Source organism: Heteronotia binoei, chromosome 2 (genome assembly GCF_032191835.1).
Source record: "Heteronotia binoei isolate CCM8104 ecotype False Entrance Well chromosome 2, APGP_CSIRO_Hbin_v1, whole genome shotgun sequence".
Lineage (NCBI taxonomy): Eukaryota > Metazoa > Chordata > Lepidosauria > Squamata > Gekkonidae > Heteronotia > Heteronotia binoei.
Window position 1 is genome coordinate 102,640,001 of NC_083224.1, and position 144,179 is coordinate 102,784,179.

A 144,179-nucleotide genomic window follows, 5' to 3' on the forward strand; every position below is an offset into this window, starting at 1 on the left:
ACAAAAATATTTATAATATAAATGTTGATGATGCATAGTTTAGAGACAATAATATGTGACAATTTATGTATTTTAAGAAAGTATTGCAGATGTAGACTTGTATTCTTTGAAAGTATTTTTTATGCAGACTAAGACTAATTTGTAATCTTATTTTCTATCCCTTTCTATTCCCTAACCCCAATTCCCTGAAACCAATAAAACTTTTAAAACTGAAAAAAAAAAAAACCCGCAAGGACGTACAGCTGTTCCTTGGCTTTTCCAATTATTACTGCCAGTTCATCCCTGCCTATGCTGACATAACCATGCCTCTGACCCAGCTTCTCCGGCCCAAAGAGCCATTTCACTGGACTCCAGAGGCAGACCATGCCTTCACCACCCTGAAAACCTGCTTCACCATCAAGCTGCTTCTGCGTTATACAGACCCACAGCTGCCGTTCACTGTAGAGACCAACGCCTCCAGCATGGCCCTCGGTGTGGTGCTGTCCCAGCGGGAGGACCCCTCCCAGCTGCTACAATCCTGAACGCACTACTCACAGCAGCTGATGCCCGCAGTGCGCAACTACACCATCTGGGAGCGGGAACTCCTGCTCATCAAGACCGCCTTCGAGGTTTGGCGGCATCACCTTGAAGGGGCCCGCCACCCCGTCCAGGTCCTGACTGACCACTGGAACCTGGAGCATCTACAGACTGCTCGATGCCTCACCCAACATCAGATCCAGTGGTCCCTCTTCTTTTCCCGGTTTGACATCTGGATCGCAGAACCAGAACCGGAAAGCGGATGCCCTCTCCCGAACACTGGAATACGCTGCACCTCTAACAGAGGAGACTCCAACTGGGCTCATCCTTGCACCCTTGGTCTTTTCTGCCACCACGACTCGCCCGACCTTGGCTGCAGACATCCAGGCCAGCCAGACCCAAGACCCCTGGGCTTAGCAACATCTCCTGGAAGTGCAAGACGGCTTGGCTGGGGACCTCTCTACCCGCCAAGGTCTCCTCTTGCACCATGGGCGCTTATACGTGCCTCCGGGGCCCCTCCGGGGCCCCTCCGGGCTGACGTGCTCTGCCTGACTCACGACTCCCCTTCTTCAGCCACTTCAGCCAACACAAGACCCTGCACCTACTCACACGAGAGTTCTGGTGACCTCACATCCGTGTCAACGTGGCCCGCTATGTCAGTTCCTGTGAGGTCTGTCGGTGAACCAAGGATGTACCGGCCAAGCCCTTGGGGCTTTTGCATCCCCTACCCACGCCTGCAGGACCTTGGGACACCGTCTCCCTGGACTTTATCACCGAGCTCCCCAGGTCCAAGGGGCACACTTGCATCCTGGTGCTGGTGGACCTCTTCACCAAGATGGCTCACTTTGTTCCTGTTCCAAGCCGCTCATGGCTCCTGAAACAGCCCAGCAACAGACCCCGTTTGCAGCCACCTATGAGTACCACCCTCGCTTTTTCCCTGCAGTCCTGCCCCCCACAGCAGTTCCTGATGCTGATGCGCACCTGCAGGAACTCCAGGCTCTTCAGGATTTGCTCCGAGAGCAGCTCCAACAGGCTAAAGAGGCCTACAAGACAGCCACTGACCGAAAGCGACAGGTGGGGCCCCCACTGAAGCCTGGGGGTCACGTCTGGCTCTCCACTCGTTACCTGCGTCAGCCTGGCCGGTCTTGCAAGCTTCGCAGGGCCTTACCTGATTACGGACCAAATCAACCCCGTTGCTTTCCGGCTACAGTTCCCGGCCACTTTCTGCATCCACTCGGTCTTCCAGCAGTCTCTCCTTGTTCCTGCTACACCACTGGATCCCATCCGACCACTGCCTTTAGTGTTGCCTCCTCCTGTCCTGGTCAATGATGATGAATACGAGGTCCACCGGCTTCTGGACTCCTGAATCCACCGCGGAGACCTCCAGTACCTCATGGACTGGGAAGGCTATGGCCGCAAGGTCCATTGCTGAGAACCTGCAGACAACCTACATGCCCCCAACCTTGTGCAGCAGTTCCTCACGGCCTATCCTGACCAGCCTGGCCCATCTGGGGAGGGGGGTCCTGCGGGGGGGGGATAGTGTCATGAGCTGGAAGGGTTAACAGACCAGGAAGAACCAACAACTGGCCCATCAATCACTCTCCCCACATTCCAGGCACCTGCACCAGCTGTTGACAATCAGTCTCCTGCAAGCTCCCCCCCCTCCCATCTCAAGAATGCGCTGACAGAACACAGGCGTGTTACATGCCAATGTTTCTGATCTCTTAGCCCTGATTACTAGGAGAACTATGGCCACCCAGGGAGCAGGCTGATTGAGGCACCCATATAACTCATGCTCAGGACTTGGCAACCTTGTGGAAGCAACAAGTCGATTCCCTGGCTTGCATCCACACTCCTTCCTGATTCCAGTTCCTGATCGGTTTGAATTCCTTGGCACCCTGACCCTTTGGCTTTGGACAGTGACTTCTGCTTCTGGTTTGCAATTTTGCTGTGGTGACTCGGCTCCTGGCTGACTCCCTGAACTTTGACTTCAGACCGGCTTTAGACTCCCTCCTGCCTGCACCCTGAGAACGTGATAGTTTCCATAGTAATTTATCTGACATTGTGCATATATTTTCCGACTACTACAAGCTTTTGTACATGTCCCAGAAACCTTCATTGTCTGAGTTGTCCCTACCTCAACTTGAAAACTTGCTGTCTAGTTTTGGCTCCATCTCCAGCTTGTGTATTAACCAATCTAAATCAAGCATACTTCCTATCAATTTATCCACTATCTCTAAGACATTTATATGCCAGCAATACTCATTTCAATGGGCGACAGAATCTATACCTTATTTGGGCATCCAACTTACTAATACTCTTACTTGGCTTATCCCACTTAACTTTGTGGAGAAATTTAAAAGCATCAGCTCGGACTTTATCAAGTGGGACAAACTGGCATCTTCTTTTATTGACAGGCTGCATATTTTAAAATTGTTTGCTCTTCCAAAAGTTCTGTATCTATTTCGGACTACTCCCATCACTCTCCCTTCTTCTCTTCTCCCTAAGTGGCAGTCATCATTCAACTCCTTTCTCTGGCAAAACAAGAAACCCAGGGTTGGATTCCACATCATGAGAAGACAATGCTCATCTGGTGGACTGAATATGCCTGACATTTCAGCTTACTACCGAACAGCTATGTTAGTCAATATTGCTAAAATGGCACACTCTGGGGACAGTGCAGAATGGTCAAAACCCTGCAGAACATTTCTTTCTCCTCAAGACTATTTGGACTACCTCACGCTTGCGATCATCGAAGATCAAACAAAATCCACTACTTAATGCCATTTTCAAAGTTTGGGACTCCCATAGACACTTGTTGCTCCCTGAACTTTCTCACAATTCTTCAGTCTTTAACCAATCATAGTTCCCTCCTGGTAGCTCTTCCACTTTACTTGTGGCCTGGAAGACTACAAAGATGACCTGTATTAAAGACATATCATCAGAACCTAGTCTGCTTCCTAAAGCCACCTTGGAACAAAAACTAGACCACCCTATTCCTTGGTTCTTTTATTTGCAGTTGAATCATGCCTTTTCTTTGCTTGATCTTCCACTCTAATCCTACTGAATTTGAACATCTGTTACACTCTACGCCTTCTCATAATGAAGGACTTATATCTACAATCTACAACATCTTAATCTGTTTAGAAGATAACAAACCAATGGGACATCAAATTGTTTGGCAACAAGATTGCAATCTTTCTCTCTCTTCTGAGCAATGGTCTGACATCTACTCCTCATCTCTTTTTTCCTCTCCAGTTATGAGTACCAGACTACAATCATTTAAAATCCTTAATCGCTGCTACCTTACACCAATTAGAATCACCTCCTTCTCCAAAACAAGCTCTCCCTTATATTGGCAGAAATGCGGACAACTTGGAACTTATGCTCACTGCTGGTGGGAGTGTCCGTTTATACAGAAGTTCTGACAAGATGTTCCTCACTAATTTAACATATTACCACTTAAAAGTTATCTCTTCAACCTGGCTTATTTCTGAATCAGTGGGACTCTACCTCTATTCCAAAGATACATTGTGAATTGATCACTAGTATTCTAGTTGCTGCTAAGACCTCCATTGCATCTTACTGGAAAGCCTCCAAAGCTCCTACAACAATTATATGGCTCTCAAAAGTCTGGGAGCATTTCATCATGGAAAAGATCACTGATAGTCTGCTAAGCTGTTCATCACCTCACACACAATCACATTTTACAGACAAATCGTTTCCTTTCATTGATTATGTCACTTCACAGGAACTTCCTCCTTACAATCCCTCATAGATGGCTATGACCTACTTCTAGTTTCTCTTCTCACCTTTTTAGCTGTCTTATTTATCACCATCCATCTCAATCTATCTTTCCAGGCACAGGAGTGGGTATCTACAATTGTATATATTTTAACTTCCTCTTTAACTTTTTCTCTTATTCTACTTTTTGTCCTTTCTCTTTTCTCTTACCTGTTTGAAAACTCATTTAAGTAGGAGCTTCCAGGTTACGTTGCCTTGAGCTCAGAGGTGTCCGCAGATGGTCCTCCTGCAGCACCTTTGAATCAGGTGGCTGGAGGGGCGCCACAGACGTGGCACCCCCAAAGAAAGACCCTGGAGGGGTTTTCCTTTGGCGTGGGACTTTTGTGGGAAGTTAGGGGCACAGCGGCAGCTGCTCCTGTCCTTCTTGCATGTCCTGAGGCTCCGCCGCCATGTGTGGCAATGGAGCCTTTTCCTGTGAATGAGGCCTCGAAAAGTTAAAGAGCAATCTTCAGTATCGGTAACAATTTGAATTGGACTGAATACAAATACTTAAATTGACCTGGATTATAATTGGATATATTATTTGGCTGCAATATGGTCTGAACATAAACAAGATATATTTTAGAAAGATTTGTCCCTGTCGTCCGACTGCAACTGAAATGATAACATTTAAAATCACAGCTGGAGGAGATTTGGAATGACGGATTAACTGGATCTTTAAGCTACTTTTTAACTTGGATTAGGAGACTGAGTTTGCTGACAGAAAAATGGCACTGCCAAGTGAAATGTTTTACAAAAAAGATATACTATGGAGTATTACTTCTCTGAAACAGGATCTTGGTTCATTAACGCAGTTGATTAGAAAGCAAATGGGAGCTTTTATGCTGAAAGCTAGCGAAATCTCAAATCTATATGAGCAGAGTGCTAAAGAGATTCTGGTGACGTCTGTGGAATTAGAATGGGAAAGTGATCCACTGCGAAATGAACAAAAGAAAATCAAAATGGATCCTTATGGCACGTTACAAAACAAGACTGGAAACCAAGATTGAGTGAAGTTCTGCTGAGAGGAACAAATGGCGTAGAATTCTTCTCCCTGTTACTGAGAGGGGTGGCCGCATTGAGAAGAGAGAAGGTGCATCTCAGACAACAAATCAAGATGTGGAAATTTTTCAGGAAGAAGGATCTTTGAACTTTCTCTCTCTTTGTGGATAGTTGGATATGGAATTCTCAATAAGAACTGACATGCGATTTTAAAAGGCAAAGTGTGATGTCTGGGTTATATTAAGTTGATTTTTCTGGAGTAATATGGATATAAAAGCTAAAGGAATGAAAAGTTTTTAAATTTTAAGAAGACATATAACGTAATTAATTTGCAGCTTTGCGGGTAGTTGGATATGGAACTCACAGTAAGAATTTATATATGATTTTAAAAGGCTAGGTGGGATTTCTGGGCTATATACTTAAGTAGCTAGATAACATAATTACCTTTCAATTTGGTTTGCATTTAATAGATAAATAAGATAAGGTCAAGGGAGATCCTAAGGATGGAAAGGTTTTGTCAAAATGTTAGATAAATATACAGTTAATTTGGATCAATGGTTAAGAGGGCAGACAACACATTTATTTTTTTATCTGGCAGATCTACTCTTAGTATGTTTGTTTGGAGAAATTGTTCATACTGAGACAGATAAATGATCATATTTCATTCTTAGCCTGTTAAGGATAACGGTATGGGCTCCATATGTTTATCTTAGGATGATATTATTAAATTAACAAGTTTGTTTGTGCCTTTACGATATTTCATATGTTTACTCTAAAGTTGATATTGCTAAATTAACACGTTAGTCTGTGCTTTCAATATGGTTTAGTTTAGCCAGCCAGCTTGCTGTTGAGACTGCTCTGATTTTTTATACTTTTACGTGTTGAAGAAGAATTGTTTAGACTTATATTTTAAGTAATAATTTAGTAAAAAAAGATATAATGAAAGATAAAGATGGTAAAATATATGGGGAGAATTTTATACTTGCGGGTAAAAAGTATTGGGTATTTTATCTGTAGGTAGAACTGTAATTGATATATTTGTATTTTTCTTTGTTTCAGTCTTTCCCATTTTGTATCTACCCTTCCCCTTCTATACTGTATCTATGCTCATGCTTCTTTTCTTTGTAGGTAAAATCAATAAAAAATTATAAGTAGAATAAATCTCATATAAGTTGCAGATTGATTGCTTTTCTTGAATGATACCTATAGAGAGATCATCCAACTTTTGTTTTGAAATGTTGTTTGGCTCTACATTTTAATTAACATATTTAGGTTCCACTTATATGTCTGTATCATTTGCTGTTGCTTTTTATGTGATACCTCGTACTCTGTATTGTATGATTTGTATTACTTTATTTTCAAATAAATTTCTTATTAAAAAAAAGTGAGGGGGTGAGGAGGGAAATGTCTTCCAGGAACTCCATTATTCCCTATGGAGATAGATTCCCATAGGGTATACTAGAGAATTTATCCATGGGTATCTGGGACTCTGGAGGGGCTGTTTTTTGAGATGGAGGTACCAACTTTGTAATGCAGCATCCAGTGCCTCTCCTCAATACACCCTCCAAGTTTCAAAAAGATTGGACCAGGGGGTCCAATTTTATGAGCCCCAAAAGAAGGTGCCCCTATCCTTCATTATTTCCAATGGAGGGAAGACATTTAAAAGGTGTGTGGTCCCTTTAAATGTGATGTCCAGAACTCCCTTTGGAGTTCATTAATGCTTGTCACAACCTTGCTCCTGGCTCCACTCCCAAAGTCCCCAGATATTTCTTGAAGTGCACTTGGCAACCCTACCAAGCAGGGGTGAGTCCATTTGGAATTGTAGGAAGGGAACATGTATTTAGACACTTCAAGGCTTTTATTTCTTTATACCAGCCTATACCATGCCAGGAGGAATTAAGATGTCCTATACGGGACATTATAAATCGATCCCTTTCAGAGGGTGCTTTTCCAACACCCCTGAAAGAGGCAGTGGTCCGCCCTCTCCTGAAAAAAGCTTCATCAGACCCGGCCGAATTGGCACACTACCGACCGGTCTCAAATTTGCCCTTTTTGGGCAAAATTATCGAGAGGGCTGTGGCGTTGCAGCTACAGGATTTTTTGGAGGACGCTTCCACCCTAGACCCATGCCAGTCCGGCTTCCGCCCGGGCCATGGGACGGAAACAGTCTTGGTCGCCCTCATGGATGACCTCCGACGGCAACTGGATCGAGGCGGATCGGCAGTATTGCTGCTGCTAGACCTATCGGCGGCGTTGGATATGGTCGACCATCGGCTGCTGACCCGCCGCCTCGCCGACGCAGGAATTCGGGGGCTAGCCTTACAGTGGCTCTCCTCCTTTCTTGAACGTCGGGGACAAAGGGTGGCAATTGGGGGGAAGCTGTCTCAGAGACACCCACTTCATTGTGGGGTGCCTCAGGGGGCAGTTCTCTCCTCGATGCTGTTTAATATCTTCATGCGCCCCCTTTCCCAGATTGCACGGAGGTATGGGCTGGGTTGTCATCAGTATGCAGATGATACCCAGCTCTATCTACTGATGGATGGCCGGGCTGGCGATGTCCCTATAAATTTGGACCGGGCGTTACAGGCTGTGGCTGACTGGCTCAGGCTGAGCGGGCTGAAGTTGAATCCGGCGAAGACTGAGGTCCTTTGCGTGGGCTGCGGCGGACCGGAAGGGGAGATTACCCTACCGACTTTTGACGATGCGCCATTGATACCAGTGCGCAGAGTCAAGAGCCTGGGAGTGCTACTGGAATCCTCTTTATCAATGGAGGCCCAGATAGCTGCCACTGCTAGATCCGCCTTCTTTCACCTCAAGAGGGCGAGGCAGTTGGCTCCCTTCTTGGAACGCAGCGACCTAGCAACTGTGATCCACGCAACGGTCACCTCGAGACTAGACTACTGCAATGCCCTCTACATGGGGCTGCCCTTATACCGAACATGGAAACTTCAGGTGGTCCAGAACGCGGCGGCCAGGCTGCTAATGGGACTACCTCGGTGGGAACACGTGCGGCCTGGGCTGCGGGATCTGCAGTGGCTACCGGTTGTGTACCGTGTTCGCTATAAAGTGCTGGTCATCACCTTTAAAGCCTTATATGGCCGAGGACCTGCCTACCTAAGGGACCGCCTCTCCCCATATGTTCCCCAGAGAGCACTGAGATCCAGCTCTCAAAATCTTTTAACAATCCCTGGGCCAAGAGAGTCTAGACTGAAGACAACCAGGGAGCAAGCCTTCTCAGCAATGGCCCCTCAATGGTGGAATCAACTTCCAGAGATGGTGCGGGCCCTGTGGGACTTGAACCAATTCCGCAGGGCTTGCAAAACATTTCTTTTTCAGCTTGCTTTTAATGTATAAACAATTTTATTAGTAACATATGGTAGTAGAACTATTTCTACAACTTATAAAAACCTTAAGATGAAAGCATCATTCTACCCCACATCTTACTTTCCTCCCACCCCACCCCCCAATAATTGACCCCCGCCAGTGTTATTTTTTAGAAAACAGATATTAAAGGTACCTTTAACTATCAAGAAAAAAAACAAAAATTGATTCAGAAAGAAAAAAAAAAACCCTTCAAAAGTTATATTCTTGTCTTAAAGGTCTTAATCTTCAAAAATTGTCCAGTGTCCTTTTATTTTCCACTCTTTTTCTACATATCTTCTGAATTTCTTCCACTCCCGATTAAAGAGTTCTAAATCGCAGTCTCTTAATTTTCTTGTTAGCTTATCCATTTCACTCCATGACATAACTTTTAAAGTCCAGTCCCATTTTTCTGGTATTTTTTCTTGCTTCCACAACTGCGCATACAATGTCCTAGCAGCTGAGAGCAAGTACCATATTAAAGTTCTATCTTCTTTTGGAAAATTCTCCATTTGTAATCCCAGCAGAAATGTCTCTGCTTCTTTTTTAAATTCATATCCTAGGATCTTAGATATCTCTTGTTGAATCATCTGCCAAAACATTTTAGCTCTTTCACAAGTCCACCACATATGGTACAAAGAGCCTTCATGCTTTTTACATTTCCAACACCTATCTGGCATCTTATTGTTCATCTTTGCTAATTTTTTTGGAGTCATATACCATCTATACATCATCTTAAAACAGTTCTCTTTAATACTATGACATGTTGCGAGTTTCATAGAGTTTTTCCACAAATATTCCCAAGATTCCATCTTTATTTCTTTATTTACATTAATTGCCCATTTTATCATTTGAGATTTCACTACTTCATCTTCTGTAGTCCATTGTAAAAGTAATTTGTACACTTTTGAAATTAATTTCTCATTATCTCCAAGCAGAACTCTTTCCATTTCTGTTTGCTCTTTCCTTATTCCTTCCGCTTTGACATCCTTCTCCATCAAACTTTTTATTTGTTGCATTTGAAACCAATCATATTTATAGTTCAATTCTTCTGCAGTTTTCATTTCTATTTTCCCACTTTGTATTTTTAGTAGTTGGTTGTATGATAGTTGTTTTTCCTTAACTGTCTTGGCCGTTAATTTTATCACTTCCGCTGGCACTATCCACAAAGGTCTTCTCTCGTCGCCATATTTCTTGTACTTTATCCACACATTTAGTAAGCTGCTCCTTATATAATGGTGAGAGAAAAGACCGTCCATCTTCTTTTTCCCATAATACAAGTAGGCATGCCAGCCGAATTTTTTCCCATGGCCTTCTAGCACTAGAAGTTTTTTATTTAATAACGTTATCCATTCTTTCAACCATACTAAACAAATTGCTTCATGATACAGTTTCAAATCTGGTAATTGAAATCCACCTCTCTCTTTTGCATCTATCAGGACTTTCATTTTAATTCTGGGTTTCCTTCCGGCCCACACAAATTCCGAGATTTTTTTTCTCCATTTATCAAATTGCTTAACATCTTTCACAATGGGGATGGTTTGGAACAAATACATAACCCTTGGTAAGATATTCATTTTTACTGCAGCTATTCTGCCCAACAATGACAGATTGAGCTTGTTCCACTTTAGCATATCTTCTTCTATTTTGCGCCAGAGTTTTTCATAGTTGTTCCTAAACAGATCAATATTTTTCATTGTTATCTCTACCCCTAGGTATTTTACCTTAGAGGTAACTTCACAACCCGTTAATCTTTGTAGTTCTTGCTGTCTATTTTTCTGCATATTCTTACATAAAATTTTTGATTTTTCTTTATTTATGTAAAGTCCCGCCAACTCCCCAAACTCTTGTATTCTCATTAACAACAACGGTGTAGCTTGTAAGGGATTTTCATTTATAAACATTATATCATCCGCAAATGCTCTATATTTATAGGTATATCCTTTTATTTGTAATCCTTCTAGAACTTTTTCTTCTTGAATCTGCATCAGTAAAATTTCAAGAGTCATTATAAATAACAATGGCGAAAGCGGGCAGCCTTGCCTAGTACCTTTACTGATTTTCATTTCGTCTGTAAGATCTGCGTTGATGCACAACCTTGCCCTTTGTTCAGAATATATTGCTTTTATCATCCTTATAAAGCTCTCTCCAAGCTCCATTTTTTCTATCACTGCAAACATGAAGTCCCAATTTAAATTATCAAATGCTTTTTCTGCATCCGCAAAGAATAGTGCTGCTTCCTTCTCTGGATGTCTTTCATAATATTCTACAATGTTTACAACAGTTCTAATATTGTCTCTTATTTGTCTTTTGGGAAGAAAACCAGCTTGATCCTCCTTTATAAAATTTATCAGATATTGCTTAAGTCGTTCCGCCAGAATTCTTGTAAATATTTTATAATCATTGTTCAAAAGTGAGATTGGTCTATAATTTTTCACATTTGTAACGTCTTTTTCTTCTTTAGGTATCAAAGAAATAACCGCTTCTTTCCATGTATTTGGTACCTTCCCTTTAGCTCTTATTACATTCATCAGCTTCTGTAATTTTGGTATTAATTCATCTTTAAAAGTTTTAAAGTACTTAGCTGTATAACCGTCTGGCCCGGGAGCTTTATCATTCTTCATCACATTAATTGCTACTTCAATTTCTATTTTTTCAATTGGGCCATTCAAAGTTTTTCTCATATTTTCAGTTAAAGGCTCAATTTTTATTTTCTGTAAATATTCATCTATCTTTTTTCTCTTTACTTCAGCACCTTTAAACAACTTGGCATAGTACTTAAAAAATTCTCTTTTTATTCCCTCTTGAGTAACTACATCTCTTCCATCTATTACAATTCTACTAATTGTTTTGTTTTCCCTCTTTTTTTTCAGCTGCCACGCCAAGTATTTCCCCGTCTTATTTGCTCCTTCAAACGATTTCTGCTGAAGCCTTTTCAAATTCCATTCCACTTCTTTGTTTAGTAAATGTCTTAGTTGAGTTTGCAATATTGATATTTCCCTTAGAATCTTCTTTTTCCCTGGTCTTTTCCTCAACTCACCTTCTTTTTTCTTTATTTCATTTTGAATGTCCAATAATTGTTTTTCTTTTTCCCTTTTATCTTTGTTGTTCAAAGTGATCAACAACCCTCTCATTACTGCTTTATAAGTATCCCAGACCGTCTGGAAGTCAATATCTTCTTTATCATTCATTTGGAAAAATTCCTTAGTCTCTTTTCCTAGGAAAGTCACTGTTTCTTTGTTCTGTAGCAAATCTTCATTCAGTCTCCATCTTCTCAGTCTTTTGGACAATTTTGTAATCCACATTATTGGGTTATGGTCGGCACCGATTTTAGGCAAAATATCTATCTTCTTTGTTATAAAGCCTAAGTCTCTAGTTCCCCACAGCATGTCAATTCTAGAAAAGGTCTTATGTCTTGCAGAAAAAAAAGTATAGTCCCGCACTTCAGGATTAAACTTTCTCCATATATCTTCCAAGTTTTCCTGTTTAACTAACTCAAAGAAAGACTTTGGCAATTTCCCTTCTTTCCCACTGTTTTTTTTCCCTCCAGATCTATCCAATGAGTTCTCAACTGTTCCATTAAAATCTCCCATTAAGAGTATTTGATCGTAGGTCAACTCATCTAGTTGTTGTATAATGTCTTTAAAAAAAACATCTTTTGCACCATTAGGTGCATATAGTCCCAATAACAGCATTTTTTTCCCATTTGATGTTATTTCCACTGCTACAAATCTTCCATCTTTATCTTTAAACACCAGTTTTGGCTCCAAGTCCTGTTTAACATAAATAACTACTCCCCTTTTTTTCTGTTTGGCTAATGAAAAAAATTCCCTTCCCAATTGTTTAAACTGATTGCAGCCATCTAGCCATCGTATGTATGATTACGATTTTATAGCACCTATTTTATCTATTTTTAACTAATTTATTTATGTAATTGATTGTATTTAAAATTGTTGTTTATATTGTTTTATTGAATCATGGAATTCCATGTCTGTGAGCCGCCGAGCCTGCCTTTGGCGGGAGAGGGCGGGATATAAAATTAAAGTTATTATTATTATTATTATTATTATTACTATTTTCTGTATTCACTGTGCACTAAATGTTTTACTACCGATTTGTTTGTTCTTGAGCACTTATAATTAACTTGTTACTGTGGGGTGGTGAAAGGCTATTGGAAAATGGTTCATGAACTATTACAGAAAATTCTGAAGACACAGATCCAATTTAAACAAGAACTATTTTTATTGAATATATACCCTGATGACTATTCCAAAGAGACGAGACATCTGTTGGTGCATATTAACACAGCAGCCAGGATCCTTTTGGCACAGAGATGGAAACTTCAGGAGATTCCCACGAGAATGGACTTGGTGGGGAAAATTCTGGAAATGGCTGAGCTGGACTACTTATCTCAATTGTTGGCTGGGAAATCTAAAGAAGAAGCAAGAAAATATTGGGTGAAACTATGTATTAGGCTAGATACTCAAGACTCTTAAGATTCTTTGGTGTGAACTTATATCTCCTTCTCCTGTAACTTTTACTATAAGACTGCTTTTGTTGGAAATGTCAGCTTGAATAGGCACTTCAACAAGAAGACTTACAACATAAATGTATCAAAATGTCGATGATTTAAAGTTAAGAGATACTAATATGTGACAATATTTATATTCTAAGAAAGTATATTAGATGCAGATCTGTATTCTAATAAAGTATATTACATGCAGACTAAGATATATTTGTAACTATAATTTTCTATTCCCTCTTACCCAGTAACCTCAACTTTTAAGAAAACCAATAAAATGTTTAAATGGTAAACTTCTTGTTATTAGACTACCTGGGTCTGCATGCCTCTTTGGTCACAGACAGAAAAGTAATTAGGAAGGAAAACGGGTCTGGATGGGTGCTCTGGGCCCTCCCAAATAGACACATACCAGAGTGGTGGCAGCAAGCAGAAGTCCTTCCTGATCTCCTGCTGGTGTGACATGCCCCCACCCACTTGTAGGATTGATTGCTAGTCCATATAAAGCTTCCCTACCCCCTTTTTTCTGAAAGGCAAACGACAACTGAAACATTGGCCCTAAATGTGCCCAGGAAAAGCACATCTCTTGGGAAGAAAGAGAAGCAATTGATAATGACCCCAGGACCTTGCATATTCACTGTTTCCTCCCAGACCATCAACTATCAGGAAGTATGTTATCTGAACTCATAGCACATTATTTGAGGTGATATAAGCAATATTCAAAAAGAAAAAAACAGGAACTCTTATTCTGTTGTTTAAAATAATCTCATTTTATTTGCATAATTTGGCCTTGCATGGTGTTGTATGCGTGACTACAAATCTGTATGAACAAAGCAGGAGTCAAGTTGCACCTTTAAGACCAACCAACTTTTATTTAGAGCATAAGCTTTTGTGTGCTCTTGAGAACACTTCATCAGATGAGGAATACAAATCTGTATGTATATATGCAATCACAGCATGGTAATCAAGTTGCTGAAGTGGCACTAAATATCTACAATGTTTAAGTAATGCTAATAATTAGCAATGCATACTTACAAATACAAAATACATAAGAGAAGCCATGTTGGATCAGGCCAATGGCCCATCCAGTCCAACACTCTGTGTCACACAGTGGCCAAAACAAAATATTTAAATATTTATATACACACACACATATATATATATAAACACACACACACACACTGTGCCTAATAGCCACTGATGGACCTCTGCTCCATATTTTTACCTAACCCCCTCTTGAAGCTGGCTATGCTTGATGCTTGCAGCTGCCACCACCTCCTGTGGCAGTGAATTCCACATGTTAATCACCTTTTGGGTGAAGAAGTACCTCCTTTTATCCGTTCTAACCCGACTGCTCAGCAATTTCGTTGAATGCCCACGAGTTCTTTTATTGTGAGAAAGGGAGAAAAGTACTTCTTTCTCTACCTTCTCCATCCCATGCATAATCTTGTAAACCTCTATCATGTCACCCCGCAGTCGACGTTTCTCCAAGCTAAAGAGCCCCAAGCGTTTTAACCTTTCTTCATAGGGAAAGTGTTCCAAACCTTTAATCATTCTAGTTGCGCTTTTCTGCACCTTTTCCAATGCTATGATATCCTTTTTGAGGTGCGGTGACCAGAATTGCACACAGTATTCGAAATGAGACCACACCATCGATTTATACAGGGGCATTATGATACTGGCTGATTTCAATTCCCTTCCTAATAATTCCCAGCATGGCGTTGGCCTTTTTTATTGCAATCGCACACTGTCTTGACATTTTCAGTGAGTTATCTACCATGACCTCAAGATCTCTCTCTTGGTCAGTCTCTGCCAGTTCACACCCCATCAACTTGTATTTGCAGCTGGGATTCTTGGCCCCAATGTGCATTACTTTGCACTTGGCCACATTGAACCTCATCTGCCACGTTGATGCCCACTCACCCAGCCTCAACAGATCCCTTTGGAGTTCCTCACAATCCTCTCTGGTTCTCACCACCCTGAACAATTTAGTATCATCTGCAAACGTGGCCACTTCACTGCTGACTCCCAACTCCAAATCATTTTTGAACAAGTTAAAGAGCATGGGACCCAGTACTGAGCCCTGCGGCACTCCACTGCTTATAGTCCTCCACTGCAAAGACTGCCCATTTATACTCACTCTCTGCTTCCTATTAATTAGCCAGTTTTTGATCCACATGAGGACCTGTCCTTTTACTCCATGACTCTCGAGCTTACTAAGGAGCCTTTGATGAGGAACTTTATCAAAAGCTTTCTGGAAGTCAAGGCAAACAATATCTATCGTGTCTCCTTTGTCCACATGTTTGTTCACCCCCTCAAAGAGATGTAACAGGTTAGTGAGGCAAGATCTTCCCTTACAGAACCCATGCTGAGTCTTCCTCAATAACTCGTGTTCATCAATGTGCCTACTCATTCTGTCCTTGATAATGGTTTCTACTAACTTTCCCGGTATTGAAGTCAGACTGACTGGCCTGTAGTTTCCCGGATCTCCTTTGGAACCCTTTTTTAAGATGGGGGTGACATTTGCTACCTTCCAGTCCTCAGGAACGGAGGCAGATTTCAATGAAAGATTACATATTTTTATCAAAAGATCCAGACCTCAGATGTATGGACATTTACTTAGAAACAAATTATACTGTTTCATTGAGATTTTAAAACTTTCTTTATACCCCGATTTTCTTCACTGGGACCCAAAGCGGCTTATATAGTTCTCTCTGTTTAATTCTCAGTAATTGTGTGAAGTTAGGCTGAGAGTATGTGACTGGCTCACACTGACTATTAAGTATGCATAGATTACTGCCGTAGCTATTGCTGTCTTTTGTGGTAGTGAAGCAAAGGATCACAGAAGAGACATTGTTTAAGTGATAAATCAGGTGCAATGGGTAAATCATCAAAGGCAAGTTGACCAAAAGTTCTCCTGTCAACCATTCTCCTCTTGGGGACAGAACCAGATCTACATGTTTTTTAAGGGATGGCAAAATTAAAAAATGAGGTCCCCTTATGGGCCCATTCTATCTTATGGACTCCATATCCAATTTGGTGCCCTCCCTCTGGCGGCTCCTGGGGCAAACGCCTCCTCTGCTCCCCCTAGATCCAGCCCTGCTTGGGACACTTTAAAACAGAGAATTGATATGGGGGAAAGCTATAATATGTCAAATATTTGAGACTCCTAACCAATAGAGTGATACTAAATAGGTAAAGTATTATCAATGGCACTATGAGAACAAATAGCAGGCAGAAGCAGCTACCTGGCAACGACAAGAAAGGATGGGCTCAAACTCCACCCTGCCCTCAACAACCTTGAATTGGCTTCAGTAGAACTACATTTGATTACCGTTAATGTGAACATTGATTATGGTCTTTGGAATCTGTTCCAACACAGGAAGTTACCTTGCAGTCCTGCCTTTCCAATCTCTAAAAGCAGCCTACCCCTTCAAAGAAATGCCTGTCTGGAAAAAAAGAACAAAAATGTACTGAACACAAATTGACATTTATTAATCCATTGGATTGAAGTATTTAAAATAAACCACTTTCAACCCATTTCTTATCATGCCAAGATTTACTTTTTACCATAAAATATGGCTATACAAGCAAGATTATGTGCATAACAATATTTATTATTTATGAACCTAGTCCACTGCAAGCACAACAGCTGTATAAAGAGAATAAACATAGTTTGCAGCATAAACTAAATAATTGCTTGTCATAAATATCTATTATAGAATAAATGGCAAATAAAACAAGATGCTTTATTTAAATCTGACATTCACAGTGCATGATAGGTGCAAAACTTCATATACATAAAAGCTTTTGCACATTTCTACAAATAGTTCAATTTTTAAAAAGCTAGCATTTTAGTTATTCTATATGGAAGCTCACCATAAATCAAAGAAATACAATTTGAAAGATTTTTTTAAAAAATTATATAGCTCAAAACTAGGATTCACATGCCGAGCAGGATAGCACTTAAGACTGTTAAAACCTAATTAACTACCACCGTGTATCTCATTTTTCAAAATTAATCCCCAACTTTTTCTTTCAAAGTTTGGTAGGTCTGCATTTTATTTTTTAGAGACGTTGCTACAAGGCAAAGCAGCAAAGAAACCAGGTTTAAATGCCTCAAAACCCACATTAAGAGCTCAACTTCTGGGGGCTCTTCCTACAGAATAAACTCACTCAGTTCTGCCCAGGTCTCAGAAAGCCCCTCCGTATGACACATTCACCAAAAAAGTCTGTAGTTCAAGCCAATTCTGTTTCGCAGCTACATTTTGGCCCTATACCACCATCAGATGAAATCTACTTGTATACTGTTGTGTGTTACCATCTAACCAATTTTGAACTAATTAATTCCAGCCTCAGCAGGTATCTTTGGCAGCAATTATATTTTTTTGTAGAACAGGAATAACTAGATTAAAGAGAGCTTGCCACCTTCATTGGAAGCATTTCAGAACTGTTACTTTTCACAAATAAATAAAATGGGAATAATGCCTAACATCTGGGGAAAGATAATAATTTCAATCTAAATATAGTCATAAAAGGAAATAGTTTAGACCTGCAAAATTACTGCACAATCAGCCTGTTGTCTATAATAGATAAATTGTATACCTCCTTTTTATATGACAAATTAATCTTTTGGCTCCATACAACTGAATTTTTTGGATTGGAACTAGCTATATTTCAAAAAGATTACTCGGCCATTGATTGCCATTTAACTCTGCTTTCTTGTTGACAAATATGCCTTGGTAAACAGGAGTTGTTTTCAGGTTTTATTGATCTCAAGCAGGCATTTGATTCCATTCCCAGTGAGAGATTATGGATTAAACTAGAAGACTCTTCAATTCAGGAATGTTTATTGTAGCTAATTAAGCAACTGTGTTCTAAATCTTCTGCCCAGTTACATGCAGGTATTGCAGGACAATTAACTGATGAAATTCCCTTGCATAACTGAGTGAGCCAGGATTGTTTATTGGCCCACTCTTATTTAATGTCTAAATTTATCTGGCCCCTTCATCTCTCCAGTTATATAACACATGCACTAGTACTGGCGGGACAGAAATTGCCACTCTTCTGTATGTGGATGATGCACTTTTACTGTCACACACTCTGCTTGGTTTACATAAGCAAAGTATTTGGAGAACATTGTATAGGACTAGTCATAAATGTGCAAAAAAAAAGTTGCAAAATCCTCCCCTCCCCCATATATGTGGTTCATAAATGGGCAACCAATTGAACAAGTAAAGCAATTTAGGTATCTGGGGGACATCTTTCAATTGAATTGGAGCTGACTAGTGCTCTAGAAAACACTAGGCTTCTCTAGTAATGCAATCACTCAATTCTTCATTCAAGGTGGAATTTAATACCATGTGCTATTAAGAGTCTAAGGTAGTGTCCAAATTATTGCATGGAATTGGGGTCCTGATAGAGGCAGTGGATGAATCATTTGATTAGTCTGTTACAGTTTATCTCCAGGATTCGCTATGTACCGAGCTGTTTTTTAGGTATTGCTCTTAGAGCTGAATTGGCCCAGAATTCACTGGAAGTTTGCACATGGATCTTGACATTTATATTTAAGCAAAAAATCACCAATATGAGGAAAGATATTTTGAGTTTTATAAAGAAAGACCCTTATATGGGGTCATGGAAAGTGATTGTTAAGAATACACAACAGTAGTTAGAATTTGATGGCAAAGATAAAAACATATAAAGCCCCCAGTGCTGAATTTGGTAGAACTAGTACCTTATTGAGAGCACGGTGTCTATGCTCACTGTGAGCTACTTAAAAAACCATCAATCCCTCATTGTAGAAGAGCATTTTTGCTCCATTGGTTAAATTCTTTTATGTCAGCTGTACTGGAAGGCCAATTTGCAGGCTTACTGTATTCAGACAGAATTTATAAATGTGGATCTGGTCAGTTTGAGTCCTTAAAACCTATTTTACTGGGGTGTGAAATCTGGTCTGATTTTCAAAGAAGGCGTTTGTTTTTCCTCAATAGGTTTTGTGAATTTACTATCTCAAAATTGTCCAGCTTTTCCTCATAGATGAGGATTAGAAAACTATCTTAGCAACTGCTAATATTTAGCTGTGGTGACTGCTTGTAAAAAGGTTGGATCTTGATTTGTTCCAGACCTTTGAGTCAAAAAAGCAGTAAGGCTATAAAGTACAAAGTACATTGGAAGCATTCAAAAGGTAGTGCATAATGCAGCATACCAAACTTTCTGCAAGAAACCTTAAATCATTGGTCCCCAACCTTTTTGGCCCCAGGGCCGGCTGGGTGGGGGCACCCAATCCATCCTCCCTCCTGCGGTGCCTCCTCCTCCCCCATTTTCCACCCATTTCCTCCTTCCTGTGCAGCCTTGCCATTGCCCCCCGCACAGCCTCACCTCCTCCCTCCTTCCCCCCTCCACGCGGCCTTGCCACCTCTTAAAGGTGCAACTTGACTCCTACTTTGTTCTACTGCTTCAGACCAACACGGCTGCCCACTTGGATCTATCCTCCTCCTGTTTCCTCCTCCTTGCTTTGCCCCCCCCCTGCAAAGCCTCTCCCCCCCATTTTCACCATTTTAAGGCCGGGGAAGGGGCCGTGAAGCTCCTCCCAGGCCAACCTCCACCCCCCCCCCCAGGAAGAAGGCAAGGGTAGCGTCCCTAACCACCTCTGCAGCAGTTTTCCTGGCCGAACAGCTGAGGGGAGGTCAGCCTAGGAGGCGCTTCACTGCCCCTTCCTCAGCCTGAAAATTGTGAAAAGGGGGGGGCTATGGGGGGGCGGCGAGGCCGCAGGGGGGTGGTGAAGCTGCACGGCCCATTGCAAACAGGCCACAACCTGGTACTGGTCCCAGCCCAGGGGCTGGGGACTCCTGTCTTAAATGATTGAAACCTGAGCATTTTCATCAAAGGCCATGGAATAGAGTTGAAGATACACGCAAGGAACAGCAATGTAGGATTTTTAAATCAATGACCAGTGATTGTTGGCAATCCTTCCTAGTTGATTCTCCCATACAACTAAGAGGTGGAAAGGTTAGAATCACCCCTCCTCACTAGCCATCAGAATACTATGCCACTAAGGTCTGCACAGTTCTGTAACAAACTGAGCAGACAAGAGAAATGCTGCTGTATTATACCTCTACAGTACCCAGCTTTAGTCTCTGAAGCCAGCCCCAGATCTGAGTGGTATACTATTAGGGTTGCCAAGTCCAATTCAATAAATATCTGGGGACTTTGGGGGTGGAGCCAGGAGACTTTGGGGGTGGAGCCAGGAGACATTAGGGGTGGAGCCAAGATCAAGGCTGCGACAACCATAATTGAACTCCAAAGTGACTTAGAAGCCCAATTTTCCCATTCAGTGTCTCACTGGGAAATCTCAAACAAGGAAAAAAATGTAACAAAACGAGGATAGAGTAAGGGTTAAGCCTGTTGCCTGAGTTGGTTCTATAATTCAACAAGATTTACTTTCAAGTAACTGTTTCGCCTCAGGATGCCATGCCTTGTTTACACAATCTGGCCCATGGTTTGATTTTTAAACCCAGATTGCCAAATCAAACTTTCTCCCGAGAGGCCGCCAAAGGCCAGAATGCAACAACTCTCCAGTCTCATTTTAGACCCTTTAAAAAGGGAGTATGTGAGTGGGGTGGGGGTGGGGTGTGTGTGTGTAGACATTCTACTTACAGACCTTGGTCATAAATCCAACGCAGAGACACCACAACAGTGAACAAAACCTCAGCTCCTGGGTCTATATGAGACCGATATGCAACAAAAACTTGCAAAAAAAAAATTCCAACAACAATTCGGCCCAAGCCACATGCAACACGATCGCCCTCACGTCGCACTAACAACGTTTTTCAGATTAATATATAACTGTTAATAATATTTTCAGATCCCGAGTATTCTCGGGGATCTGCTGCCCGTCGCCTTGTTGCCAGCGGCACCACACACACCACAACATGGCCAGAGATCTGCTGTTTTCAAATGCGCCTTTTAACCCCACGATTCAACCCGAGCCTAGCAGCACCCGAAACGCCAACCGCACGACTGATTCCAGCATGAGTTTCCATGCCACCGGAGCCTCTCCCTTTCCCAGCTGCGAAAGGTAGGCTCCCCCCCCCCCTCCGGATCCACACGGGCAAAGGATCAGCTATGTGCAGCCACTCGTTTGCAAAAGCAACAGTTTTAAAAAATAATCTGACACGTGGGTGGCGAATGGAAGTTAAAGCTTTCCCCCTTTTTAGCTTTTTCTCTTTTTGGGGGGGCGGAGGGGAGGAGGGTGCGCGTCCCAAGATTTACGTACTCGCTTGCACGCGACAGCAGCAAGACAGGAGCACCAGCCACAGCCCGGGACAGGACCCACAGCCACAGCAGCAAGACAGGAGCACCATCCACAGCAAAGAGTTTCATGGCTGAAAGGAGGGGCGAGATCCTTTCCAAGACAACTGGAGGAGAGGGGGGGGGAAGGGCAGCAAGCGACGGGAAACAGCAATTGCCCCGCAGCGATCTCACGCCGTTGCTGCGATTCTGTGCACGGAAGCGCGGCAACTACCGTGAGGAGGACCCAGGGAGGAGTCCTCAGGCAGCCCCTAGCTCGGGCTGCAGCGGCGGCGGGCGGCGGCCTCTTCCTTCCTCTGCCGCTCTCCTCACTGAGGAAAGCGGCAGAGGAACGAAGAGGCCACCGCCGCCCGAGCTACGGGCTGCCTGAGGAGTCCTCAGGCAGCCCCTAGCTCGGGCTGCAGCAGCGGTGGCGGCGGCGGGCCGCGGCTGCTGCCTGTGCCCGGTCCCCGGCCGGCGGCGCTGGTGCTGGTGGCAGCACCGCGCTGTGAGGGGGAAGCACCGTTTTCCCCCCCCGCTTCCGGATTATTGGAAAGCGGGGGAAGAGGTCGCAATTTATGGGGTTCCCCCGCCAGGGCGGGGGATTTGGGAAGCCTATATACTATACTTATTCTATAGAATTATATGCATTTTATATTGCTTAGCATTCAGCCTCACAGCACTGAACAATACATTTTAGTATTATAGTCAGTGCTGCAGTGCTCCCAACTGGGGCTCAGTATGGATTACAGCTTTGCCTAAAGCTGAGCACTGCAGTGGTTATTCAGCTATGCACACAATATTGTATTGTTGCAGGGCCTTGTCTATTTTATAGCAGCAATCTGATAGAGCCTATTAACTACATGGTCTGAAAAGCTTTCAGAGTTCATTATTTTAGTCACATTCATATTACAGGCAGTGAGGCAATACTTGGCTGCTCCTGCCAATGTATGCAACTTCTGCTCTAGCTGCACAGGAACAACATGTATGGTAAGTATGGTACAGAACTGCAATGACACAAGCTGCATATATTACTAGAAGTGGGCTAGAAGCTGTAATATGGTAGTAGCAAACACACCATTACCAGTAACAAATGGTCTTTAGCACAATTTGTTATACAATTATTAAATATTTACAGTTCAGTCTGCAAGCCAAATTAAATGCTGCACATTCTAAACACTACAAATAAAAGCATCAGAAACTTTAACTGTTTACACAGGATTTAGGAATGCCAGCCTCCAGGTGGAATCCCCTGGCATTACAGCTCATCTCCAGACTACAGAGATCAGTTCCCCTAAAGAAAACAGGGTGGTTGGGGTGGGACCCTATGGCATTGTACCCCAATGAGGTCCCTGTCCTCCTCAGATCCCATTCCCAAATCTTTGGGAGTTTCCCAACCTGGAACTGGCAACCCTGCTGAGAAATTCCAAGTAAAAAATCATGTGCCACATTGAAACTTGCTATTTCAAACCTAAGAAATAAAGCTTAATATATACAGCTACATGTGAACTTCTTTTCCATAGTTCACACGTAGCTGTAACAATGCACCCCTGTGGGTCTGCTGAATTATGTTTATCTTTTCAACAAAGGAGATGCACATTCTCAGCAGCTGAAACAACCTCCATAACTTCTTACAGGTGTTACTACACTACCCTTGTTTCCTTGCCAGTAACACAATGCTAAGTGCATTGTTTTATTTCTGAGATGCCTCAAGGAGATTTCTGGAGAGAAAGTGCAGCAGTTTCCTAAATAATCCAGCAGAACTGGGTAGATCATATGTTAGCCACTGAGGAGCTGAACCAACAGTGAATCTGGCATTCTTTTTATCGACGTTTATCATTGCAAAAACACCCCCCCCAAAACCAAAAATACTCAAAACTATTAACTTAATAATACTATGATTGGATGCAAGGTTCTTTTCATATTACCTAAACTGTTTATATATACCTTCACTAGTATAAACTATTATGTAAGTACAAATAAAAATACTAGTATGGTTATTTGTATTGCTTTATTTAAACTGGTCAATATGTTATACAGAAAGCACAATCTTCATGCAGTATATTGCATTTCAGAATTTCACTAGGCGAAGTCAATATGCCTAGGTCTGCAAAGTAGTTGGGGAAACCACTCGACTGCTGATGAAGGTAATTTAGTTTTTCCAGCTCTCTTCGTTGTAATAACATTAGAGGTCTGGTTCTATCTACTCAGGAATAATACAAACGGTTAATGCTAACTCTAGCATTCTCTTGATTGTTATAATTGTTATTGTCCATTACCTTTAAATTTCAGAGTGAAAGGATTAATTTTCTTGCAGGTAAATTACATTGCCAATAATTTCTTATGCTAAATGTAAAAAGGCTGAAGAGATAAAATGCTCTAGAAAGTTTTGTATGTATTTTCAAATTTAGATCCACAAAATTAATAGCATATTGGAAACTCAGCTGTGATTTATATTCTGATCAGTAAATAGAGCACTTAATGTGCTGATTACTTTAACAGGTTAGTCTTGCCCTGCATCTTACCTACTAGCCCTTCCTTCAATAACAAAAGTCTGGGGGAATCACAGTAACAATCATGCAAGAAAAAAAGATAAGCTATGAGTGGTAGCCCAAGAAATCAAGAATAAAGAACAAATAATTATCAAAAATGTGTATGTCTCATGAATAAATATAAGGGAAAGTGAAAAGCCTTACACAAACTAATTATTAAGTATTCGGCACAAAGACAAGAAATGCTGAACACACGTGACTTGCTAAAGTTTATGAGTGGTCTCTATCTCTGTACAATCATTGAAAATTTACCCATCATATAAGAGAGTTGTGTGACTTAGTGCCCCATCCACAATTTGACGGAATGTGGAGGCTTTTGCCCTAAATAAACCTTTTCTGCATGTCCAAGGACTTACCTGTGCTGAGGAGTGACAGCAACTCCAGATTTTGTGCAGTTCCTACCTTTCTTACATATGTGATATCCCTTGTCTTTGTGTAGAATGTTTAATAATTAGTTTATATTAATATATTTTTGATAATTATTTGTTCTTTATTCTTCACTTCTTGCACTACCAATCACAGCTTATATTTTCTTCTTCCCTCAATAGCAGCATTGCTTTAAAATACAAAACCTTCCAAGTTTACAAACCAGGAAGTTGTGAAAATCTTCCAACCCTGTTTCTGATAAAAGCTGAAACATAAAAGCACTAATATACAGTAGTAATTATGGCAACCATTAGTGCTACTCCTTTTCCTGTGGAATGTAGATTGAGAGGAAAGAAAAATAATTCCAACAAAACTTCTAGCCAAAATAAGGGAAACCAATTGCAATGCATATTCAGGAATGTATACACTGGTTATTACAGTAATAATAGTATATGATTACCTGTCTCCCAAAAGTTACAATACCAAATAATAGGTATAATACCAAACAATTTAAAAGAACTAAGGAAACAGTATTCCTACATTCTTTCAGGAATATAAAATAAATATGAACTTCTTTCATCTGAGTTTTAAGAAGCGAATAGTCTTCTTAAGGTGCCACTGGACTTCTGTTTTAATCTTCCTTAGGGTTTACCCTAAATCTTTGACTTCAAAAATCTCAAAGCTTAAATATGACTTTAAATATGCCAAAACAGTATACAAATCTACAGGCAACAATGGTATGAGTGTTGTGAAGTAAAATCTCTAGAAGAAATGTGTATCCTTCAGTCTCTTGAATACTGTGTAAACAGATATTACCACATTGTATAGACAGATATTACCACCTTTAGTGCCAAATTCCCCCAAAAAGCATAATTTATTCTTTTTTAAGTATTTACACAGGGAAAGTCCCATCCTGCAAAGACAGATTCTTTGTTCATATTGTAAAGTGCGGCTAATTTAAGGCAAATTTATTAGAAATACAAAATACAGGCTTGTCAATATATACACACACATTCTATATTTGAAAACAAGAACTTCCCTTATAAGGGAAATAAAACCTCTGAGTTAGCATTGCTTAAGGTGCAATTACCCCACGGCTCCCAGTCATTCAACACAATGACAGGATGTCATTCTGGGGCCCTGACCCAAACCAAAATTAGTTGTCCTTGTTACATGCATTTCAAGAAGATATAAATCATTTGCAATTAATGTGGTCCACTGGATTCAACAGTTTTGAGTACAACTAACTTTCTCTGGAACAGGGCCTGAAAGCTGACAATCAGCAATCAACATCTCATTTTACAAATAAAACTTTTTAAAAACCATTCAATATTTTCAAAGAACACAAATTAAGAGGTGTTAACATGTACACTGTTAGCTCCATATATTAATGTACCTGTGGAAAAAGTGCCTGGTGTAGCTTTTAGTTATCAGGGCTTTTTTAAAGTAGCTACGTCAGTCTTTCAATACTGAATTTATAAATAGAGATATTATACACCTAAAGCAGCTCTCAGTTCTGGAAATGAATAGTTCTCATCCCCATCTGCATCAAATTCCTTAAAGCTCTGTAAATCATGCAGTGTAACTCCAATCAGATTTTGCAGTTCCTTGTATGTGAACTTGCCATCAGTGCCTTTGTTGGTGACCCTGAATAATTCCTGAAGGTCTACAAGAAGGAAAAGAAGGTTTAAAGGACAGGCAATAAACACACACATAATGAAGCATCCACATTACAATGGAGACACAGAAAAGCTAATATACTCCAATCTGTAACACTGATTCATCAGAAGACAACTGGTTTCTGTGTACATTTAAAGAATAAAAAGAGGCAGCATTATAAATTGGGGATTCTCATTTCTAAGTGTCAATGAAATAGGTCAAAAGGCAATCTGTAACCATGGATCATTATTTGTGCTGGAGAACAAGCACCCATGTACTTTGGACAAATGAAACCTGCTCAGAGTTTCTCTTTACACATCTCTAGCCATACTGAGATTCATAGCTTGGCTCCTTCTCAGTACAAAGTATGCATTGTTATTCAATTAGTTTGTCTCTCCAAATTTCTCCTCCAGGAGTCCCATGTCACGCCAACTTTTTACATAATTATTGAGTTTACTACACCACAGGCAACACTAGAATGGTTATTTCTGTTACACTACAGAAAAAAAATCCACCTCCAACAAAATTAAACAGACTTGCCATCAATGCTGGATATTCCTGGTAAGGACAATCCTCTTGGGTATCTAATTTGCTCAAAATTGTTGCCAACTGATCTTGAAGAAAGTCTTGGAAGTTTTGTAGGCTTTGATGTGGCACTCTGGAGTTTTCCTGTTGCCAAGTAATTTTACAGTAGTTAGAACTTTATCAAGAGGGAAGTAACAACAGCTGTAAAAAATACAATTGTTCATGAAACTACATTCAGATGGCATACAGCAGAAGAGTGAACCATCAACACAGTAACAAGGAAATCCTACTAATGTACTAATTAATGTACTTTAAGTACTCCACGTATAGCATCTTCATGAGATTTTCTTGCCTCTTTTGTGTAAGGAAAAACAATGTCAGAATCTCATCTTACTGCTTATATCGATTCAAAATGAAAAGCTTATTTCATGTGTGCACAAGTTCCATGTAAAGGCATATGCTTATTGGGGAGTACAAAATTAAGCAATATTAAGCCAATTGAAAAGCAGAATGTAGATAATGGCTTAAAGGGTACTCAGCAAAGACAAAATATGCCACTCTTTCAAGTGGTCAAAGAGAAGCATGCACTTTAATTTGTAAACTTTATAATAAGCCTCTAAAATAGATTAGCATTATCCCATTATAGCACATGGGAGATGAGCCTTGTGGGTTTTAGTGAGGCAATTTATTGTGGAATACTATGCAGTATAAACATTTGACAGTTTATGCTTGCATCTTAAATTTTCCTTCCATTTGCACATCTAATGTTCTTCTAGTGCTCACTGGAGATGCTGGTCTTGCATGAGAGGGCCAGTTCTGGAGGTATGTGCTCTGCAATGGAGGAATCCCCACACAACAGAAATGGTGAAGTGCAAGCAAAAACAAGACTCAGGATCCAAGCCTTTATCTCTTAGCTTCTGTAATACACTCTGATGCATTTCTCATAGCATTTAAGTTATGTGTAGTTTAGCATCTACATGTAAATATGATGCAAGTGAAAAGGTGGAAAATCTCAGCAAAATGGCTTTTTACAGAAAAACAGCCAAGTCTTTTCATAAAGGGAAGCTTGTTAATTCTGTGTCATGATGAACACACAAATCTGTATTTTAGGGTGGCCATAATGTCTGAAGGCCAGCCAGGGACACCTTTGGAGGAGGGGGGGGAAGGTAGGGGTGCGCGCGCGCGGAGCGCGCTGCCGGAAACAGGAAGTGACGTCACTTCCGGGGATGTCACGCCACCACCGGAAACAGGAAGTGACATCACTTCCTGTGACATCATTTCCCCCGCGCCACCTGCCGGAAGTGACATCACTTCCTGTGACATCATTTTCCCCAAATGACATCATTTCCCCCAAATGCCACTGCCGGAAACAGGAAGTGACTTCACAGCACTTCCTGTGACGTCCCCAAAAATCCCCCAAATATCACCGCCGGAAACACCAAGATTATTTATAGAGAGGGAAAGGGGGAAATAAAGTTAAATAAAACTCTTTTTTTACTTTTTTCAAAGTGAGAAGACTAGAGAGAACGGGTTCCATGCTGAGAAGCCAGTCAGATTCCAGTGAGATTCCAGTGAGACTGTGCTGCATAATGCAGCCTATTTATTTTGTCCTGTTTGCTCTGTTGGCTCTATCTGCGCCACCTTCATCACTTTCGGGGTGTGGATCCCCCAGTGGGGTGGTCTCCCGACTCCCTCCGCCAGCTGTTTCTGATAGCCCTGCGCCCCCTCTTTCATTTGATATGTGTCCCGTGCGGATGCCACCCTCCTGCCGGGAGATGCCGCAAAATGAGCCCCCTTGAGGCTTATGGCGGCAGGTCTCGGGGGAAGCGAGCTAGACTGCTGTTCTTTTGAGGGGTTATAGAGTGTTTCGAGCCCGTCCCTGTGGCATTGGTCCCATCGTTGTGGGACCCAGGGGGCCGGTGCAGCGGCACGCCGAAGCAGCCTGTCACTAATAACACAGGTCGAGATGCAGGACAGGAACCCGGAAGTGACCGACAGGCTGCTTCAGCGTGCCGCTGCGCCGGCCCCCTGGGCCCCACAACAGTGGGACCGATGCCACAGGGACGGGCTCGAAACACTCTATAACCCCTCAAAAGAACAGCAGTCTAGCTCGCTTCCCCCGAGCCCTGCCGCCATAAGCCTCAAGGGGGCTCATTTTGCGGCATCTCCCGGCGGGAGGGTGGCACCCACACGGGACACATATCAAATGAAAGAGGGGGCGCAGGGCTATCAGAAACAGCTGGCGGAGGGAGTCGGGAGACCACCCCACTGGGGTATCCACACCCCGAAAGTGATGAAGGTGGCGCAGATAGAGCCAACAGAGCAAACAGGACAAAATAAATAGGCTGCATTATGCAGTACAGTTGAGAAAGTGCCTTATCCCATATACTGATGAAGTAAATACAGGATCTGAGAACAAAATTGCACCAGAAGACACAAACACAAAGCTCCCTTACACTGAATCAGTGCTTGGGTCCACGAAAGTCAGTATTGTCTAGTCCAGTCACAAACACAAAGCTCCCTTACACTGAATCAGTGCTTGGGTCCACGAAAGTCAGTATTGTCTAGTCCAGTCACAAACACAAAGCTCCCTTACACTGAATCAGTGCTTGGGTCCACGAAAGTCAGTATTGTCTAGTCCAGTCACAAACACAAAGCTCCCTTACACTGAATCAGTGCTTGGGTCCACCAAAGTCAGTATTGTCTACTCCAGGGGTGGCCAGAGGGAGGGAGGGAGGGAGGGAAGGAAGAAAGGAAGGAAGGAGGGAGGGAGGGAAGGAGGGAAGGAAGGAAGGGAGGAAGGGAGGAGGAAGGGAGGGAGGGAAGGAAGAAAGGAAGAAAGGAAGGAAGGGAGGAGGGAGGGAAGGAGGGAAGGAAGAAAGGAAGGAAGGGAGGAGGGAGGGAGGGAAGGAGGGAAGGAAGAAAGGAAGAAAGGAAGGAAGGGAGGAGGGAAGGAAGAAAGGAAGAAAGGAAGGAAGGGAGGAGGGAGGGAGGGAAGGGAGGAGGGAGGGAGGGAAGGGAGGAGGGAGGGAGGGAGAGAAGGAAGGGAGGAGGGAGGGAGGGAGGGAAGGAAGGAAGGAAGGAGGGAGGGAGGAGGGAAGGAGGGAGGGGGGGAAGGAGGGAAGGAAGGAAGGAAGGAAGGAAGGAAGGAAGGAAGGAAGGAAGGAAGGAGGGAGGGAGGGAAGGAAGGAAGAAAGGAAGGAAGGAGGGAGGGAAGGGAGGGAGGGAGGGAAGGAAGGGAGGAAGGAGGGAGGGAAAGAGGGAAGGAAGAAAGGAAGGAAGGAAGGAAGGAAGGAAGGAGGGAGGGAGGGAGGGAGGGAAGGAGGGAGGGAAGGAAGGAAGAAAGGAAGAAAGGAGGGAGGAAGGAAGGAGGGAGGGAGGGAAGGAAGGGAGGAGGGAGGGAGGGAAGGAGGGAAGGAAGAAAGGAAGGAGGGAGGGAAGGAAGGAGGGAAGGAGGGAGGAAGGGAGGGAAGGAAGGAGGGAAGGAGGGAGGAAGGAAGAAAGGAAGGAAGGAGGGAGGGAGGGAGGGAAGGAAGGGAGGAGGGAAGGAGGGAAGGAGAGGAGGGAGGGAGGGAGGGAGGGAGGGAGGGAAGGAAGGAAGGAAGGAAGGAAGGAAGGAAGGAAGGAAGAAGGAAGGAAGGAAGGCCGCCCCCTCCCGCCAGCCGCCCCCCCCGCTTTCGGCCCCCTCCCTCCCTGCTTACCTTCATCCAGGGCGGGTGGCGGCCTCTCCTCCCGGCGGCTGGTGCTGCTGGCGGCGGCTGCGGAGGGCCTCCGCTGGTCTCTGGAGGGCCTCCAGGGAACAGTGCCGGCCTCTCCGCGGCCTCCGCTGGTCGCTGGAGACCCTCCAGAGTCTCTGGAGGGCCTCCAGCGACCAGCGCCGGGCCAGCGGAGGCCGCGGAGAGGCCGGCACTGGTCCCTGGAGGCCCTCCAGAGTCTCTGGAGGGCTTCCAGGGACCAGCGCCGGCCTCTCCGCGGCCTCCCCTGGTCAGCGCTGGTCGCTGGAGGCCCTCCAGAGTCTCTGGAGGGCCTCCAGCGACCAGCGCCGGGCCAGCGGAGGCCGCGGAGAGGCCGGCGCTGGTCGCTGGAGGCCCTCCAGAGTCTCTGGAGGGCTTCCAGGGACCAGCGCCGGCCTCTCCGCGGCCTCCGCTGGTCGGCGCTGGTCGCTGGAGGCCCTCTAGAGTCTCTGGAGGGCCTCCAGCGACCAGCGCCGGCCTCTCCGCCGCCTCCCCGGCCTCCGCCACCGCCGCCGGGCCCCGCGCGCGGGCGGGGAAGGCGGCGAGTGAGGGAGCGTCCCTACGCGTGCGCAGGGACGCTCCCTCCCTCACCCGCCGCCTTCCCCGCCAGCGCGCATGGCCCACCGCCTCCGGGGCTGGCTAAACCGGGACCTCTAATGGTCCCGGTATAGCCAGCCCGGGAGGCGGGAATAGGGGGCCAGAACCGGGACATTCCCGGGTGCCCGGGACGGTCTGGCCACCCTACAGTGTATTTGTTCCTATGTTGTAGCATAGGCAGCTTCTGGCAACACACACAGTTTTTCTGGGGAGGAAAGACAGGTTGTTTATCTGTAACTGTAGATCTTCAAGTGGTCATCTGTGCATTCACACTCATGGGATATAGCGCCTGTGCCGATCCCCCGAATTGGTACCTAAAAAGCCCAGGATTTTTTGCGCTCAGCACCAGTGGGCATGCGCAGGCATCCCAGTACGCATGCTCACCGGAGCCAGCGCGAGGATCCAGCCAGTTCCTTCTTGACCGCTGGAAGCCCCTAACATAGGGAGACCGTCAGCAGTGGGAAAGGAGGGCGGGTAGTGTGAATGCACAGATGTCCACTTGAAGATCTACAGTTACAGGTAAGCAACCTGTCTATCTTTTTCTTCTTCTTCTTCATGGTCTCTGTGCTTCACACTCATGGGAGATTAGCAAGCCAGACATACCTGGAGGCGGGAAGACGGTCAACCAGAAATGACCTCTAACAGAGGGGGGGAAGGAGGTGTGGTGACTAGCACTGACTGAGTCAGAACCTGAACAAAATCTATCTTGTATCCTTCTGCTATGATGGAAAGAACCCACCTGTCTGTGGAGATAGACTCCCAAGCTGGAAGATACTGATGGAGGCAGATATGTGATGGAGGGACGGCGATGTTTGCTACAGAAAAGTCAATGGCCCTGCTTTTGTGGGCGAGCACCCTTAGATTTGCCGGTGGTTGTGGATGCTGAAGCAAACCTGGTTGTTATTTCCCCTATAGGGAGACCTACTCTCTGCTTGCAAAGAGCGAGCTCTCCAAGGCTGGTCAGGGGAGAATTTCTGGTAGGGCCTCTTGGGCCAAGATTTATGCCATTGCTTAGGCTTGCCAGCCCTAGAAGACACTGGGGCACCCAAGTTCCTTGAGGTCTTTATGCTTTTGTCCATCTCTTGAAGGACACTGTCAGTAGTAGAACTAAAAAGACCTTCACCCTCGAAAGAAAGGTCTTCAACGTAGGCCCTGGTGTCAGGCTGAAGAGCTGTACATCGTAGCCAAGAGTGACGAAGCAGGGAGATGGTGGACGTGAGGGTCTTGGCAGATACATCCACCATGTGCTTTGCTGCAGCCAGTTGTTGCTTAGCCACAGAAGAGCCCTCTTTTTGCAGCTTCTTGAACGAAGATCACTTCTCCTCACTCAAGGAAGACATTAGTGGTGTGAGCTGCTCCCAAACCGAGTATTGGTAGCAAGCCATGCACCTGGCATAATTTGAGATCTTCACTCCCAATGCTCCAGCTGAATAGAACTGTCTGCCCGCGTTGTCTATTTTCTTGCCCTCTTTGTCAGGTGGAGAAGAATGTGTCTTGCGGGCCTTTGAGGACGAGACCACCACCGAGTTGGGTTTGGGGTGGGAGGACAAGAACTCAGCACCAGCCTCCTGAACACAATACATATGGTCCAGTATTCGTGTAGAGATTGGTGTAGATGCTGGCTTTGCCCAGGGCTCCTTCACCGCCCGCAGGATAACTTTGGTCACTGGAAGGGCCACAGCCGTCGATGTGTCTCTCTGCATTATGTCGAAGACGGTGTCATCGACGACTGGCTGCGGTTGAACCACTGTGAGGGAGAGAGAGTGTGCCATCCACTTCACCACGTCCCCATAAGACTTCAGATCTTCCGATGGCGATATGGGAAGGTCCTCAGCAATATGCAACTCTGGAGAAGGTTCCGCTGCCCTGTCCGGATCATCGGTACCGACCTCAGAGTCTGATGACGAAGAGTCTCTTCTTACCGAATGTTCAGATAGTATCGGGGTCGAAGCAAGTTCGGGAGACCAGAGCGATACCGATGGGCAAGCCTGTACTTCCTCCAACCGCTCTCTGCGTCCCTTGGGAGGGATCGACGCCGATGCCGATGCACGATGCGTGGAATGATGTGAAACCCTCGAGAAATGAGAGGCTTCCGACTGCTGATCCCATTCTGGAAAGTCACGTGGAGGGTACCACTGGTATGGCGATGGGTACGGATATCCGTAGAAACAAGGTCACTGACACTGATCCCACAATGGAGGTGGTGGGAAACATCGAACCACAGCAGCCGGCTCAAGCTCTCTCTGTCCCATAGTTGGCAGAAGTGGTCCCAAGGGTTCGTTTGGCGCCGAAGCCTCGACCACTGATACCGAACCACTGTTGCTCCGACAACGCAACCCCGATCTAGACGAATGGGTGCACTGGGTCAGGTCTATCTCCTGCTCAGATCCCGACAGATGGATCGGCTGTGAGCCTCTGCTTCTCGACACTGAAGGACTCCATGGACGTGGAGACACCAAAATCTTCTGGGGTGGAGCAGCTTGAGTCGACATCGACTCCAACGAAACATCCCAAGAAGGAGTGCGGGAAAGTCTGTCCTTCTTCCGCATCTCCTTGGATGTAAGACTTCTTCAGGAGCGATGATTGGGTCCCCGAATCGTCCCGATGTTTCTTGGCCGGAGTCACCACTAACCCTTCAGAGGGTCGTTTTGTGGGTTGGGCTCGCTTAGTCGGCATGCTCCTCTGCACCGGTGACGATGGATCAACCGATGCAACCATTGGGGCCTGGGTAGCTTCTCCCATCGATATCGACAGGCCTGTTGTCATTTTCGGCGGATGAAGAGCCGATTCTATAAGTGCCGCCAATAGCCTTGCCGCCCGGTTTTTGTGGGTTTGCTTCGAGAAACTCAAGCATTGTGGGCACGAATCGAGCCAGTGTCCCTCGCCCAGACACAATAAGCAGAGAGAGTGACCGTCAGGGGGTGCAATCTTGCTACCACACTTGAGGCAACGTTTGAAAAACCCCCAACGCCTTTCCATAGGCACCGTAACCCACACCGAAAGATTTGTGAGGGAATGGGGGAAAATAAAGCCCCAAAGGGCAAAGTCCAACACAATTTTTTTTTTAACAACAACAACTAACTATAATACTAACCAGGAAAAAAACAAACGGGTGAATAACGGGAAAAAATTCAAAGGATTACCAGGCACCAACCAGAGCAGTCAAAAGGAGATCCTATCAACGCGGTGGTCAAAAAGGAACTGGCGGGATCCTCGTGCTGGCTCCGGTGAGCATGCGTACTGGGACGCCTGTGCATGCCCACTGGTGCCGAGCGCGAAAATTCCCGGGCTTTTTAGATACTGATTCGGGGGATCGGCGCAGGTGCTATATCCCATGAGTATGAAGCACAGAGACCACGAAAAAGACATAATTTATCTAAAATTGTTGGTTGACTCTACACCTTCTTTCTGCATAAAGAAGCCTTATGCCTGCTGCAGATGATCTATTGGTACAAGAAGAAGAGGCAATTCCAACTGTTCCGTCTTCATTATAGCTACCAGCTGGTACATGGTCCATACTGGTTCCCAAACCCTGGCATTGCCTTTTTGGTGCACACAGGTGATTTGTGGGAAGGCAGGGAGAAAGCAGACAAGTCTGGAAAGATGTCATCGCTCAGTGGTAGAGCATCTACTTTCCATGCAGAAAGTCCCAGGTTCAATCTCTGGCACTTCCAGGCAGTATGTGAAGTGAAAGGTCTCCATTTGAGACACTGAAAAGCTGCTGCCAGTCAGAGCAGATGATACCGATTTGACAGATCACTGATCTAACTAAGTATAAGGCACTTAGATGTGTGTGCCTTTGCCAATGGCGCAGCACTGGATTCAGCCCTTTGAGGGCATCTTTTTTCTGAAAGGTGCTGATTAAAGTGGTCATGTACCAGAGTCTAAATATGATTCTTTGGGGACTATTTTTTATTTTATATCTCTTGGTTAGAATGTCTCTAATTAATCTTGTCATAAGAGCCCAGCTGGCCTGACAAATCCATTACTGTTTTTCCCAGCTGCCAACTAGACATCCCTGAAAAATGGCAGTGTCATGAAGGAATCAGCTGTTGCCACCAAAAGTTGCTAGGAGGTATAGTACCTACATAAACTTTCAATGAATTCCATATCTGTTTATCTACCCTTCATGAATGTGTATGATTCTATTTTAAAGCCAATATATTTCATTTTATGGAATCCACGAACCATGCATGTTTTGAGGTATTCTTGTGTCTTTCTGAATTTATGATCAATGTTAGTGTCCCCAAGTTCTAGTATTATACAATATTTCCACTATTTTCAACATTGTCTTGGTCAAAGAGTCAAAGATTACTCATCTGGGTTAAATGTAGTATGTATCAAGTCATATTACAGTTTATGTGGAATAATTTACCTTTTTTAGTTGCTTCAGATGTGTCACTTTCAGGCTTGCTTGTAAGAGTATTGATCAGCTGCAGCTTCTCTCTCAGTTTAGATACCTGGGACTCACCATTTTCTATTTTCTGTGCACCACAAGCAGAAAGATTTGATTAACCACCCCTGCTCCTTCCACTACAAATGAGTTGCACAGCTTATTCCAAATATATTTCAAAGATGCTAGGTCAAAATAATCTATATGCATAGAGATTATACTGACCATGTATTATCATACAAATGTTTTGTTTTTATAAGCTGCTAAAATTGTTCTACTTGGATTAGCTATTAGCTGAAGAGGATCCCACAGTAGGAGAAGGAACATGAAGTCTAAAAATTTGGACAGCTCAGTTTTCCAAAATACATCATAGGAAAGTTTCACTGATCCAGGAATTCAGATATTTTATTACCAAGATCTGGTAATAACTTTTCCTGTTCTTTAACCCCCCTATTGAAAAAGTGTGGACTTATTGTTGATCCTATTATGAACAAAGGCTAATTTGTGAGAAATGCCATTCCAACCAATTCTGCTAAGTTAGAGAAGTAGGAACACGTAAACACTCATTATGTTTGTTATCAAAAAATTACACACCCTCTCACTGAAAGTTATATATGAAAAACTGTACAACCATTAGCAGGAGTTTCTCATTTAAGGCTCTCTAAAGCACCCTGCATATATTGCTCTCACAAAAACCCAGGTAAGAGAATTTTGGAGTTCATGTGCCTATCCCACAGTGCAGATTAAAAAGTTAAGTACTTTAATAATCTGATTCTCTACTGTCTCTCTCCAACCTAAGTTTGTTACCTTGCCTTCTGGTCCTGGGGGGCAAATGTGGTGTACCAGTACAAAATTCTTAATACAAAGGAAACTTATTTTAATAACTGGTTCTGGTTTTATTAGAGTTACCTCCATATTTTGTACATTTTCAGTAGTAGTTTTATTTCTTGGTTCACTTTCTACATTCACAGAGGTAGTTAAGTCACCCACCTGCAAGAGATATGAAAATTCTAGTGTATAAAAGGCTAAACAGTTTAGATTCTTCAAAAATGATAGAAATCATAACAAGACAAAAATCTAGTTCATAAATATTAAAATGCACTTTAAGTAGTAGGTATCTTTATACCTTGTATTTGCATGAGAAACTTTTTTAAATATTAATATAAGAACATAAGAGAAGCCATGTTGGAACAGGCCAATGGCCCATCCAGTCCAACACTCTGTGTCACACAGTGGCCAATATATATATATATATACACTACCACTTCCTGTGGCAGTGAATTTTACATGTTAATCATCGTTTGGGTAAAGAAGTACCTCCTTTTATCCGTTCTAACCCGACTAGTCAGCAATTTCATCGAATGCCCACGAGTTCTTGTGAGAAAGGGAGAAAAGTACTTCATTCTCTACCTTCTCCATCCCATGCATAATCATGTAAACCTCTATCATGTCACCCCACAGTCGACGTTTCTCCAAGCTAAAGAGCCCCAAGCGTTTTAACCTTTCTTCATAGGGAAAGTGTTCCAAATCTTTAATCATTCTAGTGGCCCTTTTCTGCACTTTTTCCAATGCTATAATATCCTTTTTGATGTGCGGTGACCAGAATTGCACACAGTATTCCAAATGAGACCGCACCATCGATTTATACAGGGGCATTATGATACTGGCTGATTTGTTTTCAATTTACATTGAAAATTTACATTGAAAAAAGCTGATAATATCACAGAAGCTTCTCTGCATACTGAGATTACTTGCAGCTTACAGGAAGCTCTGAGCTGCAGCAGACAAAAGAGGGTTGGATATTTAATTGATCAGAAGAAAGGAAGACAGGCTGGAGATTAAAGGCACATCAACCAGTAGGCTATTTATTATTATTATATTAATCACCCCATCCCAGCGAAGGCTGGGTTCTAGGCAATGTACATCAGATAAAAAATACATAAAATGAAACAATATTTAAGTTAATTCAGTAAAAACAATAACAGTAAAAATTCCAACCTCCGATTGCGTTTTGCTAATTATGTTCATTTTCTTCAGGCTGCTGGGGTATACAGGTTGGGTGGGAGGGAGGAACACTTCTGCAGAGGGGTGGACAAGAAGATAGGCAACCAACTATCACTCTGTCAGAAGCCTCTGTCAAAAGCCTGGTGGAACATCTCTACCTTATAGTCCCTGTCCAGCAGAGAGTTCCACCAGGTAGGGGCCAGACTGAGAAAACCCTGGCCCTAGTTGAGGACAGGAATAAGCAATAAGTCCACACTTTTCCAATAGGGGGATAAAGGACAGGAAATACGTTAAGCTGAAATCAGGTTCCATTTAACAGCCTGAAAACTGACGATCTGAATTGAAACGTCTTGGATTCTGGAATGGGCATCTTGTGAAGGATGAACGTATTTCCTATCCTTTATCCCCCAATTGGAAAAGTGTGGACTTGTTGCTGATTCTATTATGAACCTAAGTTATTGCGGGGACAAAATGGAAAGATAATGAAACAATTATATACACTGGCATATGACTAAACCTGTTGAATTTTGTGAATGACTTATGTTTTTGTATTTTGCTATGGAATATGTGTATGATTGAAATTCAAGAACTGTTTGTATGATATTTTGGAATTTAGCAATTTTTCTATTGCCTAATTCAAATGCTGAGGCCTCTTTGGTGTGGCAGGTCTCTCCAGGCTAGCAGGTATTCCAAAGCTACCAACACTACTTTAAACTAGCATTTGTAGCAAAGTTTCCGGCTGAGCTCTCCTACAGCTCTCCTACAGGTTGTCATCTTAGAGATCATTACATCTCAAACAGCACATAAACACAACCACATAGGATTCAAATAATTGCAGTGGTAGTAATAATATAGGTTCCACTAGGGAGAGGGCTCTTGTATGCCAGATTCTAGCAAGAACATAATGCACCCTTACCAATAAGACCTCAAATGTTTTGTAGTCTGTATGCATATGAGATCCTAACAGTAAAAGTACTACTATACTACTCACTAGCAACGTTAATGCATACGATGTTTTACAACAGGGTTCTCCAATGTAATGCCCATGCATGCCATGGTGCCCACCAGCACCTTTCTTGCCCACCAACGCCTTTCTGAGCCTGGTGCGGCGGGGAGGGCGGGATATAAATAAAATATTATTATTATTATTATTGGTGCCTACCCAGTGTTTTTAGAAGTGAGTGGGACCAGGAGAAGCTTTCGATTTGCCACTGAAGATCTGACTGGCTATGCAGATTGAAGTAACACTGTTTCAATGGCACCTACCCCACAGTATTTGTTTTATGTTCTCACATCACTCTTTCACAGGCTGCAGTCAGACGACAAAATTGGAGTGCTCTGGCCGCACCTCTTATTTCTCTTGGAACTATTTGGTCTGAAGAGTTTTGATTAGACACGCCACCACAATCCTGCCTTACTCCATGGTCAACTGATCAAACTACTGCTGCACAGTCACCACTGAGCAGATGAGCAGCTTTTAATTTTTTTAAAGTCTACTTTGTGCATGCACAGAATTGCTTATTTGCTGGGACAAATACGTGGTTATGTGCATACTGGTAACCGGGGGGGGGGGGTAGAGGAGGGATGGTGGTTAGGGAGGGGAAGCCTCAGACCTCCCAAAAGGCTGGGAAGAGCAGCAGAGAGATCAGACAGCTGGAAATGGGTGGTGAGAACTATTCAGCTGTAAATACCAGTGTTGGGAAAGTCGAGGGTGAAGACAGGGGGTGACAAGTGGGGAACAGGAGACAGATGTCGCTGCCTGGATGAGAACGTTAAATCCAGTAGGGAAAAGTGATGACATTGGAACAGACAGTTTGTCTGATTGCACCCCCAGTGTAGTTTTGATTACCCCTCTTCTTCCCTACACTTTGGTTTCTTTTCTCTGTGAGTCTCCATCTCTTGAGACAACCATTTGTGATTAGACTCCTCCTCCTGAGGAGGTTGTGCCCACCACAACGTGCCAGAATTCCTAAGGTGACCACAGGTTCAAAAAGGTTTGGGACCCTTACTTTACAACATACAAGAAAGCAGCCCCAGTCTCAAAGAGCTTGCAATCTAGAATAGGAGTCAAACAAGAATAGGAAGGCAAGGGAACAAGGAGGAAAGAATAAACAGGAGAAATTTGTTTATTTCTGTTACTTTGTTTCTAAAGAAGACCAAGACTAAAGAAGCTGTGCCATGGAATGCATGGAAAAAATGCATTTCAGGGACAGATCTGAAGGTGTAATTATCATTCAGATATTCTGGGAAGTATTTCCTGGGGGCAGCAAGGCTGGAATCATTTCAGAAAGCAAGAGACCTTAAAGAAGGAATAAATTTTTATCGGAAAGAAGGGAAGGTCATTGAAGAAGGAAGGGAGGGCTTTGAAGACAAGGTGTTTGTGTGAGATCCAGCAATGGAAAATAAATCAATGTAAGGATTTGGGGAGAGATAGCACATCACCTAAAAGACAAAATGAATTATTTGGATGGCACAATTCTGAATGGGCACATCACGTCCAATATGTGACAATGAAAGTCCAGAGGAGAGGTTTCAATTGTGAAGGATGACTGTGAACTATAATATTTGATGATGGGAAAAGAGGAAGGGGCCAACTTTCTACAGTGTTGTGAAGGGAGAATCAAGACTTGAACATGAGGAATAAAGACCTAAAAAATAAGGCCTTGATGCCTGCTTGACAGGGTGGATGCTGGTGGTTGTCAGTGGATATGGAAACAGAAAGACTTGGAAGACAGATGAGAAATGTAGTCTTAGATAAAGAATTTGAAAAAATGAAGAGATCAAAAGAAAATATTGCACATTTTTATTGTTATATTCTTGAAAAAAAACTAGATAAGTAATTAGGATGTAGGATTTGTCTTTCACCTGTATAATATAAACCCTCAAATAAAGGTGGTAACACTAGGTAAAGAGACAAGGCCAATTGGATTCAAGACCATTAGCATCAGAACTTTCTAATGCATGCTTCTGAAGTATCTGAAAGTTATTAATGGTTGTTACATCAAAATTAAAATTTTCCAACCTGCTTTGCCTCATAGTGGGACAGTTCAAATGCTTCAATGGACATCCTTTTTCCCTTTTACTACACATACTGTAGCTACACTAAAAAAACCTTTCCAACAATTCAACCAATAAACTGATAAACAATAACTAATATGAAAGAAAAAGAAAGAATAAGGAAAATAACTCTCAGTCTCTCTAATCACACTCTGTCTCTCAGTATCTCTTGTCATACTCAGTTGACATCATTGTCTTTGACCACTTTCCAAAGAGAGAAAGAACCACTACTATATATCATGTCTATCAAGGCCAGTCACACCCTAAGGAAAATATAACCTGAAAGAACTGTAGCCCAATTAAAATAAACAATTAAAAAACAGATAAAGTTAAATAAAATACTGCTCACAGAGTTCAGCTACCATATCACAGCAGCTGATCAGACCAAAAACCAAAACTCAGTGTAGGATATGACATAAGAAAATCAGGTGTCCCATTAGCAATCTGGAAATAAAATCTTGCAATATGCAAACCTCTTAGTCATTTGGAGGCTGTCTCCCTATGATTTTTTTTTCCATTTAAGAGAGCACAAGAGATTAATATAGCATTTTACAAAGTAACATAAAAACAAAATTTCCAAAGCATATTACAATTTACATAGCAACACCTGAAGAGATAAAGGGAAAGGAAATGAGAGGAAAGTTAACAAATCTATATGCATAAATGCAATTATAGGTACTTAGGCTCTATTTCAGTTAGGAATGAGTACATGGGAAATGATATTTGTACCTTCTTTTGATACACCAGAACCTAAAAAGGCTATGAATTACAGCTGGATGCACAGGTTACCATGTAGATCAGGGGTGTCAAACTCATTTGTTATGTGGGACAGATCTGACATAAATGAGACCTTGTTGGGCAGGGCCATGTGTGCACCTATTTAAAATTCGGTAGCAGAGATATAAACTTTCTAAAAGACACAGACAAACATGTTAATTTTTTTTTTAAAAAAAACTTAAAATAAAACATGGTAAAACATTAGCACGTGTTGGTCTTAATCATGCTTTCTTTGTTCTCCCATGGGATCCAGGGAACTGAGCAAAGGAAGCTCTGGCCTTTTCCCTCCCTCCCCGGGGGATCAGGAGGTGGAGGAGTCTCAACCAATGGAGAAAACAGAGGTTTTGCTGTGCAGCTCCTGTGCGATTGAAGAGTGCAGATTTATACCCCACCCTTCTCTCTAAACCAGAGTCTCAGAGTGGCTTACAATCTCCTTTATCTCCTTCCCACTGCCGGTTAAATGTAAAGAAGCAGAAGCAATGAAACTGATGCTTATTCTTGTGTGCGTAGTGGCCATGCAAACCTACATTCTAGCCTAACGTCTACTAGTTCCTTGCTTTCTATCCCAAAAGGCTCAAGGGGAAAAAATGTAAAGAAAAGCAGTCTTCACCTGGTAAAAAGATAAAACTTTGTGTAAGTCCCACCTCAGCAACTGATTCTGTAGGTTTATCTAGATGCAGGATCTCAATGTATTCAGATCAAAAGCGGCACATATTCACTAATGATTCAGATAGAAGCTTCTTTCCAACATGATCATATGGTATTATAACTTTGTTACTTGTTGCAGCACAGTACTCATGGATGTTCAACGTACACCTGCCTATAATTATCATAACCCACAAATGCTCATTAAATGAGACATCTGAGATTACTATGTGATTCAGGGTGAGGCAACAGGTGTGTGATCCATGTCAGATATAGTTGTTGCATAAGTTCATTAATTCCACCTGTGAACAATGATAGTAGAGAGGTATCCAGGTAATAAAAATTCTGCTTCACTATTCTCCCCCCCCCCCCACCAAAAAAAAAAATTTCACATGCAAAGAAAGATGCATCTTTCAGAAAGTGGATTTTAAAATATTAATTCATTATCTATGTAACAAAACTGCTATATTAAAGCCTATGACAGGAGTTACTGCTTTGGGAAGACTCATTTCTCAAGAACTCTGTTGCTAGACACTTACCACAGTGAGGGTCAGGTTTCCTTTTTTCTCCAGTTTCCTCAAACCCTCCATATGATTTTCTAAAGAAGCAACTCTCCAGCTTAAATTGTTGACTGTGGAATCCATACTGAAAAGTTTTAAATCATTCTGTTTCTGGTACAATATTAAAGTTGAGTTTACCTCCTCTAGAGAGGTATGCAGATACTGGTTGTCCTGGTTAAACACAAAATCAGTTTTCATTACTCAAATGTAGAAGCAGTGAAACATCAAGAAGAATCAGCACTTAAAACAAGTGTCTTCATTGCCCTAGGTAGGTACATCTCATTTCACAGCAGTCTGATAAGTTATTTTACTGGAATGAAAGTTAAAGTTTTTTTTTTAAAAATACCTCTTAGGTGCATTTCAAATTGGTAAGCAAGATGTACCTGTTTACAACTGTCTGTCAGATTATTTTCACTTATTTGAGGAACAGGAGAAGTGGAAGTTGAAGGCATCTGCTTTCTTCTAACACTTTTTGTGTTTTCACTCTGTAAAAAATTACCATGTATTTTTCACATTAATTCTTTATCTTGGAGCAGAGATTAAGCATTCAAAGACATACCCAAGAAGATAACTAAAGCAAAGCAGAATTTGACAAATATATTAGTTGTTTGTTAATGGCACAAAAATGTAGCAGTCCCTGTATTCTATCATCAAATTCTGATTTGTTTGTGAGATAAATTAGCTAATTTATGCTTTGATTTAGACTACTGTAACTTTGTCTACACGCTGGCCTACCCTTGGGTCTGACCCAGAAGCTACAACAGGTCCAGAACGCAGCAGCGCGAGTCTTGATGGGAATGCCACAGATGGCACACATTCAACCTGTGCTGTGCCAGCTAAACTGGTTTCCAGTTGAGTACCAAGTTAGGATCAAGGTTTTGGTTAGGACCTTCAAGGCCTTGAGAGGTCTGGGACTGATGTATCTACAGGGCTGCCTCCTCCACTATGTCCCTGGAAAAGCATTAGGCTCTAATGGTTGAAATCTACTGGTGATCCCTGGCACCAGAGAAGTCCAGCTGTCCTTGACGAGGGACAGGACCTTTTCAATCCTGGCCCCAACCTGGTGGAACTCTCTGCCAGAGAACATCAGGGCCCTGTGAGATCTTTTACAGTTCCATAGGGCCTGTAAAGCAGAGATGTTTTGCTAGGCTTTTGATTAGGACACCAACGGTTGCCAAACTGGCACCTCCCTCCGCCATCTCCATGGGGTCCCTCCCTCCAATGCTGTGTCCAAAAATTCGGATCAGGAGACTGTTAGTAGGATGCCATTGGGTTTATGATTTATTTTAGTTAATTGATTTTACTGGCTTTTATAAGACTGTATTTATTTATTTATTAGTTAGTGTTGTAAATCGCTCATGATAATAATAATAATAATTATCAAAGATTTCAGGTTTTCACGGCTGGTAACATAATTAGGGTTTGTAGAATCTTTTGGGCTCAAGTGCCGTGTTCTACTGGAGAAAGTTTCTCTTCCAGACGTTTCATTCTCAGCTGCGGAGAACATCCTCAGTGGCGTTTTGACCTTCTTGGCTGCTGTGCATTGAGTGGGGCCAGGGCTGCTGGAGAGCTGCTATTTCTAGGCTGGAGGGGGTGTGGTGAAAGGGCAATTGGTTTGTGGATGTGTCCATTGTTTGGTGGGGCTTCCTGGAAGGGTAGTGATAAGGAAACTGGCTGTTGAATGTGAGCATTGTTCTGTGTTAATTGCTGGGAGGGTTGGAAGGGGTGTGAAGATAAAGAAGATGGTTGTTGACTGTGCTGATTGTTCTGTGCAATGTACTGGTTGTTCTGTGACTTTCTGCAATTTATAGTCTGTAGGGTGTTTTGCATAGCTGGGTACCAAGATTGGTGGATGAAAATGCCTTCTTCCTTTCTGTTAAAATTGTGCTGGTGTTTGTAAATCTCAATAGCTTCTCCGTTCAGGCGGGTATGATAATGTGAGACCGTAGAAAGGACTTCATCCCAGGAGACCATCCACACCAAATCCCGAGCCACGCACAAATGTAGGTACAGCCTTCCTGCCCTACATAAAATCTGTCACCCACCGCATTGGCAAAATTCTCAAATGCCACAATGTTGACACAGTCTTCAAGCCCACACAACAGATCCGCCACATGCTGCGCTCGGCCAAAAATATGAGAGATCCACTTTCAACCCCTGGAGTCTACAAAATACCCTGCTCCTGTGGTGCAGTCTACACTGGCACTACCCAATGCAGTATCAACACCCGCCTCACCGAACACAAGAGACACTGTCGCTTGTTTCAGCCAGAAAAATCAGCTGTAGCTGAACATGCACTTCAAGAAGGAGACCGCGTCATCCACTTTGAAAGAACTGAAGTTCTTTCTACGGTCTCACATTATCATATCCGCCTGAACGGAGAAGCTATTGAGATTTACAAACACCAGCACAATTTTAACAGAAAGGAAGAAGGCATTTTCATCCACCAATCTTGGTACCCAGCTCTGCAAAACACCCTACAGATTATAAATTGCAGAAAGTCACAGAACAACCAGTACATTCCACAGAACAATCAGCACAGTCAACAACCATCTTCCTTATCTTCACACCCCTTCAAACCCTCCCAGCAATTAACACAGAACAATGCTCACATTCAACAGCCAGTTTCCTTATCACTACCCTTCCAGGAAGCCCCACCAAACAATGGACACATCCACAAACCAATTGCCCTTTCACCACACCCCCTCCAGCCTAGAAATAGCAGCTCTCCAGCAGCCCTGGCCCCACTCAATGCACAGCAGCCAAGAAGGTCAGAGCGCCTGCTCCGGCTGCAACGCCACTGAGGATGTTCTCCACAGCTGAGAAACGACTGGAAGAGAAACTTTCTCCAGTAGAACACGGCACTTGAGCCCGAAAGATTCTACAAACCCTAATAATAATAATTGATGATAATAATAAGCTTTTCTCTAATTCCTCAAATAAGGAAACTGAGTCCCCTTTACTCTCAATGGTGCCAAAATTGAAAAATTTCCAGCTTGAAGTAACCTTTGACTGTGACAGCTGAACAGGGACATTTAAGCCGTGGTGTCATTCTTGTCTACAAACTTGGAATCTGAAGCTTGCTGCATTTTGTCATCACAATAAACTAAAGTTGATCAATGCCATTTAGTTGTGATGTCTGAATGCCGATAACAAACAATACAAAAATTCAAGCTATGGTTCTAGCTGATTCATTAACTAGCCTGTACTACTTGCAGTGTGTAGCAAAGTCTGAATTCATAAAAAAAGTTCTGCACTGCCCCTTCTTGCCACGTAGCTACAGAAACAGCAATACAGGGAAGATATTTACACACAAAAAGGATCTTGTTGTGTATATCTGACAGACTTACCTGAGTACATACAAACAAGTCATGGATTATCATGCCTGAATGCGTTCAGGCTTGAGCTATAATTCAAAACTTATTTGTAGCCCAAGTAACAAAGTATTCTTTGTTTATTGCTCCATTTGCATATTATAATAAACCATAATTCTTTTAAACCAGGAAATCTTCAACCTCAGCTACACACATGAAGAAGAAAAGGAGTGCATGAGCCTAAGGAGAAACTATGTATGTTCATAATATTAAACCTGGGGTTTGTTCATGATGTCTGAATGCTGCCAATACGTCTGAAAACATTATAGCTGTAAAGTATGTATTAAAATACTATATACACTATTGTTCCCTCAATGTGAAATATTAAAGAGATTTATAATTCATGAAAGTCATATTTAATTGCCTTGCTTGATTTTTAGTACTATTGTTAAAGGCTTTCCTGAACCCAGCACAGTGAGTTTTCATTCTATAAAAAGAAAAGTTAGAAAAATCCCAAATCTCTGGACACCTATCTGCCTAACATGGAAAAACCCTCACTTTGCTTCCTTTTGTTGTACCATTACATGTGGTTCTTAAACTTTTTATTAGTGTCTTGGATGTGTTCAGTTTCAGTTCTTATTACAGCTCACAGACCATTCAGAAGCAGAATAAAACATTTTTTAAATATTAGTTACCTACATAAAGTATTAGCAAATATCAGTCATGTTAAAATAATAAGTAGTTTAAAGGTTAGAATTTGAACTATTTTTCCAGTCCTGTTAACAGTTTAACATTAAGGGAAACTTTTTTCAGAACTCCTTACTATATACCTGATTGCACACCAGGCATAAAGCATATTTTCTCTCATTATATATTATCTCTGTACATGTCCTTACCATATCACTTTGCAGTGTTTCTATGATTTTCTTATGTTCTTCAATTGCTGCCTGCAGAATCTCAACATCATGATGAACACTGGTTACAGTGCTTCCTATAGTAGCAACACTCTAGGACAAATAATCAAACAGTACTTTTGTAGTCCCAGACACATAATGGCAAAATTCTTAAGAATGTTATATACAAATATTATTATTATATTATTTATATTTATGAATCGCCCAATCCCTGCTATTGCAGGTCTCTGGGAGATGTACAGTATCCATAAAATCAACAAGATTTTAAAAAATTGATAACATTAACAGGATGTTTTACAGATTGCTGGCTACACAGTTGGGGGGAGTGGCGGAAGAGGGTGCAGAAATGTAAATAGCAGAAGAGGATGCCAGCCAAGATGGAAACCATTGCTGTCCTCAGCCAAAGGTCTGGTGGAACATCTCTTGCCTCTGCATAAGGTCCCACAGGGCACAGAGTTCCACCAGGTTGGGGCTAGAACTGTGTTAATTCCAGAACAGCTGCTATGTAAATGCACTGTAGCAACTTAAACTACTGGGGGGGGGGGTTGGCAAGGGCCTATTTCATCAGAAGCAACATGCTATTATCAAATGTGAGGTACTGATAAATATGTAATTTACCAAGACAGTCACATTTTCTATATATGAGACCCAAAATCCACTCAAAGACTGCTTCGTGAGGTATTCTTATAATAATTAATTTGAGCATAGGAAAACAAGCATGCATACTGCATTTACACAATCAACTGCAAGAGCTCACATGCATTATTTTGTCAAAGTAATTGGAAAATTAAGAACATTCTCTCTCTCTACACATAAGCATGCCATAAGACACGTTCTGGCTACACAAATTTCCATATAAAAGTATTAAAACTGTTGCACATGAAGTAGCCCTCAGAGATGCACACTTGCCAATATAAAATGTAAGTAGTCTTTAGGCACGCATAGTTGGTTCCAACCAGGACATCGGCTGGTGAAAACTGGAGGGGTCCCCTTTGACCACTAAAAAGGCTATGCTGGGGATCATGGAACCTGCATGGACAAAAGCCATGTGGGGATGGAGCTATTTAGGTGAGACCAAGTGAAAAAACTAGCTGGATCCAGGCAACTATCCTACTCCAATGGGAGAGCAGACAGACTAGTTTGCAGACCAGATTATAAATCCCCTTCTGATTTCATTTGTTATGAATTAGAAGTTCCCTTCCTAGTATAGCAAATGAAAGGCTGAAATTATTAATAGTAATTTTCTCAAGTAATAGCAGGGAAAACAGCTTTTAAACTAAAATCAATGCACACCAAGACTAACTTTAAAATATTACAGAAAAAAATTCAGGTCAAGTTTCCTGAAAATATATCGATAGCAAGTATTTTTTACATGATGTATTACAGAGCATGGGAACCACAGTGGTCTGATGCCATTGTGGCTGCAATAAAATGCAGCCTGACAGTATCACAACTGGGGTGGCGGCGAGGGGAACTATATCAGTCAATTCAGATGCAGTGACTTTTGCTAGCTAGTTCTAAACACTGTGAAACATGACTGAGCCCTGCATGACTCTCTCACTACACATGCTTCCTACAAGTAGTTTACAGTACTAGCAAGTGCACATTTATACATTTCCCACTACATTGTGAAACACAGACACATACTGAACATAGTCTATTGACAATGGAAACCAAAGCTATGCAACACCATCTCAGTCATGCATGTCTCTTGTTTCTTAATAGTTCGCCTGTTAACTATGACTTTAAGAGTTACAATTTTAGATTAGCAAGACAGATGTAATACATACTTTCTGAAGTTCTTCTACTGTTATAGGAAGATTAATCAAATCAGAAGCAGATTTAATATTTGCTTTGAGATGATTTACTGCTGAAACCAAGAAAGATATCTGAAACCACAAAAGAACGCACATATTAATGAACGTAAAAACACTTTTCGTTCACTGTCTCACAGGTGCTGCTGATAATATACACTGAGTTAAGCTTAACTAAGTAAAGTAATAAAGCTTATAAGTGAGGGAACAGGGCTAGGTCATCACAGTACCCCTCCCCCCAAACTGTTAACTAATGCTCATCAACCAGACATGAATGAAAGCAGTAGAGCAGGGTGCCCCCAATATCCATCTTATCAACCCTGGCCAGAGGAGAACCACAGTATCAATAGAATTGAGTGGCCAAAAAAATTAATCATCAACCTGAAATCACTTGGCCCAAACGGACTCCCTCCTGAACTTTTTAAGAAATTCACCAATTGGTGTTTTCCTCTTTTAGCCAATTTATTTATATCTATTGACCAGTATGGTATTTTCCCAAACTCATGGTTAAATTAAATCAAATCCCAATTTATAAGAAAAGCGATCCCAATTTACCTGAAAATTTCCATCCTATTAATAATTGATTGTGGGCAAATTATATGCAAAACACCTCGAATGCCATTTACTTTTTTTTTTCAAATATCAAGCTTTATTGATCATCAGAAGTATTACAGAGTTATATGAAAGGCGATATACATCTTCGCATGGTGCAAGTGCTTCAAAGTACAGAGTCTAAAACAATCTACAGAAAACCCCAATACCAAATCATAAGAAATAAAAAATGTATCAGTTTACAATAGATTGGGTTAGTAGGAACAATATCATTTTCAATCAAAAAGGTAACTAACGGAAGCCAAATGCTTACCACTTTTTTCTCATATTGGTCTGGCGATACCTCATAAGTGTTGTATGCCAGTTTATGCAGCAAGAAAAGCTCCCACAGTTTATCAAACCAATGTTCTATTGAAGGGGGGAGTTTGTTGGTCCAGTTAAAGTCAATTGTTAGCCTGGCTGCTGCAATGAGAGTGTGTATTAATTCGATCTGACTCTTCCTGAAGAAACCTTCCAGTTATGAAGGAGGAAAATGTCAGGATTAAGTGGGAGAAATATACCTGTGATTTGCTGGATATATTGTTGCACTGCTTCCCAGAACTTAATGACTGGGCATGTCCACCAATCATGTAAATAGGAAGAATTTGCCCCACACCCTTTGTTACACTCTCAGGTTTAATATCAGGGTTGAACTTGTTCAATATTGCTGATGTCCTGTACCATCACATCATAGTTTTCATGAACTGGAATTTGATGTTAAAAACGTTTGTAGTGGTACCTTAAGCACTCCATATTCTGTCCCAATCAAAGGAAGAAATATGAGTCTGTAAATCGGAGTTCCAATGAGTTTGGTAGCCTGTTGGTTTATTTCTGGATGCTTGCAATAGGAGCTTATACATTTTAGATAAAAGACCTGTCTGACCTTCTTTCAAATTTTTCAGTAGACTTTCAAAAGCAGTAAGTGGGCATCTACAAGCTTCTTGGACCTCTACTGAAAAAAACATGTGTTTTATTTGTAAATATTGGAATAAATTTTCCTGACCTAATGCAAACCAGGACTGGTTTAGGAATGAAGAAAACAAAGATTGTTCAGGGGCGACTTTGTTCTTTTTAGCTTGCCAGATGGAGAGGAAGGCTTTCAAAAAAGGATTATCTATAGCCTGGATAATTTTCTTTAGATTTTTGCGCCAAATTAGGTCCAAGATGAGGTAAGACTTTATGTAAATTATTTCTACTTGGTTCCATTCTGAGAGGGGATAATCTTATATGATTTTGACCGCTTGGGTAAGGATATTTGCTTTGTAGTAAGTCTGGGAAATCCAAGCTGCCATTAGAAGGCGAATTACAGTTTTATGTCTGATTATGGCTGGTTTATTTGGCCCCCAACAAATTGTTTAAATCCACGTGCCATTTGGCAATTGTTTGTTTGGGAATAGTAATGGGCAGAGCCCAAAATAAGAAAATGTATCTTGATAAAATGAAGTTTTTAATTAGGAAGTATCTACCCGGCCAGGACAATTTCTGTTTTTCCCACTGTTTATTTTGAGTTCTGATAGAGTCGTGGAGTTTTTGTGAAATTAGTTTAGAAAGATCCAAAGGGATGTAGACCCCTAGTAGTTTCCAAGATGAGATAGTCCAGTTGAAGTGACTCATCGATTTATGGGTTTGCGCCGACTTAGGATATCTGTTGATTGGGTATAGTTCTGTTTTTATTAAATGTTAATCCAGAAACTGAGGAGAATGAGGAAATCAGATTGTTTAAGGCTGTAAGGGATTTTACCGGAGATGAAATAAAAAGAGTTGTCATCTGTGTAAGCCACAAATTTATGTTGTTTGTCACCTTCAGCGATGCCTGAAACATTCTGATTTAAACGCTTGCTTCTGTTAAGGGCTCTAGAGCCATTATAAAGGGCATCCCTGCCTAGTCCCTCTATGAATACGGATAGATTCTGACAAGGACCCATCTATTCTCAGGGTTGCAGTAGGATTTTGATATATGGCTACTATGGCATTTTGAAAGTTTGAGCTGAAATTAATACATTTCAGCACAGGATCAAGGTAAGGAAGTTCGATGCTGTTGAATGCCTTTTAGGCGTTGAGGGATACAATAAAGGATTCTGGTGTTTTTAATTTACAAAAGTTAATGATGTCAATTGTTTTGCAAATTGTACTAGTAATATTTCGTGCTTGAAGGAACGCAGTTTGATCCAGACTTATGTAGGCTGAAAAAATTCTTTTCAATCTAACAGCCAAAATTTTCATAAAAATTTAATCGTCAATATTTAAAAGGGAAATGGGGTGGTAGGAAGATGGGGAGGAAAGGTCTTTTTTAGGTTTTGGAAGAACAATTAGGTTAGCTTGAGACCAAGAGGGGGGCATAGAACCAGATTTCATTATAAAATTGCACAAATCTTTTAAAGGGTTGTTCAATTCATTTTGAGATGACTTTAAAAAATCAAAGGTAAAGCTGTCCTTGACAGGCGAGGTGTGATTTTTGAGGTGGGCAATAGCCGATACCACTTCTTTAATAGTAATTTCAGAGTCCATAAGGGTTTTGTCTTCTGGTGTTAGTTTTTTTGTGATATTTTGGCTTTTCAGGAAGTCCAATGTTTTATTTTTGTTTGGGCTAGTTGATGAATATAAAGCTTCATAGTATTCTGTGAAGTATTCTGTGTTTTGTTTGGGTCATAGTATTCTGTGTTTTGTTTGGGTCTTTAAATTACCTTTCATGTCTCTGATGGGAGTGGATATGTCTTGCCTTTTACTGATCTTTTGCCCTCCAATTAGCCATTTTAATGATTTTTGAGATTTAATCCAGTATTTTTGTTCCGTGTACAGAATGTTTTTTTTTTATGGCTTCATTCTCCAGGGTTTCCATGACCTTTTTTTCCGCCACGAGTTTTTTATAGGTATGCTCGTTGCCTGTTATTTTGTGTTGTATTTCCAGATTTTTAATTTTGTTACTAAGTGACCAAATTGCTTGTTCTTTTTTTTTCTTTAGTTGTGCAGATATTATAATCAATTGGTCTCTTATGGTTGCTTTAAAAGCATCCCAGCGAATAAGATTTGAGGTGTCCGGGACCAAATTTTTAATAAAGAATCTTTTGATATTTACAGCCATCTGTTGTCTTATTGTTTCTTGCCTAAAATAGCTGTGTTGAGAACCTATGAGCACTTTCTGGGTTGTTGTTTGAATGGAAGGATGTAGCAGCTAACTGGCGAGTGGTCTGTCCACGCTTTAAGTTCTATGTCAGCAGCCAATATTTTGACCATCAATGAGTGCGAAGTTAAGATGAAATCAATACGCGAATAAGAGTTAAACCTCTGGAAGTAATACGTGTAATCTTCTAGTAATGGTTTTTTTTAATCTCCGAACATCACAAAGGTTAAAGCAGGGGTCCTCAACCTTTTTAAATAGGGGGCCAGTTCACTGTCCCTCAGACTGTTGGAGGGCCGGACTGCCGTTACTGTACAAGGCCGCGGGCCGTCAGTTCTCCATCTTCTGCATCTCTCTCCCTTCCCCACACCACACACCCTGGCCTGGGAACTCACCTCACCTCGGTATCACCTCACACTCTGTCTCCGCCGCCTCAGCCCAGTGCCGGAAGTGTGTGTTGCTAACGCAAGTTTAGGTCGAATGTCACTTCCGGTCTGATTTTGCCATAACCCGGCGGGCCGCATAAACGTCCTCAGCGGGCCGCATCTGGCCCGCGGGCCGTAGGTTGAGGACCCCTGGGTTAAAGGATTCAAATAGCGAATGCAACTGGGTACATGGCAATCTGGGGGAAAAACTATTTTTATGGAAACTTGATTTGTCTAGATATTTGTTTGAGATTAAGTTTAGGTCCCCATCCAGTATTAACTCCCCTTCTTGGAACTGTGAGAGAGTGTTTAGTGTCTGTTTCAGGAAAGAAATTTGTTGGGAATTGGAGCATATATTGAGCCTAAGGTGACAGGATGTCCATCTAGAAGCCCTTTGATAAAGATAAATCGATCAGAGGGATCTAAAAGACTATGTGTTCAAATCTTAGGTGTTTAGATAGAATGATGGCTCTGCCTCTGGCTTTGGAGGAGCCAGGGGCTTGAAAGTGTTCTCCAAACAAGGAGGATTTGAGTGGGGGGCTGTGATCTGATATGGGTTTCTTGGAGGAAGGTGATGTCTGGTCTAAATTTGAGAACATGGGATAAGAGTCTATGTTTTTTGATAGGATTGTTGCAGTCACGTACATTCAAAGAGAGGATTTGGTAACTATGCACCATGTGACAATAAGTTTATCTAATCCTGAATTAAGATAGATTGAAAACTACAACAAAAAATGACACAAGTAAATGAAACTTATCAAAATCTAAGCTGCTAGAAATACACAACCTTTACCCATTACTTCACAGGATTCCGAACGTCAACTATTAACTCTAGTAGAATTACAGGACAAGTGAACCCATTAACTGTGCCCCCCCTGCTCCCCCCTCCATAGTGTTAAACAGGCAAACAAGTACCAAGGCAACCATATAAAGCAGTGATATTAAGAAAGGGTGTAATAACACATTCTAATAAACCTATTTACCTCTATTAACCTAACAACTATACCTGGCTTTAAGGGGTTTTATTGTGCAGCGGCAGGGTCTTCATGCCATTCATAGCTCCTGTAAGCATGCAATAGGGATATAAAAATGCATGACTGCTTATCTGAGAAATATATGTTTCAGTTTATTTCAATTTATATCCCGCCTTTCCCGCCAAAGAGGCTCAGGGCGGCTCACAGCATATAAAATCTAACATAAAGTTTGGCTTTAAAATACATCAATTTACAACAATGGCTTTAAAAATACATCAATTTAGACAATTTAAAACAGTGAAATAACAAAACATATAGAACAAGCGATCTGCCAAAATGATACACTACAACCTTCCATAAAGTTTCCAATGTCAGTTAGTTATAGGCCAGCCGGAAGAGGGCTGTCTTGCAGGCCCTGCGGAACTGCCCAAGGTCCCGCAGGGCCCTCACCTCTTCCGGCAGCTGGTTCCACCAGCAAGGTGCCATTACCAAAAAGGCCCTGCCCCTGGTGGATTTCAGACGGGCCTCCTTTGGCCAGGGGATTACAAGCAGGTTTTGAGAACCCGATCTCAGTACTCTCTGGGGAACATGTGGGGAGAGACGGTCCCTAAGGTAGGCAGGTCCTAGGCCATATAGGGCTTTAAAGGTAAGTGAACTGGCACTTCCGGTTACAGCGTTTCAAGCCATCAGGGCAGGAACGGATCGAACCGTGCGGGTTGGGGGGTCGTAGGACCCAGCAAGCTCCCGTCGGAGGAGCATTGCTAGCAGAAGGGGTCTTGGGGAGAGGCACGGGGGAACTTCTAGGTTCCTGGATTTTCTACCCTTCCTTTGCCCCAACCGCATTGCGCACCATTAGGTGAGAGAGTCTCAGCTACCGGAGACAGAGGTGAAGGTGGAGGGCATTTGGTGAAAGTAAATGAAACTAACCCAAAAACGGAAGACCAAGTGGAGACGAAAAGGAAAAAAAAAGGACAGTATATACCTGAAGTAAGGCGCTTTTTGTTATGGCTGCAAATTGGGCTTGGCTCGGTCTCGTATGTGGGTGTGGCTGAGAGAACTACTTTGAGACAACTACTTTGTGGCTGGCAAGAGGAGCAGAGGAACAAAGTCGGAGGAAGGAGGTGGGCGGTGGCAGCAGCAGCGGATTTGGCACCGAAGGAACAAACTGATTTTTTCTTTCCCTGTCTCACCTCCTCTCCGTGGCTAACAAACACCATAACTGCTGAAGGGCGTGGAAAAGAGAGGAGGCGGAAAGTGACAACCCTGTCCTACAAGAGTGGAAAGACCTCGTGTTGGAAAGTAAATTTCTTGAAACTTGCCTAAAACTAAAGACTCATTTAAAACATTGTGTGTAAAGATTGCTACGTGTTGTGAAGATTGGATGGGAGAAAATATATAATGTTATAGAAGATCTGATTTATATTAAGGATTAGGTGGACTATTTTTTGGACTAAGAGCTGTAGAAAAGTGAATAGTTCATTAAAAGACTGCGTTCGATCAATATAATATAAGTAACTTGGAAGAAGAAATTTAAAGACTAGAAAGACCAGAAAGACAAAAAGGGGGAAAAACGGACAAAGAAGAAGAGGAAGAAAGGGGAAACAGAAGGACTGAAGGAAGAAAGAAGAAGAAAGAGAGGGAAAGCAAGGAATCGAATGCTGTTAGTCTATAATTGTATAATTTACAAAAGTGTGTGAATCTGTGTGGGTTTAAGTAAAAGTGTATGGTTAATGAGAAAGGATTAGGATGGAGAATGAATGAAGAAGTGAGTGTATGTAGTCTGCAAGAGGTAGTGAGTGGAGTGTTTGAAAGGGTTAAGTGGTGCAAGAGGAAGGCAAATAATGAATAATTATTGAAATCAGTTGAACATGAACCATTATTGCTTGGGGAAGAAATTGATTTAGACTAGTTGGTAAAGGGATACTAAATCTCTGTATTGGTGTCTTCATTCTATATCAGTATATGATAATTTGAATTTATCCTGCTTAACTCAATGATAGAGGGAATCATGTTGTTGCAGGATGCTCTCAAAGTATTTCAGTCATCTTTTGAAGATTCTTTAATGGGGGCATTAAATCAGATGCAGAACAATTTAATGGAACAGATAGGGGGATTAAAATTTAAGCTTGATGGATTAGAAAATGGATTGAAGGACATAAAAACGGATATGACAAAGTTGACGCAAACCAAAAATCCTATTGATACAAAACAAATACTAAAGGAGCAAGGTACAGGCGACTTGGAAATTAAACAGGAAGAATCAGAGAACAGGATTACTAGATCAGACATGTATAAGGTAAAATATACTTCAAGATTTTTAAGCATATCAGAAGAAACAAATGAGGATTTATTTTGTTCAGTAGCGGAAACATTGATCCCCATGCTGGAAAAAGAACAAAAAAAAAGCCGAAAGGGAAATTGAATATATTTATAGGTTAAACTCTCTAAAGCTAAAGAAGAATGGTTCACTTAGAGAAATACATTCAAGAGACATAAGGAAACAGATCAAAGATGCAGTTTGGAGAAGGGAAAGGGAGCAACTTATTAGATTTAGAGGTCAGAAAAATAAAAAAATGAAAGAGATATTATGGATAATTAGGCATTTAACTCCAAAACCAAGAGAGGTTTTAAATAACCAAGAGAGAAATTGGCGTAAACAGAAGAAATACCAAAAATGGAGGATTCATTAGGAAAGTATGGAATTTATCAAAATTACATAATTGGATAGTACTGCTGAATGGAATGCCAAAGCAAATAGTTAGATTAATGGGGCAGGTCATACAGACGGTTAAAGGTGTATGGAAGAAAGGTATTATGTAAGGTGTCGAGCGTCATCGATAAAATATCTTTAATGAGTTTTCCTTGAGTGTAAGTGAAAAGGATAAATGGGTTTAATTTGTAATGCAATAGTGAAGGTGAATGCATTAAATGGCGAATAGAGATAATGGAATTTGAATGTATATATAATCAGTGAAAACACTGCCTTCGACTTCTGTTTTAATAATACTTTTTTCTTTTGTATGGTAATGGGCTTGTACACAATATATTAATTTAATAAACTATAAAAATATTGGGAGGAAAAAAGGTAACTGAACTGTGCACAGAACTGACTAATCTAATACAGCAGGCAATACACTATCTAAAAGCATACAATGCCATAGAATTCGGCAGAGATTGCTTTAATGTCGAGTATAGTCACTTGGATGAAAACAACTATTAATGCGAAGTGTTATAGCAAAGAGAACATATTTTACCCGTTCATTTAGGCTTAGCTGATCGAAGGGTTGATGTTTTGACGTTCTTCTCCAGGGTGGATGCTGGAGATAGTTTCCTCGTTAGACTTACAATCTACATCCATTGAGTCTACATCCATTGAGTCTATATTCACTGAGTGTAAGTTCATCAGCAGGGCTTCACCCGATTCTACGTCGTCTGCAGTGAAGATTTTCCCTTGGTGGGCCACCATCAGTTTTCCTTTGGCCATCCATCTGTAGTTGATTTTGGGTTTTTTGCAGAGAAGAGGTGGTCAGTTTTAGAGCTTTCCATATTTGCAGAGCAGCCGGAGGAAGGTCAGGGAAGACCAGCACTTTTGAGTCTTTGAAGGGGAGAAAGCTTTTTTCCTTTGCTAGGTTAAGGATGGATCTTTTCACTTTGGTGTCAGGGAAGGTAACCACGATGTCTCTCGGGAGTGAGAACTTGTTGATGTTGACAGGTCCCGAATGAACAGCTTTTGTGATGAATAGAGATATGCCTTCATCTAAGGTAACTAGAGATGTCAGCTGCTGTCCAATAACAATAATTAAATCAGAGGAATATTCACTGCCCTCTTTGATCCTACAAAATTTTAGATTGTTTTGTCTCACGGTCCCTTCAAGCATAATAGTGCGTTCTTGTAAGTTCATTATGCCAGTCTGCACCTGTTGCCCAGACTCCTGGTTTAGCAGGCTATTATTGTATGCAGTTTCTGCAATCTGCGATGTTGAGGTAATGGCTGCCATTAGTTCCGAGATTTGTTCCATTACCAGTTGTAGCAGTGAGGCTATTTTTGTTGAGATTATTTGAAAAAGAGATGTTTCCATCGCTTTTAGAGACTTTTTCAAGGATGCATTCAGCAATTCATGTAAAACATGCAAGGATGAGGCCTCTGGTGCCTGGCTTTCCTTCAATTTGGTGGCAGCGGCAACCATTTTGGGCATAGTCTTACCGCTTGAGTCGGTGGAGGCCAGGAGCCCTTTTGAAGAAAAATACAAATGCTGGGGTTTCAGAGGGCTTTTAATCGGTATACTCGAAGTCAGTCCAGTTTTCTCCGTTAGCTGATATTTGCAAAAATAGCAAAAAAGCGTTGTGGAGAAAGAAAAAAATGGAAGGAGGGAGACAGAGCATGGGATCTGGTGTCCTTCATCTCTTGATGAATCACCACATCCCCAAATGCCATTTACTTGACTGGGTCCAATCTAAAGCACTCATAGGGCCAGAACAAATTGGCTTTTTCAAGAACAAATCAACCTTAGATCGCTGCTTAATCTTGTCCACCTTGGCTGAAAAATATATGAAATCAAGTAATAAAAAACTACTTGTGGCCTTCATTGATTTAAAAAGTGCTTTTGACTCAAGAGAACTGAGAGACAAATTGACTAATCTTGGAACTGACCCACGTCTTTTTCTTATATATAAAAAAAACTTCACACAGCTACTACGAGTCAAGTTAAATATTCTCCAGACAGAAGGCTGACAAACAAAATTTCATCTAAGAAAGGCATAAAACAAGGTCCTTGCCACATTTCTATTTAACCTTTTCCTCTCTGATTTGGCTAGCTTCTTGGAGCTTGTTAATGGTCATTCACCCAAACTAGGAGGCCAACCAGTACCTATCTTCTGATGTGCAGATGATACTGCAATTTTATCTTTCACCAAAATTGGTCTCCAAAGATACCTAGAAGCTTTCAACAATTACTGCCATGCTAATTTGCTTAAAATTAACTATACCAAAACAAACTTAGTAGTATTTTCCAAAAAATGGACCCCCTTCAGATGGCATATGGGGAATGTCAAAATCCAACAAGTTAAAAGTTATAAATATCTTTGTGTCACATTTAACTACAACCTCAACTGGGCAGCTCATAGAAGTAGAGCTATAAAACTGGCAAGGATCTCCCTTTCCTAAGTCTTTTTTCTTTACTAATGGCAATCAATATGTCCCTGCTGCAATGAGAATACTTAACTCCAAAATCCTACCTCAGGTCCCGTTTGGAATCCTTATTTGGTTCAATGCCCTCAATTGTGTTGCTGAAAATATCCAAACAATTTTTATCAGACAAATTTTGAGTGTCTCTATATGTGTGCCTTATTTTACAATCTGCTCTGAAGTTGGACAAAACCTAACTGAGATCAAAGCCTGGATTTTAACATCATGCTACTGGCTCAGGCTCTATTTTAGAACTGGGCCAGGCTCTCTCTTATCTCTTTTACAAAAAGAACTGCACTATGCTTCCTGGAACTCCAAGATTATATCTAAACTAAGCCAATTTGGTATCCCTCTTGATGATTTATCATTATCGGAGGAATCTTATATTTCTAAATTAATCAAACAATTACTTGACATTGAGCAGCAAAAGCTATTCCCCACCCAAGCCCATATCTGTTCTCCTGCTATGCCCAGTCTCACTAATCACTTTGGGAAAATGCCCCAATAATTTTATAATCTTGATATTCCTCTCCAACACAGAGTCTTTCTTCTGGCAAGGGTTAATGCATTCCCCTCTAGAATGCTCTATGGCAGATACCATCAGATCCCGAGACAAGAACGGCTATGTCCTTGTAGTCTTAACTGTCTGGACACAATAGAGCACATAATTGTAGAATGTCCTCTGTATGAGTTACCCTGTGAAAAACTGCTCTTAACTTGGCTCTATCCCAAAAGATATCTGAATACTAAGTCGAAATACAAGTTTCAAGTTTGTCTTGTATTATATTCCCACATACTCATTCTAAGTAGTAATTCTACATCAATTTTCTGCAGCTGTATCAAATTATGCTTTGTTTAACTCCAGACCCAGGTTTGTATTTATTACATATTAAAAGAAAAAAGGGACACCGGCATAAATACTGCAAAACAGATCAAAGGAAAATCTAAATCACAAAATTAAGTTTATAAGAATATTCAGAAGAACATAATATACTTATTAATAATATTATCAGCTGGGTTCCACTATGCATGAATAGGAGGAGTTAGTAAACATGGACCTTCCCTGGCCTCCTCTTCGCCAGTATGCCTCAAAAAGCCTTTGCAAAAGGGTGGAGTCGTCTCCTCAACAAATAACCTATGCATCACAACAGACTGTAATGAGAGAAAATTAGACAACATCTGCCCTTGCTCTATAGCTACACTGGCTCAACAGCAGCGGAAAGGGGGCAAATTTTTGTTCAAGAGGGTCCCTGTTATGTATTGGAACTGGAGTTTGCCCTTAGGGCCAGCAGAGACCTGGCTGAGCTTGAGACCCTAAAACAATACCCACCTGGATTCAGGAAGGAGGCCCATCAGGGATGTTAGGCCAGTTATTAACCTATAGCTGTGTGTAATGGGATTATAGTAATGGGATTTTGGGTGGGGAGGTTTGCATGCATATAAGCAGGGCCATTGGTCCTGCCAGACAGTTCTGTTCCTATCTCACTATGCTGAATCCCTGAATGAAGAGCAGAACTCACTATCTCTTGGTGGTCATGCTTTGAACCCAGTACATTTTAGTCCCCTTAGTGGAAGCTTTTCAGAGAATGCAGAGCTAGGGAAATTTTGCTTGAGTTAACTTGTTCCACTTGTGTGTGGTAAGACTCCATCTTATACATAGTTAATTTAAGAGCACGTATGACATCCCCAACCTCTTCTCTCTGTTTTTCTTTCCCTGTCTGATAGAGCAGCCCTAGTGGTCTGTTTTCTTCTTTCCTGAAGAATTCTGGCTGTCCCACCTTGTCACACGATAATGTTTTGGTTGTTTGCTCAGCCCAGGAACTTGAGGGAAGGATCAGGAGCCTGCTGTAACTTAAACAACTTAAATAGCACTTGTGGCATTTTGAAACTCAAAAATAATGAACTATTTTATTCAACATAGAGGGGACAAATCAGTGGTTGAAATTTCTGTGGTAAAACCAGCATACACAGAAAGTAGTTCTTATGTTTCAGGCTAATGAGAGTTTCTTAAACATTCCCCAGTGACTTAAATCTTCAGGATGAGAGGCTTTAGCTCCAGTGTTTTTCTCAAACACTTCAGTACACTTTCTATGAATATTCTCTGACTTTAAGTTTCCAGAGGGCTGGAACACTCTTTCCAGTACCAAACCTCTTCTCTTGAAACATCAGTACTTGTCTTTTTAACTGGCTCTTAAGATCTCTACGCAGTTTCTAACCACACCAGACCAAGAATCTCTGCACTCTTCAGAGTTAGCTCCCTGTTGAGGTAGGGACTAGGTAGGGAATCTTCTCTCCCTAGAAGATCTATCCCTTTTTCTTGGCCTGAATGGAAGTTTTCACCCACTTCCCAAACTTTCTTGCCAACTTTCTTCTCTGTGTTAAACTGCTATCAGCTAAGACTGAAATCAGACTGTCAGTTCTCAAGTCAGTCAAGGCAGAAATCTGACTGACTCTTACCTCAGCATGCAGCTCTCTCCAGACTTTCTCTGCTCAGCTGATGCTAACCAATCAGATTGCTTGGGGCAGCCTGACACTCAAGGCTCTCTGTTTCTGTGAAGAATTAGCCCTTCACAGTCCCTCAGCTGTTTCTATAACACTTCTAAGCTTTTAAAAGTGCAGTCTGCCACAGCATGTTTCAAGAATTTCATAAAAATCAAGCTTGCTTTCTATATGGAAAAGCACTGATCTGATAGCATTAATAAATGTGCTTTCAGTATTGTCACTGGCTATATGAAACAGTCATAGGTCATTTTACAATGGTTTCTCACACAACTTTCCTTGAACAGGTTCACTTACTTTACCTGTTTGCTTATTTCAGTGATGTTTACCCATATTTTGTTTAACCCCTTATCTCCAGTTTCAATCTTCTCCAGGTGCTTTTGTTTACTGAGCAGATCTTCAGACAATCTAGGGATTTCTTGGATTGATGATTTTTGATTAGACTCCACTAGAATACAGAAGCATTAGTTAGTCACCAACACATACAATGTCTATTTCTTGCTGGTGTAAGTATACTGTTTTCATAACTAGAACTGTCTTACATTTGAATGTTGAAACACTGCACTGAAGTAATTACACTTTGCTCCCACGTGTTCATGACTGACAACCAAAATCTTCAATATAACCTATGTGTGCATGTCTGGTTTTGATGTCCATTTTAACTCTTGCCCACTGCTTCTCTTCAAGTACATATATTAGATAGCTCCAGACCAAAAATAAATAAATAATCCTCATTCAGGGTTTGACTGAGTTGACAGTTCTTTTCTTTTAAACAGTCTTGCTTGTCACAGGCTTTATTATTCATAACTGTTTTGACTGCTTGAGATATCAGAAAGTTTATTACTATTCTTACTTTCATTTATCAGATGCTTTTGAGCAGAGAATATCTCCCCCACCCCAAACTCATCATGTATTGTATCCTATGATTGTGTTCTACTAAATGTGCCATATTGTGCTAGCAGAAGAGGCTGTCATTAGTAGAAAGGAATTATACGTTCCTAAACATAGGAAAAAGTATTGGATAAGGATGTATTTTATCTCATATGTTCACTTTATGCAGAACATATCATAAGGAAAGATGGATTAGATTAAAATGAAGGTGGAGTGAAAACTAGTGGAAAGAATGTTAACAATCTGAGATATGCACACGACACTTCATTACCGGCAGAAAACAGTGAAGATTTGAAATGGCTACTGATGAAGGTTAAAGCAGAAAATGCCAAGTAGGATTATAGCTGAACATCAAGAAGACAGAAATAATGACTACTGAGGAATTACACAACTTTATAAAAAAGAAACTGACATAGTTCATTGTTCTGCAGCAAGCACTTTCCTGCATTCCAGTTATTGGGATAGATTATATTAGGCATCTCATTCCTTTTAAGCAAATAGTCTGAAGACAGCAAAATATCAGGATTGCTTTAATGAACTGAGTATAATATGCTAATGTTAGCACTGAGGTGATTGCAGCCTGTGGAATTTCACCTTTGTTCAATCACTTATGCCATATCATATATTCGCTGATACAAAACTACCAAGTTAGCTCTACATGAAATGTACATTGCTCCATCTCATACATGATAAGAAAACGCAAGTATGACTAAAAAGCACATGACAGCTGCTGTGAATATAGCAGAACACTCATACTACCTGCTTTCTCAAAATAACTTGCTTCTAAAATTGATAATCAGACTTCAGAAAATACTGCAGAAGCCACCTACTGACTAAAATCCATTGTAGGGTCTTCAAAAATGCCTAGGTATCAATTTAATTCAGTTAAATAAGAGTTAGTGGCGGGAAAGCCAACCAAGTTAGATATAATAGGTTTACACTCTGAATTTTAAAGTGCTACTTATTGTACATACTTTTCCTAGCATAGCAGTGCCATTAAACTTATATCCACCTACTTTCAACTGTTTAAGTCTGGACAGAACTATTCTAAATTAGTCTAGAACAGGGGTGTCAAACATGCAGCCTGGGGGCCGAATCAGGCCCCTGGAGGACTCTTATCAGGCCCCTGAGCAACTGGCTCTTGTCTGCTTCCTTCTCCCTCTCTCTTGCTTCCTTCTGCATCTCAGCTCGCTTCGCACAGGAGCTATAGAGCAAAACCTTGATTTTCTCCATTGGTTGAGACCAGGCCTGGCTCATGGGAGTAGGCCATGTAGGCAGCTGCCTAGGGTGCTGCATGGCTTACAGGGTCCCGCAAGGCGCTCCCACCCCACATGCCAGCTGGCACAGCTCTGCCTTTTTCCCCCGCTCAAAACTCGGGCGGAGGAGAAAGGCAGTTCAGCCTCACTTCCGGGCTGCCTCCCATGCAGCGAAGGCAGCCTGAGAGTGACGATGAACCCCTGCGCCAGTTCTTTCCTCTGGCTTCACTCTCTGGCTGCCTCCCCTGCAGAAAAGGCAACCCAAGAGTGAAGAGGATGCCCCGCACCAGCTCTTTCCCCTGCCCGAGATTTGGGCGGAGGAAAGAGGTGGCTCAGCTTCACTCTTGGGCTGGCTCCCCTGCAGGAGAGGCAGCCTGAGAGCGAAGAGGATGCCCTGCGCTGGCTCTTTCCCCCGCCCGAGACTTGGGCTGAGGAAAGAGGCAGCTTGGCTTCGCTCTCGGGCTGGCTTCCCTGCAGGAGAGGCAGCCCGAGAGCGAAGAGGAGGTCCTGAATCAACTCTTTCTTCCGCCCGAGACTAAGGCGGAGGAAAGAGGCGCAGGAAGGTTGAGGGGGGGAATTTGCATAGAGGGCTTCTCGAGAGGAACCCTCCCTGCAAATGGCACTGGGGGCCCTCCCCCACTGGAGGGGGGCGGAGCCTGCTGCCCTTCCAGACTTTGCTCCCGAAGTCTCCCGAAGCTCAGGAGTCCTCGCCAAAGTTGGGGGGGGGGACAGTGACATCATTGGGATGTCACTGGTGTGCGCTTCGCACATGCTAAGATAATGGGGGGGGGGGGCAGAGGATTGCAGTCTGACCTAGGGGCGCAGGCACCCCTAGCACCGGGCCTGGTTGAGGCTCCTCCCCCTCCTGGTTCCTGGGGAGGGAGGGAGGGAAAGAACCAGAGCTTCCTTTGCACAGCTCCCTGGATCGCATGGGAGAAAGACAAAGAAAGTACTTTAAGACCAACAAGTGCAAACTTTTTAGCATGTATTATTTTAAGGGTTTTTAAAAAAATCTTTAGTTGTGTTTGTCTGTGTCCTTTAAAAAGTTTATATCTCTACTACCTAATCTTAAATAGGTACACATGGCCCAGCCTGACATAATAACAATAATAATAATACATTTTAATTTATATCCCGCCCTCCCTGCCGAAGCAGGCTCAGGGCGGCTTACAAGTACATCGTACAATGATAGAACAATAAAATTCAAAGCGATTAGCAATTAAAATACAATTACATATAAAACAACATTTACGTTAATAATACAAAGCCACAACAACATAATATGGTGCTAGTCTTGATGTGCGTATAAACATCGTTTTTATGGTGATGATGCAATGGTTTCACCTTAAAAGGCCAGCTGACAGAGGACAGTTTTGCAAGTTGGTCGGAACTGATTAAGGTCTCGTAGGGCCCATACCTCCTCTGGTAGCTGGTTCCACCATTGGGGTACTGTTATCGAGAAGGCCCACTCCCTTGTCGCTTTTAGTTTGGCCTCCTTTGGCCCAGGGATTTTCAGCAGATTTTGTGAGCTAGATCTCAGTACTCTCAGGGGAACATATGGGGAGAGACGGTCCCTAAGGTAGGCAGGTCTTCGGCCATATAGGGCTTTAAAGGTGATAACCAGCACCTTGTAACGAACTCTGTACACAATTGACCCAGCCTAGCCCAACAGGGTTTTATTTAGGTCAAATCCGGCCCTCATAACAAATGAGTTTGACACCCCTGGCCTAGAAAGTATAGGTTTATATAAAATGTAATCAAAATGTGTAATGAAAAAAAAATATGATTCTAAGTTCTTGTGGTGGACTATTCAAATTTTCAAGAAATAAATGCACTTTTAAATGTAGTTCTCATTTCTTTAGCTTTAGAAAAATCCATTTCCAGGGCAGACAAAAGTATTCTCTAATTGTAGGTACAGTTCCGACTATGTAAGAACTATATCTTTCACTTTCATCATGACTACTAGCATGCCTTAAAGAAACCAATTTACAGACTTATGATTTGAAGATCCAGGTCACCTATCAGCAATGGTGGTTCACTGTAAAGTTTCACAACAGAAAATAAAACATTTCAACCAATTAAGTGGTACATCCTCCCTTACTAGTTCAACAGTATTGGTTTGGAAGTCTAACAAATACCACCAGGATTATGTAAAGCAAAAATTATGTAACATATATGGATTGTTTTAAAAAAAAGCAACCATAATTGCAGTGATCAACAGCATCTATACCACAACATAGTACAAAATAAGTTCCAGAAATATGTTTCTGAAACTGATACCTAAGACCTCAGTTTGATTTGTTGATGGGTGGAAGTTTACGCAATGCTTTGGTTTTCCAAAGATGCCAGTGCCAATATATTAGGTAAGCCTAGCAATTTCCAAGTTACAATTAATATTTTTCACATGATTGTTCCTAGGAACTGTGTCCACATTTTATTGATTTGTAAACACTGCGTGGGGGAAATATAATCACACATATATAAATACAAGTTTTAAAAATCAGGTTCTGAATTCACTTGAATGGCTACGCAGGTCTGATTACAATCAAAGCTAAAATTCTTATTTATATGTCTGTTCTCACAGGGCAGAAGGATGTTGTAATCATCAACATGATACGAATTAATATGTAACACGATAGGACACTAGTGACCTATTTGGAACAGAATTAAGTTCTATTGAAACAGATGAGTTTATACTATATCCATGACACACAATATGTTCTTTGAGTGTGGTAAAATTAGTATGTCAGTTTTTAGGGCTTTTGCTTTTTTAAAATTGTAACTACGGTATATATGTTATTCCAGCGGTGCCAAATGTTTGGTCTGCAGGCCAGAACTGGCCCACCCAGGACTTTAATCAAGCCCGCAGGGCTCTTTTCACCCCCTCCCCCTCCTGTCCTCACTCTTTGAAGTTCCAAGGCTGACCAAGTTCCCTGGCTCTCTGCCTTGTCTTTGCTGGTTGCAGCAGGAATCAAAGCTGCAAGGAAAACATGGAATGCATTTTCCATTAAGGTCTCTGTGCCCAGACAGATAGGGCCCAGAGACCTTAATGGAAAATCCATTTCATGTTTTCCTTGCAACTTTCTCTGCACTGCAATGTATTTCAACAGAGTAGAGATCAGTTTCACTTTCAGCATTCTAATAGCCAGCTGAAGCTCATGCTTCCTGGAGTTGTGTCTTTGCAAATAAAGTCTTGATGCTTTGAGCCAGCTTGTCTCTGCTCAATGGACTTGAGCTAGTGAGTACTCTAACCTGGGAACCCACAGCCAAAGGGGGATATTACACTGAAGAGCCATTGCCAATCTGAGTAGATGGGGGGGGAAGAGAAGCTTGCAATGCCATTTAATTGTTTTTCCATGCTTAGAGCATTTTATACCTTTAGTTTCTACTGTGATCCTTGTGCTTTTTCTTGATGTTTTATTTTAAAAATGGCATTACTAAATCCCATTATTCCCCCACCTTTTCATTTTAAACAACATATTGCAAAAGTTTTAAGCATGTTTGTATTTTAAGTTTAAAAATATATTTGTGTTTGTCTGTGTCCTTTATAAAGTTTATATCTCTGCTACCTCATATTACATTTTATGACACACATGTCCCAGCCCCACAAAGTTCCATTTGTGTCAGATCCAGCCCTCCTAACAAATGACCCCCCCGTGTTATACTGTCTTTAAATGCTAGAAGCACTAATCCATCAATAATTCCAATATAAAGTTTTGAATTTGTGTGAATGTTTCAATCACACATTTTTTCCCTATGCAAACGTTCCAGTTCAAGTACTTGTTGTGATGGAGAAATAAAATTAAGATGGCACACTTTGAAATTTTTGGTTACAGAATACAACACAAAATAAATACAACAAATCAGACTGCCATCTATTTAGTGCATCTGTAAATTTTCCAGTTCATTCCACCCCCACCCAATGCTCCCTCTAAGCTATCTTGTGAGCAAAAATTCTACTTCTTGAGCTACTAGCATTTAAGTTGTGAGCAGGCGTTTTGGCTATTGCATAAATTATCCTTTCTAAGCTAAGACAAAAAATGTTTGAGCTGGAGGCTAATGAACTATGAGCTAGTTCACACAAACTCAGCTTAGAGGTAATTCTGGGCTGGATCCATCAATTCCCCCTTCACACTGCAGACCCTCCCCATGACATTCTTCAGGTGCAGGATTTTGTGGAGATCAGTGGGCTGCAGTGGGAGAGGGGAAGCAGGAAAGTTCCATTCTCCCATGAGAAAATTTAGTCCGGATTCAACCCACTATTTGGTACTTTGTTTCTACTGGTCATACAACAGAGAAAGTGTTTAGGGAATGGATGTTCCTAAGCATTTTCCTCCACTTTATGACATTGGTCTTCACTAGACAGTCTACTGGAGATTCTATATGACATAAGCATCCAACCAACTTCTATGGATCTTTGATTGTTTATTAAATGTGAAAAAGAACTGAAAAGCGTTTAATTGATTATGTGTGTTAATCAGTCCAACGATGCATACCACATTACGGAGACTAGGTACAAATTTTCAGAATACTTCAAAAAACAGACTTAATGTTTGGAAAATCTAAAAATCTGAGAACAGAAGAAAGATCCCATTGCCTTTACAATATTTCCTAAATAAAGGCATATTCAGTAAGATTCACACAGGCAAACGGAACTTCTGCCTTCAAAACATAAAAGTATTCTTTTCTGTTGTATATGTGATTGATACTAAGCCTAATAATTGGAGTTCTTGCCTGGCTCATTGGAACCTGTAGGACCGAACTTGGGGACTCTGGAACAATGGGCAGTAGGATCCAAATCCCTGCTGCCCTGCTCCAATTGAAGAGGGACCCCTGAATAATTAATGAATACCTCAATAATAATAATAATGGAAAATATGGTTGTGCCTTCAAAAGAGAATGTCTGATGCAACATTCAGAGTGACTGTTAAAAGGCCCCTCAGAGGAGCTTCTGCTTAACAGTTAAAACCAGACACGCTAAGGGTGTGAATCCAAGATAACAGGGGCCCCGCAGAGAAGGAGCGTCTTGCTGATAAACAGAGGGACAGAGCAGGGGAAAACTACAAGAAATTACTGGAAGGAAAGCAGGAGGTGGAGCATTTGAATTAGATAAGAGGGGGCCTGTCTGCTTGTTTTGGGGATGAATAAAAATGGTCAGAAGGCTGATGATTTTAACTTAGCCATTTTGAGCTTATGCTGACAAGTTCTACTTTGATGACAAAGTAAAATACCTCGCTTCAAACCAAGCAATGTGTGGGGCTTCGTTATTTACCTGCTACACAATCACAGGCCCCTGCTGGTTTGAATGGTCCAACTGAATGCTAGTGTGGGAACCTGGATTGTATATATAGTTGGCCCTGTTGGCCCAGCAGCCAGTCTTTTGAGTGCAACCCTATATGAATAAAGAGCTATGTTCACTACTACCTCACCTCTTCATTGCATGGAACCCGGTACATTATATTTTCCTTACAGACCATTTACTTCCAGGTATTTGCAACTTAAACATGGATCTGGATCAGCTTAAAACATCTGGATCAAGGCGGCTCAGTGGGACTGATGCTGTTAGACCTACCGGCTGCGTTTGGTACGATTGACCATCGGTTGCTGACCCGCCGCCTCACCAACGCAGGGATACAGGGCCTTGCAATGGCTTTCCTCTTTCCTTGATGGTCGGAGACAAAGGGTAGTGATTGGGGGAGAATTGTCCCGGAGGCATGCGCTTAATTGAGAGGTGCCTCAGGGGGCGGTGCTCTCCCTGATGTTGTTTATATGCACCCACTTGCCCAGATTGTCCGGAGGTATGGGTTGGGTTGCCACCAGTATGCTGTTGACACCCAGATCTATCTACTGATGAATGGCCGGCCTGTGTCCCAGAAAATCTGGATCTGGCACTGCAAGGTGTGGCAGATTGGCTCAGGCTGAGTCGACTGAAGTTGAATCCAGTGAAGACAGAGGTCTTTTGCCTGAGTTGTGGCGGTCTGGGCAGGGAAATTCCCTTACCAGCATTCGACGGTGTGCCACTGACAATGGGGCACAAATTCAAGAGTTTGGGGGTGCTGCTGGAGCCTGCCCTGACAGTTGAGGCCCAAATAGCAGCCACTGCCAAATCTGCCTTCTTCCATCTAAGGCGGGTGAGGCAGTTGGTCCCCTTCCTGGAGCACAACGACCTGGCAACAGTGATCCATGCTACGGTCACCTCGAGGTTGGACTACTATAATGCCCTCTACTTGGGGCTGCCCCTGTGCCGAACCCAGAAACTACAGCTAGTGTAGAATGCGGCAGCCAGGCTGTATTGGGGCTTCTCAGGTGGGAGCACATACAGCCGGGGCTGCAGGAACTGCACTGGTTGTCAATAGTGTACCGGATTCGTTACAAGGTGCTGGTTATGGCCTAGGACCTGCCTACCTTAGGGACCGTCTCTCTCCACATGTTCCCCAGAGGGTACTTCGATCTGGATCACAAAATCTATTTTTTTTTATTTTATTGATTTGATTTATATCCCGCCCTACCCCAACAAAGCGGGCTCAGGGCGGCTCACAGCATAAAAGTTTTAACTATTTATTTATTACTTTCCATTTATATCCCGCCCTCTCCGCAAGCGGACTCAGGGCAGCTTACAACATCATAAAAACAATCAATCCAATAAAACATATAAAACCATAATTTACATATATCAACTTTAAAACCATTCTATAGCGCTATTTCAGTCCAGTATAGGCGGTATTGACTTCTCGACTATGATCGCCAGCATTCTGTAGGATGTCCGGTGGCAGCACTTTTGCAATCAAACCGCAAAAGCCTGTTTAAACAATTCGGTCTTACAGGCCCTGCGGAACGCAGACAAATCCCGCAGGGCCCTTATAGCTTCTGGGAGGGTGTTCCAAAGTTTTGGTGCTGCCACCGAAAAAGCCCTGGATCTCGTTATACATAGCCTGGCATCTTTTGGGCCAGGGGCAGACAACAGATTTTTTATCCCTGATCGCAGTGCTCTCTGGGGGATATATGGGGAAAGGCGGTCCTGTAGATAGGCAGGTCCCTGACCATAGAGGGCTTTAAAGGTTAATACCAACACCTTGAAGCGAACTCGGAACACAACAGGCAACCAGTGCAGTTCTCTCAGCACTGGCTGAATGTGCTCCCGTCACGGCAGCCGCATTAACAGCCATGCCGCAGCGTTCTGCACTAGTTGTAGTCTCCGGGTTAGCATCAAGGGTAGCCCCATGTACAGAGCATTACAGTGATCTATTCTTGAGGTGACCGTAGCATGGATTACCGTCGCTAAGTCGTTGCGCTCCAGGTAAGGGGCCAGCTGCCACGCTTGCCGAAGATGAAAAAAGGCAGATCTAACAGTGGCTGCCACCTGAGCCTCCATTGTAAGGGAGGACTCAAGAAGCATGCCTAAGCTCTTGACCTTAGGAACCGGTATCAGTGGTACCCCATCAAGGGCCGGCAGCTGGATCTCTCTCCCCGGACCGCCCCGACCCAGGTAGAGAACCTCCGTCTTCATCAGATTCAATTTCAGCCGACTCAGTCTGAGCCAAGAAGCTATGGCTTGTAACGCCAGGTCTAGATTTTCCAGGGTACAGTCAGACTGGCCACCCATCAATAGGTAGAGCTGGGTGTCATCCGCATATTGATGGCAACCCAGTCCGTACCTCCTGACAATCTGGGCAAGGGGGCGCATATAGATATTAAATAGCATCGGGGATAGGACCGCTCCCTGCGGCACCCCACAACTAAGAGAGTGCCTCTGGGATGCTTCCTCCCCTATCACCACCCTTTGTCCCCGATCTTGGAGAAAGGAGGTCAGCCACTGTAAGGCAGATCCCTGAATCCCCACATCGGCAAGGCGGCTAGTCAGTAGCTGATGGTCAACCGTGTCAAAAGCGGCTGACAGATCTAATAATAACAGCACTGCTGAGCCGCCCTGATCCAGATGTCGCATAAGGTCATCTATGAGAGCGACCAGAACTGTCTCCGTCCCGTGACCTGGCCGGAAGCCGGACTGGAATGGATCCAGTGCGGAAGTGTCCTCCAGGAATCCCTGCAGCTGAATCGCCACTGCCCGCTCTATGACCTTACCCAGAAAGGGAAGGTTTGACACCGGCCGATAGTTCGCCAATATGGCAGGTTCTGCTTATGGTTTTTTTAAGAGGGGATGGACCACTGCCTCTTTTAGAGGTGTGGGAAAGATCCCTTCGGTCAGGGACCTGTTGATAATGTCCTGTAGTGGTTCACGCAGCCACGTTTGGATAGCCTTTATAAGCCAAGACGGGCACGGATCTAACCTACAGGTCGTAGGGCGCACAGCTGCAAGGATCCTGTCGACTTCCTCCAGACTGAGTGGACCGAAGGAGTCCAGAATTGGACCAGAAGACGTGCTCGGTGCCCCAAGTTCATCTACTGTATTTATTATGGCGGGTAAGTCGTGTCGGAGCGACGAGACCTTATCTGCGAAAAAGCTCGCAAAAGCCTCACAGCCTATTTCCAATTCTCTATTATTTTGTTTGTCCTGCGGCAGTTCTGTTAATGACCGAATTATACTAAACAATTGTGCTGGGCGCGAGGTCGCAGATGCGATTCTGGACGCAAAGTGATCCTTCTTTGCAATCCGAATAGCCATCTCATAGGTCCTCATAAATGACCTTTATGATGTTCTCGTAGCTTCGTCACGAGCGTGGCGCCATTGTCTCTCTAGTTGTCTTAACTGTCGCTTCATTGATCGCAGCTCCGGGGTATACCATAGAGCGGATCGTGATCGAGGATGAAGAGGACGTCGGGGAGCGATTTCGTCGATGGCCTCGGAGAGCCGGTTATTCCAGGTCTCCACTAGCTCATCCAACGAGTCGCTGGTGGGCCAAGGATCCCGTATAGCCATTTGAAGCTGCAACGGGTCCATCTGACTATGTGGGCGAGCCAAAATCTGCTCACCGCCTAAACGGGACAGGGGTAGCATGTCCACACGGGCCTTCAGGGTCTGGTGGTCAGACCATGGCACTGCCTCGGCAGATATCTGACCCACTGCTACTCCCGCCGCAAAGATCAGGTCTAGTGTGTGTCCAGCCTGATGCGTGGGCGCTGTTACATATTGGGAAAGTCCTAGTGCTGCCATGGAAAGCACTAGGTCCATCGCATGAGTGGAAGCTGCATCCTCAATAAAATTCAGAATTAAAATAAATTAATAATTTACATAATTGAAACAACTAATATATCGATACATCAATCAATGTCAGCGTGCTATCTTATAGACTTCCTTAGTAATCCCCGGGCCGAAGGAGGCCAAACTAAAGACCACCAGAGAGAGGGCTTTCTCGGTTGTGGCCCCCCACTGGTGGAACCAACTGCCAGAGGAGGTGAGGGCCTTGCGGGACCTTGCTCATTTCCGCAAGGCCTGTAAGACTACTCTCTTCCAGCTGGCTTTTAATTGACGCGCAGCCTACATCATAGGAATCTGGAGAAATGCCGTCGCCACCGGAAATATACAACATCTGATGAGATTAGCACCAAACCTATTTGAACTGTTTTAAACTGTAGAATTTGTGATTTTATAATAGAATTGTTTTGTTAGTTTTGTTAGTATGATTTTATGTTGTGAGCCGCCCTGAGCCTGCCTTGGCGGGGAGGGCGGGATATAAATCAAATAAAATAAATAAAATGTGTGAATGAACAGTCTAAATGGGTAATAAAGGATAGAAAAGTATGTGCTCTCCTTACTTTAGGATTATAAAAAAACCCTTTTCTTTTAAAAGGCTGCCAACGTTTGGACAGTGAACCCTTGATCTTGCTAGCTTACACTAACTAGAAGCAAATATTCCAACTTTCTTCTAGAATATCAAGAAGGCAGATGTTTGAAGTGAGTACTTACTGGTTCGAAACCTTTCCTTTAAAGCATCCAGATCTTCCTTGAGAGCAACCTGCATCCATACTAAACCAACACAAGCTACCACACAAGCAGCCAGAATAACAAAAGCACATAATGGGTAGCAAAACTTGCAGCATCGCAGGTAGTCACTCCTAAAATAAAAAAAAAAAAATCAATTGCTGAACTTCACTCTTAAGTATTACACAAAGATGGGACAACTAGATTCAATGTAAAGAACATAATATAGTATGTTGTTATTGTAATGAGTCAATGAAAAACAGCTAAGCAAATTCAGGGCATTCTCTGGGAAACACTGTTGTATTAAGCTGTTTTTATTAAGCTTTAAGTTGTATTTGGTACTTGGGAGGGGCAACAGTGTAAGGGCTTCTAGTGTCCTAGCCCCACTGATGGACCTCCTGGTGGCACCTGGGTTTTTTGGCCACTGTGTGACAGAGTGTTGGACTGGATGGACCTTTGGCCTGATCCAACATGGCTTCTCTTATGTTCTTAAGCATTAGTGTTAACAAACTCTTGGCTACTTAGCACCAAAAAAGGAGAAGCAATATTCACATATAACACCTGGATGTGTAAGAATATTTTAATATGAGAAAACCACTTTGATGCATCTTTAAGTTCATATTCTTCAAACCCCCATCAAATCACATCATGTTCTAAGCATGATCCATTACTTTCTTCACTTTTCCTAATGTTCCAATAATTTAGAAACCCGATTTTTCAGAACAGTAACAATGTCTACACTACTAAACCATTTCTATGTATTTACATCGGATTTTTTTAAAGCAGTAACACAGTTCCAGTTGGCTTGGTGATAAGGGGTGTGGCTTAATATGCAAATGAGTTCCTGCTGGGCTTTTTTTAACAAAAAAAGCCCTGGATTTACATCAGTGAACAAATGCAGAGTTTACTGCTTTACTTACTCCATGTAATACTAACCAGGAATTTCTTCCAGGGCTTTACCCATACCATCTAAAAAACATTTAACTTTTGGAATCAACTTAAATTTATTATATTATGGTTTCTGTACTATAGCTGCTTTCTCTGAAATCTTAACTCTTTGGATCTCTAAAACAAACAAGTTACATACTTACACACACACACATATATGAATGAGTAATAGAGTGTCACCAGCAAAATTGCCCAGCATTACGTGTTGCAAATACTGACTTCAAAGAAGAAAGTGTTAGCAGTATTATTTTGATATCCCGTTGATTCACTGCTAACCAGTGTAGGGTGCCAGAAGTACAAGATTAAATTTCAAAGCAAATTGTTATATCCTGTCCTATGATATGAACGTATAATTACAATGACTTCCACAGGTTATTTTCTAAATTGCATGTTATGTTAAACTACTTCCTTATTGTGAGCAACAATTCATTATATTTAGCAGCCTTTTGGAAGTTTCCTGAAAACAGGTTATGTGTATTTTATTTTATATTTTACAAAACTTGCACCCCGGCTTTCTGTCATCACAAGGCCCATCAAGGTAGCTACCAAATTAAAGTATACATAATAAAATCACATTTTATAACCTTTAAAACCAATAACTCCCCATATCATTAAAACCAGAACTAAAATACTCACAAAAACAATAATTAAAACACTGGGAAGGAGAGATCACTAAGGTATCCCTCCTTCCCAGATCAAATGAAACAAAGAGATCAACTGAAACCAAGTTTTCACTGCTTACAAAAAGATGACAACAGAAGGGTACAGATGAATCTCCCTGGGGAAACAGTTTCAGAGTTTTGGTGCCACTACCAAGAAGGCACTCTCCTGAGTTGCCACCCACCTAATCTCAGAAAGCTGGTGAACCCAAAGCAGAGCCTCTGAGATTGACCATAGTGGTCAGGTATCTTCATAAGGGAGCAGGCAGTCCTTCAGGTATGTTGTTCCCAAACTAGATAAGATTTTGAAGGACAGCACCAGAACTCTGAACTGTGCCAAGAAATAAACTGGGAGTCAGCGTAGATGGGTCAAGATCAGAGTGATGTGGTTCCTACGTCTCAATTTGTTCAACATCTTGGCTGCAGCATTCTACACTTACTGAAATTTCTGAATACTTCTCAAGGACAATCTTATGTACAGCACATCACAGTGCTCTAATTTAGATGTAACTAGGGCATGCACCAAAGGCCAGGCCTTTTCTGTCCACAGCTGCCATCTATTTATCCAGCAGTAGGCTTGGTCCAAGAGCACCCCCAGACTACAAACCTCTCCCTCAAAGAGAAACCTAACCCTTAAACACCTTAAATCCCAGGTTAGGTTTTCCATTCTCTAGTAGCACTTCCATTTTACAAGGATTCAGTTTAATAGTCTGCCTCATCGGTTCAGGGTTTCTACATCCTCCTTGAGTTCAACTGGAAGCATGAGATAGAGCTTTTATCCACATAATGGTGACCAGGGGTCGTTTTGTAGAAAAATAGGTGGTGGAGCTCATCCAGGGATTGTTATGAAGCTACAATACTATTAAATGGACAAGGAGGTGGAACTCTCAGAAGGAGGAAGAGGAGCTCTCAGAAAGGTTCAGGAGCTGTGCTCCTGTGAGCTCCCACTGAATCTGAGGCCTGATGGTGACAATCCAGACCACATGACCTCAACCAACTTTTTCATGTAGATGTTAACAAGCACAGCAGACAATCCCCAGAACCTCCGCTCTCATGTGTAACGAACTCCCGAACAATTCCTAGTTATAATATCTCACTCCAACCTCAACCAACCCAAACCACTATACCTCACTATAAACCCTTGCTCTCATCCCCATTTCCTCGTTGAATCCTAGAGCCTTCGTGTCTCACCCGCTTCTGCTCTTTGCCTCCCTTCCAGGGACACTTGCCTCTTCACAGTCGCCACTTCCCCCCCCCCCCCTTTCTGGGTCTCACTTAGCGAAGCGTGAGCGGGTGCCTGGTAGCCCAAAGCCGTCGCCGTAATCCGGGTCCGAAGAGCTGCAGCTACTGCTTTCGGCGGACTCCGTGCGCAGGAGCCGGTGGCCCGAGCCAGAACCTTTCCTCGGGTGCTTCTTCTTGCGGCCGCCCCCGCCACTCCCGCTGCCCCGCTCGCCGCTCCCGCTGCCCAGCCCGATGAGGGCGTTGAGCTCCTTGCGCTTCTTCATTCTCTTGTGCTGGGCAGGACTCGGGGTAGCCGAGCTCCGTAACCCGGGAGAAGCTCCCAACACCGGAGCCCGGCTCGCCAGCTTCGGCGCCTCTGTTTGCCCTGCAGTCTCAAAGCGGTCCGCGCGGCTTCCTCAGACGCCGGGGGTTGCCCCGTTCTTGCACCTTACCGGCCACTGGACCCGCCAGAGCCATGGCAGCTGAGGAAACTGAGCTCCGGCTTCACCACTCTGTACTCGCCCGCCCACCTGTCAGCACAGGCCGATCTTATTGGCTGAAAATATTAAGGAAACCGAGCAGCATCATTGTTGTTGTTCAGAGTTCGCCTACTAGCGTCAGCTGTTCTCATTGGACAAGAGGACTTCCGCTTTGCCTCCCGCAGCCGGTATTGGCGGTTCCTCATCAGACATAAAACAATAATCTAACAATTTCCGGTTTAGGTGGATTGGTCAAAGGTCAAATATTTTGAACAGTAGAAATTGAAAAAATGCCACAGAAACCTGCAACATGAACTTCCGCTAACTTGCAATCCGCCATTAGTTAGAATTCTTTATCGGGTCGTTCTATCTTTCGGCGCCTCTATTGTGAAAACTATCTCTTATGGGATGTCATATCAGAAAACCGGTGTATTTAGAACGGAAAGGCCCGAGAGGACTGTAGCCTTCATTTATTTCTGACGTTTGTAACACGTGATTGGTTGCAAAGAAGACTAGCAGCAAAATGTGTAAATTTTGCATAGAATTTGAGCTTGTAATCTTAAATACTGTAACCTCATATAATATTTGTCTAATGTCAAGAACGCCTACTTTGAGGGACCAACCAAGACCACAATTATAACGACTAGAAGTACATTTTTAAGCCCCCTGATTTGAAGCAAATTAACGGGTCTGTAGATCCAGAACCACAAAAATCAAGCCTCCACGGCTTAGTGGCGCCTCACCAGTGCAAAAAAAGGATTCCAAAACACGGATCCTCATGAATTCATATGATTTTTTATGGCGAAATGAAATCAAACCATCATGCAGTACATCCTGACCTAGACTATAGGCAGCGCCAGAAAAATCATGCCTCCATGAATCCATGGGGCCACAATAGTGGAAAAACACGTTTCTGAACCATGGATCCTCATGATTTTTGCTCTGGGCCACCCCAAGACCACCATCCGATCACACATGTCCATGGGCAGACTTTGCACCACAGAAATCATGGATCCATGGCTTCGTGGCAGCACCATGGACCAAAAACTTGGTTTTGAAACATGAATCCTCATGGATCCTCATGATTTTTGCTTTGGATCCCCCCAGGCCCACCATCCAATCATATATAAGGTCCATGGGAAGAGCTTACACCACAGAAATCAGAGATCCACGGCATCGTCGTAGCACCCTAGACTGAAAACTTGGTTTTGAACCACAGATCCTCATTGATCCTCATGATTTTTGCTTTGGGCCACCCCAAGCTCACCATCCAGTCACATATAGGCTTCCCAATCCCCAGGTCCCAGAGGGGGATCCCCTGGTTTTACAGGCTTCCCCCCTCCCCCAGCCAGCTGGCCGGCGGGGAAGCCCCGCCCCCAGAGCCATCATGCACCTCCATGAACGATTCCCATAGGGAATGATGGGGAATTGAACCGTGGGTATCGGGGGCTCTGGGGGGGCTGTTTTTTGAGATAGAGGCACCAAATTTTCAGTATAGCATCTAGTGCCTCTCCCCAAAATACCTACCAAGTTTCAAAAAGATTGGACCAGGGGGTCCAATTCTATGAGCCCCAAAAGAAGGTGCCCCTATCCTTCATTATTTCCTATGGAAGGAATGCATTTAAAAATTTGTGCAGTCCCTTTAAATGTGATGGCCAGAACTCCCTTGAAGTTCAATTATGCTTGTCACACCCTTGCTCTTGGCTGCGCACCCAATGTCTCCTGGCTCCACCCCCAAAGTCTCCTGGCTCCACCCCCAAAGTCCCCCGATATTTGTTAAATTGGATTTGGCAACCCTACAGGTAGCAGAGAGATAAACTTTATAAAGGACACAGACAAACAGAAATATATATTTTTAAATCCTTAAAATAAAAAAAATGCTTAAAACATTAGCACTTGTTGGTCATAAAGGTGCTTTCTTTCTATCTCTCCTGTGCAATCTAGGGAACTTGGCAAAGAAAGCTCTGGCTCTTTCCTTCCTTCCCCAGGAGACTAGGAGGAGCCTCAGCCAATAGAAGGAAGAGAGGCTTGGCTCAGTAGCTCTGTTGTGCAATTGAGAGAGCCTGGCAAAGCAAGCTATTCCTCTCCCCCTTCCTCCCCAAGGGAGGAGCCTCAGCCAGTGGAGAAAGTAGAGACTTTGCTCTATAGCTCCTGTGCAACTGAGCAAGTCTGGCAAAGCAAGCTGTGATACCAACATGGCTACCCACATGAGCAAGAGAAAGCAAGAGAAAGGGAGAAGGAAGCAGAGGACAGCCAGTTGCCCGGACCATGACCATGACCCTTTCTTCCTATGAAATCTAAGGGTGGTGCTTAAAAATAATACTGATTTTTTTCCAAGAGCAGTAACTGTAGCACTACACAGAATTCACATGCTGTTGTTCCTTGCCTGTTTTAGATGTTCAGATTAAAACTTGAGATCTGTTTAATATTGGGAACTGAATTTGCACGAGGCTTGTTCCAGGCAGAGAGCCCTTTTGCTCCCAGGGCATCTCTCTGTTTTTGCACAAGTTGCCCTGGAGCTGCGAGTTGGCATGTGTTCTTCCACAGCAAGCAAGATCTCTTCCAAGCAGTTTCTGCTTGCCATGGGAGAACAGCGCGCCAACGTGCAGCTCCAAGGCCACTTGTGCGAAAACGGAGAGAAGCGCCGGGATCAAAAGGGCTCTCCACGCGGAACAAACCCTAGGGTGAAATCTGTCTGAATGTGTTGGTTCAATCCACAGCAAACTTAAGCTTGCTTTATTCTGTCCTATTTAATACTCCTGGTTCAGTGAAGACAGGTATATGGTAGGAACCATATGAATGCTTTGTTTGCCCTAGCCTAGAAGCCAAAATTGGCAAATGCAAAACCATTAGGGTTGCCAAGTCCAAGTCAAGAAATATCTGGGAACTTTGGGGGTGGAGCCAGCAGACTTTGGGGGTGGAGCCATGAGACACTGGGGTGGAGCTAGGAGCAAGGGTGTGACAAGCATCACTGAACCCCAACGGGAGTTTTGGCCATCGCATTTCAAGGGACGGCACACCTTTTTAAATGTCTTCCTTCCCTCCACTTCTCTGATTTCACCTCAGAGAAGAGGCGTGCAAAACTTTGGTTGGATTTGCCTGTGATGGAACTCTGCTCTGATGCCTCGGGGAGGGGGGGGGAATCATGTGGGACGTTCTCAAGTTTTTTTGTTTGCAGCTTTACTTTCCGAGCCCCCCACCCCCGCCGCATCGGATTTCCATTGCTGCATTTACAAACGCTTCCTAAACTCAGCGCCAAATCCCTCACTTTTTTACAAATTTTTTACAAACAGCAGGGGATCCCCCAGTTTTACAGGCTTCCCCCTTCCCCCAGCCAGCTGGCCGGCGGGGAAAACCCCACCCCCACAGCCATTATGCACCTACATGAACAATTCCCATAAGGAATGATGGGGAATTGATCTGTGGGTATCGGGGGCTCTGGGGGGTAGAGGTGTTTTTTGAGGTAGAGGTGTTTTTTGAGGTAGAGGTGCCAAATTTTCAGTATAGCATCTAGTTCCTCTCCCCAAAATACCCTCCAAGTTTCAAAAGTATTGGACCAGGGGGTCCAATTCTACGAGCCCCAAAAGAAGGTGCCCCTATCCTTCATTATTTTCTATGGAAGGAAGGCATTTTAAAAGGTGTGCTGTCCCTTTAAATGTGATGGCCAGAACTCCCTTGGAGTTCAATTCTGCTTGTCACACCCGTGCTCCTGGCTCCGCCCCAATGTCTCCTGGCTCCACCCCCAAAGTCTCCTGGGGCCACCCCCAAAGTCCCCAGATATTTCTTGAATTGGACTTGGCAACCCTACCATAGACCGAAAACTTGGTTTTGAGCCACGGATCCTCATGGATTCTTATGATTTTTGCTTTGGATCCCCTCAGGCCCACCATCCAATCATATAATGTCCATAGGCAGAGCTTACATCACGGAAATCATAGATCCACGGCAGCACCCTAGACCGAAAACTTGGTTTTGAACCACAGATCCTCATGGATCCTCATGATTTTTGCTTTGGATCCCCCCAAGCCCACCATCCAATTACATATAATATCTATGGGCAGAGCTTGCACCACAGAAATCATAGATCCACGGCTTCGTGGCAGCACCATGAACCAAAAACTTGGTGTTGAACCACGGATCCTCATGGATCCTCATGATTTTTTCTTCGGGCCACCCCAAGCTCACCATCCAGTCACATCATGTCCATGGGCAGAGGTTGCACCACAGAAATCATGGGTCCATGGCTTCGTGGCAGCACCATGTACCAAAAACTTGGTTTTGAACCATGGATCCTCATGATTTTTGTTTTGAGTCACCCCGAGCCCACCATCCAATCACATATTATGCCCATGGATTGAGTTTACACCACAGAAATCATGAGTCCACGGCTTCGTGGCAGCACCATGTACCAAAAACTTGGTTTTGAACCACAGATCCTCATGATTTTTGGTTTTGATCCCCCCAACCTCACCAATCAATTACATATGATGTCTATGGGCAGAGCTTGCATCACAGAAATCATAGATCCACGGCTTTGTGGCAGCACCATGGACCAAAAACTTGGTTTTGAAACATGAATCCCCATGGATCCTCTGGGGTTTTTCTTGGAGTCACTACAACATCACCATCAAATCACATATCATGTCCATTGGCAGAGCTTGCACCACAGAAATCATGTATCCACGGCTTCGTGGCAGCACCATGGACCAAAAACTTGGTTTTGAAACATGAATCCTCATGGATCCTCATGATTTTTGCTTTGGGCCACCCCAAAGCAAAAATGATGGGTATGGGGGTTTCTCAGAGTTTGTATGCCTGACTGTGTTGTATGTTGTATGTTCAATAAATCATTCTAAAATTTAAAAAAGTACAAATTAAAAGATGGGACATAAAAAACAGCAAAAAAAAAAAAACTTCTTCTGCACCACAGCTCAAAAGCATCTATTCCTCTGTGCTTGGCCTTCCTTATGGTCCAGCTCTCACAGCCATACATTACTACTAGGAATACCATCGGTTTGACTATACAGACTTTTGTTGGCAGGCTGATGTCTCTACTTTTTATTATACTGCCCAGGTTCGCCATTCCTGTCCTCCCAAGGAGCAAGCGTCTTTTAATTTCATGGCTACAGTCACCATTTGCAGTGATCTTGGATCCCAGAAATGTGAAGTCTGTCACTTCTTCCATATCTTCCTCTTCTCTTTGGCAAGATGTGATGGGGCCGGATGCCATGATCTTAGTTTTTTTTTATGTTGAGTTTCAAGCCTACTTTTGTGCTCTCCTCTTTCACCCTCAACAAAAGGTTCTTTAGGTCCTCCTCACTTTCTGCCATTAGAGTGGTGTCGTCTGCATATCTGAGGTTGTTGATGTTTTCCCTTGCAATCTTAATTCTGGTTTGTGCTTCATCCAGGCCAGCATTCCGCATGATGTACTCTGCATTTAAATTAAATAAGCATGGACTGTATGGATTACCATGGCTAAATTTGAATGAGGCAGGAAAGGAGCTAGTTGCCTGGCTTAGTGTAGGTGGAAAAATGCTGTTTTAGCAATATATGTGACTTGGGCTTCCATTGAAAGAGAGACCACTCTCAAGGTCACTCTCAAGCTTTTGACTGTTGGTGCGGGTGTTTAGGGTGCCCCATCAAGAGCAGGCAACCTACACTCCAGCGCCAACCTCGGTCCTCCCAGCCACAGAACCTCTGTCTTTGAGGGGTTCAGTTTCAACCTACTCTGCTTCAGTAAGCCCACTACGGCCTCCAAACCCACAGCCAAGGATGACGGGATCGAGGCCGATCAGTTACCGAACAGCAAATACAGCTGTGTCATCTGCATATTGATGACCCAGCAAACCAGGGGGTGTCGTAAGGACAAATCCTCTCCTTGCGCCACCCTTTGTCCTTGTCCGTGGAGAAAAGAGGAGAGCCATTGTAAGGCCAAGCCACGTATTCCCATGTCAGCAAGGTGGTGAGAACAGATCATAGTTGGCTGTATCAAAAGCTGCTGTGAGATCTAATAATAACAGCATTGCCGACCCGCCTTGATCCAGCTGCATTCGGAGGTCATTTGATTAGAGCAACCAGAACAGTCTCAGTCCTGTGGCCAGGGTAGAAACCTGACTGGAATAGATCTAGCACCGATGTGTCCTCCAGGAAGCCCGGGAGCTGCTCAGCTACCGCTCTCTCAATTACCTTACCCAGAAACAAAAGATTTGATACTGGGTGGTAATTGGCCAGATCCACAGGATCTAATGATGACTTCTTTAAGAATGGTATAACTACTGCTTCCTTTAGGCCCTCTCTGGAAACATCCAAGTTTCTAGGGACAGGTTGATAATTTCCTTCATGGGGCCCAGGAACCTCACATCACCAGCCTTAACCAGCCAAGAGGGACACAGGACTAGTAAGCAAGTGGTAGGTCTAACAGCTCCCAGGACCCTGTCAACGTTGGCAGAAGAGAGCAAGTTGAAAGAGTCACAAACTGAACCCAAAGACAGCCAAGGGGCCTCCAGTTTATTCACTGTATGGAAATTGGCAGGTAGGTCATTGTGAAGCAACAAGACCTTATTCATGAAGAAGCTCATGAAAGCCTCAAAACTAATAGCTGAATTATTTCCTCTATTTGAGCCTCTAGTTGTGAGGGATGTTAGTGACAAAATTATTTTAAACATTTGAGCTTGGTGTGAGTAGGCCTGCCAAGCTTCCATGGGGAGCGGAGGATCCCTCAGCCTGGAGGGCCCCAACTCAGCCGCAGGGAGCAGGCCACTGGAGGGATCCCTGCACCCAAAGAGCCTTGTCACCATGTGCTGTCCCTGGGATGATGACGTCACCCGGAAGTTACATCATCGTGTCAGGGATATCACACCAGGGACTCTCTAGGAGTTGCAGTAAAAACTCTGTAGTACCATAGCATTTTACCGCAAATTCTAGAGCGTTTCCGGTGTGACTCTTTCTGGTTTCTGGTTGTGACTCTTTCAACTTGCTCTATGGTACCAGAGAGTTTTACCACAACTCCTAGAGCATCCCCAGCGCAGCTCCCCCGGTTAAATAATGTCACTGTCAGCAGTGGAGGGACTTGGCAACTCTAGGCATGAGCCCGTGGATGCAATGGAGGCTGAGTAGAACTCTCTCTTTGCAGCCTTCACTGCCATCTAATAGGACTTCACCAACATCCTATGAGTTGTTTGAGCTGCCTCATCACAAGTACGCTGTCAAACTTGTTCTAGTCGTCAGAGTTCCTGTTTCATCCCCTGGATTTCCTCTGTATACCAGGAAATGGTTTTGCCCAGGAGCACAGAGAATGTTGGGGTACAATCTCTTTGATGGCTTCAGTAAGACAGGAATTCCACTCCCCTACCAGCTCATCTAAGGAAGTGCAGGAGGGCTGTGGATTCTGCAGAGAGTTCTGGAACCCAATAGGGTCCATAAGTCTCAGCAGGCAAGCAAAAACCAATTCGTCGCCCAGACAGGGAGGAGTGGAAATGTCCAACCAGGCTTTCAAAACCAAGTAGTCCGACCATGGCACCTCTTCCTATGAGGCTAGGCCAAATTCAACACCATACTAATGATCAAATCCAATGTGTGGCATGCCTGATGTGTGGGGCCTGAGATTATTTTTTTTAGTCCCAATGCTGCCATGGAAAACATTTGTTCGATAGCCTGAGCAGAAGTGGCAGGTTTGTCCACATGGACATTGAAGTCTCCCAAGATCAATAGCAGTGGGAACTCCAAGGCCCACCCAGCCACCATCTCCAGCAGGCTCAGAAGGCGATCCGCTGGCGAGCTAGGCAATCGGTACATCACACAGACAGCCAGAATCAACTCTGACTCCCACACCAGGCCAGCACATTCAATTCCGGTGATTTTCTGGATGGGGAGTGGTTTGAAGGAAAAAACCTCACAGATGAACAAAGCCACCTGCCCCCTGAGTTTGAGACTGATACAAGACAGAAAAACCTGGTGGGGCAAGCTCTTTCAGGGTGACTGTTTCCCCTTCCTGAACCCAGGCATCAGTCACACAAGCCAGGTCTACTGACTGAGCTACAAGGCAGTCTTGTAGAGTCTTGGTCTTGTTATTGATAGACCTGGCATTGCATAGCATCAGTGACAAAGGGGAATATATAACCTGTGCCCTCTCACCAAAGTTTCAAGAGATGTGATGAAGGTTGGAAGGGGACCGAGCATTTCCATATCTCAGGCTCCTTCCATGCCAAGACCTTCTCCCATGGCCATACCTCCCTCTGCCCTGGATAACTGAAATCCCCAGCCCAAGGCTGTCACTTTACATGATGTTCTCCATATGCATGCTGTTCTCCATATAGAATCATAGAATCGTAGAATTGGAAGGGGCCACCAGGGTCATCTAGCCCAACCCCCTGCATAATGCAGGAAATTCATAAGCACCTCACCCTAAATCCACAGGATCTTCATTGCTGTCAGATGGTCATCTAGCTTCTGTTTAAAAACCTCCAAGGAAGGAGAGCCCACCACCTCCCAAGGAAACCTGTTCCACTGAGGAACTGCTTTAACAGTCAGGAAGTTCTTCCTAATGTTGAGCCGGAAATTCTACTGATTTAATTCCAACCCATTGGTTCTGGTCCGGCTTTCTGGGGCCACAGAAAACAATTCCACACCATCCTCTAGATGACAGCCTTTCAAGTACTTGAAGATGGTGATCATATCACACCTCAGCCGCCTCCTCTCTGGGCCAAATATGCCCAGCTCCTTCAACCTTTCTTCATAGGACTCAGTCTCCAGATCTCTCACCATCTTTGTTACCTTCCTCTGGACTCATTTCCACTTGTCTAAATCCTTCTTAAAATGTGGTGCCCAAATCTATATATCCACACTACGATGTATAAAGGAAAGTGAGGATTTTCTTGACAGAACCCATGAGGCGCTCTTGAAAGGACAAGATTAGATGGTTTTCACCTTATGACAGTAGGAAAAAGGGTGTTTGGTAACAGCTTTGCTAACCTGATAAGGAGGGCTTTAAACTAAATTGTATGGGGGAGTGAGATAATGATTCAAAGCCTTGTCTGATGCTAGATACTGGGGATAAGAACACTAAAGCTTTGCAGAGAGTGGCGCATACACTACGTAATGTTAGTCTGCAGTTATGTACGGAGACTAAACCCTCAGGATGCATAAAACATGGGTTCCGATGTCTCTACAGTAATGCGCAGAGTATGGGAAACAAATTTTAAGCTCGGAAAAACCCTCATTTTTTTTCCTTTTTTTTTCTTGGAAAAAATTGGAAATTTTTGGAAAAATTGACAAAAAAATGCTACATTAGCACTTCTTTTTTTTTTCCAGACTGAAAGTCATTCTGTTACTTTAGGAACATAAAATATGACTATGGACAACTTTACTTGGCAGGAAGTTATCACAACTAGCATATTAAAAATATAGTGTATCTAAACAATTATTACAACAGAATTTACTTTTAAAATAATATTTATTTGTAATTGTAACAAATGGAGCAACAATCTCCTGAAGTGTTTACTAGTTTATGTGGAACAGACCAAAAAAACTCCACAAAACAATTTTTAAAAATCCAGAAGTAACAATTATTCATATTTCCTCTCCACAGTATTAAATAAAAATTAAAAAATCATTCTCATAAAAAGAACTGAAGAAGGGGAAAGTGTATAGAAAGGAGTGTAGGACTAAGTTTCAATGAATGGGCATGACCTAGGATTTGCTTGTCCTCAGTGCACAGAAATTAGAATAATCTGATACCATACATATTTTTTTAGAAATGATTTGGAAAATATTTGAACACCTCCTCTTAAAATATTTTATTCATCAGATTAAAATAAAATGTTCCATAATAATTTTTTTCCTTTCCTTTCCTTTTTTTCAATTTTTCCAATTTTTCAAGAAAAAACAAAGGCTTCAGGGGAAAAAAAACAGAAAAAAACAGTTTTTTCCCGGGCCTTCACCTCTCTAGACTGAATGCAAAAGAGGATCTGTGCTTCAGAACCATCTTTTGGCAGAATGGTGTCATCATGAACTTGTGGATCCAAAATCTTTCTGATGTAAACCATGACCATGGGCATTATATGTGATATAATGGGGGTATTGGGGTGATCCAACGCAAAAACCCCAAAGATCAATGAGGATCAATGATACAACATGTTTTTACAGCATGGCTTCTCAAAGAGAGTGTGGATGTATGATTTCTGTGGCACAAGTTGTACCATAGATAATAACATTTTATTTATATCCCGCCCTCCCCGCCAAGGCAGGCTCAGGGCGGCTAACATGTCCATGCAGTAATTATACAAAACTTTACCATGGGTATGATATGTGATTTGATGGTGATGTTGTGCTAACTCCAAGAAAAACCCCAGAGAATCCATGGGGATTCATGTTTGAAACCATGTTTTGGCTCCATGGTGCTGCCACGAAGTCATGGATCCATGATTTCTGTGGTGCAAACTCTGCCCATGGACATGATATGCGATTGGATGGTGAGCTTGGAGGGATCCAAGCCAAAAATTATGAGGATACATGAGGATCTCTGGTTCAAAACCAAGTTTTAGGTCCATGGTGCTGCCACAAAGCCAGGGATCCACAATTTCTGTGGTGCAAGCTCTGCTGATGGACATATGTGATTGGATGGTGGGCTTGGGGGGATCCAAAGCAAAAATCATGAGGATCCATGATTCAAAACCATGTTTTGTCTCCATGGTGCTGCCATGAAGCTGTGGCTCCACAATTTCTGTGGTGCAAGCTCTGCCGATGAATATGATATGTGATTGGATGGTGGGATTGGGGGGATCCAAAGCAAAAATCATGAGGATCCATGAGGATCTGTGGTTCAAAACCAAGTTTTTGCTCTAGGGTGCTGCCATGAAGCCGTGGATCCATGATTCATGTATTGTGAACTCTATCCATGGGCATGATATGTGATTGGAAGGGTGGGCTCGGGGTGGCTCAAAGCAAAAAACATGAGGATCCATGCTTGAAAGCCAGGTTTTTGGTCCATGGTGCTGCCATGAAGCTATGGATCCATGATTTCTGTGGTGCAAACTCTGCCCATGGACATGATATGTGACTGGATAGTGAGCTTGGGCGGATCCAAGGCAAATATCATGAGGATTGTTGGTTCAAAACCAGGTTTTTGGTCCATGGTGGTGCCACGAAGCTGTGGATCTATGATTTCAGGGGTGCAAGCTCTGCCCATGGACATGATAGGTGATTGGGTGGTGAGCTTGGGGAGATCCAAGGCAAAAATCATGAGGATCCATGAAGATGTCTGGTTCAAAACCAAGGTTTTGGTCCATGGTGCTGCCACGTAGCCGTGGATCTATGATTTCTGTGGTGCAAACTCTGCACATGGACATGATCTGGATGGAGCTAGAATGCATTTGACAGACCGCTGGTTTTTATGTTCTATGTTTTATTAATTTATTGTTCTAACTGCTACTATGAAATTGTTTTTAAGCTAAACTTTTAACTGTTACTATGAAATTGTTTTTACGCTAAACTTATGTAAGTTTACATGTTGTGAGCCACCCTGAGCTACTTCGGTGGGAAGGGCGGGATATAAGTCGAAATATAAACAAACAAATAAATAAATAAATAAATAAATGATATGTGACTGGATGGTGGGCTTGGGGTGGCCCAAAGCAAAAATCATGAGGATCCTTGAGGATCTGTGGTTCAACACCAAGTTTTTGGTCTACAGTGCTGCCGTAGTTCTATGATTTTTGTGGTATAAGCTCTGCCCATGGACACTATATATATGATTGGATGGTGGGCTTGGAGTGGCCCAAAGCAAAAATCATGAGGAACTGTGGTTCAAAACCAGGTTTTCAGTCTAGGGTGCTGCCATGAAGCTGTAGATCCATGATTTTTGTGGTGTGAACTCTATCCATGGGCATGATATGTGATTGGAAGGGTGGGCTCGCAGCGGCTCAAAGCAAAAATCATGAGGATCCATGGTTGAAAACCAGGTTTTTGGTCCATGGTGCTGCCACAAAGCCATGGATCCATGATTTCTGTGGTGCAAACTCTGCCCATGGACATGATATGTGACTGGATAGTGAGCTTGGGGGGGGATCCAAGGCAAAAATCATGAGAATCCGTGGTTCTAAACCAGGTTTTTGGTCCCTAGTGGTGCCACGAAGCTGTGGATCTATGATTTCAGGGGTGCAAGCTCTGCCCATGGACATTATATATGATTGAATGGTGGGCTTGGGGGGATCGAAAGCAAAAATCATGAGGATCCATGGTTCAAAACCAAGCTTTTTGTCCATGGTGCTGCCATATGAATTCATGAAGATCCGTGTAGATCCGACTTTTACCTTTTCCCCAAATGAACTGCAATCCTGAGAATGTTCACTCAGTAGTTTCAGTTTCAGTTTATTTCAATTTATATCCCGCCCTTCCCACCGAAGCAGCTCAGGGCGGCTCACAACATATAAAATCTAACATAGAGTTTGGTTTTAAAAATACATCAATTTGCAACAATTTAAAACAGTAAAATAGAAAGCATATAGTTCCATTGAGCCCATTTTACCAAGTACAATAATTATTAAATGGCAGATTTATCATTTGGCAAACATTAGCCTGCCATGTCATCAGAATTTCTTTATTGTTAGAATAATCTGATACAAGGCTACTGTTGATGTACCGCTCAGGATTGCAAACTGCACGCCTGTTGTCCGTCTATCCAATATATGCAATTAAAGACACATGAGCGGTACAAGAAAACTAAATTGCTAACTCTGTATCAAACAGACGAAGAAAATAAAACTATTGCGGTGCGAGTGTCTGTGAGTTTCAAGGCTTAAAAAACAGAACAGGAACCGGGTCTCCTTCCACCACGGGCATTCCCCTCGCCCGGTCACCGATGCTGCCAGAAAAGTTCACTGACGCTTCCTTTTCCTCCTACCAATAAAAGCTCTGGCGGGTTGAGAGAGCGCTCCCTTTTCGTACGCCCTTTGCCCGAGGGAGGTGCGGCGACGTCTATACGCCACAGAAGACAGTCTGCGCTGAAACTCGCTTTTTGCCTTGTCATGGATCTCTCCCGGATTTTGCATCTAGCTGCTGTCTTTTGCCTGACCTGGATGCTGATCAAAATCATCCGGCTATACCGACAAAGACAAGAGCTTTTGAAAACGATGAGCAGTTTTCCAGGGCCCCCCGCCCATTGGCTATACGGTCATATTCGTGAGGTAAGTACCGAGTGGTGTTTCCCTGCATAGACAGAAACATCCCCCTAGTGGTGGCGAACTGCCTCTTTCAAGGCTCCGTAAATTAGTGCACAATTTCCTCTTGCTGCTTTCAATGACTGTAGTCAATCATTTAGCATTACAAAACTAAAATGGGATAGTTTGACCAGTTTAGTAATGCATTGTACTACCAACTGATTTTCAAAATACTGGGAACCAGAATTTCACCTTCATAAATCTGTTGTTATGATTTAACTCTGTAGATACTGCTACCCTGTCCCTGCCCTAATCTTCCCTTTATCAAAACAAAGAGAATAAATTGGAACATAAACAGTATTAATTTGAGATCACAAATAGTTAGCTATTGCTTAGGGAAGTTAAATTATGCAGACATTTGACGACCAAGAAATGCAGGACAAAATATGTTCTCTAAGAGAACATATATGCTGTACATGACTGTGATGATTGATGCATATTCAAATTCTGTTTTCATTACTATTCTCTTTCCATGTTGTAATTTCTTGTTACATTTAAATTAGGAGTGGGGAGGGCGATTGTTTCTTTTAGAGAGGCTGGGTGCAGCCCTATACATATTTACGTATGTATCTGGAAAAGTTGTAGGTCACTTAATCAGAGATGCCTAGCAAAAGCAAATCAAATATTTCATCCAATTTAAATCAATAGGATTATTTTTCACATGCAGTAAGTGACCAGTTATACCAAAAGTAAGAACATAAGAGAAGCCATGTTGTATCAGGCCAATGGCCCATCCAGTCCAACACTCTGTGTCACACAGTGACCCAAAAAAATTACACACACACACACACACACATATACATACTGTGGCTAATAGCCACTGATGGACCTCTGCTCCATATTTTCATCCAACCCCCTCTTGAAGCTGTCTATGCTTGTAGCTGCCACCACCTCCTGTGGCAGTGAATTCCACATGTTAATCACCCTTTGGGTGAAGAAGTACTTCCTTTTATCCATTTTAACCTGACTGCTCAGCAAGTTCATCAAATGCCCACGAGTTCTTGTATTGTGAGAAAGGGAAAAAAGTACTTCTTTCTCTACTTTCTCCATCCCATGCATTATCTTGTAAACCTCTATCATGTCACCCCGCAGTTAACGTTTTTCCAAGCTAAAGAGCCCCAAGCGTTTTAACCTTTCTTCATAGGGAAAGTGTTCCAAACCTTTAATCATTCTAGTTACCCTTTTCTGCACTTTTCCCAATTCTATGATATCCTTTTTGAGGTGCGGTGACCAGAATTGCACACAGTATTCCAAATGAGACCGCACCATCGATTTATACAGGGGCATTATGATACTGGCTGATTTGTATTAAATTCCCTTCCTAATAATTCCCAGCATGGCGTTGGCCTTTTTTATTGCAATCGCACACTGTCTTGACATTTTCAGTGAGTTATCTACCACGACCCCAAGATCTCTCTCTTGGTCAGTCTCTGCCAGGTCACACCCCATCACCTGGTATTTGTAGCTGGGATTCTTGGCCCCAATGTGCATTACTTTGCACTTGGCCACATTGAACCGCATCTGCCATGTTGACACCCACTCACCCAGCCTCAACAGATCCCTTTGGAGTTCCTCACAATCCTCTCTGGTTCTCACCACCCTGAACAATTTAGTGGCCGATTCTGCATTGATGTTTAAGCCAGAGTTTCTGTGGACTGAAGCCGGACTGAAGCTGGCTTATGTAGCTCTGGAGTAAATCTGTGCAATCCAGACAGATGGGGGAGAAAATGAAAACCAAGGCTGCATTCTGCACTGTATCCACAAGGTGGCGCCATTGCTCTCATTGTAACATCTGATTTGCCTGCAAGTTGGCACCAAGAAAAAAAATGTTCTGGCCCATGTAGCCCTCCCTCCAGAGGTCAGAGAGCTGATGCACAACACACTACTGTGCACCGTGGGATCCCCTCACTCGTGAGCCTTCATCGCAAAAAGAGTCCTGAGCAAAGTGGGAATTTTCCTATGCAGCCCTTGACTGCATTACTGCATAAGGGAACCATATAGTGTGTGCAAATAGACGAACCATGTTGCTGAGATGGACTGCTTTCCCAATTAGTCCTTGATCGTCGATTTGCTTTCTGGTCATGGCTAGGGTCGCTCGGGTACAGCTCTCTTGTGAAATTGGCTCCTACCCGCTGTCCCAGCCAGCTGCATTTTTTTTATCATTTGCGTTTTTACACTGCACATGCTCCAACATCAGGCATGGGAGCAGGGGATGATGAGAAATGGAGTTATTGTGCAGGCACAAGTCTTGCTTTCCTTTCAGTCTATATCTTTTACCAAAACGGTTAGTGGGGGTGGGGCTACTAATGACCGCCGCCTGGCCAGGCATTACCCATCTCTCTCTCTCCCCCCATTCCCCCTTCACGAAGTGCTCTTATTTTAATTGAGGCAGGAGAAAGTTCCTCTCCCTTCCACCTTCACAAGAAGATTACCGAGGCGTGTTGAGGGACGAGCCGCAACACGTCTCGTAATATATTTCCAAGATATATTTCCACGTGTATTCCGACTAGAGACTAGGCGGGCACCTCCCCCTTCAGTCAAACAGAACAAGAGACAAGGGCCCCTCCACCTTCAGAGACTATAGAAAGGCCACTCCCCCTTCCAGCAAACAGAAAAGGAGGCTAGGGCCCATCCCCCTTCAAGCAAACAGAGGGCGTGTTGAGGGACGAGCCTTTTAGTGAGTGACAGGTCACGTTTATTATGGATTGCTCTATTTTTCACTGCATTAAGGGGGAGTCCCCCCCTCCCAGCCAGGGAGGGACTCCAGGTCGGCTTTTACCCAGACCCTTCAGGGACACTGCATGATGAACAAATATGTCAGTCACCTTCACATCGGTTGTGCTGAAGAAAGTAGCCTTTGGCCCAGTACTATTAGCTTAGCTGTTCAAACCTTAAATTAGGAGGTGCACCCAGGTTAATACTTGGCCCTTAAATAAAACATATATCTAGCCTACTGAGATCGACTGTGGGCTTTTGTGAGCAAGAGGGGGGATGATTAGCATTTCTTCCTGATGGAGGAGGAGCACGAGTGCTGAGCATTTGCAATACTTTAGCCAGCTCTATTTAGGCTAGTCTTTAGGCACTCCATACAAGCTCAGAGGCTATACCACTGTAAAATTCATAGAGCTGAGGCAATGAATATTTTCTGATTTTATAAGTGGCAGAGAAAGATGAGCTTGGGAGTTTCAAAGATTTACATTCAGCCAATTTGAAAGTTGAAATGGTCATTTCCTAACCATTTGCCCTGAATGTTTTGAATTAACAAAACCTTTTTCAACCTCTTTTTCTCAGGTTCTTGATTCTGCCATTTTAAAGGGTTAAAATAAAGATATTACATCAAACTCCCTTCACCCTGCAGAAAAAACTAAAGGCTGGAAACCTTGCTGGGATTCCAGGGGATCTCCAGCTCTTGGCTGGAGGACTGCCCTTGTCTAATGTTATTTCTCTTTTTCTGTATTTACTTGAGGGAAAAGATGCCTCTGTTACCTGTTAACCTTACAAAACAAGGTTTCTCTATTCTAGGAGACATTCAGGTTTTAAAGTTAGATTTCCCTTGGGGGGAGGGGAGGTTCACAGACAAAGCCTGCTCATGTGGGAATGCCATTCTCTGAAGTTCCCCAGAATTATGGCTTTCAAGTTCCCCAAATGGGATGAGCTAAGGACAGAACATTTCTGGGGAAAAGGACTGGGGCTTCCTCATGTGGGAGTGCTTGAGCTAGTACTTGCTAAAAGGAATGCCTTATGCCATGAGTGTGGAACTCTGCATAGGCTCAGAGACCATTCTTCCTTCATGATTCTTGGGTAGCAGAACTGAGAAACGGATTGCCTTCTCAATTTCATTTCAAGCGCACAGACTGCCTAAATCTTTGTCCCTCGGATGGTGCCCCAAGGAAAAAAATGCATCTTCACCTGAAAGCCAAGTAGCTTTTCGCCTAGGTGTCAATTTGGCCATCCATTGATATGTTTAACAGCTCTCCCAGCAGGAGATTTCCTCTCTTTTAGCCTCCCCCTCCCCCTCGGCCCATTGTTGCCTGGTAGTCCGATCAGGATGTCACATAGGACCGACCAATGAGGATTGCTGGAGAAAACGCCACCTGGGGGACGGTCCAAGAACCCTCCTTCCCTGGGGAGGGAGCCGCACAATTTTAGTGCCATGGCTGAAAACCCTTGGCTGGGTGTGACACCGGTGGGAAAAGAAAAGACCCTTTTTTGCCAGAGACCCCCGAGGGAGAGCTGCTGCCAGGCCAGGGTTCCCTCTAAGCTGAGTTAGTATGAGCTAGCTCACAGTATTTTAGCTTCCGGCTCACACACTTTTGTCTTAGCTCAAGAAGGATGGACTTGAGCAAACTTTTATGCAGCGGCTCGCAAAACTCCACAGCTTAGAGGGAGCCTCGGGCCTGTCTGCATATCAAGCTACCTCTTATAAAAGGCATATTCATAGCTTTTTTATTAATTGAATGGAATGCTAATGTGCTTGAATAACCATGGTGATGAAAGCACACCTCACCTTCAACCACCCACAAGGAAGAATAACTATGCCATGTTTCAGAATTTCAAAGGAACAGGAAATCTTTATTCCAAGTAGAAAAAAAGGGATGACATTGTTGATGCTATAGGAAATCTATGATAATACGGAATTCTAAAGGAGGTTTGCCATTGACTTTATTCTTTGCAATGGAGCGTGGTGACTAGAACACTGAATTCACACAGATTCATCCTCTCCCTTGCCTGCACAAGAACGCCTTGGTTGATCTGCAGTTATCTCTTGCACAGAAACCTCGGGAATTCTGCCTATGGAGGGAGATTTCTCTTGAGAGGAAGGGGGGTGAGGGTAGGAAGGGGGTGGAGGAAGGAGAGGCATTCCCTTTTTGCTTCTTTTTTTTTTCTTCTTCTGCTCTCAGGATTCCTGTTCCTACGTAAATCACATCACTCAATTAACCTACCCAATGAGGGGGCAGAGTGTCACACCAATGGAAAATTGGGGTGTCATATGTGTAATATCCAATCAGAGACCATTCGCATCATAGATCCATCCCCCAACATAGGCATTTTAATGACACTGGCCAAATGACTTTATGGCCTTGTTTTCCCAAAACTGGTTCCTTTGAAGCTCCCCAAAAGTGATAGATTTCTCACTTAGTGTCAAGTGGTCAGGGGACCACAGGCTGACTTTGATGGCCTTAGCAGTTAATTGCTAATAATGAAGGCAGCTAAGAATAAATAATGAAGGCAGCTAAGAAGAGTATTCCCCCCCCCCTCCACTGTAGGATTTTGAACATCCTGAGGCTGTCTTCCAGAGCACAGCCACCGTCTTCTGCATTCCCATCCTCAGAAACGATTTGCCTCCAGTCTTATCCGCTGTGAATTGTAAAGAGAGAAAGCACAATGACATATTTTTCTGCATTGATTTCTAAAGTTTTACAAATCATCAGAAATATCTATATATGCATATATTTAGGCATATGTGCATATATATCTAAGAAGAAACAGAATTTTTTTTAGGAGTCTTTTTTTTTAAAAAATGCCAATATCCAGGGCAAACCTGGAGATCTCCAGCTGAGACCTGGAGACATGCAAATGAAGTCTGGATTTTTTGTGTTTAATGATAGCAGCCAATGAAAGTATTCAAAACTCAAAAGAGAAAAACCAAAAAAACTCTGACCATTTCCTTTTTGCAAACGATTGGCTATAAGTGAAACTTTAGGATGCCAGCTCCAGCCTGGAGGTTTCAAATATTTGAAGACTGCATTGGAAAACCATAACACATGGTTTCTTATTTTTATTTAAGCCCTTTTCCCCAAAGAGACATGGTATTTAAGGTCCAGGCATAAGATATAATTTTGGAAGTAATCTCCAGGTTCCAACTGGAGACTGGCAACCTTACAAGGGCAGCCATGTTTTTTCCCCCCCTTTTCAGAAATCCCACATGTTCTCCCCCCCCTTTTTTTTCTCTACAGTCTCTCCCTGGCATGCCTAGCAGGAACTACAGGCAGCTGCCACATCTACCCACTAACAACTCTGCTCTGCACTTGCACGCCAGCCCTGCAAGGCAGACCAGGTACAAATAGCACGTTTGTGCAATGAGAACAGAGAAACAGTCCAAAAAAGCCTTAATGCCAACACAGGGGTGGCAAACAAACAAACAGCATTACTTTGAAAACCCCAGCCAGACTTTTTTTTTACAAAACTTTCCCCACAGAAAAACTTATTAAAACAAAGAACCAGTGGCCACATGGTCAGCACAGAGATCCCTTAGACAAAGGCAAAGAACTACAAAGAGTTTTTTTCTTCCTCTCTCCCGTCAGTACAGAAAAAAACTAGGGGGGGAAGTCAGTGATTTTTGAATAGGAATCTAGTACTGTGGAAGGGAAGTCAGTGATTTTTGAATGGAAGTCAGAGATTTTTGAATAGATTTTTTGAATGGGAGTCAGTGATTTTTGAATAAGAATCTAATACTGTGGAGTGTAAGCCAGTGAGATTATTGAATAGATTTTTGAATGGATCCAATGAGTTTTGAACAGAATCTAGGATTTTTGAAAGGAAATTCTTTTTAACCCGTTTGAACAGAATTTTTTTAAATGCCTTCCCTTTTAAATTAAGATAATAAAAAACAGTTTTTTTCTCTGCAAACAGCCAAAAGTTTTTATTCACCCTTGCTGGAAATTGGAAACTGCAAGCAGAATTTTTTTTAAGCCTCTCATATGCTGCTACAGATTGCACAGCCAGCCAGGCAATGGCTGATCCCAGCTTCCCTCTCCCCCCCCCCCTCCTTTGCATGACGAATATACTTACAAAAAAACCGCGTGTTTTGAAATTCTTATATGCCCGTGTCCTTTTTTTCTGCTCCATGCAGGGAAAGCAAATCCTTTGTTCAATAAGGAAATAAGGAAAAACAGACTGCTTTTTCTCTCTAGATCACAAAAAATCACAGAGAGAGAACTTTTTTCTCTCCCCCCCCAAAAAAGTGCAGGAAAACCAGTAGTGTCTTTTCTCTCCCGTGCCGCGAGTACCAGCAGGTTGGAGAACTTTTGAAACAATGATGAGGAACTTTTCACAGCTCTCAGCAGAAGGAATGACGAAATGCGCGTCACATTGTAGCTGACCAATGATGATTGCTGCAGGAAGCGCCACCTGCTGGTGGTAATGAAGAAAAGCTACAGAAAGAATAAAAGCGGCTGAAAAACCTCTAAAATACAGGTCTTGAAAAGGAAGCATCAACACCGCGGTTAAAGCAGCTTCACTCCTTTTCCAGGATTTCAAGTGTAGATCGTACCGGAAACTGTGGAGCAAGACAGTCTTGAGGCCAGTTTTCAGTGTGGATTGAACCATCTGAGAGGGTGGTATTACTGGGTCTTTTGCCCAGTGCAGAATCGGCCAGTGTCATCTGCAAACTTGGCCACTTCACTGCTCACTCCCAACTCCAAATCATTTATGAACAAATTAAAGAGCATGGGACCCAGTACTGAGCCCTGTGGCACCCCACTGCTTACCGTCCTCCACTGCGAACACTGCCCATTTATACTCACTCTCTGCTTCCTATTAATTAGACAGTTTTTGATCCACAAGAGGACCTGTCCTTTTACTCCATGACTCTCAAGCTTTCTAAGGAGCCTTTAATGAGGAACTTTATCAAAAGCTTTCTGGAAGTCAAGGTAAACAACATCTATTGGGTCTCCTTTGTCAACATGTTTGTTCACCTCCTCAAAGAAATGTAACAGGCTAGTGAGGCAAGATCTTCCCTTACAGAACCCATGCTGAGTCTTCCTCAATAACCCATGTTCATCAATGTGCCTACTCATTCTGTCCTTAATAATGGTTTCTACCAACTACCAACCAAGTGAAGTCAGACTGACTGGCCTGTAATTTCCCAGATCTCTGGAACCCTTTTTAAAGATGGGGGTGACATTTTCTACCTTCCATTCCTCAGGAACAGAGGCAGATATCAATGAAAGATTACATATTTTTGTCAGGAGATCCACAAGTTCAACTTTGAGTTCTTTCAGAACTCTTGGATGTATGCCATCCGGACCTGGTGACTTATTAGTTTTTAATTCATATATCAGTTGTAGGACTTCCTCTCTTGTCACCTCAATCTGACTCAGGTCTTTCAACACCCCTTCCAAAATTAGTGGTTCTGGAGCGGGCAAACACTTCTCGTCTTCCACGGTGAAGATGGAGGAAAAAAATGCATTCAGCTTCTCAGCCATTTCCCTGTCCTCCTTCAGTAATCCTTTTACCCCTTGGTCATCCAATGGCCCCACTGCCTCCCTGGCTGGTTTCCTGCTTCTAATATATTTGAAGAAATTTTTATTGTTGGTCTTTATGTTTTTTGCAATATGCTCCTCATAGTCCCTTTTTGCCTGCCTGATCACAGTCTTGCATTTGATTTGCCACAGCCTGTGTTCCCTTTTATTAATCTCACTTGGACTAGCTTTCCACCGCTTAAAGGAGTCCTTCTTACCTTTTACAGCTTCCATTACTTTGTTTGTTAACCATGCAAGCCTTTTCTTATACCTGTTTGTGCCTTTCCTAACGTGTGGTATATATTTTATCTGAGCTTTTAGGATTGTAGTTTTAAATAGCCTCCAAGTTTCCCCAAGGGTTTGGACTGTATTTACCTTTCCTTTCAGTTTCCTCTTCACATGCCTCCTCACCTCAGAGAATTTACCGCTTTTAAAGTTAAACGTGGTTGTGCTGGTCTTTTGGGGCAACTCTCTATTTATATACAAATGGTGAAATCAATAACGTTATGGTCACTGCTCCCAAGCGGTGCGATCACTTTTACGTCTCTCACCAAGTCTTGGGCATTACTTAGGACCAAATCCAGGATCACCCCACCCCTGGTAGGTTCTGAGACCATCTGCTCCATAGCACAGTCATTGAGAGCATCAAGAAACTCAATCTCTTTCTCTCGACCAGAACACATATTGACCCAATCAATCTGCGGGTAGTTAAAATCACGTATTACAACACAGCTTTTACGTTTAGCCACTATCTTTAATCCTTCCATCATATTATAATCATCCTCTATCTTTTGATTTGGTGGGCGATAACAAACTCCCATAGTTAAATTTCCTTTTGGACCCTCTGTTTCAACCCAAAGCATTTCTAGAAGGGAATCTAATTATCTGACCTCAGTCTTACTGGACCATATACCCTCTCTGACATACCGAGCCACCCCACCTCCAACCCTTCCCTCCCTATCCTTCCGGTATAACTTATATCCAGGAATCACCATGTCCCACTGATTCTCCTCATTCCACCAAGTTTCTGAAATTCCCACAGTCTATGTTTTCTCCTAACACTAAACATTCCAACTCACCAATTTTACTTCGAACACTTCTAGCATTTGCATACAAACATCCATAATTTCCCAGGCAAGCTAGGCCTGCAACCTTCCTCCTGTCGCCTTGAGACTTTGGCAGACAGTCCATACTGTTTGTCACCATCTCAGTGGACAACTCTGATCCATTATCCTGTAGAAAAGTAACAGCTAACCCTTCATCTCTTTGAGATGAGTCCTCCCGAACCAGAGTCATTTCATCTCCTGTCAGCTTTCCCCCAAGATTTAGTTAAAAACTGGTCTGCCACCTTTTTGATTTTAAGCGCCAGCAGCCTGGTTCCATCTGGGGACAAGTGAGACCGTCTCTTTTGTACAGCTCCCGCTTGTTCCAGAAAGCATCCCAGTGCCTAATAAACTTAAACCCTTCCTCCTTACACCATCGTCTCATCCACACATTGAGACTTCTAATTTGTGCCTGTCTCTCCTGCCTTGCATGTGGAACAGGTAGAACTTCTGAGAAGGCTACCTTGGAGGTCCTGGCCTTAAGTCTCCCGCCTAGCAGCCTAAATTTCTCCTCCAGGAACTCACGACTGCATTTCCCCACATCGTTGCTGCCAACATGCACCACAACCACTGGCTCCTCCCCAGCACTGTCTATCAGCCTATCTACTACATGCGTAATGTGCGCTACCTTCGCACCAGGCAGGCAAGTCACCATACGGTCAGTACGCGGTTTTGCCACCCAGCTGTCTACTTGCCTAAGAATCGAATCACCAGCTACCAAGACCCCTCCTCTCTCCCTGCCCAGGGATGGTTCCTTGGCACGAAAGGATTCCCGCTTACCAACTGAAGAAGAGGTCCCTTCTGAGGGCGCGTTCCCCTTATCCTCAGCACGGTGCCCTGTTCCCTCTCGACCCTCATGCTCCCTGGTAGCAACGGGGCTGCCACGTTCAGAGCGGGGCTCATCTAATACGCCCCTGAGAGTCTTCCCCGAGTGCCTAACTGACTGTCTCTGCTTCTCCAGGTCAGTCACCTCGGCCTCAAGGGTACAAACTCGTTCCCTGAGGACCAGGAGCTCCTTGCATCGTGCACACACCCAAGACTTCTATCCTACGGGCAGATAGTCATATATGTGACAGTGCAAAACACTGGAAAGCCCCCACCCCCCTGCTGGGATTCTACCTTCATGATAGCTTTTTTTTAAAAAAAAATATACAGTCCCCTTTAAATCCTGTTTGTTTATGTGGCTCCCCTTCTGGAGGGTCAACTTACCTTATTGGGAGCACAAGGAAATTAGGGATCTGGGTTCCTGGTCCTTACAGAGCCTCCCAGGCTAAGAGCCACAGGCCAAGAGCCTTTTAGCTCTCTGGCAAGGTGCAGCTTTATAATGCAAAGAGGGTGGGGAACACAGCCATTCCTTATCAATCAGCAACAATCACCTTCAATCACCTTCACTTTCAGCTCACTCAACCAAACAAACAGCAATTCCCCAGCAACCACAAACTCAGAATATTCAGCAGTCACACAAACTCAGAAATTCTCAGCAACTTCCCCAGCTGCTCACCCTTATATCAGTTATTCTCTGCTCTATCTCATTTTTTGTTTTTGTTTGAGGTCATATATATGTATGTTGGGAATTCCATCTTTGAATTATTATTAAAGAGATCTGAAATTTTACAGGGAGAATGGGAAAAAATGGCTAAATATATTTCCTTATGTAAAGTATCTTCACAATACTTTTGGATCATGAGTTACACCCACTGGACAAAATACGATTGATTGCTACTAAGTCTGTCTGGTGCTGTTGGAATACAAGCCATAGTGAAGTTGGCAGCCATAACCACATTCTATGGCAGCAGGTTTCACAATTCAACTATGTGCTGTGTGAATAAGTACTTGAATCTCTCACCCTTAGGCTGCAGTGGATGATCCCAAGTTCTATTATTATGAGAAAGAATGAAAAGCCTTTCCGTGTTCACTCTCCACATCATGCATAATTGTATAGATGTGTATCATGTTTCCCTTTAATCACCTATTTTCTAAACTAAACAGCTTCAAGTTTTTAAACTGATCTTCATAGGGCAGTTGTTCTAGTTCCCTGGTCAGATGCAATAACTACATCAAAATTTACTAATCAGCTCCTCATAATGTATAATTAATGGTGAACTTCAAGTCTTCGTGGTAATCTGAGTTACAAGGACAGTACTTGTTAGCAATACTCTCTTAAGCTGTGGAATCTTGTGAGCAAAAATTTTACTTTGTGAGCCACTGCATAAATTAGTTTGAGACCATTTTTCCAGAACTAAGAGAAAAATGTGTGCGCAGGAAGCTAAAAAACTGTGACCTAGCTCACACTAACTCAACTTAGAGGGAACACTGCTTGTAAGTATACATAGGTGCTGGATGCATTTGAACCACCAGTCATTTACAGATGTTAGCTTCTGTTGTTATCAAACATTAGCAGTAAAGTTTATCTTGATTAGCACAAGAAAGTACGTTACTGACTGCCTCCATCTCTACTCACTCTTGTACTATTGCAGCTTTTACCCATGTCTAGCATTTTGAAGAAAGTGGAGTCCTGGAGCCATGTTTATCCATTTGCCTTTCCTATGTGGTTTGGAAGCTTTTCTGCCTGTTTAGTAATCACACATCCTGATTATGCTAAACCATTGCTTGCTAGAGCAGGTAAGGATAATGTACTTTTTTTCTGAATAGCTGGTGACTTAGCAATGTGTTTGCAACCATATCCTCATTATTATGGTATGGTGGAAAACAACACAATAAGAAAAATGTCTAGTTATTGTTGAACAAGGCAGTGTCTGATGCACAAAGAAGAAGACTCTGAAGGGGGCAGCAAGAAGACAATTAGATAGGATAGTAAAGACAGCATCTTCTCTTTCCTGTTAACTGTTGTTCCTCGTCTGTTTGCTCCTACATTGCTACTCTTAGGGCAATTTCCCCTTTCTTCTCATAAATGCCACACTCAGGCTCTTCTTTCTCTGAGCTAGAGATGTAGTTAGGAACATATCTCTGTCTGTCCTCTTTCCTGTTAAGTATCTTAGTTCCTAAATAAACCTATATCTACTCTTTAATCAGGTTGTGCAGTGTTGCTGTGTTATTTATTTATTTATCACATTTATATCCTGCCCTCCCCTGACAGGCTCAGGGCGGCTAACAACAGTTTAAAAACATTAGCAGTTTACAAACATATTAAAATTAGATCTATAAAAACATTTCCATATATATTAAAAAATCCAAGATAGCAAGCTTCTGTTTTCCATTATATTAGAAGAAGAAGATATTGGATTTATATCCTGCCCTCCACTCCGAAGAGTCTCAGAGCAGCTCACAATCTCCTTTACCTTCCTCCCCCACAACAAACACCCTGTGAGGTGGGTGGGGCTGGAGAGGGCTCTCACAGCAGCTGCCCTTTCAAGGACAACCTCTGCCAGAGCTATGGCTGACCCAAGGCCATGCTAGCAGGTGCAAGTGGAGGAGTGGGGAATCAAACCCGGTTCTCCCAGATAAGAGTCCGCACACTTAACCACTACACCAAACTGGCTCTCCAGTTATATTAATTCGGTGACAGCATTCTACAGTTAATTCTCCAGTTATATTAATTCAGTGAGATTGTCGATGCTGAAGGTAATAGCCACCTCCCCCTAACCATTAAAAGCGAGTTTGAAAAGTTCAGTCTTCCAGGCCCTGCGGAACTGTGGCAGGTCCTGCAGGGCCCTGATGTTTTCGGGGAGGGCAATCCACAAAGTGGGGGCTTGTCACGGCTGGGGCTGGGTCAGGCAAAGTCCAAGGGCAGGCCGAGGTCTGTAGCCAGTAGGCAAGAGGGTCCGAGGCGCCAAATCCGAATCACCGTCCAGGTAACGCAGGTCAGAGGTTCAGAAGCCGAAGTCAGGGAGTCCAGAAGTCAAGAGCCGAAGTCAGGGAGTCCAAAAGCCAAAGTCAAAGCCAGAGTGGATGCTAGAACATCAGGTAGATGACTAGTTGCTTCCACAAAGCCTCCTCCCAAAGCCCACAGCTATATAGCCCTCTGCTGGCTGTTGCCCATTTGGGCTAATTGCTGGCTCAGAGAGGTAGCCAGGATCCTGCTACAACTCAAGCATCCTTGCCCTTAGAAGGGCCAGAATCCTTTCAAAACTCAGGGCTCAGGGAGCGTCTTGCTTGTGAGCGTGCCGCCCTCCTCCGATCCCTGAGGCGGTCACGCACACGAGCCACCCGAGAGGGTGAAGCAGGGGGGCTGGGATCTTCTCCAGCAGGAGGCAGGGGCGCTGGTGCAGGTGGCAGGGGCACAGTTTCCTCTGCAGGCTCCGCTCCTTCTGCAGAGTCCCCAGCACCCATGACAGGGCTATTACTGAGAACGCTCAGGCTCTAGTGCTGGTCAATCGAGCTTCTTTTGGTCCAGGGATCTTAAGGAGATTTTGAGACCCTGAACATAGTGTTCTTTGTAGGGTTGCCAAATCGAACCCCAGAAATATCTGGGGACTTTGGGGGTGGAGCCAGGAGAGTTTGGGGGTGGAGCTAGGGGGAGGGGTGGAAACGGCGCCGGGGAGCGTGGCAAACCGCCCCGCAGCCTCTTCTCCGCTCGCCGTGCTGCTCCTCCGAGATGGGCTCAGCCTGAGCCCATCTTGGAAGAGCAGCCACGGAGCGGAGCAGAGGCGGCAGCGGCGTGGCGGCCTCTTCTCCGCTCGCCGTGCTGCTCCTCTGAGATGGGCTCAGGCTGAGCCCATCTTGGAAGAGCAGCCACGGCGAGCGGAGAAGAGGCCGTCGCTGCCGCCTCACCCGCTCCGCCTCTGGGGTGGAAGCGGAGGTGGGAGGGTGGAGGCGGGCCGGGGGCATGGCGAGCCACAAGTCTGGGTCCTAGAAGGGCCCGGATTCGCGGCTCGCCATGCTCCTGGCCTGCCTCGCCCTCCCCTGCGCTGCTGCCGTCTCTTGGCTGCTCCTCCGAGATGGGCTCAGCCTGGGCTCATCTCGGAGGAGAAACTGCGGTGGGCAGGGAGGGGGCGGCAGCGGTGCGGCGGCCTCGCCGGCTCCAGGATCCGGCGGCTCGGCACCGTTTCCCCCCTCTCCCCCCGCTTCCATTTTTTGGGGGAGCGGGGGAAGAGGGTGGAAATCCTGGGGTCCCCCGCCAGGGCGGGAGGTTTGGGAAGCCTAGTTCTCTGGGGTACATATGGGGAAAGGCAGTCCCGAAGGTAGGCAAGTCCTAGGCCCAGTGTTAATTATTATGCCAACAGCTATGCACCTCAAGTGCAAAAGAATATCACAAATCTGATATTACCCACAGGTTTGTGTGATGCCTTATGTATACAGTTAGAGAATATTGTTTATGACCAGGGATTGCTGCCATTTTTTGAGAAAATGCTGTCACAATTGTCTGTAGTAAAATGTTCCAGGAACATTATTTTTGTGATTAATCCTGACACCTTGAATCATTCCAATGCAGGTTTTAATTAAATTAGTAGTTGCCTCTGAGCAGGAACTTTGTAGGATTGTTTATTGTTACACAGGCAGAATAGGACTCAGGAGCCAGTTCTATGGAGCTTTCTCAACCCCATCTATCTCACAGGTTGTCTGTTGTGGGGAGGGAAAGGGAAGATGACTGTAAGCTGTACCAAGACTCCTTGGGTAGTGAAGGGGAGAGTATAAAAACCAAGGTTTCTTCTTTTTCACATTGCCATAGTCACCTGAGAAGCATTGGGGCCAAATGGGAGAGGCTTCCTCATATTAGCGTTGCTATAGTTTCAAGAAGGGGAGATATTGGTCCAAGGAGAGGATGCAGCATATCTTGCTTCCATGTGGTCTGGAGATTCTCAGATTACCTCAGCTGTGTAAGAAGGAGACAATATCCAACACTATTAGCATAATGTAAGATGTGGAGAGGGTTAAGATGTTGTTATAAGTAATCTGTATACTGTGTGAATGAAGTATTTTACTGAGTAAGATTGGCAGGAAGTTAGTATAATGTTTTTTCCACAAAAATGTGGATGGGGTGGGAAATGGAGGACATGGAACATAAGGGGATTGGGAAATTAGTGCTTCAGCTGCCTTCTAGCTCAATATATAGAGAGCAGGGATATCAGTAGTGGCCCCCATGAATCTCACCAAAAGGAGACAGAGATAGGCTAGAAGAATTGCCTATATTCATGTGGATAGCATTTTAAAAGTGATTCTTTGGCAACCGTTTAAGCCCATTGTGTGTTATGTGGGGATTTAAATCCTTACAACACCTAACTATATATGATAATATAATAAATGACAATGACATTTCATGACAATATTTAGTTACTAACATGTCCATTTAGAATTTCACATTTATTTTGCAATAGCCTGTGTAATTCCTTCATATATAATTTTTATCATCTGTGAATCAACTGTACATTGCTTCACTACTTTAAGTAAATACCCCTCTCATAGTTTTATCATCTGTTCTTTACATACTTCTGAGTACTATGAGTTATTATTGAAGGTTTTTTTCTGCTTTCTCCTGCTCACTTTTCTTGTACAGAGCCAAAGGATGCTTTTGCGTATCAGAGTATAATTCCATGGATTGGTATGTATATTCAGGGTTTCTTGATAAAGAATTTAGTTCACAACAGGATATAAATCACTTACATAGGTTTTCCTAGTTCTTTGGAGTACGGATATCTGCATCATAGTGGCCTAGAAACTCTGTCAAGAGTACTGCTATCCTTCGAAATGACAAACTTGATGGAGGTATTAGTTCCAATAGTATTATTTATTTATTTATTTATTACATTAACTTTCTATCCCATCCTCTCCGCAAGCGGACTCAGGGCGGCTCACAACATTCATTTTCACAAGTTAAAAACCAATAAAACCAATAAAACATAATTACAATTTTAAATTTAAAAAAAACCATTTAATGGTGCTGTATTGCTACAATGTACAATATAGGCGGGTTCTTCTTTTCAGACGGTGATCACCAAGTACTCTATATGATGTCAAGTGGCAGCTCTCTCCTGGTTAAATATCAAAGGCCTTTCGAAACAATTTGGTCTTACAGGCCCTGCAGAAAGTAGAAAGATTCCCACAGGGCCCTTAGGGCCTCTGGGAGAGCATTCCACAATTCTGGTGCTGTCACCGAAAAGGCCCTAGCTCGCGTCAAATGCAACCTAGCCTCCTTTGGTCCAGGGATGGACAATAGATTTTTTGTCCCTGAACGCAGTGCTCTCTGGGGAATATATGGAGAAAGGTGGTCCTGCAGATAGGTCCTTGACCATAAAGGGCTTTAAAGGTCAACATCAACACTTTGAAACAGACTCAGAACACAATAGGTAGCCAGTGCAGCTCTTCCAGCACTGGCTGAATATGCTCCCATTGAGGGAGCCTCATTAACAGCCGTGCCGCAGCGTTCTGCACTAGCTGTAGTTTCTGAGTCAGCGTCAAGGGTAGCCCATGTAAAGAGCATTACAGTGATCTATTCTTGAGGTAACCAGTGATCTATTCTTGGATCACCATTGCTAAGTCGTGCTCCAGGAAAGGGGCCAACTGCTGCACCTGCCAAAGATGAAAAAAGGCGGATCTAATAGTGGCTGCTAATTGGGCCTCCATTGTAGGGGAGGACTCAAGGAGCATGCCCAAGCTTTTGACCTTAGGGGCCGATATTAGTGACACCCCGTCAAGAACCGGCAGAAGGATCTCCCCCCCTGAACCACCCTGGCTCAGAGAACGTCCCTCTTCGTCAGATTCAGCTTCAGCCGACTCAGCCTGAGCCAAGATGCTACGGCTTGAAGAGCCAGGTCTAGATTTTCTGGGGTACAGTCGGACTGGCCACTCATCAATAGATAGAGCTGGGTGTCGTCTGCATATTGATGACAACCCAGTCCATACCTCCTGACAATCTGGGCAAGGGGGCGCATATAGATGTTGAATAACATCAGGGACAGAACCGCACCCTGTGGCACACCACATATAAGTGGGTGCCTTTGGGATGATTCCTCCCCTATCACCACCCTTTGTCCCCGATCTTGGAGAAAGGAGGTCAACCACTGTAAGGCGGACCCCTGAATCCCCGCGTCGGCAAGGTGGCTAGTCAGTAGCTGATGGTCAACCATATAAAAGGCAGCTGTCAGGTCTAATAATAACAGCACTGCTGAGCCGCCCCGATCCAGATGCCACATGAGGTCATCTATGAGAGCGAACCCCCCAGCCTCACCATCTTTTCTTATATCAACTCCATGTGCAGAGTTTGCACCACAGAAATCGTGGATCCCTGGCACCGTCATGAAGCTATGGATCCATGTATTCTGGGGTGCAAACTCTGCCCATGGACATGATATATTTTTCCAAAGGGAAAATCACGAGGAACCATCAGGATCCCTGGTCCAAAACCAAGTTTTTGGACCTTGGCGCTGCCACGAAGCCATGGATCCACAATTTCTGTGGTGGAAACTCTGCCCATGGACATGATAAGTGACTAGATGGAGGGCTTGGGGGGATCCAAAGCAGAAATCACGTGAATCCATGAGGATCCGTGGTCCAAAAGCAAGGTTTTGATCCCTGGCGCTGCCACAAAGCCGTGGATCCACGATTTCTGTGGTGCAAACTCTACCCATGGACATAATAAGTGACTGGATGGAGGGCTTGGGGGGATCTGAAGCAGAAATCATGTGGATACATGATCATCCGTGGTCCAATCAAGTTTTGGCCCCTGGCACTGCCACGAAGCCGTGGATCCATGATTTCTGTTGTGCAAACTCTTCCCATGGACAGGATATGTGATTGGCTGGTTATCTTGGAGTGGCCCAAAGCAAAAAACATGAGTATCCACGAGGATCCATGGTTTGGAAACATGTTTTTTCAGTGCTGTGGCGCCACAAATTCGTGGAGGCATGATTTTTCTGGTGCTGCCTATAGTCTAAGAGAGGATCTACAACATGATGGTGGTTTGATTTCATTTCACCATAAAAATCATATGAATTCATGAGGATCCGTGCTTTGCAGCCTTCTTGTTTTGTAAGGTTAACAGGTAACAGAGGCATCTTTTCCCATAAAGAAAAATAGAAGTAACATTAGACAAGGGCAGTTCTCCAACCGAGAGCTGGAGATCCCCTGGAATCCCAGCAAGGTTTCCAGCCTTTAGATTTCTCTGCAGGGTGAAGGGAGTTTGATGTAATATCTTTATTTTAACCCTTTAAAATGGCAGAATCAAGAACCTGAGAAAAAGAGGTTGAAAAAGGGTTCTGTTAATTCAAAGCATTCAGGGCAAAAGGTAAGGAAATGACCATTTCACCTTTCAAATTGGCTGAATGTAAATCTTTGAAACTCCCAAGCCCATCTTTCTCTGCCACTTATAAAACCAGAAAGTATTCATTGCCTCAGCTCTATGAATTTTACAGTGGTATAGCCTCTGAGCTTGTACGGAGTGCCTGAAGACTAGCCCAAATAGAGCTGGTTTTGAGAGCCAACTCCAGTAACTTAATAGTTCTCCCTCCCCCCCCACATACATTAACATATGTTTGCTTAGTGAGGAAAGCTGGTATTACACTAAAAAGGAATGAGTAACCTCTGAGGAGGCATAAACCAGTAGGCCCAAATCATCCTCAAAGGCTTTGTTATACAGAACAGGTATTGTAGGAATTCCAAGCTGAAGGGGGGAGAGTGTTTCCTGGCAGATTTAACTAACAGTTCCTGCATGAACTTTCTTGACTTAAAAAAAACACTCTCCCCTACTATGCTTCCATATACTTGGCATCATATTTTATTTATTGAATTTAGCTTTGAACATCTATGTTGATGAAGGGCTTTCAGCAATTCAGTGCTTGCCCCCAGTATTTTAAATGTTAATCAAATATAGGTTACTTTGTCATTTACTCAGCAGGAAATTAGCATATTTCTATAGTGCCCTTTAGGCATTGCTGTAGTGGTGTGAGAAATACTTTACCGCAGGTTTATCCTACAGTACTGCTGCGTCATGCTTAAAGATGAGTGACATATATACAGAAGCAAGCCTATTTATGTTTTCTTAGAAGAAAGACCCATTAGACAAAAATTAGGCATTTGCACAAAAATGGAAGTATTCCCAGAGTGTCTCAAAAGTCTAGACAATCTATTCCAAGCCAGTAGGACAACAGAGGAATTTCACCCCAGGTTTTAATGGCTCAGTACTATGAATGGAAACCACTAAGTGAACAGGTACAGAGAATATGGTTATCTTGTGGATGAAACTGGTCACATTTAGGAAACTGTATTTAGGAAATACAGGAAACTGTATTTAGGAAGTAGCAGAGTATCAGCTAAGCAAGTCTGATTGACAGGATAACGGTACACCTATGCACAACTACTTATGCAGTTTGCACTACAAACAGCAGTGATCCTTAATGCAACCACAGTGCTGGTATGTACACTATGGAGACGGAGCACTGTTGTAACTGGGCTATCCTGTGAACAGATGCATTATTTTAACTCATCCTGGGACAGTGCTGACATAGTCTGGGTTTTAGATGGATCCAAGCAGGCAGCCATGTTGGTCTGAAGCAGTTGAACAAAGCAGGAGTCAAGTGCACCTTTAAGACCAACCAATTTTTATTTAGAACGTACGAAAGCTTACATTCTAAATAAAAATTGGTTGGTCTTAAAGGTGAAACTTGACTCCCGCTTTGTTCATCTGGGTTTTAAAATTTATCTCATGGACGTCTAGGGGAGAATGAGGAAGTGAAAGATGGCATTCAAAAGATGGCATATAATTTATAAGTATACTGCTGTTAAGAAGGGAAAATTGTTAGCAGGTAGACTTTGTATTTTGCACTTTTGCCAGTATTTACTTTACCTTCCACCTTGAATTCTCCAAATCCTTTCTAAAACCAATAATACTTGCAGCCTTTGCAGCAACTGTGCTTAGCCAGTCCCAAGATAGTAACTGGAGACAATGTTCCTTTGTCTATGAACCTCCCCTCCCCAACTGCAACTACAGTCTTAAAACTATGGGCTACTGCTTGTTGGTTAATCTTGTGGGAATGCCATTCTCTGAAGTTCCACAGAATTCTGGCTTTCAAGTTCCCCAAATGGGATGAGCTAAGGTCAGAACATTTCTGCCAAAAAGGGCTGACGCTTGCTCATGTAGGAGTGCCTGAGCAAGTCCTTGCTAAAAGGAATACCCTGTGCCATGAGTGTGGAACTCTTTTATAGGCTCAGAGACCACTTTTCCTTCATGATTCTGGGGTAACAGAACTGAAACAGGGACTGTTCTCTCATTTTCATGGGGGAAAGAAGTCTGGGGCTGTACAGCTGGGTTTGCCCTTTCTTTAATACTAGCTTCTAACTTTTTCTGGAGTTCTTGATTTTTCTTAGCAAGCTGTTTGATTTCTAAATCTTTTTCATGGGTAGGATTTGTAAGCTCTTCTCATTTCTCATGTTCCCTTTGCTCTAGCTGAAACCCAAAACAAAAGATGTAGACCTGGTGTCGCCTAGGTGTCAATTTGGCTATCCATTGACATGTTTAACAGCTTTCACCCCAGGAGTTTTCCTCTCCATTCTTTCTATTAATGGTTACCCTGGAGCCTCTCCATTGGCCCATTGTTACCTGGTAGTCCGATCAGATAACATAGGACATCAAATAGAAACGACCAATGAGGGTTGCTGTGGAAAACGCCACCTGCTGGTGGTAGTGAAGAAAAGCCACTAAAAGAAGCAAGGATGCCATAGGATGGGAAAAACTCCGCTTAAATAGTGGTCTTGGAAAATACGGCGCAAGACTGGGCCGGAGATGGCTTCACTGCTGTTCCAGGATTTCAAGTGTAGATGGTAGCAAAAAAGCCGGAGCAAGACAGTAGTGAGGCCAGTTTTCAGTGTAGATGGCCACATCTGAAAGGGTAGTATTACTGGGTCTTTTGCCCAGTGTAGAATCGGCCACAGCAGCTGCCCTTTCAAGCACAACCTCTGTGAGAGCTATGGCAGACCCAAGGCCATTCCAGCAGCTTCAAGTGGAGGAGTGGGGAATCAAACCTGGTTCTTCCAGATAAGAGTCCACACACTTAGCCGCTACACCAAACTGGCTCTCATTTTGTTTTCATGGTTCTTTTTTTGGGCTTTTGTTTTCATGGTTCTTTTCGATTGAACTTTGAGATACTGGAATGAAATTTGGACACATTTTTAGGGCGAAATTCTGAGTTTTGTTTTAGAATTCCAGTTTGACCCTCATACCCATTTTCAAAGGGGATGAAAGATGAAAAATGCAATACAATAATGTAATGCAATACAATACATCTGTTTGAGCAGTAAGATATCAGAATGAAAGACGGAACTTTTTATTCTGGCCTTATAGGGAACTGGTGTGTGAAAAAACATTGAGAAAGAGCTAAATTTGGCTTTAAAAATGTGAATTCCAATGAAGAGCAGAAAAATTACAAGACTTGGAAATATATGATTAAATGGTGCCTGAATATTATCTTTCTTGTCCAGCCTTTTACACTGAGGCATGGTGCTCTGTATCAAATAACCCCAATCACTGATCACTTTACACTATGCATTATTTAGATGCACACTAAGTTGTTTTAAACGTAGACATTCCCCCCCTCAAAATGTAAACCATGGATGCAAATAAGCATATGTAACAAGCTGGTAAATTCATACAGAAAGCTATGAATGCTTAGTTACGGTGTACGCTCTGTAGTAAGCCAGAGTTTGCTATTGTGTAATCAATCTGTAGTAAGCCTGAATTTGCTACTGTGTAATGCTACGTCTGTGAAAATTAAAATCTCTAAAGTATCTGATCAGTTATATGAGCTTCTTTGACTGAAATATGCCTTGATGATCCTAATATTGTTAGCTTAACATAACTGGCACCAGCTGTGAATCGCATTCTTTTCCAAACAGAAACTGGAAGACAGGGATGGGCACGAACCAAAACATGAACCTCAGTTCATGCACAAACTGGGCTAGTTTGTGTTTTGTGAACTACCAGTTCATGAAACATGCTTCCAACAAACCAACCCTGAACCTCCCATGGGAAGTTCAGGAGGTTCAGGCACACTTCATGCCTATTCTTGGCTTCCCCAAGCATCACACAGATGCAGGTGCCAGAGGAAGGCAAGGGAAGACAGCTTGAACTGTCTTCTCTCCTGGGATCAGCTTCCATAGCTAAGTTGGTAAGTTTTTAATGTTTTAGATATTATTCTATATACTTGTACCAAATATATATTACATTCAATTTCAATTACTAATTTTCAATATTCAAGGAATGGCAACCACTTCCAACTTGAATTGGTTGGCAAAAGGTTCTTTTGCCAACCAATTCAAGTTGGAAGCAGTCGCTGCTCCTCAGATAGGCTGAGTTAGCTATATGCAAGATCTGATCAAGAATGGTTTCGGATAAGAGCTTCTTATGAATGTAATGTCTGTTGAAGTTAACACAACTCTGATGAAGACCAGTATGAAACAAGATCTGACTTGGGAAACTCATCAATTGCAATCACTACTTCTATGAAATTTCAATTGCTAGTCGCAGTTGCTACTTCTTGAGACTATTGTTGCAACATGTACTCTCTAATACAAGACTATTAGTAAACCTGTTCCTTTGCCTATCAAAGCTATGTAAATTTCTATGTTGAAAATTAGTAATTGAAATGCAATGTAATACAAATTTGGTTCAAGTAGATAGGGTAATATCTGAACTTGTAAAAAGTGATCAATTTAGCTGATTGTGAAACATAATTATAAAAAAAGATTGGTTGTTTTATGCAGTGTTTTTTCTGTTGTTTCTAAGATAAGGTAGTATAGAAGATGGCTAATAAAATGTGAACAGGCTTTGGCAGTTGTGCAGACCTGTTGTTTAAACAGGGCAACATTCCAAGACCCAAATGTGATTGTGGTGCAGCCCGTCAAACTATTTTCCATCTGTCACAGGAATCATAGAATCATAGGGTTGGAAGGGACCTCTAGGGTCATCTACTCCAACCCCCTGCACAATGCAGGAAACTCACAAACACCTCCCCCTAAATTCACAAGATCATCATCACTGTCAGATGGCCATCTAGCCTCTGTTTAAAAACCTCCAAGGAAGGAGAGCCCACCACCTCCCAAGGAAGCCTATTCCACTGAGGAATCGCTCTAACTGTTAGGAAGTTCTTCCTAATGTTGAGCCGGAAACTCTTCTGATTTAATTTCAACCCATTGGTTCTAGTCCTATCTTCTGGGGCCACATAAAACAATTCCACCCTCATACCCATTTTCAAATGGAGCGTCATGCTTTCTAGGGTGATGTGACAGAGCTCTTTGAATTCTCCTCAGCTGTGATTGAGTGGATTGAAAATTTAGATATTAGCATTTAGGGAGATTGCCCAATCGATCTGCATACCCACTGTATCAGCTAAGGGTGTGTGTTCAGTATAAACTGAGCTGATAAAAAAACCCCTAATAAATACTTAATCGGTATTGATCATGTATCTTCTCAGCTGGTTACTGAGTAGGCTACTGATTTGGCTATTGAAAACTGGCCACCCTGAAAAATCCAGTGGTTTTTAGGACCACTGGATAGCAGCAGTTAATGGGCATTTAAATGGCTCTCAGTCCCTTTAAATGCCTTTGAAGGCATTTAAAGGGACTGCAGACTCTTAAAATGGCTTTGGAGTTCACTCACTGCAGAGTCATGTAGTTTGGAGAAGGCATTTAAATAGATTGCTATCCCTTTAAATGCCTTCCCCCCTCCTTTGGAAACAATGGAGGATGGAGTACTTTCTTCCGGGGCCCATAGAATTGGCCCCCCTATTCTAAACATTGTGAATCTTGGGGGGGGGGGGGTTAGTAGCATCTACCTCATTTTGGTTCCTCCACCTCAAAATACAGCCCCCCCCAACGTCCCAGCTACTCGGATCAATTCTCCTTATAGCCTATGTGGACCATTGACTATAATAGTCCCTATAGGGTATTGCGGAGCTGAAAAAAATTCAACAATCCCAAATGTTCCCCAAATCCAAATACCATATCAGTATTGGCATTCAGGAATATTGGGAAATACCAATTTTGGGGGGTTCAATATACCCAAAGCAAAAAAATACTGATTTTTTTTTTGCACATCCCTAGTATCATTTATATATTTTATATTATAAGTTTCCTGTGTGTAACTCTACCATATTATAAGTAAATAATACTGAGGGAGCAGAGTCAACTGTATGGGATTTCTCTTGTGGAGTTATGCAGGTTTCTGTTCTCACACTGATGATATTCGGTATCTATGAGTCCTTTGAATGAGACAGTCCACAGCCTTAATGCTGGATGTCATCAATATGCAGATTATATCCAGCACTGTATGTCATAATGCATGCTTTCAGATGTCTTGTCTCTAAACCAGTGTTTAAAGTCTGTAGTCAGTGGCTAAAACAGCTGAAATGGAATTCAAGCAAAACAGAAGTGATTCTGGTCAGGAAGGGTGATATTAGAGAGATTGCGCTATTTGTAATGGACGGAATAGACTGTAGACTAGTTAAGAACCTGATGGTACTCAATGACCCAGTAGTTCTGTTTTAAAAGCAGGTTGGTGCAGTGGCCAGGAGTGTTTTTTATCATCATATCATTCAGTTTGCCAGCTCCTTCCTTTCGTACATGCAGCTGACCTGGCCATGCTGATCCATGGTTCTGTGACTTCTCAGTTTGTAATGCATTCTGTATTAGGTTGCCCATGAACAAAATCCAGAAAGTACAGCTAGTTAAAATATGTGGAACTCCAATTATTGTCAGGGGCTAGCTGAGAGGAAAGTATTTTACCTATCTTAAAATAGCTTCAATAGCTGCTAGTTTATCTCCAAGCAATTCAAGGTACTGGTTACGATGTTTAAAGCCCATTACAGTCTAGTACTCACAAATCTGTCTCCCCATGTGCCCCATTGCACAACCTGTGGTTCTCAAGTTGCTACCTACTGGTTTCCCCCCACTTAAGGTGGCTTGTCTATAGTATCAACAAGAGGCTGTACCTTTTCCATTGTAGCTCCCACTTTTTGGAATAAATGTGTATGGGGTGCTATCTATAAGAATATTTAGGGGATCTGCAAGTCTATCTTATTTGCTAGGGCTTTTAACAGAATATAGATAGTAGGCCTCTTTTTCAGAGTGAGAGTTGTTTGGGATGTTATTTCATGTGTTCTATATTGTGATTTTTTAAAATTGTGATTTGTAAGCTGCCTTGAGCGCAACAAAAAGTATGATATAATTGTTGATAAATAAACAAGTGCTAGAAGAAATGTATTAGAAATAGCAGACATGTTCCTTTACCACAGAAAATTCTGAGAACCACAATAATTCAGTAATCTATCAGTACTGTATGTTTGTATAGTCTAAAATAGCAATTTGTATGCCCCTCAGGGAAAGGTTTGTTGGTGCTCCATGGGCCAAAGTGGATGCAGCATCGAAAACTGCTGACTCCAGGTTTTCATTATAATATTTTGAAACCCTACGTGGCACTGATGGCAGATTCAACAAAAATAATGCTGGTAAGCGCTGGCACAGGAATTGCAGGATAAAAAAGAAAACAGTGTGCTGGAATATACTTAGGGTGCCATATAATGCATACTACTTATGCAGCAATATCCTGTGAAAGGAGGAACACCCAAATAAACATGGGATATTATAGAATAATAGATCCTGCCATTTGTTAGAATTATTAGGCACATAGAGGAAAAAAGCCTCCTGAGGGAAAATCAGCATGCCTTCTGCACAGGGAAGTCCTACCTCACTAGCCTTTTGGAGTTCTTTGTGAAACTGAACAAGCATGTAGACAACAGTGACCTGGTAAACATTATATACTTAGACTTTCAAAAGGCTTTTGACAAGGTACCTCACCAAATTAAATTTGTCAGTCATGGGATAAGAAGACAGGTTCTCTTATGAATTAAAAATTGGTTAAATGACAGGAAGCAAAGAATAGGAATAAATGGACAGTTCTCACAATGGAGGGAAGCAAGCAGTGGGGTATCAGTGTTACCCAAATAGGCAGTCTCCTAATTAGTTGGGGGGAATTAGCTAAAGGAGACAAAGTGAGGGACGAGTAACTGGAATCTCCACCTATGTATGCCAGGATTTTTCCCTTTAAGAGAACTTTTAAAATAAACCAATCAGATGTTCAACTGGAAAGGTTTTATTAAAAGAAAAAATAAAACAAAATGCACAAATAAACACACACAAGGGCTATCTAGGAAGTAAAGGGGAAAAGCAATTTTATGGAAGGGTAATAATTACTGCTCTTGAAGAGGTCTGCAAAAGCAGCAAAACTGCCAGTGTTTCAAGAGAGAAAAAAGCCCACAAAATGGGGGTGTATGTGGAAGATCCAAGGCACACACACAACTACTGGGGCAGCAGAGTGGTCAGTTATAGGGCAAAACCCTCTGGTGGGGATGACATATATGCCAGAAAACAATCACCAAATGGCTTTTCAGAGGATAGCAAAAAAAAAAAAAGGGTATGAAGGCTTGAGGGCTCCACAGATACCAGACGAAGGGCAATTGTGAAAGTAAAAAGATGTAGGCACCGATTAATTGCTGTTTAATCAAGGGATAATGGGTGACAAGAAGTGAGTCCGAGGCAATGTTGGGATTATGTTGAGTGAATCAGTAGGTCCTGGACAGGGGTTGTTGTAGAAAAATAGGTGGCAGAGTTCATTAGCATAACTTATTAGCATATGCGACCCCCCAGCCAAAAGCAACCCGATGCAAGAAAGGAGGGCCCTGGGCAAGCGAGGCCTGCTTGGGTTGGCTAGAGATCCAGCCAGCCAAGCAGGCCTCGCTCACGTGGGGCTGTCATGGGCCCTGTCCCCGTCAAAAGGTGAACAAACCACCCACCACCCAAAATCACATAGGAAGTGGAGAAAGGGTGGTGTGGGCTTCTCCAGGGATTAATTAGGGCTGCTGGGAGCGTGGCAAAGCCCCTGGTGGCTGGCTGCCTGCCTGCTCTCCTAATCCAGGGATTGTTATGCAGCTGCACCTACTATTCAATGGACAAGGTAGGTGAGGAGAAAGAGGGGAAACCATCAGAAAGGTTCAGGAGCTGCACTTCTGTGAGCTCCTGCTGAATCTGAAGCCTGGTCATAGGTGACCCATTGTTTTAAAGTCATGTATCACTCTGGGGCAAGGAGGGAGTAGTAGCCAGCCAGCCACTTCTGACTCGCTTTTTGAAATGTGTTTTCCTGGGCTGATGCCTGGCTGGCATCCATCTCGGTCCATTTTGACCCAAGCAGTGCCTGCACTAAGATACTGGGGTGCTGAATGGATTAAAAAAAACGAGGCCACACCATAGATCTACATAGGGGCATTATAATATCTGTCATTTTTGTTCAATCCTAATAGTAGTCGTAATAGTAGTATATAAGCTATAAAGCAGGGGTGTCAAACATGTGGCTCAGGGGCTGAATCAGGCCCCTGAGCAACTGGTTTTCATCTGCTTCCTTCACCCTCTCTCTTGCTTCCTTCTGTATTACAGCTTGCTTTGCAAGGCTTGCTCAAATGCAAAGGAGCTACAGAGCAAAGCCTCTGTTTTCTCCATTGACTGAGGCTCCTCCCTTGGGGAGGAAGGGGGGAGGCAGAGCTTGTTTTGCCAGGCTCTCTCAACTGCACAGCAGAGTTACTGAGCCAAGCCTTTCTTCCTTCTATTGGCTGGGACTCCTCCTCCTACTGGTCCCCTGGGGAAGGAAGGAAAGAGTCAGAGCTTCCTTTGCCCAGTTCCTGAATCCTGTGGGAGAAATACAAAGAAAGCACCTTTAAGACCAGCAAGTGCTAACGTTTTAAGTTTGTTTTTTTTTTAAACTTTAATTGTGTTTGTATCCTTTATAAAGTTTATATCTCTGCTATCTAATTTTAAATAGGAACACACACACTCTGGCCTGACATGGTCCGGCCCAACAAGGTCTCATTTATGTCAGATTCAGCCCTCATAATAAAATGAATTTGACAGCTCTTCTATAAACTGTCCCTCTGTAAGAGGAGGGGTCTGACTACTAACAATACAAGAATGGTTATTGGGGTCAGTACTATTTAATTTGTTCATAAATGATTTGGAACTAAGGCTGAGTAGTGTAGCAGCCAGCTTTGCAGATGACATAAAAGTATTCAGGATGATGAAAACCAAGGCTGACTGTGAAGAGCTCCAGGAGAATCTTCACACATTGGATGAGTGGGTGACAATGTGGCAAATGAAGTTCAGTGTTGGTAATTGTAAGGGGATGCACATTGGGACAAAAAAAAAATCCCAATTTCAAGTATATGCAAATGGAGTCTGAACTTGCTGTGATTGAGAAGGAAAAGATCTTTGGGTCACAGTGGGTGGCTCAATGAAAGTGTTAACCCAGTGTGCAATTAAAAAAGACAAAAATATTACTATTATGACTACTATTAGGATTGAACAAAAATGACAGATATTATAATGCTCCTGTGTAGATCTATGGTGTGGTCTCATTTTTTAAATACAATTCTGGTTCAAAAAGGACATCATTCAGCTAGAAGAAGTACAGAAGAGGGTTCAGTTCACTGTGATGATATCACAGAATCATAGAGTTGGAAGGACCTCCAGGGTCATCTAGTCCAACTCCCTGCACAATGCAGGAAACTCACAAATACCTCCCCCTAAATTCACAGAATCTTCATTGCTGTCAGATGGCCATCTAGCCTCTGTTTAAAAATAGATATGATGGCAAGTGTCAGAGATATGATGGCAAGTGTCTCACAAGATATAATGAAGGTTGCAGTCTTTCAAACGGAAAATGTGAGATTAGCCCTGACACTTCTTTTTACCCTCAGGATTTGTATTGTAGTCCTAAACAGATTTACTCCCTTCTAAATCCATTTACATCAATGGATTTAAAAGGAGGTGGCTTTGCTTGGATTTCACAGTTAATCTTAAAAAAAAAAAAAGCTGAGAATGTTTTTGAACATATGCAGAGTTTTCTCATAACTGAATAATCATGTACCACACATGCAGGATATATGAAAGAGCTTCTAGATAAAAGTTATTCCTGACAAGCTTTAAATTGTATGTTTACTAAAAGAGTTCTACCCCATCCTTCTAACCAAGTTCAGAGATTCACCTGTGGTATCTCTCTTATTCAAAATAAAGCACTAAATCCAGGGAGAAAAATCTTCTTTCAATTATCATTAGGGGCTGCTTCTAGTTTAGGTACCATGAACAAAAACTACTTTACTTAGGTAAAAGTATATCAGACAAGTGATTAAAAATCCAAAGTTAAGCAAAGTGTGATTTTCATACGTATGTTTGTGACAAGGAGAAAAGGCAATGGATGCTTTTGTAGATCCCTTGTAGTAGGCACTGTGTGAATGACAGAAGTCTACCTGTCTAAGAATATGTAGGCTGGTGCTAAGAAATCAGAGGAAAAGGATCTGAGAACCAAAATACCAAGGCAAAGCAGATGCAGGAGATAGGCCCTGGGATGTATCCAGCGATGCGGGAATCTTCATGCCAGTATCTTACCCAAAGGGTAAAGGGTCACTGACCTTTTCTTTAATGAGAACCTAAGTAATGAAAAATATCCCGAGGTGCTTCACACAAACAGCCCCACTCCAACTGAGAGCCAGTTTGGTGTAGTGGTGAAGAGCAGCAGACTCTAATCTGGAGAACCAGGTTTGATTCCCCACTTCTCCACATGCAGCCAGCTGGGTGACCTTGGGTCGGTCACAGTTCTCTTAGAGGTGTTCTCTCAAGAGCAGTTCTCTCAGAACTCTCTCAGCTCCACCTACCTCACAGGGTGCCTATTGTGGGGAGAGGAAGGGAAGGAGATTGTAAGCCACTCTAAAACTCCAAGTGATGGCTGGAGTATAAATCTAACTCCTCCTCCTCTCCTCTCCTCCTCCACTAGAAATGAAGCTGTCAGCTAAGCACCACAGAGAAAACCTTTATGAAATAAAAGCTTTTTTAAAATAAAAATTACAGCACATATTTTTTGTGATTCTTACCCCCACCTGTGGGTCTTCTAGGACAGGAAAAAGTAGACCTTATGTTTCAGGAGCTACTTAATTGTTTCCCAAGTGCTTTGGGATCTACTAGTCACAAAATGGCACCTTGGTGGGTAGAGCAGGTCAAAAAATGACAGCTTCTTCAAAAATTGTGGTGTTTCAGACCAGCTTGTAGTGCTCAAGTGAAACTTTTTTTTTTTTTTTGCTGTTTTGAACATGAAGCTGCCTTATACTGAATCAGACCTTTGGTCCATCAAAGTCAGTATTGTCTTCTCAGACTGACAGCGGCTTTCCAGGGTCTCAAGCTGAGGTTTTTCACACCTATTTGCCTGGACCCTTTTTTTGGAGATGCCAGGGATTGAATCTGGGACCTTCTGCTTCCCAAGCAGATGCTCTACTACTGAGCCACTGTCCCTCCCCGAAAGTAACCTCCTCCACCTGAATTATAACTGGTTCTATATGGAGTATCCATGCCTTTAAAGGTGCCATAGAAGTTTTTCTCCTCTTTTTGCATGGTGATATTTTTAAATTGTCTGAAGAAGTCACATAATTTATTTGAACAGTCTAAATTCGTTTTGCACTCTTTGAGAGGGACAAATGGAGGATATGAACTGTGAACCATTTCTGTCCCACTGACTTAGGACAAATGGGAACAGCTGACTGCACAGGAGGCATCAGTGGATCTCTTCAAACATGTGAGCTTGATGACACTTGATAGCATCATGAAATGTGCTTTCAGTTACAACAGCAACTGTCAAATGGGCAGGTTAGTATTTATCATGTTTGACCTATGAGTGAAGTCTCCTTAGTTGGTTTGAAATATTTTGTTCAGCAATTTAAAATGATCCAGACACTGAATTTCCATCCATTGTGAAATACATGACAGATCCATCTTATGCTCAGCTCAGCCACTACTGTATATGGGAAGGGTTTGTAACCTGTCACTATTAAACTATGTCAACATTCAGAGCAGCAGATCAACAAAGAGTCAATATAAGAAAGCCTATTTATATACTGTTTAACATTATTGATAATTGCATAGGGGACTACCTTTACCTTTTTATCATTTCCCTTTCTGTAAAGCAGTTCTAAGAAGCCCTTTTCAATACTATTATGTATTATGGATGTTGTTCCAGCAAAGGCTGAAGGGGGGATGTGCAGCGAGTGTGCTCAGAGCCAGCTCTGAGCACGCCCGCTGCCTTCCAGACTCTGCTGCGGCTCGGGAGGCCTTGGCAAAGTCTGGGGGGGGGGATGTAGCTGTGACATCATTATGATGTCATTGGGGTGCACACGGAAATATCAATGGGGGGCAGAGAATCAGGGTTCAGCCTAGGGGGGCAGGCACCCCTAGCACCAGGCCTAGTCCAAGTCCAAAACAGAAGACAGGGCTATATCCTGGAGGAGTGGACTGAATCTTGGGGCTCTTCCTATACATCAAAGGCAGCTGCTGACGTATCTGCCTCCTTTTGTGGTGGTGTGTTGGGGAACTTCCCAGTCCCCCAAACCAGGTTCCAATTTGGTGGGTAGGGCTGGCTAGGCACTCTCCTTGTTAGGGAGAGAGAGACACGCACAAACCAGTGCTTTGTGAATTCAATTTATTAGATTCCAAGCAGAACATTGTAAAGACACATTCAAAACATATAAAGAAACATACAGTATACACTCAAATAATTAAGATTAAGGAATATATTCTGGCTACAGACCAAGGCCCAGTGTCAACACGTGGCATTGATGAGCAGCCCCAACCACTGGTAAACCAGAGTTACATATCTTTCTTGGACATATAGCTTCTAATGTTCCTACTGACATATAGCTGTGGTATGTGACACAGGACAACCTGTAACTGATCAGAACTGATCTGATGTACTGACCCAAATCCCTCCCCTTCTTCCTATCTCTGGAGTCAGGAAGCTCTTAGAAAGTCAAGAAAACTAGGTTCTGATACTCTGTCTACTTAAACTTTAATAGTGGCACCACTAACTCTTGGAATGTGTAAACACCCTCAGGCAAAAGTAATGTACAGGATTATCAGTACCAGACGGCCACAGCACCAGCTGAGTTCTGCAGCTTCCTGGGAAACAGAACCAAAGATTCAACTATAGAAGCTAATTTACTATAGAAGTTAAAGTAACAGGTTTAGCAGGGGACTGAGACTCAATCCAGCCCTAATTCCACAACAGTGTTAGGTGACCTTTGCCTCCTCCTCTGGGTCTTTGGCTTTTTCACTGGATGACGAGGAGTTCACACTTTGGTCTATGACAAGCACTTGGCCAAAGCATTGCTTTGCAACTTGCCCTGGGCAGAGTGGGTGGCCACTGCTGCACAGTCACTTAGTCATGCTGCAGCCAAGCCAGGCACTGTAAAACGACCCCCTCCCTTTCTTCCTTACCTTTGCCTTCGTCCAGGAAACGGTGGAGAATCTGTGTGCATGCAACAAATTTTTTCTCCCTTTAGCTCTTCATTCTCACTCTCCTTCCTTTGGTCGCCACCACCAATCCAAGCTATGCCTTTCCTTTTCCTACCCACAGGCACAAATAGGGCCTGTGTGTGTTTGTGTCAACAGGTTCATGCTCTTCCCTGACCAGCTGTCTGTAGCTTATTCAAGAGGTTTTAGTCCAGGTGTAGATGAGCTGTCCAGCAACTTGGGTGAGAATTTTGACCACAGTTTGAGATTTTTAAAAGGAAAAGATCTTTAAATAAACCTCAATTCGCTACTGTACTGTTATGTATAAGGTATAGTATATGATTCCTGCCAGGCTCATTGGAGCCAGGAGAGCAGAGCTTGGGGACTTGGGAACAATGGACAACAGGATCCAAATACGTGATGCTCTACACCAATCACAGGCCCCCTGCCTGTTTGAATGAACCAATGGCCTTCTTGCGTGGGAACCTGGAGTTGTATATAGGTTTGGCCCGTGGGCCTATTCAGCAGTCTTGTAGGAGCAGCCTTCCGCCATGCTGTCCTTAATAAAGAGTTATCACTGTTCTCTCGTCTCCTCGATGTTTGAACCCACTATATTATAGTGGCGACGAGGATGGGATCCTGATAGGCGCTCCAGCAACCGGCACCACACCACGCCTCGCAGCAGCTGTTCCAGCTCTGCACATCGCACAGCTATCACTAAAGTAGGTCGCCAAGCCAGGAATGGAGATGTGTGAAGACAGAGCATCCAGTGTCCAAGGCCCAGCTCCAACCATGCCGTGGTGCCCAGCCCGCATGAGCACATTCTGGAGTTCAATCCCGCTCACCCGGAACGGTGGGAAAGATGAGAGAAGAGACTAAACTTCTATCTCCTCTACCACGACATCACAAATGAGCTAAAGAAGAAACAGCTATTGCTTAGCCTCTGCAGGGAGAACACGCTGGAGTTAGTGGAGAACCTGATGTCGCCAGTGTCGTTGACCGACAATGCAGCCACGTACCAGGTCATCACAGAGAGGCTGACAGAGCACTTCTCCCCTCAGCCAACGCAGATGTCCAAGCATCTGGACTTCCATAAGCAGGTACAAAAGACTGGTGAGCCCGTTGCCACATTCCTGGCAGAGCTGCGCCGCCTCGCCTGGGAGTGTGGCTTCGTTAGCCTTGTTGAAACTCTTCTGGACCATTTTGTGGCCGTCCTCAGAGACGAGAAACTACAGGCGAAGCTGATGAGGCCCAAGACCCTCACACTGGCAGATGCCCTGAGTGAGGTGACCGCTTATGAAAAATGGCATAAAGAGCGGCGCACAATAGGAGCACACTAGGTTGCCAGTGGGTCCAACTCTGAAGACGCGCTAAAGACGTACCAGGCCCCAAAGCTCCAACCGCCATGTGCAACTAGGTGTCCCAGACAGGAGGATGCATCAGCTGCAGGGAAGCCCACGAGCGTCAGTCCTGCAAGTTTCAGAATGCCATCTGCCACATGTGTGGGAAAACCAGACATCTAGCACGTGTCTGTCGGTCAAAGTTGCTGCACCAAGGGGACAACTCGCGACAGAAAGATTGCTGCTGCCACGAGGGCGCACTCGTGGAAGACATCCAGGCACTCACCACAGCGGGGGGATCAGATATGCCAGCTTCCCATGCCTTCCCCTGACAAATTCAAAGTAACCGTGCTTCTTTTTTTTTACTCAATTTTCTTTATTTACATTTACAGTATACCACAAAACTATAACAAATCAATAAAAAGGTGAGATAGTGTCACTCTCCATCATCCATTCATATGCAACACTTTGTTCTTATTTTCTTTTTTGTTCCTTATTTTGCCCTTCAATCTTAGCCTAGTTACATCCTTCATTTCATTTACACTTACATAACCATTCATAGAGCATTGACCAATCCTGTATCTTCTTTTTACATGGTTGAGTATTAAACATGCACGTCAGTTTATCTACTTCTGCTATATCCAGTACCTTTACTATCAGCTCATCTATAGATGGAACTTCCTTTCTCTTCCAAAATTGCGCAAATATAATTCTTGCAGTTGTTATTATATGAATTATTATATATTTTGTTGATTTATCCTTCTTATTTAAAAGCATATTTAGCAAGAATAACTTGGGTTTAAATGGTATTGTTAGTTTCATTATTTTTTGTATCAACTCATGGACCTTTAGCAACTTTGCAGGTCCACCATACAGTATATGATAATGTGCCCACCTGCTTCTCGCATTTCCAGCATAGACTGGATAATCCCGGATACATTTTTGCCAATTTTCCTGGTGTTATATGCCATCTATATATCATTTTAAAAATATTTTCCTTGTATGCTACCAATCTTGTTATTTTAGCATTTGTCATCCATACCTGGGGCCATTCTTCTAGTTCCATGTTATGTCCTACATTTTTGGCCCATTGTATCATCACGTCTTTTACTTCTTCGTCCTGAGTTTCTATTCGAAGAAGATACTTGTAAATTCTACTAATCAGTTTTTCTTCTGTACCAAATAAAATTTTATCTCATTCACACTCTTTTACATAAAAAACAGTTTCTTTATCCTTACAATATCTTGCATTTAATTGCATCATGGGCCACCAGTCTGAGACTATGTTCTGCACTTTCAACTCATTTGCTGACTTTAGTTGTCCTGATCCAACACATCTTTGTACCTATATACAGAGTCATATTCTATTTGATAAGCTTGGGTAAAAACATCAGATGGGCTGACCCATAAAGGAATCTTAGTATAGATTTGCTTCTTTATTTTCTCCCATACTATTCCTAACGACTTCCTCACCAAATGGGTATAAAAGTGTTTCTGCCCTTCTTTTTGGTACCAAATATATGCATGCCATCCTGATTTTAAATCGTGGCCTTCTAATACTAACAATCTCTCATTATCCATTTTTAACCACTCTTTGACCTACACCATAGTGCCTGCCTTATAATACAACTCCCAGTTCGGTAGTGCTGCCCCCCCTCTTTCTTTGGCATCCTGAAGCAATTTAATCTTAATTCGTGGTCTCCTGGTTTGCCAGATAAATTCCCTTGTGATCTTATCAAGTGCTTGGAAAAAAAGACTTTTGCAATATTATTGGAATAACTTGAAATAGAAACATCACTTTGGGCAACGCTAACATTTTAACTACTGCTATTCTTCCTAAAAAGGATAGCTAAAGTTTCTCCCATCTTTTCATATCTTGTTTAATTTCTTTTATTAGTTTTTCATAGTTATCCTCATATATAGCATTGCATCTACTTGTTAATTACACAGCCAGATATTTTGTTCTCTTTACAATTTGAAATTGTGTTTTTCTTTCCAGCTCTAGACATTCTTGTTTACTAATATTCTTTGCTAGTATTTTAATTTTTTCTGTGTTGACTTTCATGCTCGCCACTTTCCCGAATTCATTCAATTCCCTCTTTAAGGCATGTACCGAATTTAGCGGATCCTCCAAAATAAAGACTAAATCATTGGGCACATTTCCCTGAATGTGAAGGCTGAGATGACCGTCTGGCCTGCCCCAGAGTCTACCTCCATTTTGCAGGGCCTGCCCTCTATTAGCAAAGTGACCATGCTAATAGAGGGCAGGCCCTGCAAAATGGAGGTAGACTCTGGGGCAGGCAGGTCAGATGGTCATCTCAGTCCGCACATTCAGGGAAATGTGCCCAGGAAGAGAATCCCAGTTACGGCCATCCTCATTCGTAGTTTGTGACTTCCAGAAAAGGAAGGTCGCCATCCTGGGGGTAGGAAAAGTCCACGTAAGATATGGCCAGTTCATGGGCAAGTTTCCCCTTATTGTAGTGGAGGGGGATCTGTGTCGCCTACTAGGGCAGTCCTGGTTTGAGGCCCTGGGAATCCAGGTAATGGGTATACATCAAGCCCCCACCCGGAAGGACTTGCAGAAGGTGTGTGAAGAATTTCCCGCCATTTTTGATTGCACCTTGGGAATGTACACCGGATCCCCCATGACCTTACAACTAAATACGAATGTGCAGCTCATAAGGCTGAAGGCCTGGCACATGCCGCTAGCTCTGAGACTCAAGATTGAGGAGCTAGACTGCCTCGTGGCACAAGGAGTCCTGGAGCTGGTGGCAAACACCAAATGGGAAACCCCTATAGTCACCCCAGTAAAGCCCAATGGCAGCATGTGCATTTGTGCAGACTACAAATGCACAATTAACAAGGCGCTGCCAGGCCATGCTTATCCGGTTCCAGTGGTCAGTCACGTGCTGGCCTCTCTAGCAGGGGCTAAGATTTTTTGGAAAGCTGGATCTGGCTCAGGTATACCAGCAGCTTCTGGTGGACGCTGCCACCGCAGAGGCACAGACAATCATCACACACAGGGGGCTTTTTGGGTCAAACGGCTGCAGTTTGGCATCAGCGTGACCCTGGGGATCTTTCAGACTCTCTCCTTAAAGGGATTCCTGGGGTCCAGCCATTCTTTGATGATATGCTGATTGCCGTAGCCACAGAAGAAGAGTTTGCGTCCCGCCTCTGGGTCATATTGCAGTTTTGACGGGGTGGGGTTGAAAGTAAAAAGGGGAAAGTGTAGGGGGTTTCTACCATTGACTTCCTATGGTATACAGTGGATGTGGCGGGAATTCATACCGCATGGACAAAATCAGGGTGATATGTGATTCTCTGGCCCCCAAGAACAAGGCAGAGCTACAGTCATTTCAGGGACTCCTCAATTTTTACCATGCCTTCCTTCCCCACAAGGCGGTGTTAGCGGAACCTCTGCATCGCCTCTTGGACAAAAGGGCCCCGTGGGTTTGGGGTCGCCGGCAAGCTGCTGACTTTCAGGCAGTAAAAGACATTTTAACTTCAAATAGCTTGCTGGCACACTTTCATAAGCAGCTGCCCGTCATCTTGGCCTGTGACGTACCGCCATACGGGGTAGGGGCAGTCTTAGCACATGTGCTTCCAGACGGCTGCAGGGTCCCGGTAGCATATGTGATGGAACCGGCCCGATTCTGCCTTCAGACCCGGTCCCGTCAACTCCCTATTGAGTCGCCAACTCCTGGAGGGAGCTATTTCTCCTCCGGCCACTTGGGCTCACTGCCACCACCTGCTCAGTCTAGGGGTTCAGATTGAGAGGAACAGGACTCCCAATCCCCCTCTCCAGCTATGAGGCCAGGCCTCAAGGTCCTCTGCCACCCAGTACTTGGGTATCACAGAGACCACAGCACTTCTTCAGGGAACCCCTGGAGGATTGGCACCTTATCCAACTGCATGCCTTCCCCCTTCCCCGGGGCCCCCTTCATAAAGCAGCGTGGTCTAAAGCGGTTGGGGATCTATGTGGTACAGAGTTTGACTGCCAGCATTCAAAACAGTAAAAATATTTAATTAAAAGAGAAAAAGAAAAGAAAAACAAAACAAAACAAAAACAGTTGCATGTAAAAGGTTAGCACAGCACAGCACCCGCACAGCAAACAGCATGACAAATAAAAGGTGGTTTTAAACGCATCCTACTGTCCCTGGTCTAGACTTGCCCTGCCTTGTGGATGACTTACTTGGTCTGACTGCCTGGGGTCCTCCTGAGTAGGCCTCTCTCACAGTCAGGAGCCCACAGACTCACAAACTCTCTCTTGGAGAGCCAGCTGCAGACTGCCCCTTTTTCCACCTAACTCAAATAAATAAAACAAAAGAACTTCTTGCCCCTCTAGGAGGCTTTCCCCCTAGAGTTGCTGGTTTAATTTGCTCCCACATCTCATCCCTGTTAGACATCATAATTCCCGAAGACCCTACAACAATACTTCTTAACCATTGGCCTGGCTCTAAATTGTCACCTTCGAAAAGATCCTTAGTTGCCAAACTGTTAACCGCCGCAAAAACCACTGTAGCTCAATCCTGGAAAAACACCAACAACCTGTCCCTTGATACCTGGCTCCTAAAAATCTGGGACCACATAGCAATGGACAAAATTCAAGCATCATTGGATACCACTGATCCATACTTAGCTTACTCCAAATACATTGCGACCTCGTTTCCTATTTTAGGGAAAATCGATAGCGACCCATTTTACATTAGCTCGTATAACAAATCTAAAATGTACAAAGACTTTCTGTGGTTGTAATTTAGCGTTGGCTTTCCCTTCCCCCCCCTTTTTTTTTTTAAATTTTTATGTTCAATTTATGTTATTGTATCGCATGTTTTCATTAATGTAACTGTTTCCTATTTACGTCATGTTTATCTTTTGAAATTTTCTCAATAAAATCATTTAAACTTTAAAAAAAAAAAAAACCTCTGGAAGGGAGGGGGGGATGGAGGGAGGCTAGGCCAAAGCCTGCTTTAGTAGTTTAATGTTCCCTTCCAATGAAGCACCAACATTAACTAAGATGGCGTTCCCCCACAGCATACTATTCCTGGACTTTGCAAAAACCGGAGCACAATTATGTGCAGATTGACAAGGAGGGCCTGGCTATTGTAGCAGGGGATAAAAAATTTCATGATTTGTACGACCCTTCACCATACACACGAACCACAAGCCCCTTCTCGGAATGTTTGCCCCCAACCACCAGACGCCACAAATGCTTTCCCCGCAGGTCTTACAGTGGTCCATCTTCCTTGTGGGGTACCAGTACGACCTCCGATACCGACCAGTGAAGGCAATGGGCCACGCAGATGCATTGAGCCAGTTGCTGCTGCCTTCCATGGACCCTGCTCCTGCTCTGGCGTACCAGATCATGGCATTTGGAATCTCTTCTGGACCGCCCAGTGCATGCCACAGACGTTGCCCGCTGTTCCAGGAAAGACAAGACCCTCTCGCGGGTTCTGGACTGGGTGTGGAGGGGATGGCATTTGGAATTTTCTGTGTTTGTATCCCGCCGAGACTAATTATCTGCATACTAGGGGTGTTTGTTGTGGGGAAATAGGGTGGTGGTACCCCCTTTACTAAGGCAACATGTTCTTAATGCGCTGCACGAGACCCATCCTGGAATAGTGCGCATGAAGGCAGTGGCCTGCAGTTATGTCTGGTGGCTGGGGATAGATGATGCCATTGAGTCCTGGGTAGCTTGTTGCCAGCCATGCCAGGAGACCCAACCAGCTTTGCCAAGAGCCCCCACCCAACAGTGGGAACACACACGCAACCCTTGGTCCTGCCTGCACCTAGATTTTGCAGGGCCCTTCCAGGGGCAGATATTCTTTTTGTTTGTAGACTCCCACTCCAAGTGGTTAGAGGTAATCTCAGTAGCATCCATGTTCACCAGGGTGATGCAAGGGGCACTCTGAAGGGTTTTCACCACACATGGCTTGCCTGAAACCCTTGTCTCGGACAACGGGATGGCATTTACTTCGACCGAGCTTCAAGAGTTTTGTGGCCGCAATTTAATAAAACATAAAAGGTCGGCCCCCTTCCATCCAGCCACAAACGGCCAAGCAGAATAGATGGTGTGGGCAATCAAGGAATTGCTCCACCACATCATCCAGTGTGACTGGGAAGCCCACCTAGCTGAATGCCTACTAGCCCAACATTACACCCCTAGTACGGTTACCGGCCAAAGTCCAGTGGAACTGCTCATGGGTAGGAGGCTTAACAAACTTCTAGACTGCATGCACCCGGACTGGGCCACAAACCTACAGGAGGTACCCGAGATGGTCCAGGCACCCAGAGGTTTCGACACAGGTGACCTGGTGTTTGCTAAAAACTTTTTTTTGGAGGGGGTAGCATGGCCCAAGTCTCCAGAGTCCTGGGGATGGTAATGTATGAGGTCACATCAGAGGGGTTGGGATTCACAATGAGGTGACACGAGGACCAGTTGCGGTCACGTGAAGAAGAAGAAGAAGAAGAAGATATTGGATTTATATCCCGCCCTCCACTCCAAAGAGTCTCAGAGTGGCTCACAATCTCCTTTACCTTCCTCCCCACAACAGGCACCCTGTGAGGTGGGTGGGGCTGGAGAGAGCTCTCACAGCAGCTGCCCTTTCAAGGATAACCTCTGCCAGAGCTATGGCTGACCCAAGGCTATTATAGCAGGTGCAAGTGGAGAAGTGGGGAATCAAACCCACTTCCCCCAGATAAGAGTCCACACACTTAACCACTACACCAAACTGGCTCTCCAGAGGGTGGGGAGTCAAGTCCAGATGACCCGCCGACCGACATCCTGGAGTCGGAGACAACAGAAGCTGAAGCCCCTGCTGCTGCGGCTCAACCACCAACCAAACCTCAGGGGGAACTGAAACATCCAGCCAAACCCAAGACCCAGGGAGAACTCGAACCACTGGCCAATGCCACCAGCCCCCCCACTCACAGCACCCGAAATCGCAATCACTCCCCTGGTAGCCCCAGCGCTCAGACGGTTGACACGTGAGCACAGCAAGCCTGCGTATCTATAGGATTATGTGCAATAGGGCTTGCAAACTGAGGGGGGAGGGATGTTATGTATAAGGTTTATAGTATATGATTCCTGCCAGGCTCATTGGAGCCAGGAGAGCAGAGCTTGGGGACTTGGGAACAATGGACAGTAGGATCCAAATACCTGCTGCTATACACCAATCACAGCCCCACTGCCTGTTTGAATGAAGCAATGGCCTGCTTGTGCGGGAACCTGGAGCTGTATGTAGGTTTGGCCCGTGGGCCCATTCAGCAGTCTTGTAGGAGCAGCCTTCCACCATGCTGTCCTTAATAAAGAGTTGTTATCACTGTTCTCTTGTCTTCTCGATGCTTGAACCCACTATATTATATGCACAAAAGAGCACAGGAAAACTATAGCAAAACACCACATAACTAGGAAAAGAACTAGGAAAAGAAATAAAACATATGAGACTAATTACATTGTACAGTCTCTGTTGTTTCCTTGACATTCCCTTCCCTGGAAAGGACACAAGTCCTCTAGACCTTTGGAAAATAGAGGATGGTCATCAAGGGGGACGTCACTCCATTGCTCCTTCTTCCCCAGACCATGACTTGCGCTCTTTTGACAGTGTCCAGATCTTTTAATCCTTCCTGTTCCAGGTAGGGTTTCACTGTGACCTATCATGAAATTTGGAGCAGCTTTCACAAGTACTGCCCCGCACCTTTTCTCAAGTCAAATCAAGTGTGTGTCCCAAAACCTTTATGGCCCAACATAGCCCAAATAGCTATCTACCTTGCCCCATCCTGGCAGGTGGGAAAATGGTCATCTTCATCCTGTTTATCTCCATAAAGGAAGCTTATCTCCTCTTGGCCTGGAATCTGAGGAGTTTCTATGACTTCATTCCCAGGAGATAATGTTTTTTCTAAGTGCAAGGCTTTCCTGAATGTTAAGCTGGGTATCATGCAACTCTTTTTGTAACAGGTACCACATGTTACTTACCTAGCCAGGCTTCCCTTCATGGTGGGCTATTGTTGGAGGAGGGAGTAGGACCTTTCCAGAATTCTTGTTGTTTGGCTTCCCAGTCCATCCCTAGAGGTAGTGGACCTCCCTGCCACCTATTACTCCCATATTTTGCCATTCACAGTTATCCCAGGAATGGAATCCTTGTGGATGACAAGGGTTTACTATATAACAATCATGAACACTCACATAAGAATTAAAAAAAAATTAAAGCAACTTATGGTTGAGAAAAGTGCTAGAAATGGAACTGAGCTCTCAGAGCTAGTGTGGCATAATAGTTTGAGTGTCAGGGAGAGTCAGGTTTAAATCCTTTGGGCAAGTCACTATTCTGCCTAACCTACTTCAATGGGGAGGGGCATATATGTTACCCTGTGCTGATTGGAGGAAAGGTAAAATAAATATGTTAATAAATCCATGTTTTAGTATGCACTTTTAATATAGTCATAGCTTATATATCACTTGTTTCTCATATTATATTACAGCAATAAATATAGAATGCTTTGAAGTTACATAGTGATCTGAATTCTGCTTTAGGAATAGGTGCTAGTAATTAAGCTCACTGATAGTATTCTATGTTTGTTTTCTCTGATTCTGTGTTTGTTTCCTCCTCAGAGAAAATTCCTATGTCCAAGCTGTCTTTGACCTCTGCTTCTTAGTAAATGAAAAACTGTACCACATCCTGTATCAGAGTGATCTTATTTACTGGTTCAGCCCACAAGGATATCAGTTTCGGAAGGCCTGCCAAGTTGCGCACCGCCATACTGGTACTTTTCTTGGTCTCTTTGTCAGATCCAGATTTTGGATTGTGGGAGGTGAACTGAATCAAGGCTATGGTTTCCACCCCAGAGACAAAAAAAATGTGGCTACAGCTGTTTCGGGGGGGGGGGGGGAAGGAAAGTTCAGTGCCCAGTTAGTTCAGAAAAGTAATACTGGTGCCTAAATTATTATTATTATTATTTCAATGTATTGAATCGCCCCATCCCGGCCAATGCCAGGCTCTGGGCGATGGTACAGCACAAGAATAAAATACATACATTGATATCAGTAAAACCAGTTACATTAAAAAAGAAATTATAAACCTCGATGGTGTCTCATTTCAAGTGCTATTATTCAGCTTCCAATCATTACATCAGGCCGGGGTGGGGGGAATCCCCCCCCCAACAGGGGTGGGGAGAAGAAGGTGCCAGCATGGCAACTGTCGCTGTCCTTATGCAAAGTCTTGGCGGAACATCTTTACCTTACAGGCCCTGCAGAACTGTAAAAGATCCCACAGGGCCCTGATGTCTTCTGTCAGAGCATTCCACCAAGTTGGGGCCAGGACTGAAAAAGTCCTAGTCCTCATTGAGGACAGCCGGACCTCTTTAGGGCTGGGGATCACCAGCAGATTTCATCCAGTAGAGCGTAGTGCCCTTCCAGGGACATAGCGGAGGAGGCAGATACATTAGTCCCAGACCATTCAAGGCCTTAAAGGTCATAATCAAAATCTTGAATCTGACGCGGTATTCAATCAGCAGCCCGTGTAGCTGGCTCGGCACAGGTAGAATATGTGCCGTCCATGGTGTTCTTGTCAGAACTCATGCCACTGCATTCTGGATCCATTAGAGCTTCCAGGTCAGACTCAGGGGTAGGCCAGCATAGAGCGAGTTACAGTAGTCTAATCTGGAAGTGATCATTGCATAGATTACTGTGGCCAGGTCTGAGCGAGATAGGAGGGGAGCTAGCTGCCAGGCTTGGCGAAGATGAAAAAATGCCACCTTGGCGATATGTTTGACCTGGGCCTTCACTGTAAGTGAGGCCCAGAATTAATTAGAATTAATTAGTTCAAATACATCACCCAACGTCTTCTAATAATTTTTTTTCAGAAGTGATAGTTATAATGCCTCCTACTTCAAAAGGTGCTGTCTTAGAATTTTAGTTCACACATGGTATTTATACAAATATTGCAAATACACATAATTCATAATTTATTCAGATCCAAATTTGGGAAGTGTTTTGTGGAAGCAAATGTTAAACTGTTTTGACTAGAAGTGGGGGTGGGGTTTGCTTAGATTTATATCCTTAGTAGTCTCTAAGTAGTGCTGTTGTATCACAGTCTCTGAGGTTTTCTGGTTTTCAGCTTACCTTATGGTCTGTTTATTCACCTTATTTATAGTCTGCCTTTCTCACTGTGACACAAGGCAGATTACACAGTACGATAAACCAGATGAGGCACCCAGTAAAAAACCAATAAGGTTTGGATTGCAGAAATCTGAAAACAAGACAGTGTGTGGTTGCAATAAAAAAAGCCAACGCCATGCTGGGAATTATTAGGAAGGGAACTGAAAACAAATTAGCCAGTATCATAATGCCCCTGTATAAATCGATGGTGCGGTCTCATTTGGAGTACTGTGTACAATTTTGGTCACCACATCTCAAAAAAGATATTATAGCATTGGAAAAAGTGCAGAAAAGGGCAACTAGAATGATTCAAGGGTTGAAACACTTTCCCTATGTAGAAAGGTTAAAACTCTTGGGGCTCTTTAGCTTGGAGAAACTTCCATTGCGGGGTGACATGATAGAGGTTTGCAAAATTATGCAAGGGATAGAGAAGGTAAAGAAGGAAGTACTTTTCTCCCTTTCTCACAATTCAAGAACTTGTGGACATTCAATGAAATGGGTTAGAATGGATATAAGGAAGTACTTTTTCACCCAAAGGGTGATTAACATGTGGAATTCCCTGCCACAAGAGTTGATGGCGGCTGCAAGCATAGACAGCTTCAAGAGGGGAATGGATAAGCATATGGAACAGAGGTCCATCAGTGGCTATTAGCCACAGCGTATTGTTGGAACTCTCTATCTGGGGCAATGAGGCTCTGTATTCTTGTGCTTGGGGGGGGGGGGAGGAGGCACAGTGGGAGGGCTTCTAGCCCCACTGGTGGACCTCTTGATGCCACTTGGGTTTTTTGGCCACTGTGTGACACAGATTGTTGGACTGGATGGGCCATTGGCCTGATCCAACATGGCTTCTCTTATGTTCTTAACAAGCAAAAATCTGAAACAGAGCTGAAATAAAGCATAAGCATTAACACGAAAATAATTCAGAAATTACAGACAGTGCACACTGTACACAGTAATATAGTCCACAGTCTGTATCCCTTTATCAAAGCATCTTTCTGAAACATTGTGTTACAGTATAGCCCCAACTACATGTGTAACAAAAGCACTCCTGGACAATTCATAATTTTCACAATGCATAGTTTGTGGAATGCCACATTATGGAATGTGGAATGCTTATTTGGGGTTAGGGAGTTAGGGGTTTCTGCTTGGGGAGGGGGCCTGGGGTGGGGGGGTTTGCCAATTTGCCCATATCTTAATTTAGTGAGAGGACTTTTAAAAGTGCAGTGTCCTTTTACTTCTCCTGATTTGGGTGGCTTGGATTTCTTGGGGTTAGGGTGAAGGGTTTTTTTGGGGGGGAGGGGTTGGCAAAGTTCCTGTATTGTTAAAAGTTATTTTTTTTACTCTTTTAAAAGTATCCAGTGTTTGATTTGTTGCTGCTGTGTTGTGCTGCTGTTACTCTTCTCTTCGGGTTCTTGGGGGGGGTGCTGTTTGGCCTAATTTCCATTGTTTAAAAGGCCACTTTTGTTCCCCTTTTCCTGCTTCTGGTTTTAGGGGGGTGGGTGTTGTTGACTGATTTGGCCTGAGCTTTCTTATTGGTGAAAAGGCCATTTTTTAACACTTGAGTTGCTTGGCCTTTTCTCCTGTTGTCCCTTTTCTTGGTTTGGGGGTGTTGTTGACTTATTTGGCCTGAGCTTTCTTGTTGGTGAAAAGGCCACTTTTTTAACACTTGGCCTTTTGTGATTCTGCTGGTTTTGTTTTGTTTTTTTTAAATTACCTCTGGTTGGTGTTGGGGTTGGCGAGGGTGTGTGTGGGCTGGGTCACTTTCTTGTTTTTATAGAGTAGATTGTGTGTTCTGTGGCAGGGAAGCTGGCACCTGGGTGAGAGACCCAGAACCAGCAGGCTTGTTGTGGTTGGCCAGCTCTCTCCATGTTGTTTGGGGCAGGGCTGGAGAGCTGGCATCTGTAGATTGTGTGTTTTGTGGCAGGGAAGCTGGCACCTGGGTGAGAGACCCAGAACCAGCAGGCTTGTTGTGCTTGGCCAGCTCTCCCCGTGTTGTTTAAGGCAGGGCTGGAGAGCTGGCATCTGTAGATTGTGTGTTCTGTGGCAGGGAAGCTGGCACCTGGGTGAGAGACCCAGAACCAGCAGGCTTGTTGTGGTTGGCCAGCTCTCCCCGTGTTGTTTGGGGCAGGGCTGGAGAGCTGGCATCTGGGTTTGCTGAAGCCAGGTCTGCAGAGCAGACCTTGAACAGATTGTGTTTTGTGTGGCAGTGACATTGGCAACTGGGTTTATATTGCTTCCAGGCCTGCAGGGTTCATAGAGTAGATAGAGGGATGTAGTGCATTTGGGTCCTATAGAGATTCTCTGATGTGGTTAGGTTTGGCTTTGGGTGCCCCAGGAATTGGACCCCCTGGTCCAATTTTTTTTGGCCTTGTGGGTTTTGTGTGGGACAGTGCCCTGAAGCTGCACAGCAGTTTGGGGGGCTCTCCTCAAAACCCCCTGCTCCCCAGAGCCACTTTTCCCACGACAATTACAGTGAGGAAGTGGCTAATTGGGCTTTCCCCATCATTGTTGGCAATGGGCCTTTTGGGGAGCCCAAAGACAGGGCCCCCTGGCCCAATCTTTTTGGGACTTGAGCGGGTTGGAGGGGAGAGTTCCCTGCAGGTCCCCTGCAAATTTGGGGGCTCTCCCTCAACCCCCCTGCCCCCCAGTAGCCTCTAATTATGCCCTATGTTGCCATTGATTTCAATGGCCCATAGGGTATAATGATGGAATAGGGGCACCCTATTAGGGATGTGCAAAAAAAAAAATTCGGTTTTACACGGATTCGGAAGTATACGGGGGGAAAAAATTCGGAATCCCCGTATACTCCTGAATACCGCATTCGGAATAGCCGCATATACGGTAGATGCGTGGCTATTACCGAATATACGGCCCTATTACACCCTATGGGCCATTGAAATCAATGGCAAATAGGGTATATTTGAAGCCGCATGGAGGGGAGGGGGTTTAGGGAGAGCCCTCAAATTTGCAGGGGACCTGCAGGGGACTCTCCCCTCCAACCCCCCCAAGTCCCAAAATGATTGGGCCAGGGGATCCCATTCCAGGGGCACCCAAAGAAGGCTGCAGAAGCTACTTTCCCGCCTTTTGAATTGACAGCCGTATACTTCTGAATAGCCATTCGTAAGTATACGGCGAGCCGTATTCGGCTGCCGTATAATGGGCGCCTATAGGTATCGGCTGCAGCCTATTCCGTATACAGCCGAATCAGTGGTGATTTGGCTGTAAATACGGTTCGGCCGAACCGAATGCACATCCCTAATCCCTAACCCTAATTCCTAGTTCAAGGCACACTTTGTGTTGATGGGAAAGTGTAGCAGCCACAGGCAAACACATTTACACATACAAAACATCAAGAAATGGGTATAGCTGCTGAAGAACTTTGATATACATTTTGGAATTTTGTGGCCAGTAATTTCTAGCAATTCATAATAATAACTCTCTAATGCAGAGAAGATAATTAAGGAGAGAAAGGAATGTCTGAGAAATGAGGAAGAGCGACAAAAGATCCAGACAAAGAGACACCTGGATTTTCTTGACATCCTTCTCTGTGCCAAAGTGAGTATTAGAAAAATCATTAATTAATGGCAGTAATTTCCATGTGGCTTGGAGCATCTGCGGTTCTTTTTAATCAAGTAAACCTGTGGCAATTGTCATTCACATCTTAAGGTTCAACTACTGTAATCCACTGTGTTATACACAAAGTTTCCTTTAAGGAATGTTTGGAAATGCCAGATGATGCAGAAATTGTGATCCATCATTTCACTTAAAAAAAAAAAATTAGGGGCATTCAAGGAGTCGTTGGTTTAGGGTGCTAGTTTTGACCTGTAAAGGGGCCTAAGATCTGCAGTTCACAAATGAATATTTGTTGGGATCATACCATTTTATAATGTTAGTAGCCCTCAGACCTGCTACTTTTCTATAGAAATACATAAAGGTAGGAACAAATAAGCTTATTTTTTCTTTTTGGAGAAGACATGTTAACCACCTGAGCATTGTCTTTGTTCCCATTCCTATTAAAGAAGTAAAACTGTATTTGATCTTCCAGAAGCTCAGGTTCCCCAATACCCATTTGAGAATAGCCTGAACAAGTCAGAAATAGCATAGATGACTCCCAACATACCACTTCTATGCCCCCTGTCTCATGTCCCCATGCATCCAAAAGCCTTGTATCTATTCACTTTTGGTGTGCTGACAGCATACAGCTTGTCCTCTATGTGGACCCTATGAATTTCTCATAGATCCTCCTTTCTCTATTCCATTAGCTTCATCCTGGATAATTTTCTTAGATACCTACTTTTTACTGTTCAGGAATGTTCCCTATCAAGTAATTCTATGCCAAGTAAACTCACATTCTCTGAAAATGAATGCTGCAAATCATGCACATATTGGTTTTTCCTGATACCAGAGAGAGACAGAAAACCTGATTCCTGGATAAAATGCTACCACTAGTGAAATTTATCATTTTTAGGATGAAAATGGAGTTGGACTATCTGATGAAGACCTCCGTGCTGAGGTGGACACTTTTATGTTTGAGGGACATGATACCACAGCCAGTGGGATATCCTGGCTGCTATACTGCCTTGCTCAGAACCCAGTGCACCAGCAGAAATGTAGAGAAGAGATAAATGCCATTCTGGAGGACCATGACACCATTCAATGGTGAGCTCTCTTGTTTTGTTGCATAGTTTTTCTACCACTTTCACAGTTTTAGGAAGAGACTGACTTCTGAAGAAAACCAAGCGTACAGTGATGCATTGCCTTCAGCTGAAGCAAATGGGACCCTCTAGCCCAACTCAAACTTCCACTGGTAGCCTCATTGCTACCAGTGGAAGTTCACTGCTAGTCCAGATTAAGCAAAGTGATGATATCACTTTACTCTGCTCTGGTTACACCTCACCTAAAGTATTGTGTTCAGTTTTGGGCACCACAATTTAAGAAGGATGTAGACAAGCTGGAACATGTCCTGAGGGCAACAAAGATGATGAGGGGGATAGCGACCAAGTCCTATGAGGAAAAGTTGAAGGAGCTGGGTATGTTTAACCTGAAGAGGAAATAACTGAAAGGTGATATGACCACCATCTTCAAGTACTTGAGGGGCTGTCATATAGAGGATGGTGCAGAGTTGTTTTCTATGACCCAAAGGTCAGACAAGAACCAACAGACTGAAATTAAATCAGAAGAGTTTTCAATTAAACATTAGGAAGAACTTCCTGACAGTAAGAGCAGTTCCTCAGTGAAACAGGTTTCCTTGGGAGGTGGTGAGCTCTCCTTTGGAGGTTTTTAAAGAGATGCTAGATGGCCATCTGACAGCAATGCTGATTCTGTGAACGTAGGCAGATCAGGAGAAGGAGGGCAGGAAAGGTTGCATCAGTGCTTGGTTCTCATGACCCTTTCTTACACACTCGGGGAAATGCTGTTCACCACTTTCAGGTCAGGCAACCATTTTTATCCAGGCCAATTTGGCTAGGCATCCTGGAAGGGTTTGTTGCTGTCTTCTGGGTGTGGAGCAGGTGTCACTGGGGTTGTGGGGGGAGGTATTTGTGAGTTTCCTACCTTGTGCAGGGGATTGGACTAGATGACTTTGGAGGTCCCTTCCAACTCTATGATTCTGTTGCCTGTTTTCTCTGAGTATTTTTGATAGAAAGCTCAAGAAGATATAGGTCCAACCCTTGCTCCAGCTTGGCAAGGTCATCCTTCTGGCTCTATGGGCCCCAGAGTAAGAACAGCTGATAAACTTGATAACTGGTACTGTCCTTTCTGCCCTCCACCCATGGCCCCTGGCTATGGCTCCTCTCTTGATACTACAGAAAATACTTGAAATTGATTGCATTTCTTTAACACCAGTCCAGTTACACTTCTTGTTCTGGCTTCGGCGCAGGCAGATCGGGGGGGGGGGGGGGGGAATCGCATCTCCTGTGACCCCCCCCCCCAATTGCATGGATTGAGGGGGTCTGGACATCTGGATACCCAAAGAGACCCCAGATGAGGAGTCTCTGAAGCATGGGGAGTGACAAAATCCAGGGATCTCAGTGGCAACTGAACCCTGGGACTTTTTGTCTGCCCTGAAGCCTCGCTGCTGCAATTTCCATTTTGATTGGCACCAAACTGTGACTACTGGCAATAAAATAACTTGATTTCGAGCTTTTTTCTGCTACAATCAGTGAAAATATATCTTGCAAGTAAGTCTCTTTTGAAATATTACCCATCAGCTAAATTTTTACTACAATACCAAGCTTGGCTGTACAGAAAGAGGGGGAGGAGGGCTTGAGACCCACCCCCACAGATGATTGGCTTTCAAATTTAAAAGAACCAACTTATATTTTTTACACTGAAATTTTTATTGAATTAAATTCTAGGGCAAACATTAACACTAATTTTCAATCACCTTTCCCCATCAATCTACAATAATATTCATCCGCATTTTACAACAGAAAACATTCTTCAGTTAATCCACATACAATTTATACACCTATACTCACCAAGATTCATTTTCTATTCTGAATCTTATAATCTTTTATCACCCATTAATTACAATTCAGTTCCCTCTATTTAATTTTATCCTAATCACCTTAATAACAATAATATCAACCTAATTACTTCCATATCTTTCTAGATTAAACTTTCTTCCACTAACTATCTGTTATCACATTTTCCCCCTTCTGTTTGCCTTCCAAGAAGTCAGCTTCACCTAGATAAAGAAAAAAAAAGAAAGAAAACCAAATGACTGCTCTCATTCTGGAGCTGAGAGAACTCGGCAGGGTGGGAAAAGGACCCTCCCTCCTGTTAGAGAGGCTATTGTGGGGAGGCTCCCCCTCTCTACTCCAAATGCCCAATGTTACAACCCAAACTTAATATGTGTATTTCCAACTATCTGTTTTGCATTTCTAAATATTAAAAATATTGCTACTATTGCTTAATAGCCTTAAACTAATAACTAATATTACATAGAAAACCTTTCTGTTTAATATTACACGAAGGACCTTACATCTTTCCCAACATTTTAATCTTAAAATTGCACCCTAAATTATTCTTAACAGACATTCAAAACTATCTATTTTTTCCCACTGCCTTCTATACTTTTGCACATGCTGCTAACAATTTCTGTCCAGATAATTCATCAAAAGCCATATAAATTTTGCCTTCCAGATGCACAACAATGTGCCTGAGAGGCAGCCAGCGAAATTTAACATTATTCCTCTTGAGTTTATCAGCCACTCCTTGTAATTTTCTTCATGAAGTGAGAATTTCAGGAGGTAAATCAGGAAAGAACTGCACCATTGTCAGCCAACTGCAATCCTTGTTTTTTTCTTGCCATTTGAAGTAATTTATTATTTTGCTGAATGTCTACAGATTCCACTAAGATATCTTATTAGTAGGGGTAGGTGTTTGTGAGTTTCCTGCATTGTGCAGGAGGTTGGACTAGATGACCCTAGAGGTGCCTTCCAACTCTATGATTCTATGATTCTCTATGATTCTGTGATCTTGAGTCGCTTCTATTGGGGTGTTTTTTGACAAAGGCAGATGAAAAGCTGTTGTCATTACCTTTTGATTTACAGCTGTTATTCCAAGCAGAGATAAGAGCCAGCCATTTAAGGACATACACAAATCTTCTGGTGAGAAATTCTTTGAAATGCCTCTGATTTTAGCTTTGCATTCTCTTGGTTTTATGTTCTGTAAAACCACCCAGTAAAAAGTCTGCCATGAAAACGTCATGATGTGATGTCACCCCAGAGTCGGAAATGACTGGTGTTTGCACAGGGACTACCTTACCTTTTTAATATAATTTTATTCTTTGCCCACATTTCAAAGACTTTCATTGCTTTCAAATCTTTTGCTGTTTTTTTTTTTTTTTTTAATTCTTGTGAAGCCATTTCTGCTTTTAATTCTGTATCCTTCATTGTGGTCATCAGGTGTTCAAACTTCTTCTGCATTGGTTCAACAGCTTCATGGAGTTTCCCCAGTTCTGTTTTTAAGTATCCAATCTCCCCCTCTAAATTGTCAATGCCTTGGCTAAACTCATTTTTCATTTCAGAACGTTCATTATCATTGTTTGGAAACTTGTATCTGGACTCATTCCTCCCAACGCCATTTTCTCTAAGGAGAGCAGCTGCAACTCGTCTTCTGACTAAGACACCTTGTTAGTTGTCTGTTTGGAGGATTTTTACCACCTTTTTTTCCTTTAGTTCCTCCCATCACAGACCTTGCACAGTACATGCAAAACAATGCCTTAATTTCAGTGCAATTGTATATTATCCAAAGGGAGTATCAGGAGAGAGAGGAGAGTGCAGCCAGCCAGAAGTTCTGCCGTCTTAGTAACTATTATTTCAGATAGAAGAAATTGGAATGAGTATGCATATATGAACTGATCTGGTATAAAATTAAATAAGCAGAAATGGGACTTTCAGTACAATACAATATAGTATAACTCCAGGGAGATTGTTGCACACTGCTCTGGAAAAATAAAGTCTGAGCTGTGCCCTCTGTTGTCTCTCCTGTTTGGCATCTGCTGCATGTTCCTGGGGCAACCGCCCCCCCCCCGCCAATGGCATCTCCAAGGGAATGCCTGGGAGGGTGAGCAGACTTGGTTCTTGGGGGGGGGATGGGCTATGAGCTGCCATGCTGCCCCCCGCATGGCTGGACAGGGGAGGGGGGTGCCACTCCTCAGCCTGCCCGGGCTGATGGCCTACCTGACCACACAGGGCTGTTGTGCGCTGGGCACTGGAGGGGGGCTCGCTGAAGTGGATGCATGCCTAGTGGCTCGCACTCTGAGTTCTGCGGCCCCCAGGAGAAGTGTTCCTTGCAGATAGGGGGTGACAGCAGGGCTACACTGGGGGGGGAGCCCCAGGGCATGTCTTTTAGACTTGGTTTGGCTGCTCCCAGACACACATTCCAGCTGCTGTCTAGGACAGTGAACTCCTGTACTTGGCACTTCTTGTCGGCGCATGCCTCTGCCCATCTGCCTGCCATTGACAGAGTCTCTGACAGTGGGAGGGAGTGGGGGGATTGACGGCCTCTCAGGCGCGGGCTTTCCGCTCCCTCACCCGGTCATGTGCAACGGGCTGGCCAATCCCGTGGTCCCGCGCGAGCCTGCACCTCCCCCACCCCCGCCTTGGCAGTGGGCCAATGGTGTGCACCTGGGTGGAATCACCATGGTGACAGGTTCTCTCTCGCTTGTCAGGCCGCTTCCCCCCTCCAAGCATGGCGTAACGTCTCCCCTTTGGAAGCCAATGAGCGGCTGGCCACCATGTATGTCTGGATTGGGCTGCCCAAATACTTTAGTTAAAATTATACATATACTCTCTCACACACACACACACAAAGGTATGTGGAAGGGGGAAAAAAGGGAAAACGTACATTTACATTGAACACATTTGCTCCTTTCTGAATAGCTAATGAAGATAAATCTTTTTTATTAAATCCCCATGCACCAAGATATTTACCAACAAATTAATCCACTATTCTCTTAATTTCCAGGAAATCTAGCAAGATGAATCTGCTGTGATTGAAGTAAACCCGCTTACCTAGTGGAAAATTCCTTCTCTACCTAGCGTGAAAGTTGTAAAGACAATTAAGAATAGTTATCTCCTTTTGCTCTCTTCCTTTATTGGTTGGCTTTTAAAATATACATTCCATATTCAGAAAAATGAGCTAATTTTCCAAACAGGGTCTGCAAAAGCATCTGTACTAGCTCATAGAGCATACACATTACAATTGAACTTTTCAACTTAGAGTTTTCTCTTGATTAATTAGAATTATTTCCCCTTATCTTTAGCCTTGAAACTTCCTTGCTTTTAACTCAGATAAAGGAACACAGCTGGAGCTGCTCTATATTGGTGGTTAATAAACTTGTATTGAAGACCAGAATTTCTTGCTCTTTTCCTTCCTTTCCATTTTTGTTTTAGAGATTAAGGATATTTCGATCTGCCTTTATAATATGACAGATATAAATTTGGAGTTTGTTATTAAATACTTTGCAAAACAGTACGATTTTATAAAAATACTAAAGGTCACAAAATGTTTGTAGAGTCTTAAGGTAATACTTATGTAATAATTCTGAATACTTGCAGGTATAAAGAACTATATACTTTTTCTCCTTCTAAACTAGAAATAATTGTAATCTTTCTTTTTTTTTGTATTCTTTCCCTTACTCTTTCCCCACAACCCTTAAATTTTCCCTGTATGAAACTTAATAAAAAAATTGACTACAACATCAGTCCAGGTACTAGAAACTGGACTGATTTTGATACCTGAGATGTGTGGGGTGAGAGAAGTGGGGGCCATATGAAAGTCCAAAGGAGCAGAGGGATTTGCGAGGGGAAAATGGAGGAGACTATGACTGATTCATTGTAGAGATCTC

General features: G+C 43.2%; 2 protein-coding genes across 2 annotated transcripts in view; one reads left to right on the forward strand and one right to left on the reverse strand.

Moving 5' to 3' along the window:
• Positions 1-25,337: 25,337 nt before the first annotated feature.
• Positions 25,338-76,614, reverse strand: EFCAB14 (EF-hand calcium binding domain 14). Its single transcript, XM_060231778.1, has 11 exons — positions 76,085-76,614; positions 73,188-73,336; positions 61,478-61,623; positions 48,360-48,458; positions 46,552-46,662; positions 42,725-42,826; positions 42,321-42,512; positions 36,208-36,288; positions 35,281-35,389; positions 26,590-26,718; positions 25,338-26,056 (listed from the first exon to the last, which is right to left on the reverse strand). Exons 1-11 carry the CDS (start codon positions 76,312-76,314, stop codon positions 25,881-25,883), a joined length of 1,524 nt encoding a protein of 507 aa, XP_060087761.1. The 5' UTR covers positions 76,315-76,614; the 3' UTR covers positions 25,338-25,880.
• Positions 76,615-89,447: 12,833 nt separating this feature from the next.
• The window catches only part of LOC132566595 (cytochrome P450 4B1-like), a 67,256-nt gene continuing 12,524 nt past the window's right edge, over positions 89,448-144,179 (forward strand). Inside the window, exons 1-8 of the mRNA XM_060231779.1 lie at positions 89,448-89,690; positions 101,547-101,691; positions 105,524-105,568; positions 115,333-115,460; positions 120,566-120,690; positions 132,278-132,429; positions 137,271-137,377; positions 138,291-138,481. Of these exons, the coding sequence (XP_060087762.1) occupies positions 89,532-89,690; positions 101,547-101,691; positions 105,524-105,568; positions 115,333-115,460; positions 120,566-120,690; positions 132,278-132,429; positions 137,271-137,377; positions 138,291-138,481 (1,052 nt within the window). The 5' untranslated portion in view covers positions 89,448-89,531. The remainder of the gene's footprint in view (positions 89,691-101,546; positions 101,692-105,523; positions 105,569-115,332; positions 115,461-120,565; positions 120,691-132,277; positions 132,430-137,270; positions 137,378-138,290; positions 138,482-144,179) is intronic.

Bases quoted from the DNA above. Each gene is read 5' to 3' on its own strand.
- EFCAB14 (XM_060231778.1), bottom strand. From the start codon at position 76,314: ATGAAGAAGCGCAAGGAGCTCAACGCCCTCATCGGGCTGGGCAGCGGG. The intron at 61,624-73,187 runs GTAAGTACTCAC...TCTGTATTCTAG, and splicing joins AAAGGAAAGGTTTCGAACCA to TGGAGTCTAATCAAAAATCA. The intron at 42,827-46,551 runs GTAAGGACATGT...AATTTTTTACAG, and splicing joins AAACACTGCAAAGTGATATG to AGTGAAAACACAAAAAGTGT.